This window comes from Psittacula echo (genome assembly GCF_963264785.1).
Source record: "Psittacula echo genome assembly, chromosome: Z".
Taxonomy (NCBI): Eukaryota; Metazoa; Chordata; class Aves; order Psittaciformes; family Psittacidae; genus Psittacula; species Psittacula echo.
The window spans coordinates 30,902,760-31,034,580 of NC_137742.1; the positions used below are offsets into that span (position 1 = coordinate 30,902,760).

The window sequence follows — 131,821 nt, forward strand, 5'->3', positions numbered from 1 at the left end:
CTTTCAAATCTAGTATGACTATCAGAAAATGAAAGTCAGCACACCTTGCTGGCAGTTCCTAAGGCTTAGATAACTACTTGCTGGTGTAGAACTTCATAGACGGAGGGAGCAGAACTAATTAAAATGACAGAATCAGATTAACCCAGAATTTTTCCAATCACCTTGCAATATCCTAATATTTCTTTTGTAAAAATTACATCTGGGCAGCTGGAAGATTATCAAAGCAATTGTCTTTAAAAACAGCTATTTTAAAAGACTGTCCCTGCTCAACACCTTGGGTAAAGTGATTTATAGGAATGAAAACTGATGGCAGAACTCTATTTCCACTTCAGTACTCCAACGTTCAGCTACTGTAACTGCAGCTTTCAATTTATTTCAATCAACAGTGTTACTTAACCTTGGAAGAATTAAAATGCTGTATGCACTCAGCTGGAGTTTCTCTCCCTTATTATATGAATATCTCTAGTGATATCCAGAACATCTATTAAAGACCAATTTCAACAAAGTTTCTTCAGTAAGGAGGAAGAATGTATAACACAATTATTAAGAGGGCAAAGACTCTTTATTCTTTTTATGAGCACGCAAACCTTTCAGATGTAGTAATTTAATTGGCCAATCTCATCCAGCATCAGATAGGCATACCTCCAGAGGTCCATTTATGGCCTCTTCAGGAATCTGCTTTGAAAAATCCTGTGGAATATGGTCAAGGGAAGAAGAGGCTTGTGTAAGAGTTGGTTGATATTCAAGGATAAGAAGGACATGGAGCTGTTGGAGCAAGTCCAGAGGAGGGCCACGAGGATGATCAGGGGACTGGAGCACCTCCCGTATGAAGACAGGCTGAGCAAGCTGGGGCTGTTCAGCCTGGAGAAGAGAAGGCTGCATGGAGACCTCATAGCAGCCTTCCAGTATCTGAAGGGGGCCTATAATGATGCTGGGGAGGGACTCTTCATTAGGGACTGTAGCGATAGGACAAGGGGTAATGGGTTCAACAGGAGAGTTTTGGGTTGGCTATAAGGAAGAAGTTCTTTGCTGTGAGGGTGGTGAGGCACTGGAATGGGTTGCCCAAGAAAGTTGTGAATGCTCCATCCCTGGTAGTGTTCAAGGCCAGGACAGAGCCTTGGGTGACATGGTGTAGTGTGAGGTGTCCTGCCTATGGCAGGGGGGTTGGAACTTGATGATCTTAAGGTCCTTTCCAACCCAAACCATTCTGTGATTCTATGATTCTATGATCACCTCCTCCAAGATCAAGAAAGCTCCATTCAAAGAAGTAGGAAATCAAAGAAAGGCAGTAGGAGACTGGTACGAGTGCATAAGGAGCTCCTAAGTGAACTCAGACATAAGAGTGAAAGCTGTGGCAGGTGACACAGGAGGAGTAGAGAGTTGTGGTCTGCTCTTGCAGAAAGCCAAGGCTGACCTGGAGTTGAATCTGGCAACATTTCTGGATGTGAGCACATGGAGAGAAGTTTTTGTTACTAACAGGTTTTCCCTATCAGTTTATAGAGAGAAACAAAGTCTTATGGGAAACTAATCCTTGCAGTTTTAAATTTAGTGTTTCCCTGACAATGCAGAAAGTGCCATTACCATGTAATTATTTCTCACTTAATAATAAATTACCAAGGTACAGTGGCCATGGAAACCCATGGAGCAGTCAATTGCTTTTATAATTTTAGCTCCTATTGCTGCAGCATGGTGACAGTTGTCCTTACCTGAATTGCGTTGACTTGTTTTCTTGATTTATCTTTGAATGTTGTGGTTGATTACATGGTTTCACAGGCTTTTGATCCTTAATGGTAATACCAAGGGATAAATAAAAGGTATTAATCATGTCTGCCTTTATCACAGAAGACAGCTTGTAACAATGTTCTTGCGACATTCTGTTATATTGAAGTCCCCATTACCCCCCTAAAACATACAGTCACTGCATTTTAAATTAAAGGATTCTTGGTAAATGAAGGTCAGTGCTCTTCTGGCTAATGTGCAGTGCTGTCCTTATCTTGAGCTTACTGAACAGGAGAAGAAGCTGTGGTTTTGCCTAACACTGTAACCTAACTGGAAGACACTGCCTGCAGTTCTGCTGATGAAATGAAAATTTACCCTGCTGGGTGCTCCATGCTTTGTTTCAATAAGCAGGAAAAGCATATTGGTCAAAAAGAGGTTGTTTGTGCATATACTTGTAAAACAAACAATCTGAGCAGGATGTCTGAGAAAAGGGAAAGAGAATATGTCATCCTACCAGGAACTTCATGCAGGAGAGTGTAAGCAGAGCTAATTCGTGTCTTTGGCAAGAATGAGTCACTTACTGGGTGATTAAGTTGGAAGGATATGAAAAAAGATTAATAACATATACCTTGGCACCTGAAAGAGAATACAGAAAAACCAGAGGTCAATTTGAGGGGCCAGGCTTCGTGCAGAACATCTTTCCTTTAACTGGTATAAGCTGGAAAAAGAGCTTAAGTACAGATGCTTCTGGGTCTGCAGGAGTCTCAGAAGACTTGTGTATATTGAGAGTAGTAAGTCCCAATAGTTGATTTTGAAATGGGAGTAAACGTGAGATACACATCTTTTCTTTTCCTGTGTGTCTTGCTAATGCATCATGCAGTTAGCAAAGCAAACTTGACTCAGGGTTGCTTGCGACCAAGCTCTGCAGGGCTGATGTTCTTGCAAACACCTGTGGGATGGGTAGCCTGCCAAAAATGGTCCATTGCAACTGTATTGCTGTGCATATTCTCTTTGATTGCACTTGCAGTCTGTGTTTGCTCCACTGTTGTCATTTCTTTACCAGTTCAGAACCTACGTGTTTTTCCCTCTATAGTCCTTCACTGCATCTTTACAATGCACTGTACTGTTTTCCTCTTTCTACCTAAACGACGTTCTCCCTTTATTGAGCTATTCTGTGAATACGGGCTTCTACTGATTTCAGAACTCCATTTGCCTTTAATTCAGAGTGGACTGCTCCTCAGCTGTCACAACTGTTTGCTCATCCTGGTTGCAGCTCAGCAAAGTCCGCACCAAGATGCACCATTATTTTTCTCTATGAAAGGTTTTGGGTTTGTGGGGGTTGTTTTGCTGTGACTGTTGTGCTGTGCAACTGACTGTTTACCTCTGTCCAAATTTGTTTGCAAATACCACAGGCCAGATATTATTACAGAGAGCCTGTGTAGCACTTGTCTTAGGCACACTGTCACCTTCCTCTTAAAAATTGGTATTGTTGCCATATTGTGCCTTTGATCAGTACAGCTTGATCAATGGGAGTTACTCAAAGTTGGTTTCAGCTAGATATGCTCTGGGGAAGATTAAATGACTGTGACTGAAACAGTGTTTAATGTAGTGTTCTCCAGCTACAAGCTTTTGTGGCATTGTTTCAACAGTGACAGTGATGGGAGATTTTTAAGGTAGTTTCCCAATACAGACTCTGCACTTGGATTCAATTGTTTGTAACCTCCAACTGGAGGCTCTTATATGCAAACTGCTTTTCTGAACCTAGTGGGCCAATAAGTACGTTTCCACCAGGGCAGAAGATGATCCCCTGGAAGGGATTTCCCAGTTACTGTAGCATCCTGGAAAGCAAGAGGCCGTTGAACACAAGGATGCTTTCCAGGGCTTCCACTGGCTGCACCCCCAGGCACTGAGGGGCCATTTGAATGCCCAGATTTACCCCACTCTCAAATGTACCAGGAGTGGTGGAAGAAGTTGCAGATCACTCCATGGCTTCTGTGGCACATGTTCAGCAGTGGGAATGGCTGGTCCTGAGGTTCAACACTAGACAATATGTAGAATACAGCTTAGTTAATTTAGATCAGGTGCCACAACATGAAGCTTATTTTGTTTGGGTTGTAGAGCAGATTTTGATCATTTATATCATCTGTTTGAACCTGGTGATAACTCTCTGCTCTGTCTGGAAACTGTCGGCATGTGTAGCTGTGTAATCTCACACTATTAACTTGTGCTATATGAAGGCTGTGAAATTTTTAGACTCAGTGCAAAGTAAAAGAGAACTGTTCTGATGAGCCTTTCTGCCCAGCTGCCATTATTGTGAAAGCCATTAGGACATATACTTCGATTCAAAACCATGGACAAAAAGTGGTGGTTTTTAGTTCATCTAAACAACAGTCACAATGATCTCCGTTTTTCTGGCAGCATTACAAGGAGCTTACAGCTGTGAGGGATGTAACAGGAGCAGAATTGCTAAGTAGAGTAGAAGACCTGCATGTCAAACTGGGGTGGGCTGTGTGCAGGAGGGTCACGTTGACTGACATCTTGTTTGAGAAGCTGCAACACGTAAACATACTCATCATCCTCAGGGGGGAAAGGTTTGTGGGACTTTTAAGCCAAATACTGGTCTTATCAATATCGCAAGATCAGCTTCCTCATTTTACAGGATTAACATTATTATCATGTTAAGGAAGGTATTTGGGGGTAAGAAACTTCCCTGAGATTTGTCATACATTGTATAACCATGGCTGTAGCTGTAAATATTATTGCTGGCTCTGCTTGCCTCCTGGCTGTGCAGTGAACCTGGGGACAGACCAGGTGCCGCAGCTGGAAGCTGCCGTGTCACTCTGGGACATGTTTGCAGAGGCAGAAGGCTCCATCTGTTAAAAGCAGACTCACAATTCGGCTAAGATTTCTGTGAAGAGTCCAAAACTCATGCAGAGAAACTTCACCAGTGTCAAGGCTGGAGGTGCGAGCTGTGCTGTGAACAGATCTGCAGTGTCAACCACCACTGGTGTTTGATGCCTGTGACTGAAAATGCAGAGGCAGGGCTATATTAACTATGACGTGCAATGTATGCAGGAAACTGCAACACATAACCTATTTTTGCCATGGAGTTGGCACCAGTTGCCCCTTGGTTGAAGAGGAAGGGACAGGGAGGAAAGCTGAGTAAGGATGGGAGAACGTGTTGTGGGCTTTGCTCAGCTGTTTCTGGACAGAGTTTTGGGGCTGTCTTTCCTAGCACATAATGCCAAAGGCTGGGACGCCTACTTGGTCGTTAGTCAGCTTCACAGGTTAAGACTATATGTGCAGTTTATCACCCATGGTGGTGAATTCGTATATGTTTCATTGACTTTAAATTTTCTACCCATGAAGTTAAGCAGCCTTCCCCAGGCTTTGTGTACTGAGGGCTGCAAAGGTTATTTATCCCATTATTTCAACACTGCTAAAACCAAAGGTTTTGTATTTGCCTCTCACATCACTGGAATATTATGAGGTGGACAGCATGATGCTTGGAGGGCATGGCACACAGCTAGTCAGGAGATTTTTTGCTTGCAAAACCAACTGAGTTACTATTGCCAGCAAGATGTAAAAACTTCTGAAATCATAATGAGTAAGATTATGGTGATGACCCATCACAAGTTGTATGAGAAATAAGGCAGTTAAAAGGTGAAGGTGAAGATCCCTTAACATATACTACATTCACTTCTACTTGCATGGCCACACACTGGTTTATGTTTGTTAAACCTAACATGTTAGCACTCTTCCTTTAGGTGGAGGGAAAAGAGAAGATATATATACGACTTCCTTCAATTGCATATGTATGTGGCTGAAAAGGAAAATATTAACATCTGTCAAGCATTATAAAGTGGTGAATATCAAATAGAAACTAATTCTTGAATATCTATGCAGTTACTGATGGGGTGCCAACACCATCATTATGATGGAAAATGGTTGCATATCCACCAACTCTGCTTCCCGTAGTGCCTCGACCTCTGCCACAACCACCTGTTTCTTTTACAGTGCTTTCTTGCTGCCTTCTCTAAGCTATAAGCATCCTGGTTTGTAAGCCAGGTTGTCATTTGGCTTCTGTTGAGACCAGCATTTCTCCTTTCAGAAGCTTCAAAAAGGTAATTTATAACCCCAAAGCTTCCCACCTCCCCAGGAAGATGGTAGATCCCTGCTAAAAGAAGCTGTGGCAGAGGTGCTGATGACACTAAGCTGGGAGGAGTGGCTGACACGCCAGAAGGCTGTGCTGCCATCCAGCGAGACCTGGACAGGCTGGAGAGTTGGGCAGGGAGAAACTTGATGAAATATAACAAGGGAAAGTGTAGAGTCCTGCATCTGGGCAGGAACAACCCCAGGTTCCAGTATAGGTTGGGGAACGACCTGTTAGAGAGCAGTGTAGGGGAGAGGGACCTAGGGGTCCTAGTGAACGGCAGGATGACCATGAGCCAACACTGTGCCCTTGTGGCCAAGAAGGCCAATGGCATCCTAGGGTGTATTAGAAGGGGGGTGGTCAGTAGGTCGAGAGAGGTCCTCCTTCCCCTCTACTCTGCCCTGGTGAGACCACATCTGGAATATTGTGTCCAGTTCTGGGCCCCTCAGTTCAAGAAGGACGGGGACCTGCTGGAGAGAGTCCAGCGCAGGGCAACTAAGATGATTAAGGGAGTGGAGCATCTCCCTTATGAGGAAAGGCTGAGGGAGCTGGGTCTCTATAGTTTGGAGGAGAGGAGACTGAGGGGTGACCTTATTAGTGTATATAAATATATAAAGGGGGAGTGTCACGAGGATGGAGCCAGGCTCTTCTCAATGGCAAACAATGATAGGACAAGGGATAATGGGTACAAACTGGAACACAAGAGGTTCCACTTAAACTTGAGAAGAAACTTCTTCTCAGTGAGGGTAACGAACACTGGAACAGGCTGCCCAGGGAGGTTGTGGAGTCTCCTTCTCTGGAGACATTCAAAACCCGCCTGGACACATTCCTGTGTAACCTTATCTAGGTGTTCCTGCTCTGGCAGGGGGATTGGACTAGATGATCTTTTGAGGTCCCTTCCAATCTCTAACATACTGTGATACTGTGATACTGTGATACATGCTATTACACATGCTTGTGAAAGGAAACACAGAGCAATCAATTTAGCTCAAGAAGAGAGAAAATTTTCTGACAGGGAATGGGGGAACTTAGTTGCCAGTCAGACTTCTCCAGGTTTTTCCTTTATTTCCTTGAACACTGCTGTCACTTTTACGGCCAGACTCTTTTCTTTGGCTTCTGCAGGCCCAGACAAGAAGTCAGACAAGTCATGGCCAGGTCCTGATTCCCCCTTCCTCAGTCAGACCAACCTTCCTGAAACCTGTCGTAAGGTCATTGCCCTAAGGACAAGGCAACATACGTAGCAGCAGCCCGTAGTGGTTTTACACGTAGCTGGAAGACCCCCACAACCACAGGCAAAGGAAGGTCTGCCCACCACCTGCCCTCACTGTGTGACACTTCAAAACCCAGTGTGTGGTTCACAAGCCCATCATCTGGTTTTTCTCATTCGCGTGGCTATTCGGGGGATTCCTTTAAGGTCCTTTCCTTCGTGGTCCAGCTCACAGAATCAGTCTCTACATGTGACAGGATCTGCACCTGGGGCCTCCCAGTGGTCTCCTGGGAGGGGTCTGTAGCATATCCCGTATCAGGCATATCCCAACATGTCTGTGCCCCACCAACCTTCTGGTGTCCCTTTGTCCTTTTCAAGTTCTCCTCACCCCAGACATGTAGTGCTTGTTCTGCAGCCTGGTAAAGTGCAGGACCCTCCCCTGGCCTATTCTTTCCATTAGCTCTTATTAAATAACGTTTCACCCATTTTATACCTTTGCTTTTAGGGATATTCATATTTCTGTATCATAATAAATGTGTTTATGTTATCTATTACATAGTATAATGTATAGTAGTAGTACCTACATCATGTAGTACACTACATAGTGTATTTATGTGTAAATAACTAAAATATATATTTATAGACATTTATTCACCCCTTCTATTTATAATTCTACATATGTATATATTGTATATATTATTGCAGTGGGTTAGCCTGGACCAGCCATCAGCTGCCTACCCGGCCACTCTCTCACACTTTCTCAACAGGATGGGAAATAAGATGGGAAAGCTCAAGGGCTGAGATAAGGACAAGGATATCACTGACCAGTTACTGTCACAGGTAAAACAGATTCAACTTCAGGAAAATTAATTGTCTGCAAAGTAAAAATACAGTTGGATAGTGAAAAACAAAATCTCACCCACAGGATCACAGAATTGTCAGGTTTGGGTGGGACCTCTGGAGGTCATCTAGTTAAGCCCCTGTGCCAAGCCAGGGCCACCTAGACCAGGTTACACAGGAATGTGTCCAGTCTGGTTTTGAATGTCTCCAGAGAGGAAGACTCCACAACCCAGGCTGCTCCAGGGCTCTGCTGCCACCTGCAACATAAACAAGTTCTTCCTCGTGTTGAGGTGGAACTTGCTGTGTTTTAGTTTATCGTCATTGCTCCTTGTCCTGTTGCTTGGCACCACTGAAAAGAGTCTGGCACCCGCCTTTGAGATATGCATTGAGATCCCCTCTCAGTCTTCTCCAGCCTAAACAGGCCCAGCTCCTGCAGTTTCTCCTTATAAGAGAGATGCTCTGGACCCTTCATCATCCTCATGGCCTCCGGTGGACCCTTTTCAGCAGCTCCTTGTCTTTTTTGCATTGAGGAGCCCAGGACCCAATCCAAACCCCCTTCTTCACAGGTTTGACTTCACTCTTTCATTGCTGACTCCTCTGCCTCCCCCCTGCCCGTGAACTGCCCAAGAGGATGAGGAATGGTGATAAGGGTCAGCCCATAACAGCTCTTCTCTGCTGCTCCTTCCTCCTCACACATTCTTCTGAATGCTGGTGATGATGTAGGCTTTTGGGGGCCAATTGAGACTGTCAAGCACAGTGCAGCTTTTGATAAACCCTATGAAGAGTAGGGGATCAGAAAAAACACACCCTGTCTACTCAGAAGTTTGCCTTTGCCAGCCACAAATGAAGATACTGGCTTCCAGAAAGAATACTTATAGGCAGTCCATGGCCTTTCCCCATTACACTTTCTGCTCTTTCAGCATGCAATACTGTTCTGGTGGTCAAGGTGCTATGGCTTGGTTGCTGCCCCTTGCCTGGTCTGCCTCCTGTGCCCTGACAGTCCTGACTTCTTTGTGCTCTGCAGTTATAAACCAGGAAAACTCTGCCTGGCTGTAGCTCCGCAGAGCTGTGCACACTCCATTGTTAGTCATCTCCCCTGCCAGGTCACACAAGATGCTCCAAGGTACATTGTACACAGTCAAACGGGGCCTGAAACAGTAATGCAGGGGAAGGACCTAACAGTGAGTTTGGGGGAGTGGTTGAACTGGGGCAAGTTGGCTGGGAGGGGCCAGTCGGCACCTGGGGACAACCTGGGCATTGTCAGTGCATGGTGAGCATCACTTGTGGGTTTTTTGGGGGGCAGGGCTCACCCCTCCCTTCCTCCTTCCCTCTTCCCATTGATACTATCATAATAATATTTTACTTTTATTTCAATTATTAAACTGTTCTTATCTCAACCCATGTTTTTACCTTTTGTCTATTTCTCCTCCCCATCCCATGGTGTGGGGGGGTGTGAGAGAGTGGCTGCGCAGTACTGAGCTGCCAGCTGGACTTAAGCCATGACAAGTTTAAAATCCTGTGGAACTGATATAGCTGGGCTGTGCATGTTGACAGGCTGTCTATGTCCAGGTGCTTGCTTTTCTCAGCATAAAGAGTAAACTACAAGTCCCTGAGTATTTCAGCAGGAATGCGAGAATGAGTAACCTTGTCTTCCATGACTTAAAGCCACATACACTATTCAAAATACAGGGTCCAATCCAATGATAGCTTCTGCAGCTTCAAATACCCCACAGGAATGTGACAACATGGGGTAACAGGTCAAAACCTGTAGGTGCTTTTCTGATGGGAGACTCTCCACCATCTCCAAAGCTTCCAGACCAGGAGAAGATGTGCCCATGCACGATGTTTCCATGTAGAAGGATCATACTCAGAATATTGTGTCAGGAAAAATCATCCTTGAACTTAACAGTATCTTCAGTATCTGCTTTGGTCTGTTGGTGGGAAATAGCTGGCAACGCAGCAGTTGAATCTGATCCAAATAAATAAATAATAAATAAATAATCCCCTGCTTAGAGTGCGTTTAATGGTATGCTCCCAACCCAGATAATTCATACCTAAAGCACTTTCTTGCAATCTCAGCATTATGCTCTGAAGCATTTATTGGGAGAAGAAGAGTAATTCTTGCCAAAGCCACAGCCGAGTCACTAGCTAAGATAACATAAATCCTAAATTTATGTTTTGTTTTCCTTGCTATAGCTAGAGGAATTCAGTATCCTACATTGAGAAGAAGATGGCAGGATAAAACAAGAGTAAAGAGAGTATTTATTTATTTATTTAGAACACGTTAGGAACACTGTTCACAGTACATCACAACACTGTGACTATATAATGAGGTGATCATAACAGGCTAACTTACAAAAGGAACGACAAAGCATAGATTATAGGCTAGTTGGAAACTGGTGGGTTTTTATCTCCCACAGGCAAAGCTGTACAAATTAAGACTGTCTCGTATCATTTCTGCACAGGTTAAAGATTGACTTACTCAATGTGTACACTTTCTTCATTTTGTATAAACATCCCATTACTTAGATTAACACTTCCAAACAGTTTACAAACTTCAATCTAAATACAGTATTACTTCTCATTGACTTGTTGATTTAAGGTGCGGTTTAGGAAAACCTGCAGTAACTATTTTCTTCTGTTCTTAATCAGTTCTCTTTGGCATGCTTCTGTTTTACTTAAGTACAAAAGTGTAGGACTGAATTGAGTACATAACACTGCAGGAACTTGAAGGGTTTTGTTAGCGTATGAGTACAACTTTAAGTTTACCGCAAGCTTATTTACAAACAAAGAACTGTATATGAATTTTAGTTTACATATAAAATGGCTCACAAGTCTAATATGCAAGGCAAAAAAATTTTTAACAACTCCTCCCTTGAGAGAGTGATTTCTGCACCATGGAAATCTTGTATAAAATGTTTCAGAAAATTGAGATTTTTATGAGGAAATTCTTGGTGCTTCTTATCCTATAGCAAGCCAACTGAAGACATGACTTTCTGGGTTCAGAAATGCTTCATAAAATACAGTTTAGCTGATATGTTGGCACTGTAGTAGTATTGCAGCTACAAACTTGGGTGTTCAACTGGCAAACAAAACCAAGGAGCAAAAAACCAACCAGTCTGTGTAAAAGCTTTGTGACAGTGGCTTCTTTCTAAAAAATGTATGCATCCTATATTCTTGATATTACATCTGCTTTTATCCCAATGAGGAAAGGGTTAGAATTTGCACTACGTGTTGCTATATAGTCTATTTTCATCTTCATGACCCCTGCCTACCTTTGGGCTGATAAATATTTGGTTAGGGTCAAAGGTGAACAGACTTATTTCTACTTCTCATGGAAAAGTGCTAGAAGGCCATCAAAGTGGACCTAAACCAGTGAAGCATCACATTAAAAAAGCTCTGCAAATGCTAAAGAGCAAACCCACAGCAATCTGTTTCACATTTCACTAGGAAGGGCATTCCTAGCAGCTGGCATTCACATGGAAGGCATGGGGAAAACAAGCTGCATAAACACTGCAAATTCTTCCATGCCCGATTTTTTCACAAGTAAAGAAAAATGAAGCCCTGTTCACAGTAAAATACTTATTACAAGGCCTTCCTGGTCTGTTCCTTCCTGAATCACCCAAGTGCTATCCCCTCAGCTGCAAAAATGAGTATTTTGGCACATGCAAGTTACAGTAGGTGTCAAGTACAGTGCAATCTGTTTAGAAGGCAAGAATGTTAAAAGGGACTTCATACGGGTGCTCTGTAATGTGGGTAACATGTGAAATGCTATACTACTCCTGAGTAAAACACATTTGTCCGTCCCCACTAAGATACCTGTTTAGGAGCATGCTAACTCCAAAGAGGCATCTCATAGCCTCAAGAATAGTGTATATTTTTAGGAAAAAAAAAAAAAAAAGTATTTTACAACTGTCTTTTTCTTCAACCTATCAGCAAGGACTAAAAGTGGTGAGTTCAAATTGTTGGGAAAGGTGATGAGAAGGGGGCAGAACTGGTAAGGAGAATCAGAATCTGCATGTGGTAAATCAAATGGATGTAAGAAGTAATTAGTTATCAATTAGGCTTTAATTTTTTGAGATACTGCATATGGCCATGTTCTTTAATGCTCCTGTTTTACGGGAAAGCTACTGGCTTTAGAACTGAGATGTCTGCGTGAAGGATATGGCATCAGACTTATCCACAGCAAAGCCTCCATTGACATATGATTTCTTGGTCTCTGTTTCATCATTATCAGGGGTCGTTGTTTCCAAGGCAAAAGGATTGACTATGTTGACTTCCGAGGTGACATCCATCTGCTCCAGCTCCTTTTTGGAGAGCTTCTCCACTACCCCTGTACCAAAGGCATCTCCCAAGACATTTACCATTGTTCTGAATCGATCCCTATGGAATAAAACTGTTGTCAGACAAACTATTCTGTGTGTTACTTAGAAGAAAATCATTTTAGTAAAAGTAAGCTACTCTAGCAAACGCGGAGTGTCTTTTGCCCAGTGCAGATTTGGGGTAATTCTGCAATTGAAAGGAAAAAATAATGTACAACAAGAAACAGAATTTTCCCCTCTGTATTTGAAGAAACCTGGAGTCACTTTCATGACAAATTACTTTGTACAGAATGTGCAAAACTGCAAGTCATGTCACTAGTCTGTTACAGCAGTAATCACACTGCTGTGCACAGCCTTACAGAATGTTGCTGGGAACACTTCTCAGGCCCTGAAGTATGCTACACAGCTTGTTCTTTGTGATGAGACTGTTTTTGTTGGGAGAAGAGTCTGTGTGGTACAGCAGAAGAGACTGCATTGTGCCTTTTGTCTTTCTAACAGTCACTCTCTTAGCCAGGGGAGCACTTAGACCAGTATCTTCAGTATTCTGGCCCAAAGCCTGGGAATGGGAAAGGCTATCTTCTGTTAGCTTCTCATTGTCATCAGTTTGAAGTACAAAGCTGTATTAAGTTTGTCACTTTAAAGAAATACAATACTTGTGTACTGTTGATTTTTCTCCCAACAAAAAGTGACTTGGCAAGCCTTAAAAATCTGCCACTATTTGGCAGAGGAGCAACAGAACCATGCAATATAGCAAAGTTTGGAAATGAGCATTTTCAAGTAGGGACTGTGGAAGGTCATGCTTCCCTGTTTTGATTTGCAACTACACAGCCTGCAAGGGCTCTGCGGCAGAATGAGTTGCTCTGATATATTCACAAATAGAAGTGACTAAAAAAGCAACAGTGAAGTGAATCAGCGTGTCTCACATATATATTCTTTTAGTACAACTGCCGAACTCCACTGCTAAAAAGGACCCATGTGTTCTCCATGTGGTAAGGAAACACATGTTAGGGAAAGGAAGAGAGAGGTGTAAACTGAAATTCTGGTGGGATTAGTGTGACAAGTGGGGAAACCAACCACACGGGAAACTCATCTTTCATACTACTTCTCAAATTTTTTCTATTCCTCATTAAAAACATGGAAGTTCTCCTCAAGCCTATATAATAAAACCTTGGCAAGGTCAGAATTAACTAGAGGATTGTTAATAAGCCACTACTAGTGGGTTGCAAAATAATACATTTTAGGCAATAAGTACAAAAGGTGAAAGTTAATAATCTACGTGGCATCACAATGTGCATTCCATCTGCTGAGGTGCAAAATGCACTGTCAGTGATCCCTTGTACATGAAATTAATCTTTAATTTGCTTTACACAGCAAGACACCTTAATCTGAAAAACATTTCAATTAGCAACAGCTTGCATTCTTTGTCTGTTTCATGGGGGAACACGTAGTTTCCATGTATTTTTGTTGTGTCTAAAAATCAGGTAAATTGAGGACTTCCAAAGCAGAGACAAGATCAGATCTGTAAAATTATGTGAGAAATAAGGAATTAACCATTCTTTTTTTCTCTCTCTCACTCCCATGAAAGAATTCGAGGGCATCAAATAAAATTATTAGGACGTAGATTAGATTAAAACAAAATATCTCTCTGTACAACACATTGTTCAGTTGTAGAATTCCTTTCTGCAGGATTTGTGGAAATCTGGAAGTTTATATGCATCCCAAAAGCAATGAGGCGTTTATGGAAGAAGAAACCTATTGAGAACTGTTAAAAACAAAAACCACCTCTTCCTCAGGAACTCTGTGAGCTGCAGTTGGCAGGAGGCTAAGATACTACTTTGGGAAAAGAACCAATATACATTTCTTCTGTCCTTCCATTTTTTTGATAGCTGCTCTGACCTGGGAGTTTGTATTGATCTTCACCATCCTTAACAAAACTCAACACCTACTAGGACAAGAGAGCTGGAGAAAACTGAAATGGTTGTGGAGCACAGCAAACAAATCTACTAGGCCGTGTGGCAGACAGTTGATGGGGAGAATGTACCTGTGCCTGGAGCTGTTTTGTTTGGAGCAGTTATGCTTATACAGACTGGCATTTCTCTCTACTGCTTGCAAAAGAAAGTTATGTAATCAAATAAATTATATGTATCTGTGAAATACACAGGTTGCTGCCAAAAATCCTTCAAGAAAATTATTAGGAAGGGTAGGGGAGGAACAGGACTCTACGTTGAGTGTAAATATAAACCTAAGAAAAAGCCATGCAGAGACTATGAAATGATTAAAATCTCTGCATTGATACTGATGAAATATTATCCATGTTTAGTTATGGCAAATGAACAAGACCTTGATCTGAGCACTAAAGCTTGCAGAGTTCAGGAGGCAAATCCTGTTACTCTTTCCCAGTGAATCATGGAATAAAACTGAATGCTGATGTCCTTCTGAAGTCCAGAATACACTCTGTGATTCTTTAGCCTTTTGCAAAGGTAGCAGAGAAACATCTCAGTATAAGCTGAACAGAAAAGATTTACAGATTTGTGTTGAAAATGCTTCTCTGAACTGCTTAATGGGACTGAGGGGTTTTGATGCGCTCTGAGGTGAGATGGCTGGGATCAGGATAAGGAATGCTTTCTGAGTTTGTATGTGTGTGCTTGCTGATCAAGGGGCTGGGTCTGTGAAAAACTCTCAGTGAAGAACAGCCATGGCAAAGTAACGCTGGCAGCACAGACTCATGTATAGCCTGCCATGTGTGTACCTGTGGAGTCCAAGACCAGCTTTGCTTAGTTCATGTTATGCTCCACTACCTCTTCACTGGTGTATGAATTCTATGTGCTTTGTGGAAAACAGCTGAGATGTTCTGCTTGTGATTTTGATGAATGGTGTATGAATTTAGCATAATACAGTGGCAGCTGACATGCCAGAGGCACTCCTTGGTACGCTTATAATTTATTAATGCTGTGGTCATTATTTTAAGGTTGATAGCACCTCTGGATGTGAGGTTATTCACTGCCATCCCATGCAGGGGGACTTCTCTCAGAATTAAAGCCGTTACTGCATTCAACTCTACATTGAACAAGCCTGGCCATAACTAGAATCTTTGGCCAATTCCTGCAACAGTCTTAAATGGTTTTGCTACTTTTTCAGACCCACATGTTCCCACACAACTTACATAAACATTAAAAAGGCAGGAAAAACAATTAAAATATCAGGTGCCTTAAACTTACAGAAGCCAGTCAACTGCAATGATCAGAGTAACATCTTCAGCAGGCAGGCCAACAGCAGTCAGTACAATTACCATGGTGACAAGTCCGGCTTGGGGCACGCCTGCAGCCCCAATACTGGCAGCTGTAGCTGCAACACTAAATGAAAAAAAAAGCCCAGAAAAGGCGTTCAGAATACATGTTGCTCAGAGAAACTCTATCTTCTGGCACAAATAGGCTTATTTCACTGCAAGAAAGAAGCCCGAATGTGTATGAATAGCACCTACTCAAAGTCTGGTGACAATTTTATGGGATAGGTGATGTATAGATACTGCTACAGTTACACTGCAGAATAACATGCACCGCAGGATGAACAAGCAAGATGGATGGATCAAAGGTAGAGGGTGAGTTGGGTTTGCAAGTGTTTGCAGTGGAAGCATAATGGTAATTTCCAGAACAATACTGTATACCTGCTGCATGTCCTGGCCCATTCCACCTTCTCATCTGGTTGTCCAGGCAAGGCCTTGGACCAAGAAGTGAGAATGTTTCTTTACTTCCTGTGCTATGAATGATAGTTTCAAGTTTTCACGGGATGTCCAAAGTCAATGCACCATTCACTAAAAAACCCACCTCCAACAAAACGCATGTGATGGCTTTAGTCTTACCTAATGGTAACTATTTGGCCAGTGTTCAGTTGTAAGTCATTGAGTTGTGCAATAAATATAGCTGCTACTGCTTCATAAAGAGCGGTGCCATCCATGTTGATGGTAGCTCCAACTGGAAGAACGAACCTGGTAATTCTTTTGTCAATGAAGTTTTTTTCTTCTGCACAACGGAAGGTGACAGGCAAAGTTGCTGAACTGGCACAGAGATAAACACATAAAGTAAGTGCAGGCAACAGCATACTATTTCCTTTATCTTTCTTTTTTCTCAGAGCATGATCTGCTCTGAAACTCAAATGGAGATCTAAGGCAGGCAGGAAGGCAGCACTATGAAAAAGCAAAGTAACTGTTGTTATCTCTTCTAATTAAGGGAAAAAACAACTTAGCTATCCTCAAAATTACACAGTAAATCGTCATGATTGACATCATCTATCTGGACCTGTGCAAAGTGTTCAACACTGTCCCACACAACATCCTTGTCTCTAAATTGGAGAGACGTCAATTTGATGGTGGACCACTCGGTGGGTAAAGAACTGGCTGGATGGCCGCACGCAAAGAGTTGTGGTCAAAATACCTGGTGTCCCTCAGGGACTGGTGTTGAAACTGGTCTTGTTCAACATCTTTGTTGGTGACATGGGCAGTAGGATTGAGGGTGCCCTCAGCAAGTCTGCTGATGACACCAAGCTCTGTGGTTCGGTTGATACACTGGAGGGAAGGAATGCCATCCAGAGGGCAGAGAAGAGATTCAGAGCAGCCCTGAGGAGGAGGACTTGGGGGTGCTGGTCAAAGAAAAACTTAAAATGAGCCGGCTTCAGCGTGCGCTCACAGCCCAGAAAGCCAACCGTATGGTGGGCTGCATCAAGAGAAGCGTGACCAGCAGGTCGAAGGAGATGATCCTGCCCCTCTACTCTGCTCTTGTGAGACCTCACTTGGAGTATTGTGTACAGTTCTGATGTCTTCAACATAAGGACATGGAACTGCTGGAACAAGTCCAGAGGAGGGCCACGACGATGATCAGGGGACTGGAGCACCTCTCATATGAAGACAGGCTGGGAAAGTTGGGGCTGTTCAGCCTGGAGAAGAGAAGGCTGCGTGGAGACCTCATAGCAGCCTTCCAGTATCTGAAGGAGGTGTATACGGATGCTGGGGAGGGACTCTTCATTAGGGACTGTAGCGATAGGACAAGGGGTAATGGGTTCAACAGGAGAGTTTTGGGTTGGCTATAAGGAAGAAGTTCTTTGCTGTTAGGGTGGTGAGGCACTGGAATGGGTTGCCCAAGAAAGTTGTGAATGCTCCATCCCTGGCAGTGTTCAAGGCCAGGTTGGACAGAGATTTGGGTGACATGGTGTAGTGTGAGGTGTCCTGCCTATGGCAGGTGGGTTGGAACTTGATGATCTTGAGGTCCTTTCCAACCCAAACCATTCTGTGATTCTATGATGTATGTAGTCACAGAAACAGTGCAAAGGCTTAAAATGTAGTGGCTAATGAATCGTCTCCCCCTGAGAGAAGCTGGTGTAAGGCCAGCGCAATCTATAGTGCCCCTTTGGGTACTACAGAAATAATGATGAAACTTCCAGGGGACTGAGAACTGTCCAGATGAAATCAGGGTGTGTTAACAAAGTAGCAGTAAAATCAGAGCACAAACAAAGCAATTTTTACTAAGAACATTACAGAAAATAAATGTTTGTTTACCTGGAAGAAATCATGAGGGCTGTCAGAAGTGCTTGAGCCATCCCCATGGCAAACCGAAAAGGATTTTTCCTCACTATTATGAAATAGATTAGTGGCAGAATTATAATGGAATGGATCGCAAGTCTGCAAAATAAAATGGACTAGTGAAATAAATGGATCTATTTCATTGCCTTGTTTTAATAAGACAGTGTAATAATAGATATCTTAGTTCTGCCCTCAAGTACACTTATGAAACTCTGTGTTCAAAATCTAGACAGTATACCATCTGAAAAAAAATGCAGACTAATACTGTCAAAACTTTATTTTGGAAGGGAGAGAGGTTATTAATTGTCTTTCTCTCCAAAAAGAAAACAAGAATTAACTAATATATTATTAAAAATAATTTTAAACTGATGAAGGTGAGAAAACTAAAGTAATAAATAATATTTGAACTCATATGCAGAGTGTGATTTGAAAGCTATAAAACTAGAGACAAATCAGAAAAATAAACTTAATTATCTTTCTAAAATTATCTGCCTTTATTATAGAATGTGCTTGGAATTAAAGGTTCCCAGTCACGTGCAGATGAAGTCCACATCTTTCTGCAGAAACTTCAAACATGATCCTATAACAAATATCCACATTTATTTTGTGGAAAACTGTGTAAACTTAAGTCTAAAATTAAAAAGCAGTGAGGTATTCAGACTGCACAATTGAGATATATCTAGTCTCACTATCTTTCATGTTCTAAGTTGCTGAAGTACTGTCTTCTGCAACTATTAATTTTTAAAATTAAGTATGTTGACATGCAAAAGATCAAACTGTCCTCTTGACTTTGGCTGCTCAGATGTATTTGCTTGGATATTTGGGCGGGCTTTAGGGACAAATTCATCCTTCAACTTGTGCACTGATTTTGAACATTGTGCATTAATCCTGAATGCTTATTAGTGCAGAATTTTGTGAGCATTATATTAGAGGTAAACAGTCTGCTGTGAGCATGAGATGTCATCACAAGATGTCCTTGTGAAGATGTCCTCACAAGATGTTCTTGTGACCATTACTATGTTGTAATAGTGTTTTATGATTTCAGAGCACCTGATAAGGACAGTGATAAATCATGGTACCACAGGTTCTATCAAAAATAGGTAATTAAGACAGCAGTAGCCACAATATAGAAACCCACAAGAGCACCAAAATCCACCCAAAAACCTAACTCTTTGTTTCCCTGGGAAAAAATATCTTTTTTAAAGCCACAGGCATTAGAATTTTTATTCTGTATGTGAACAAATGATTTATTTAGTGGAATGTAAATAACAGCCTGCAACACGTATTGATGAAAATTTGTAAAGAACTCTAGAAAGAAACCTAAGAATTTATACAATGGTGCCTGATAACAAATGAATTTTGCAGAACATACAGAAAAATATATAAAGTGGTATGGGTGTTGCTGGGTCTCTTAAGAGAATGCTGATGACAGTAAACATTTCAAGTATGTTTACATTGAGAAGCATACTGACTTCCTAATAGCTATTCTGAAAAATTTAGAGCTGCACTTTGTTAGTGGCAGCACAAACATGGCATTGTCCAAAATAAAATATTTGTGCATACCTGGTTTACTACTACTGATTTTCATGAAACAAATTTGAATTAGTATTTATTTTCATGCATGAAATGCAACTCACAGCAAGCAGCAAAAAATTTTATACCAAAAATTATAATCAACAACTGAAAAGAAAAATTCCATTATGGTTCAGTTGTAAGATAGGAAGAATCTTCTTCCTCAGAATCCCAAAATGGCAGAATCCCAAAATTATACATTCAGAGATGCAGCTGCCTTGATGCTTTCAGAAGAGACAAAGGCACAGGCAGGAGAGAGTCTGACTGTTGCAGATTCCTTTTTTTTTTTTAATTCCACCTCAGACTGTGAGTCCTGACACTTGTATTATGCCTCCTTGTTGTGGTTTAAGCCAGTAACTCAGAACCACACAGCCACTCACTCACTCCCCCACTTCTTCCCACCCCCTCTGAGGCATGAGGAGGAGAATCAAATGAATGAACTCCCACGGGCTGAGATAAGAACAGTCCAGTAACTAACCAGTAACTAACCAGTAACACAAACCACTACTGCTGCCACCAATAATAATAATGATAAGGGGAGTAACAAGGGAAGAGAGTACAAAACTAAAAGGGAAAAAGTGAAAGAAAGCAATAAACACCAGTAATGTTTATTGATACAATTGCTCAACACCTGCCAACCAGAACCCAGCCCAACCGGAGCAGCGATCTCGCCCTTCCAGGTAACTCCCCTCAATTTATATACTGGGCATGATGTGCTGTGGTATAGAATACCCCTTTGGCTAGTTTGGGTCAGATGTCCTGTCTCTGCTTCCTCCCAGCTTCTTGTGCCCCTCCTCACTGGCAGAACATGAGACTGAAAAGTCCTTGATCAGAGTAAGCATTACTTAGCAACAACTAAAAACATCAGTGTGTTTGCAGCATTGCTCTCAGACTAAAGTTAAAAATACAGCACTGCATCAGCTACCAAGGAGGAAAATAACTGTTAAGTTGAACACAGGACACTCCTACTTTACTTGTCCCCCTCTGTGACTGCTAACACATCCTCATCCTGACACTGCAACCATTAAAAGTGAGAAGTTGAAGATATTTAGTGGCCAGCTGGGGCAGAGGCACTGGAAGAAGTCTCATGATGACCTGAATAAGACATAAAGACTGACGTGTTGCAGACAGTGGTTGGTGAGAGCTGGTAGGGCTGAGAATGTGAAAGGTCATGAATAATAAAGGTGGGAAGAAGTAGGCTAGAAGATGAGCTGGAGAGAGAAGTTAAAGGAAGAGAAGAGAAGGGTAAGACACACACCAGCCCTCAAGCCCTCACACATTTTTCTTGACGGGGAATACACCAATTGTTTACAATAACCTGTAATTCTCAGGATGAAGCTTAAAGGGAGAGTGAAAGACAGCTACAGAAGACACGAACAGAACACACTGCAAACAGACAAGGTCAAGCAAACATGGATGAAAACCAAAAAGATGGTGCGGACAGCAGTGTTTAAGAAACAAAAACAAAGAAGGAGCACTCCTCCAGTTTGCCAAGAGGTGAGAAAAAGAGTATTCTTGCAGGCTGGAAAATGTAGAAGCACTTTTTCTCTGCAGCCTATAGCCTTGACTATACATTGTCATCTTTGTTCCTGTGATGTAATTACAACGTGCTCTGCCTGATGGTCAGTTTTGCAGATAATGTTCTGCTGTTTAGCCCTTTTGCACAACACCTTGAGCATCACTCACTGTAGGCCATCCCGTAAGAGGCAGAAATGCTGGGAAGATCTACCATAGTACCCATTAGGGAAAACTGTGGCATGTGCAAGACAGTTTGGGGAAACAGAGACTTTTTCCTCTCCAAGGATGTGAAAGTAGGCACCCTTACAATATACAATCTTTTTGATGGCACCTGGGAACCTACTGAAATTCTTGTGCCTGTCAAGCCCATAGTTACCAGGTAAATGGGAGACTATATGTGGTGGTAGTTTACTCTGCAAAGTACTCTGGAGAACTGCGTCTTCATGCACACTTCTTAAGGAAGATACACCCTGTCACAGTACAAATAGTTACCAGTAATAGGTAAACAGTCATAAAACTTGCTATCAGATCTAAAACTGTAAAACTTGCTATCTCATCTCTAATTGAAGTCAAAGGACGGTAATAATCCATCCAACACACTCCTCCTCTAAATTAACTGGAGTCAATAACACAGAAAACCTGCAGAGGTAATACACTGCCATTCTATAAATGAGTTGTACTTAACTGGTGGTCATGGTCTCATTTTAATTTATATAGAAAATATTAGTCTCTTGTTTTACAGTCTCTTGGTAAACATAAACTTTTACATTCTTTAAAAGATTTCTTTTCAAATATATAATGAAAACTCACAAAAACTGCTTTATGCATTAGACAAACATTACCTGCCTTCATTTCTCTAATATTTTGAAAAAGTCGTGATTCAGTGCTATTTTTGGAGCTGTAATTTTTACTTAGAAAGTCATTTTATCTCAAATCGTTTTTGAAAAGCTAGTCCAAACATACTAGCTTACGTATAAAACAAAACAACTTTGAAATGCATGTGATTAGCTAGCAAATACAAAAAAAAAAAAAAAAGAACCTTCTTGACGATAGAGAAGTTTGCTTTTAAGACTAATAAATTAGTCTTAGCACTTGGCTGTCAGAAGGCATTTGAATGATGTTTGAAGAATAGCATGCATGTGCATAGAGTGGGGGGAAGGAAGCTCTTGAGCAACTTTGGATCTACCCTCTAGATAAAACATGAATAAATCCTTAGTATACTGAAGGAATTATATAAGTGGATGCTAAGGCAATGAACCAAGGCTGCCTAGAAGTTATGCTTCACTGAATTGGAAATAGAAATTTAAATGCATTTAACTTATTGGGACTGTAATAGCTGTTTATCTATCAAACAGGTTCTTTGTACAATAGTCTTCAGAGATATATAATGATCACAGAATCACAACCTGTATCACTTGGAGCAGCTAAGTTGCCCCTTCTAAGGTTTCACATCTGAAAGGCTCCACATTGTGCACTGTCCTCTACGACTGTTCTACACAGCCAAGGTTCTAGAAAAATAATAGAAAAAATGTTCTGATGCTTGGCTAAGTTATTCAGAAAGTAACTGCTGCTTTTGCAGCTTCACCAGCTAGTTTTGCCTAATAAAACAGTGCAATGTCCAGGGTTTCTCTTCATGTTAGCTACCTGCTCTGCCCTGAGGTGGGATTAGTTTCCTCTTTGGCATCATTTGCTGTGCACTCTACTCACTATGCATTTGTATTGGGCAGTGGAGCTGGGTCTATGCTGATACACCTTCAGCCCACAGGCCCCATGGAGGTTCCCAACTTAATCCAGATATTTGTGTATTTTCAATAGACTGGTAACCCCCAATAGCAGTAATTCACAACCTCACCCTTTTTCAACTTCTGCTATCGAAAAGAAGCATTACTCCTCTACTACTCTCAAAAATACAGGACCAACTAAGAAGATGAAGCAATGAAACAATGAATACAAGAACAGCCTTTACTTCTTTTTTTTTTTCCCAAGAATGCAAGAATGCAGAACCTGCATTCAGCAAAACCTGCATTCAGAACATCCTCACATAATTTTCACTGATGAGAATTTTCTTCTAGAAAAGAAGACCTTTCTAGGTCTTCTGACCTAGAAGAGGCTGGGTGTTGTGGATAACTGAGTTGTAATCAGGCTCTAAAAACTGCACACATAAAATTTCATCTTTAAGAAATGACATACCCACTCAGTACTGTAGCCATATAAAGACCCAGTTTACGAAAGATTTCCCAGTCCTGAACTTCTATTATCTTCCCAGCAACTAAAAACATTATACCAATTGGCATATACCTAGAAAGCAAAAATAAAGTAATTAAAAATGCATTCTCAGAAATATTGTGTGCTCACCAAGGAATAATTTCTTGTGCAGTGTGACATTTTACAACAGATGGAAGATTCATTTTTTATTCTATTACACACCTGAAGATTTTTTTGTATTCTATTGTGCAACTGACTTTATTCACTTGCAGCAGGACTTCAATAGACATAATGAAAAAAGATTAGAAAATCAGAGTAAGTGTAACACTATGCATCATCTAACAAGTACTATATGAGCTGGTGTCACAGAATACACAGAAGTGTGGGATTTCCACTACCACAGCAAATGTTTACGCATAACCATAAGCTTACTTGGAAGTGGAAGCTTGTAGGGCTGAGACCAGTATTTGTGTATTCTGCAATCACACACAGATGGAAAGGTCTTCTGTGCTTACAGCAGCTGCCATGCAGCACTGGGGGATATGTATGTGTCACCTAACACATAACAAGAGTGATTTTAGTATGCTGGGATAGTACAGTCAGTGTGTTGCTTGACTGGAAGGGTCCCTATACCCTAGTCAATCTACACAAGGCCATGCCTTACAGACATCAACAGCTGCATGGCCTACTGAAAATTCAAGGCAAAAATCAGGGCTTAGGCTATTACTAGCTCCACTGCATTCCTTCTGGTACCACAGAGCAGCTGTCACAGAGACAAGTTGCCACTTCAGAGCTTTGAGTAGTACAAATTAATCTATAAATTTGTGAATATATAAAAGTTATCTATTTCAAAATAGAAATTTATAAAATGAGTATGTGCTATCTCACAAATAAAACAGGACCTTGACCCTGTGCAAAGCAGGGCCTAGTTCCTTCTGAGCCCTAAATTTAGTGAAAGCAGAATTAATTCTTCATATTGCCAGCATCAAACTTCACCTTATTCATGACAACATCTCCCACATCTGTAGAAACAGGAATTCTGTAATCACAGCTTCAGGCATGTGCATGACAATGCATAGGTCAGCTTACGGGTAGATTCCTGTATTTGTGGCATGTGCTAACTCTCAGGTCTTGTTAGTGGTAATTTGCTGCAGAATGAGGCAGCCTATTTCACAGGGCTGTAATTCAGCTGAGGACTGAAACAGCTGCCTAGCACAGGACTTTAAGTTGAAGAAATTAATTTACTTTTCTTTAGCAAAAGTAAAAAGTGGCAACTAAAAGTGTGCAACTAAAGGCAGCAAAAAGTCTGCAACTAAACCCTGTACAGTTTTACTGTGCTACAGGCACCTCAGTGTGCTGGGATGGAATTAAAATCCATGGAAGGGCCTGATATGGTAAGTTACTGTTTGTGTCAAATACGTGGGTATGAGCAGAGTATTGTAATAAATGGCACAAGGCACTCCACATGTAGGATCAAGCTCTGGAAAGGATTGTGTGTGCTTATAGTCCTGACCCTGTAATTGTGACCTGCATGGACAAAAGCTCTGTGAATAGCTGTGAAGTCCAACCAAACACTATCAGATGAGTTTCTACATTTCCTAATTCTTTTTCCTAAGAATATTATGAGAGAATATTGTGAGAATGTTGTCCCACAAAACCCACTAGCAGCAAATAAATGATAATAGGTTGCATTTTGCATACCATTTTGGATTTTGTTCTGTGCTGCGGCTTGTATATTAATCTGTATTTCTAAAGGAACTTAGCTCTAAGGACAGCTCTCCTGTGAACGTAATGGCTATCAGGGAACAGTGTTCAAGACAGAGAAAGGCATGTGAGTGGTAATGCTTCTGCAGTTCTCAAATCACTAATGCAGCTGTACTGGTTTGATGTAAACCTCTGGCAAGAATGTCTGAAAAACTCAGATTTCTGGTGTACCAATAAGAACTGTCTTTAGTATATAGTAAGTAGAAGCCTCGTCCCCTCAAAAGAATTAAATTCTGTAGAAAGGAAACTTTTTACCAGCCTTTCTTTTAAAGATATTTGCTGTAAAACACTATACAAAAGCAGACATGCAAGTATGAGTCTGCTCCTACCTCTTCAATGACAAAATCCATTCAAAGTAGTAGTTAGAAAATGCCAGTATGTCTTTGGACTTACCACATAATTATCTCAACTATTCTCATTGTAGCTTCATTCAGTGCATTGAAAAAATCCACCAGCACTTGTCCTTTCTCTCCCATTTTTCCAATAACCATTCCAAAAACAAGACAAAACACGATCAACCCCAGCACATTGATGCCGTTGGAATACATGCCCACGAGTTTGTATTCTTGGGTTTTGTTCTACAGATTAGATTAAAGGGAAAAAAGTTACTAGCTGAAAATACTGAATTTAAAGAGTTCTAAAATTAAAACACATTTAGATCTTCCCTTGAAAAGCCACAGAGCTCTTCCCCAGTGACTCTATTCCCTTTCTGGCAGGCATGCTCAAGAATGAAGGTAGAACTAAATTGGCTTTGAAAGCTTTGTATTTTAAAGTTATGCAAGGATTTGATCAAACCCTAGCAGGGGACAAAGCATCCCTTAATTTATGTGCCCTTCCTATAGACTGGCAACATCTAGGTATCCACAGTCATGGCTTCAATATACTCAAGACTTAGTCCCTACTGTGGAGAACAAAACATAGCTGATGTGGAATCCTTGTGGTTATTTCTGAAGAACTGGAGGGTTTGTGTCTGCATTTAAGATAAAGAATCCGTTGTGTAAGAACTAAGACAATGGTATCCGATTTTGCCTCATTTAAAATCTATTGTTCAGCTGAAATTAGTGAAATTATATAGTTTATAGCAGAATTGGATATACGTAACGTAAAAATCCTACTAAATAGGTATTCACACACTCCTCTGTGTTTGTGCAGTATGAACATATGAAGGAAATGGTGCAATTCTTCACAACATCCTGCCTCAGGATTTAAGTCATGTCTTTTCATATAGTCCATGTTTGCATGCTTTCATTACTATGAGATCAAGTTTTGAAGGAGCATAATAAAACGCATATTGATTTGGTTCATAGATCTGTGTTTATAATCCATTGAATTCCTTTCTCTCTCTTCTCTGGTATAAGTCTAGGTTTTATAAACAAACAAGACTCATAAGCTTTCCACATGTCTAATGAGAGGCTTGTTAAACCTCTTCTTCTCTTCTGTCAGTATTTTTTTTTTTTTTTGGCAGTGTAACAAACTATTATTTAACAAATGCCGTCCATTGTTTTGCTTTCCATTAAAAAAAAAGTATTATGATTTTTCATTCCTTTCTTTCTGCAGTGCTTACAGTTACGCTCCATGGATATACATCTAGCCTTTCCACACTGACTGTTGTGTTTAATTTCTCAGCAAATTGGCAATTCATTAGCATACACATTTAATGGAGTATATGAATGTATTATTTGCTCACATTATCTACTATCTTTGGACTGCTTAATTACCAGTGGAGTCCTTTGCTCTTAAACCCTACTTGAAGACCCTCATAATTACCTCTAGTATTTACTTCCTAAGTTTTGATCCCTTGATAAAATCTATGTACCATTTCCTTCCTTTTCTTAATCACTAGCCACATGAACTAAACCAAATTTTTCAAGGCCAGATTGGACGAAGCCTTGGGTGGCATGGTTTAGTGTGAGGTGTCCCTGTCCATGGCAGGCGGGTTGGAACTAGATGATCTTAAGGTCCTTTCCAACCCTAACTATTCTATGATTCTATGTTCTTTGTCCCTACTTCGTATATTATGAAGGAATATGACAACCAAGGTCTCACCTTTGAATCCTCTGCTGTCGTAGCAGTTGTAACAGGTTGTTGTGCCAATGCGGAGCTGTTTTTATCCACACCAGCTGTAGCTTCAACTTCTTCACGTTTAGTTTTATACTGGAAAAGTTTTCCAAAAAAAGGGAAGAATTTATTTAGAAACATGAGGAAACTGAAGAATGGACAAAGGCATAGCCTTTGCCCACTAAAAATAAGGGAAAAATGAACCAGTCTAACTTGAAGATAGCAAACATAGATAAAGACATTAATTCCCAATTCATGTGAACCATCATGGTTCTGTACTTCAGATGCTGTATATCAGACAAGTGATTCATAGATAATATGCTATGAATTCTGTTTCCCAGGCTGTCATGGTTTAAGCGACAAGGAGAAAAACTGACTGCTGCTGCTGAACCCAGGACACAGGCCCTCAGGTTCCCTATGGCCTGACGCAGTCTTGGGGGGGATGAGATACATACACCTCCTGACAATGACAAGTGGACTTTTTGCTGGGACAGGCTGGAGAGAACTGCTGTCAGCCACATCAGTAGAGGTCTGCAGAGTAAGTGCACCTGATACAGCCAGAGCCCTAGTAACATGGTTAGCGTAACCAATGCTATTACATAAGGTGAACAGCCATTCTCTGTAGGTGAGCTAATGATCTCTTAGTCCTCTTTTCCCTGAAGGTCCTGTGCCCCAAGTAGACCAGCGTCAAGATTACTGGACACCAGGCTAATTATTCCCCTCCTTACTGGCCTTGAAGGCCCAAGCATGTGGACAGGTGGTGACCCTGCTACAGAACAGGGAAGTGTGACAGCACATAGAGCAATGTCTGTAAAACCAAGGAGTTAAGGGGAAACTTGGACCAGAGTGGCTACTGGATGGTGAGACTGACACCTGCCAGTGGCCAGGGGCACAACCACCATCATTTGCTCCCTCTAAAGACTGAATGACTAACTCATACTCTTTTATGAGTCTAGATTATGATTGTTACATTGATACAGCAAACCATGTATTGAGATTTGACCTAATCTGCAGAATCTGAGTGATACAAAACTGTAAGCTAAGTGGTGCTATTATAGAACTGTACTACACTGATTATGCTTATAGAAATCCCATGCCACCTGATTATAAATTCTGTGTTGTACTGATCATAATATCCTGTTAAGAAAATAAAGCTTTAATTGTCACTACAATTTAGTGTCATCATCATTCTGCCATGCGCCCCTAAAAGAACCTGTCTGTCCCCTTAGTGTTGACTGACAGTAATTAATATGAGAAAAACTACACGAAAAAGTTTTATAAACTGGAAATACATTCAGTGTTCTGCACAGCTGGATAGTTAACATAATTTCCTGGGAAAGGTTAACTACCTCACTTATAAACCTCAGCTAAACTGGTAGACAGCTGAAGGGGCAAGCAAAAAAGGTAAGCAGAGAATCACAAAACACAGTTAATGTATTTACAGATAAAGATGACTGAATTGGAAGTCTGATAATTTATATATAGACAGCACCTTCCTCTTTTATCTTGCAAATCGCAGTTTTCCTGAAAGATGCCTCAAATAGACTACCAATTGGCTGCCTCTTCCTTAAGACAGATCACCAGGTCAGGCAATGGGTATTAGATGTCAGACACAATGGGGTGAGGACAAAGTGATTCGGACTTCATCAGACACTGAGGGTTTTTAAGAACAAAGAAATACACCCTCATAACATGGTTCTTCTAACTCTGCCTGTCCCAAAAGGACAAATCTTGTCTAATACACTGCTTGGTTTTTGCACCCAGCTCCTAAACACTGTCTTTTTGCAAGGGATGATCAAGGACATAACAGCTGGTAACAAAGAGTTTATCATACTGGAAATGAAACAAAGATGCCTTAAAAAAGGGTCTTTTTATGGGAGATTAAGATACTCCTGGACTTCTCAGAAATAATTGTTACCTGACATAGTTTTTGGGGGACATAAAAAAGGAATAACTTGTAGTTAACAATGAAAACTACAATAGCAAAAACGAATGTTCAAACTTACCTGTTGAAAACAGGCCTGGACAAGGTTTTCTGGGAACATATTCCTGTAAAAAAGTAGAGGCATTTCAGCACTATAGTATACTAAGAAAACATTGCTTATATAAACAAAATGATAAAATCCACTGTTCGAAAAACAGATCAGGTTGCATTCCTTTATCCAGAAAGCAGTGTGTTCAGCAACAAGAGATATTAAGTCCAGGAAGTTTAGGACTCCCAGTGATTTGTTGACTGTTTTCCTACTATTGAATTTTTGAGTTCATCTTTCAATGTTAGACATTTATGTTGGTGAACTACTAAACTTACTGGTTTTGTTATTTTTTTTTCCGTGCTGCATCATCTCCGTCATTTCCCTGAGGAATACAGGACACACCATTTTTATAGGATTTGTCAAATAGCGGCAGAAAATAAATAGTAACTCTTATAAATGCTGTGCTGGAAGAATCAGTATTTGGTGACCTCTATTGTAGTTCTGAATTCAGAAATTAATCTTGGCTGATGGAGGATTCCCATGTATTATTCCAGGGTTAAGAACACTGAAAAATTAGGAAATTAGATCAAAAGCAGTGCAACCCAGTTGTGTCTCCTTTCCAACTGACAATTTCAGATTCAAGTGACTGCAGAAAAAAGCATTAATTTGGTATTTACTGGATAATCAGTTCTGTGTGGAAAAACACGGTTTTACATATTGAAACAGAAGTCTTTATCCTTCTTCTAGATCTTTCACAAACTCCTGCTTTATTTTTCCAGTTTTTAAAGAAAATACTCCTCAAGGCAAGGTTACTTTGTACAGGCCTGCAATTTTCCTTTATATTACAAGACTGTGCAGATTTGGATCTGATCTGTAGGAAAAGTAACTACTTATTTCTTTGACAGAGAATTTCAGATTTCAAACTCCTAATTTACAGTCTTAAATTTGCTTACAAGAAGTTGAACTACAAACTTTAGCAAAACCTCAGATTACTCTGAATTCCAATTCACACTGCTTCTTAATACAGGAACACATTTTGTGGCATGGAACTACATGAGCCCTGTGAATATGTGTGGAAATGTTCATGTGGAAGTTACCGGTAATAGACCAATTAGGTTTATAATGCAGCTCTTTGTACAGTTCTACTCATTGATTCCTGGGCAAGTGACCATGAGGCAAAAAATTACCTAGCCAAGGAGGCGCCATTCCAGTAATACACAGGCAGGAGGGGACAGATAAATTCAGTAAAAATTCTACAAAAGGAAATGAGTGGGCAGAAATAGTGACACAGATCAGTGACCAATTGCAGCTGGAGAAAAAAAATAATCCACAAAACATTTTTGAGGGAACTACTCCGCCACTACTGGAAATGCAAGCCTTTTTTGCTATTTTTTTCTAATTTCTAAATTCAAAACCAGTAGTTCGGAAAACCCACCCAAGTCTTCTGCAGACTTTTATAGGGGTTTCCTTCTTCTGACCACTTCAAGTATCTACAATGTTCCAGGATGCAAATGGGAAAAGACTCATCATAAGACTGCCACAGATACCGGTGATGCAGCAAATTTGCTGAATGTACAACCCCAAGAAACCTTTGCATACTGCATCTGTTACTCTGCATCCTGCCTTGAGGAGCAGAAACAGAGCACTGCAGTTTCAGGTGGTTGTCTATGCTGGATGACACAGAAGCTGCCAGTCAGTAACCCACCAACCATTCAATCTTTTCTGGGTATTTTCTTCATAATAGGTAAATCTTGCGTATCGGTTTCTACAAAGGAGGGTATTTTTGTTGTCATTAGTTTGTTAACAAAGTCTATGGTGTAAAGACAATTTTTGTTAGCAAACTGATTTGAATATGCTCCAAAAATGGCTAGCCTGTTGAAATGCAAGATATTCTGTATTCATCCAAACAACATTAGAAAGCATTTTTATTACACATCACAACTTTATTTGTATTGTTGGGACTTCAGCAACAAGGGTATGGAAACTAAAAAAAGAATACCTCACCTGATCAGATCCAGCATGGCATCAACAGTACTGACTTCTGGGGTACTGCCTGTTCTGTCAATCTCATTTGCTTTCTGAGGCATTCCAGGTTTAATGGTCACAACTAAGACAATCCCTGCAGAAGGAGAACCATAAGAAAAGCTCACAATGCAAGCAGAAGCAGTGGTGAACCATGCCTCAGTGTATCCAGTGTAGCTAAATTCTTAATGAGTTAAATGCACTAAATGCTTTCCCTGGATGCAGGGATGTTCAGAAAAGGGAAATATACGGTGGGTTCCAACACAGGAGCTACTTGTAGCCTTGACACTGGACATGGGTACTCTAGCTTTGGTTTTGCATTTATGTTACTAAATCATTACTGCTTACCAAGAGAGTAAATTACTTCAGCTGAACTTCAGCTGAAGTGGTCTGCAACTTCTGCATGGTGAAATTTCAAATTGCCATTTACTTTCTCCCTTATGCAGTTCTTCTTGTTAGTAATTTTCAAATATGAATACAAGTGTGTTGTCCTGTGATCCCAATGTACAACAGATGTTTTGTTAAAGTTAATTAGCAATAAAGTTACATAAAAGAACTGGCTTCTGAAACAGACTGAAATAAAAAATTACAGGCAAGAAACACTAGGTTTAACCTTATGAATACTGAAATCAATGACAATTTTTCCATTTACTTCAGTGACTTCATTTTAGGCATTTTTACTATTAAATGAAATACCAGGCCTTTCCAAATTTTTTTCTCCCCCAAAACCAAACAAATCTAAAGCAAATGAAACTACTAAATCTCAGCATAGGAGAAAGAGGCATTTGAAGGACCCTTCAACCAGACAGGAACAAGGCCTTCTAATGACAGCTGTGAATAAAAGCAGAACTGAATTTGTGTAACTGTGCACAGTGAAACAAATAATATCAGAGTATCATAGAATAACTCAGAATAGCGGGGACCTCTGGAGATTATCTGGTTTAACCCCTTTCTTAGGAGTTTCTTCGTGTAGGGCTAATTTCAAAGTTAGTCTTTAACTAATTTTAGTCTAATTGCTTTTTGTCTAATTAATGTTAGGCTTTATTAATTTTCTTCACTATGTGTTCACAGAAAATTCCCAGACAGATGAGACAGCCTAAATGGTACAACCACAGTGATCTATTCTGCTCAATAATGCAACCTCTAAAAATTAATCTGGCCTCATGTGTCTGTATATGATTCTTTTTCTATTATAAATATTGCTTTGCCTTACAAGTAGGCCACATGCGATGTACATTTTGTCCTTCAAATAAATACGTATTTCTTTTTAGTGGGTGATATCTAGGCACAGTATCCACTCAGGCTCAACAAAATATGAAGATAAGGCACAAACTATGTGACAGGAGACAGAGAAGGGTCTAATTTTATTTCTTATTTAGGAAGGAAGGCTGAAATGTTTGCTTAATCAAATATGGAAGATTTTAATGTTGCTTATAGAGAATGAACTTCCTGCAAGAGGAGATATGGACTTCACAGAACTATGAGTGAAGCCTGACAGTGAAAGAGGTGACAAAAACATTTTAGGAAGGAAATGAGATGACAAGGGAAGCAGTATTTTCTGTTGTTCTTTCAGATAAGACATATTACACATTCTCGAATCTGAGAATCACTGACAATCTATTATTTTGATATTGGGGAAATCACTTTGTAATTAAGGCTGGCCTTTGATATTCATTCAGCTTTCCTACTGCCGTCACTGTTTACCTAAGCAGACAATTCCTAATTTTTCTTGAGCTGAAATGTATGGCAAAATTTCCTGTGGCTTCATTCTGCATAAGAATACAGCCGAAGTGTGAACAGAGGCACTAACTTCTCCCTATACCTGGCTACAAGCATGACAAGATGTTTGGTATGATTCCTGTCTCTTCTCCTCATCCTGTCTGGGGAAATCAGTAATGTCATAGTACTGCATAACTGCAGTTAGGCAATGCCGAAGATTTTAATGAGGATTTAAAAAGTTACAGTATCACAGAGTACCTAGTATTACAGCAATGACTGTAGTGCAGAAATAATAGATGAGCGCTCGCAAACCAATCTTCCCAGAAACACTGGAATCCAAAGCAGCAACACCTGCAAAAGGAACCACAAAAACAAAGCACTAAAATACAGTCTTACATGAAGCCTGCTTTTTCTGTAAAGACAATTATTTATTGTCTCTTATTTCTATGCAGGATTTTTTTCTTTATTCAAGATATTCCTAAATACCTAATTGCCACTTGCACTTCAGAAAAATGCCTGTAGTGGACCAACATATTTGCTTCTGCTTCTTCACAGAAATCAAGTTCCCCAGGAATTCTCTAGGAAAAATATATATGAGCTTTTCTGATTCCCTGATGTCGTGACAAATTAGACTTCTTTGGTTTATGAATATATGTCACAATTTATTTCCATATTCACTTAAACAATAGCTTCACTTTCTTCAGATCTATTGTATTTTGGCTTTAAAACTAAAAGCCATGGGAAGGGAGCTGCTCAGGACTGTTACCCCAGGTTTCCCAAGGGCACACACAGACAAGTAAGGCTTATTCCTGGTGGGCTCACCTTCATTAACAGGTTTAATTGGGGTTTTTTGCCTAAAGCTTTTCTGAAGTCTGGGATGTTTCCACTCCTCTGCCTGTATCTGTCATTGTCAAGAACTGAGGGAAGGTTTTGTTAATAAAGGTGGGGAAGTGCTAAGGCGGGTGTTATACTGAGGTCAGCTTAACTTCTGGCAACAGTATTATATCAAACTGCTCCTGAAGTATTTTTTTAATTGTTTAACAGATTTACCGTTATAGCTGCACACATACAATTCAGTAACCAGGGTAAAATTAGCATTGTGACTGTAAAAGTTTACTGCCTATAACCACACAAGTTAATAATTCACTGCTAATCTTTATCATACATTTGTGATGGGCTTATCTTTTTATGATTATTGAGTTGGGTTATCAAAGACTGGGCAGATTCTTCTGTACAGAAGAGCAAAATTACCATGAGGATATTTAACCTACAAGAAGCACAATCTTATAGAGGAAAAAAAAAAAGAAAAAAAGAGTTCCAAAAACTAAGGAAGAAAAATCAAAATATCTTGTAAAAGTAAGTTACACAAATGTAACTTACTCATCTCTGAGCTTCAACATGTGTTGATGTCTCTTTCAGAAGGTGTATTAACAGCAGTAACAACCTTGTCTATGGCATTTATATAATGCCTCTGTTAATTGTTATTCAAAATACAAACAGTACTGGGAGGGGAGAATGAAGGTTATTCTGTTTCATCATCTATTTGATAATTTTGGGATCTTCCATGGGACAGCATATCATCAGGCTGAGTACAGAAGAACTACATATACATGCAGAAATCATGATGTAAAGACTCTCATTTGTATACCAAATAAGGATAATAAAAGAACTACTACTACAGCAAGGGAATACAGACCAGTGCACAGAAAAAAACAATGCCACAGAAAAAAACCAGCTATTACAGGAGGCTGTCAGCACTAAGGATATTGTTTGAGGCACAAAGAACAGAACGGACACAGAATACAGGCCATCATGTTTATTTCTCACCTTGGGAACTGGGAAAAAAACAAGTAGAAAGGAGGACTTTCACATTGCCATGGGCTCAGCTATGGAAATTATGGCAGTAGAAACTCTTGAGAATGGATAGTAATAAATAATGTGTTCTTCAGACAGTACAAAAGCTGGTTTCAAAGCTGTCAATGTTGAAACTCTTGCACCTGATATTTTAACTTACAAGACTCTACATCTTTTAAAAGAGATGAAACTGGTATTGCCACAGTTCTATCTCTTAATGAAAAGTTCGTGAAACTAGAAATCATGGAATTTTATTCTAAAACTTGTTGTACTGACTGTCAAGAGGAGTTGGACAGACAGTGGAGATAAGATCTTTCCAAGGGTCGAAGTGCTTCACAAGACTTGCCTTAAGATTTTTTTTGCCTGACAGTCTTGTTGACTTAGCCAGGAACCTAATAATCATGCAAGGTTACTTCCCAAGATTATTCAGTTATAAAGATTCTACAATTAGTATGACACAAAGTTTATGTGACAGCCATACTTCTGGCTCCAAATCAACCCCCTTTCCAAACAGTTATGCTCGCTGGAGTTACAGAGGCATAACTAAGGGAAAACTTTGACTTTGCTTTTTTAAACTAGATAATAATCCTGTTAGTAACTAAGCTGTGGCAGAATCCATCTTATGCTTCCACTGCGATGTCAGTGCTGCTTTGCTAGTAGCTATAAAAACATGCAATTCAGTCAGGCAGACATCACTGAATAAGTGAAGTACAAGTATGCTCTGAGGACAAGAGGTGTGGATTGGTTTTGCTTTTTTTTTAAACTGCTGTGCTCTGAAATAAAATTTTATACAGGATTATGCTTCTACTTAGAGAATGAAGTAGCATTCACTACCAGTGCCACAGGCAGGTTTCCACTGAGTGCTTTATGCTGCTATGCTCCCTTTTTTTTTTGTGTTAGCTTGTTACACATAGGAAAACACAATATATAAAACCAGATTTCCCTCCAGATATATCCTACTGTCACTAGTGAGCCATTGATAATATATTGCAACTTAAAGCTACTGGACTTCTTGTCAAACCAACTGAAAATTGCATTTCTCTTGAAATAGTATCATGGCTTTGTAATTTCTTCGGTTATGACTGAAAAAGTTAATGGAAGATGTATTAAACAGAGCATAAAACTAACACTGATTTCAGTTCGTAAGAAAACTTATTTCTCAATCTAAGAGGACACACATGCTACTCAAAATGAAGAGCCTGCAGAGTTGTAAGTAAAAGTAAGATCACAAAAACCGTGTATCTACTGTGTGTATCTACTGCAGATTACCACTAAAGTTTTATAACCATTTTATTTGCTCTTTCACTCCCTCAGCCTATCCCCAAGTTCTAAGAGTTTAAACAGGTTTAAGCAGATAAACTGTAAATGTAGTCTACTGTACAGAATGACAACAAGCATGATGGATTCTCCTCTGTCCTTGGGCATTTCAAACCTGCTGTGTTTCAGATTAGTTCCTTAAATTTTTCTACAAGGGTGTTCTAATTCAGCTACAGACTCTGAAGCATGGAATGCTATTCTTTTGCTGTAATACACAAGATGTAAGGACACACAAAAGGCATCAATCAGTATTAAAATTTGTTAATCTATCTAACCTCTCTACCCACATTATTTTAGCAAAAGAGAGGTAAGATTTTAATATTTGAAGCTAGATTTGGGAATCAATTGCCTAGTCTTCTGCAATTCAGCACCTATGTTCTCTATGTTACAGTCTTCTACAAGTTATTTGTACTAGGGTTTTTTCCTCAATTTTCTCTAATTTGCAACACATACACTTGTAAGAGAATAAAAAAGAAAACAATCAGTGAAATCAAGCCTCTCACATCTTCTCTTTCTTCTCCGAAAACCTCAAAACCCTATCAAAATGAAATTCTGTACTGTATATGCTTTTATTATTATTATTATTTTAGGAAAGAATGGGAGGATAAATAATATGACTGATTCTAATAATTTTGTTTAACAGAGTATTCAAAGGCATCAAAGCACTACAGGGATGAGGATGGTACCGGACCCTCAACAAGCACAAGAGGCACATACTTCTGAGTAAGAAACATGGACATCCCATCTTAAATGCTGGAGAAAAAAGGAAAACTAATACAGCTCTTCTTCACATTGCAGTAACTTTTATATACTGTATATGGTTTGTTTTCACTTGCATCTTTTGCCAGGAAGGCTACCAATTTTCTTTTATTTTCATAGCTGTTATTTTTGTTCTTTTACTAGAGGATTCCCAGGAGTTTCCTCTTTAAAAACATAACCAGGAAGAAGGACAATATTGTGAAACTTGCAAGAAATCAGAAGTGGGAAAATGTAATGATTACAACCGACCAATTTAACCTTGATTTGTGTTCAACTACTGATTTTTGCATGTGGAATACGTGTGGCCAAAGTTAAAGACATAGCTTCTCTTACTCTTACTTTAGAATCCCTGTCTGTCCTGTTAAGTGATTCAAACCAATCAAACCAAGAGCCCTGTTAAGACTGGATAATAGCACCGCCAGTCATCTGCAACTTCAGTTGAAGTCCCTCTGAAATTTCTTTCATAATCTTGTTTTGTTGTACGCATTTACAGCAGCTTCCCTGAAATGCTACTGTATAAAGCTGTTTTATCGAAGGGGATGGTCTGATCTAAGCAAATTGAGTCTAAGTATGAAACATAGAATCACAGAATCATAGAATAGTTAGGGTTGGAAAGGACCTTAAGATCATCTAGTTCCAACACCCTTGCCATGGGCAGGGACACCCCACACTAAACCATGTCACCCAAGGCCTCATCCAACCTGGCCTTGAACACCGCCAAGGATGGAGCATTCACAACCTCCCTGGGCAACCCATTCCAGTGCCTCACCACCCTCACAGTAAAGAATTTCTTCCTTAGATCCAATCTAAACTTCCCCTGTTTAAGTTTTAACCCATTACCCATTGTCCTGTCACTACAGTCCCTGATGAATAGTTCCTCCCCAGCATCCTTGTAGGCCCCCTTCAGATACTGGAAGATTGGTGTTCCAGAAGATTTCACCTGTAGCCACTGGCAGAAGAATGTATCATTATTTCAGTCTCTCACAGATTTTAAAAAATTACACTTTAGTGTAACACAAGGTTGCAATTTTATGAAAGACCAATATTTGGTTGCCCTTTCTCTCCCTAACAAGAGGATTTTTTTTTTTCCATTTTGGTGTCACATGGGAAGAGAGAATGTCCCTAAATAAATCTGTAATTTTGGAAATGCTGGAAAAGTTGCAAAGAAGTCTTGAAAAGTCATTGCAATATACATTTCAGTGGTACTGGTGCTGTTGAAGCTTCATGAAAATCCAGGAAATTGATTTTCTATGCCTTTTGTGAAAAACACTTGTCTTTCTCTGCCTTGTTACTCAGAAAGGTTGTTTTGGAACATTCTGAACACAAACTGGTCCTCAGGTTTTCTTTCTTTGTCCACCCTTCTGATGCGAACAGCAACTCCACTCGCATGAAATACAGGAGTGTCTTTGCTCAACTGCTAATATTCAACCTCTTTTTGCTGCTTCCAGGTTGGTCTACAGCTTTCTTACTCTTTCCTAAGAAATGTAATGAGATTGTCAATGGTTTCTGTACTTCCCTTTTATTCAAAAGAGGTTACTTGGACTCTGGGGAATACAAGTAACAATTAATATTTCAGCTAAAAGAAACCAAGTAGCTAATAAAAAAACTTCTGCAAGTATTGCAGCCAGGTAAATTATCTAGACAAAGTCACAGTCACAAACCAGACCTGTCTGCCACGCCCAAACAGCCCCTGAAATTTGAAATAGCCGCACCTTTTTGTTGAATATAAATCCATCTTTCAAACACTGCACTAACTGAAAGAGGGGAGATTTAGGTTAGACATTAAAAGATATTCTTTACTGTGGATGATTTTCTGGCAAAGAATGGCCATATACCCAGATCAGCAAGTGCCTGCGTGGAGCTCGACATGGATTCAGGGTCATCCAAGAGTGAAAGAGGACACGAATAAGGGAGTGAGTAAGAAGGAGCTAGAATTTACTGAGTTGTTAAATTGTGGACTGTTGGCAAGCTTTGAAGGTCAGGTTCTCATACCTGTGCTTAACCAATTATATGCTAGTTGTTAAGGGCCTCAAAGATATGTATGCAACCACAAGGTACCACATTACTGTAAACAGTTTTGAGCGACAGTATATAAGGAGCTGACACTTTGTATTAGATGGCTTTTGTCTGATCACACTGATCTCCGACTGTCCATTCCACAACACTTTACTATGAGGGTGGCAAGACACTGGCACAGGTTGCCCAGAGAAGCTGGGGCTGCTGCATCCCTGGCAGTGTTCAAGGCCAGGTTGGATGGGACTTTGAGCAACAGGGTCTAGTGGAAGCTGTCCCTGCCCATGGCAGGAGGGTTGGAACCAGATGATCTTTAAGGTCACTTACAACCCAAACCATTCTATGATTCTGTGATTAGTGTGCCAGTGAAACTGCTGTGGAGCAGTATGATTATACATCTCTGCATTGGATGAAGTACTGTGGACTACATTAGATGGTTAATCCTAGGTTAGATGTAATGAAAAATTTCTGACTCTGGATATTAGTTTGCTAAGGGACTGTTGTGCTGCCTTGTAGGCAGTTTGCACAATCAGCATTGCAGCATTGTATTATAATCTTTCCCTAGAGAGCTTATTGGACTATACGCATAGAAAGAAGGTATTAGCACTGCCTTCCATTCCTCTTGTTTGCAAACAGTATCACTTGAAGGAAAATTGTAATTTTCCTCTAGAAAGCTCTTAGAGGTTATATAATCTCAAGTTAATGCATTTTCATGAGATATGAAGTTCCTTAGGTGGAATATAATAAAAATCTATGATGAGGAAAGATGACACATCAATCTGCCAAGATGGACAGGCTAGCAAGATTCATAACAGAAATCAGATTCAGTTCACAGATGTAGCAGGAATATAGCCTCCACACCATTGCAAGTGAAATATGTATGGAGTGAATACAGAAAACCTGAAGTACTGAAAGTATTACATTACCTCAAAATTACTGGTGTTAAAACCTATAGGCGGACAAACTTTAGCTTCTAGGTTCCTAAAAAGAAAACTTTAACATGACACTAAATTTTTTAATCGATCATGATATCCACACTCTGAGAAATGGAGTAAAAAAGCGAATGTGATCTGTTTTATGTAACAGACTTGTTTACATCCTGAGCTCCAGAACAGAAGAGCAGAAGACACTAACCCACTTCAGATCCATCCACAGCAGTGCCACCAGGAGCCCCCAGTGATATGGCTGGGACAGGAGGCAGTGACTGCTGATGCATGATAATGGCTGTAGTGTGGAGGCTCTTTGCTCTTGATAGCTGGTGGTAATCGTGCTCCATGAACCAGAAATGCACTTGAAAGTTTTTTTACTATAATTTAAAACCTTAAATAATGTAGGGACTGTCTCAGTTGCATAAGGTCAACTGATATTGATGGAAAAGGAGGAGATGACTGTGACAGAAGTAATCCGAAGAGGATGGGCACAAAGACTTGTCCATTAATAGCCCATGACTTAGCAGTCCTCCCTGCCTCAATGACTGCACTTGGACAGCAGGGACAGGACCTCCAGCCTCCCTCAGTACAACTGAAAGTAAAACTCATTAACAGTAGTGTAACATCCTCTGTCCTTTCCACAACGTACATGACACAGAGGGACAAGCTGAGTTTCCTGCCTGAGCTCAGGTAACCGGTTTACTAAATATTATTCAATGGACCTGCTTTCCTGGAGGCTCTTTTGGCTTCAGAAACAGAAAAAGGAACATGCAGGTGTCTCAGCATCTGAACATACAGTCTCTGAGTGTGTTGAGCTAGATTAAGGCTTTCTAAAGATTGGAAATCAGTTTTCCTGCTGGTGATGCACACGGCCTGTTAAGGATGCCTCAGTCACACAGCATCTCTCAATAGCTGTGCTTCTTGTACTTGCAGAAGTGGAAACTGCTGAGGCAGCTGCTACCTCAGGAGTGGTAATACCAAAGGAAAATTTATTTGGAAGACCTGCATTATAGGAAACAAAATAGGTTTTTTCTCCCACCATTTTCTTGTCTGTGCTCCTTCACAGTACTGTACATCTGTGGACGTTTTATATGTAGTGGAACTGGCAGGTCTATTCCTGAGCATAGGCACAGACTTAGCGTGGTTTAACCTCAATTACTAATATAGTGGACAATAAAAAGGTTGCTGAAGTCTGAACTGTTCTGACTTTCAAAGATAAACATCAGAAATAAGAACAATCTGATTAATACGCTGCCCTGATTTTTTTTTTTTCATTGCATTCCAGCTCTTTCGTTTCCCATTTTGAACATGAAGATGATGAAGGGATTGAAGCACCTCTCACATGACAAAAGGCTGAGAGAGCTGGGACTGCTCAGCTTGGAAAAAGAAGACTCACGGGAATCTTTTTCATGTGTATAAATGCCTTATGGGTAGGAATGAAGACAGAGACAGATTCTTCTCAGTGGTGCCCAGAGACAAGACAAAACACAATAGGCAAAAAAATAAAACCCATTACATTTCATCTGAACAGGAAAACACTGTTGTACTGTGAGGCTGGTCAAACACATTGCCCTTAGAGGTAGCAGAGTCTCCATGCTTGAAGATATTCAAAACCTGACTGGATATGGTTCAGGGCAATCTGTTTAGCTGACCAACCTTGAGCAGGGGCAGGTTGTATTGGGTGGTCTCACGAGTTCCCTTTCAATTTCAACCATTCTGTATGACTCTGTGCAAAACAGGAAAAATTACTAGTGTGCTTTATAATTAGACACAAGCCTAATAACTCAATTCAAATATGCATTTCTGATACTCGAAAGGTTGCCATATTCCTTTTACAAGATGCAGAATATCTCATAAACATTCTCAGTGCAGATTAATAGTGAAAACCACCACGCATGGAAATGCCTGGCCATTTGCTTGCCACACATTTCACTGTTACTTGTACTCAGGCAGCTACTGCTTTTGTCTTCAAGAGCAGCAAAGCTCTATATATTCTGCTGAAGTAGCTTCTGTTTTTTATCAATCTTGTTTCCTTTTTCTTGCTTAAAAAGCTAACATAGAAGTGTAGAAAAATAAGCCCTTCTTTTCTATGTATACTGGATATGCCAGTGTCAGAATTGGAGCATTTTGTTCTCATCTCTGCATATGAATTTAACTCCAGTAATCTTCAGGTTTTACAACCCAAGCTCATACTAGTAGTTACAACTGCAGTTTACTCACACTGGAATGTTAAATAGCAGTATAATATTTTTAACAGCATAATTCTTTCCCCTCACAAGAACCAGACATTTAATAAATAATTCATTTCATGGGTATCCTAATGATGTTATTTCTGAAGACAAAGGTTCAACTTCACTCTAGACATAAAAGCTTGTTAGAAAAAAAGAAATATACAGTCTTGCCTGGCAAGAAAGAATATGTATCTTGTTTTGGCAGCTTTTCCTGGATCTCCAGGCACAGACTCAAGTTCAATATGATAAAAGTAAGAGTTCAGTTTTCCTTTGCTTTCTGTCTCACTTCCTACTCTTTATGAAAATGCTGCTGTCCTGTCTATTAATTAAAACACCAAGCCCTTTTTTCAAACCTCTCTCTGTTCTTCTCTCTTTTATGTACTAACAACTGTTTCATCTCACTTCATTCCTTTGGAAACAGCTCTTGACTATTTTCTGTCACCATTTCTCACTCTGCCTCTTGCAGCTTTCCTGTTTGGATGTCTCCATCTTGCAGTCTTGGTGTTCTTTATTTTAATTGCAATACTGGGCTTCTGTCACCCTGCATTACAGATATTCTCCAGAGACTTTGGCAGCCTCCCTTAGGCTCTTCCTGCCCACTCTGGGGTGCACTGCTGAAATTACTGATATTTTTGGCCATGAACTTTGAGCTGGGAGTTTGTAGTCAATACCCTATTCTTGAAAGAACTGTCATGGCATGATCAAAATTTCCCTTTCATCTTCTGATCACAGCATGCTCTCCTTTTCTGCAGTCAAATGTCTAATGTATTTCCATGACCAACCAACCAAACAACAAACACCTGGACATGAATACAAAATAGAGGCTTTATGAAGATTAAAGGGGACAATATAGCGACAAATGTGTCCTGATTCATTGTAGGAAGCCAAAAGAAAATAATCACAACCCATATTCGCTCAGTAAGTGGCTTGAAGAATAAAGACAAGTTTGCTTGGCTTTGTCTGTCTTCATCTACTGAGATGTTAGTAAATTCTTGCATGCTATGGTGGGGTTTCAGCTAACGGCTTGCTTGCTTCTTCAGAAGAGGGAGGCTTTGCTTTTCTTTCCATAACATCTTCCTGGCCACACAGTCTTCCTCCGCATTCTCTTGCACCTCCCCAAAACCCCTTTGAACTAAGTGTACCAGGCTTTTCATTTTTTCCTAATTTATAGTTTTCTGTCAGGTCAGTGCATTGAATGAAGGATTCAGCAAAAGCCAAAGCTCAAGCAAGACACCTCATGGGAATTTGCTGAGACCACAGAAGTGCAGCTGAAGAATCTCCTCTTTTTTATGACAGTACGATACAAGATCAGCTCTCTCCTTCTTGTGAAACGGCAGCATGAGACTACTTGCAACAGCTAACACTGTATCTAAGAATACGCAGTTGCAGCTTTGGGCTTGCAACCTGCAACTGTTTAACCCACTCCTGAACACATGGAGAAAGAGCCACAAGAATCTATAAAGTTTATTATCTCAAGCTCCTTATAACTTAATTACCAGATATTGTGCTAATCCTTTCAAATCCATTTTCATTACATATAGAAAAGCTTCATCTAAATGTATGCAATCTATACTTTTCATTATAGAGTTCCATCAAACCATACATTTTTTAAGATTATTTCATTTAGAAAGAAAGATAAAGCACAGTGATAATCCCATCGGCTAACAATGCATTCCAGACATACCTGTGATCATACTTGATATGATTAACGGCAGAATGATAAGTTTGAGCAGTCTCATCAGCACTTCCCCGGGAAAGGAAAAGTAGGATTTACCCAGGTTAGACATGTTGCCATATTCCCGTACCAGCATGCCAACTCCAATACCTAAAAGGCACAAAAAGATGTGGAACAAATCAGCAGTAATTTATAGTAGACACATGGGGGAAAAGGAGGAAAAATAAGAGAGAACATTTAAAAAAAAAAAAAGAGCAACAGGCACATTTTTAAAGCAATAGTGAAACTTCTACAGCAAATTAGAGAAGAGATGTTGCCTTTTCTGTTCTATATATTAGTGATAGACATAGCAATAACAGATGTAATTCTGAACTTGGAGGATGTCTGTAAGTATATTTTTGGAAAAACCTTGATTATGCCCTCTGATTATCGGTCAAGTCCAGCAGTGACTTTTTACCTGGTTTCATTAGCTCTAGAAGACCCACAACTGTTTTTTTTTTTTTAAAAAAAAAAAAAATCAATACAATATGTAAACACTATCAAACATTTTAAAAAGTGATACAATATAAATATTTTAGATAATTTGTACCGGTGAAAATACATCTACACAGCAGCAATGCTTTCACTATTTGCTGCTCTACATAATTAGAAAAGTGTGTGACTACAATCACTAAATTAATTTAATAATTTCCAGGAAATTGATCAACAAAAATGCACTCAGCATACTCACACTCATTACATTACATGATCAATCTACAAAATACCAAACTGTAAGTTTAACCGCTGATTGAGCCACAGCACAAGGCACTTTCATACTTCCTCTTACCTTTGGATTAAATGAATTATCAGACAGTTCTAGCTTCTAAGACAAATCACAAATGAGATTTCTACTAAAAGAAAATAAATCATAGGCCAAAAGACAAATTTCTTCAGTTTGGCAGGCAATACCTTTATTTTCCATTTCAATATGATTTTCAAATGAAAATCACTGGTATAGGAAATGTGTTCATCAGTCTTTAAAAACCATTATGACTGTTGTTTCACATACAAACTTTGCAATGCTTCAGTCCTGGCTGAACTGAACATCAAGAGATAAAATTTCAAACTGGATTGAGTGAGACATGGCAAAGCAGAACCGTTTGTTACTCACTGCATGCTTAAAGGTCTTACTCGTAAGAACAGCCTTACTGAAGCTAATAGAATTATTTACACCCTTTGTTATTTTAGTGGCATCAGTGGTGTGTGTTTTACAGCAGAACTGTTACAACAGCACAAAAAGATACCAGTCTACCTTTATCAGGCTCAGTGGTTCATATAAACTTGTGGGGTCCCATGAAAGCTGCTAGTGCTCAAGCCAAATGCCCATCTTCTCCCAGTTTCATTTTTTATGCTATACAAGACATTTGAGTTAGGTGTTACTCAAGAAGCTGGTGTAAAGTTAGACTGAACAGGCTTACAGGATACATTCCTCATTCTACGTGATTAAAGTTGTGGAGGCAGACATTACCAGCAGGTTCAAAGATTTAGGCAAATCCACAGACATCTGAATTGTACCATTGGTACTGAAGGGATCCATATCCAATTATCTACTGAACAAGAAACTCATTCTCTTCTAGAAAGCAAGGATTTTTGAAAAAATCATGGAATGGTTTGGGTTGGAAGGGCCCTAACGATCACCCAGTTCCAACCCCCTGCTATGGGCAGGGACACCTTCTACTAGACCAGGTTGCTCCAAGCCCTGTCTAACCTGGCCTTCAACACTGCCAGGGACGAAGCATCCACAACTCCTCTGTGCAACCTGCTCCAGTGTTTCACCACCCTCATAGTAATTCTTCCTAAAGATTCATCATGCCTGTGGTTCACAGGCTATCTGGATGTTAGTTTGATGCAGAAGTGTAAACTACTAGTTACCTTCACAGAACTTGCCTCTGAGAGCACAAAAAACCAGCCATTTTTTCTGTGTTCTATCTCCATTTGTAAAAACAGGCTGAAAGAAAATAGAGGCAGATTATAAACTTTTACTATGTGTCTCCTGTTAATAAAGAGATTGAAAATGAGTAAGTTAACCTTTCAGGCAAATAGGCTGCTCTAAGAATCTATAACGATTTCTGATTTAAGTGTCATCTGTGCTGGTGAACTTGGACAGTTTAAATTTCTTGCGGCAATCTTGAATCTTAATAGCCTTGATGATATTTGCAATATTATGTAAACACTTTGATCAGTGACTGATAAGACACAATGACATCTGTTTCTAATCTAGTGACTGAATTAAATGTGTTCAAAACAATTAGTCTGGACTTCAAGGTAAGTCCAAGTAAGATAAAACTCTGTTTATAAAATGGGTACATGTATTGAAGTAAGTTGCTAAGGTTTGGATCCTGAAAACACCATTGTAAATAGCTGAATCTAAGCATACAGATAATCTCCATACCTTCAGATTATTCACGTTATAGCATAGGCATATACTTATGTTGCATCAAGACTAGACTGTATTAAAAGATGTGTAATGCCACTGCACTTTGAGCAGGTGTGACTAGTAACCATGTGCCTTTCATTCCAGGTGGTGACTTTCATGTTTGACCAGTTTGATCACAGAACAGGATTACTAGCAGGCAGAAGAATTCACCCTCATTTTCATTCTTCAGAGTTTTTCCACTTCTTTAGATTTCACTACAAAAACTCCCAAGATTTCAGCAGTTTCCTTACACTAATTACATACTTGTATTTGGGTTTTGGGAGATTTTTTTGTTTGGGCTTTTTTTTTTTTTGTTGGGTTGGTTTGTTTTGTCTTTGTAAGGATATTATTTATCTAGTGGCAGCAACTGACGAAAGAGCTCCTTGTTCCAACAATCTTTTGAAATTACATTATTGCTCTCACTACCTTGTTCATGCAATTCCTTTACCAGACAGAGCACTTATATCCATATTCTGTGTGTAGTATGCCAAAGAACCCATACTAATAATTGTGTAGTATGCCAAAATACAGTAAAATGCAGCCACTTTTTAATTTGAGCTAGCATCTAGCATATCTGCTTGAACCTAGCATTGAAATGTAAGAAATTGTATTTTGTAACAGTAATAAGAGAAGGTTAGCAAGTCAGCAGAACAAATTTGCAAAGGGACATATACAGAATTTTCTGATCCTCATGTCAATAACCAAATTCAACTGGAGTTTTCTTTCTGGGAATTATAATGCCCAGAAAGAACTGTGGCCGAGCACACATTTCACTGGTCACCAGTGCTTTTAATATCACATGGATTACACCAGCCCTAAGTATATAGATGGAAGTCTTATAAAACATTAATTTCTCTACATGAATGCTACTCATGCTTCACAATTTCTGAAACTAATTTTTACATATACTTCTAATTACAAAAACCCTGCAGTAGGCAAAGCCTCTACTATATATTGAGACTTTTCCTTTCTTTTCATTTCTATTTTTCATTTATGGAAAAATTAACTTCTACCTTTTTTTTTTTTTTTAACAGAGCAAAACATGACTTTTTCTGCTTGCTCTTTTCCTCTTTTTCTCAGTTTCAACCCCTCTACCTTTCTTCTTGTTCATGCCAAGTTGTTTTTCTTTCTTTTCCATCCCTTCTCCTTGTTTTTCCTTCTTGCCCACATGGCTAAATTATGTTATGAATTTCACCACAAGAGCAATCCACTACTTACAGCTCAATAGCATGTACTAATTAAAGTCTGCAATACTAGGCAGAAGAGATGAATGAAAGTGGAAAAAATAGTACAACCCCATGACTTTAATTTTCTGAGGTAAATATGTCATTGCAACTGTGGAAACTATAATACATGCTGTATAGCATGGTGTCTACATTTCCTCTCCTAGCAGCCACTGACACAGAAAGCGGAATGTGCAGTCTGGGTCCCTGGGACTGCAGTATGTGAAGAGGCCACAATTCTCTTGTCTAAACCTGTATGAAGCACTCAATGCCTTGATTTGTTGGCATTGGTCTCCCAGGTAGCACATAGCCTTTCTATAAGCTTGGTAACAGACAGAAATCCTTCAAAGAAAGGCTGTAAATGTAGACTAAGATAATTGACGGGTAACGGTGAGAATAAAAACAAAGAAGAAGAAAACTACTGGGAATGAGAACACCAAGACAGATCTGTTGGCTATCTTTTATCTGGGACTATCTTTAAGGTGGTCCCAGGAGTCACAGCATAAAAAGCCACAAGGAATATATTTTTTATTGCACTACCCAGGGAGAGGGGAGCAGGAAGCAGAATCATAGAATCAGCTAGTTTGGAAAAGACCTTTTAAGATCATCAAGTTCAACCTTTACCCCAGCACTGCCAAGACCACCACTAAACAATATCACTGCGGGCCTCATCTACATGGTTTTTATTTCCAGGGATGGTGACTCTACCACTTCCCTGGGCAGCCTGTTTCAGTGTTTGACAACCCTCTTTGTGAAGAAATCTTTCCTAATATCCAATCTAAACCTCCCCTGGTGCAGCTCTTGTCCTACCACTTGTTACTTGGGAGAAGAGACCAACATCCACCTCACTACAACTTCCTTTCAGGTAGTTATAGAGAGCATATATATATAATATATATAACTACCTTTCAGGTAGTTATAGAGAGCAATAAGGTCCCCCCTGAGCCTTCTCTTCTCCAGACTAAACAATCCCAGTTCCCTCAGCCGGTCCTCATCAGACTTGTGCTCCAGACCCTTCACCAGCTTTGCCCTTCTCTGGACCCTCGCCAGCACCTCAATGTCTTTCTTGTAGTGAGGGGCCCAGAACTGAACACAGGTTTCGAGGTGCAGCCTCACCCGTGCTGAGTACAGGGGGATGATCACTGCCCTGGCCCTGCTGGACACAAAATTGCTGATACAGGCCATGATGCTGTTGCCCTTCTTGGCTGCCTGGGCACAAGCTGGCTCATGTTCAGCTCCGTCAATCAGCTCTCCCAGGTCTTTTTCCACTGACTAGCTTTCCAGCCTTTCCCTCATCAACCAAGTGGGGCACCTTATCACAGGAGATCAGGTTGGTAAAGCAGGACCTGCCCTTCATGACCCCATGCTGACTGGGCCTGATCCCTCCATTTTCCCGCATCTGCTTTATGATCTCACTCAGGATCATCTGCTCCATGACCTGCCTTGGCACTGAGCTCAGGATGACAGGCCTGTAGTTCCCAGGGTCTTCCTTCCTGCCCTTTTTGTAGAGAGATGTCGTGTTGCTCAGCCTCCAACTCTCTGGGACCTCCCCACTAGATCAGAACTGCTGATGGATGATGGAGAGTGGCTTAGCAAGCTCCTCTGCCAGCTTCTTCAGCACTCTTTGTGGAACCCATCTGGCCCTGTAGACTTGTATATGTCTAAGTGGAGCAGGAGGTCGCTAACCATTTCTTCCTGAATTATGGGGACCTCAATCAGTTCCCCATCTGCCATCGAACTCAGAGAACTGAGTACCTTGAGGGTGGCTGAGAGACAGAGGCAAAGGCAACATTAAGTACCTCAGCCTTTTCCTCATCCTCAGTCACTAGGTTTCCCCTAGCATCCAGTAGAAGATGGAGGTTCTCCTTGGCCCTCCTTTTGTTGCTAATATATTTGTAAAAGTACTTACTATCTTTTATGGCAGTGGCCAGATTTAGTTCCATCTGTGCCTTCATCTTTCTAACTTTCTCTCTACATAACCTAACAACATCCTTGTACTTTTCATAGGGTGACAGTCCCCTCTTCCCCAGGTGATAAATTCTCTCTTTTCTCCTGAGTTCCAGCAATATCTCCCTGTTCAGCCACATTGGTTTCTTCCCCAATTTGACTGTCAGTTTGACTGTCGGCCCATGTGGACCGCCTGCTCCTGTGTCTTAAGGATTTCATTCTTGAAGAGTGTCCAGCCTTCCTGGACCCCGTGTCCTTTAGTGATGTTTCCCAATGAATTCTGCTAACCAGCATCCTAAACAGGCCAAAGTCAGCCCTCCGGAAGTCTAAGGTGGAGGTTTTGCTGACCTTCTTCCAGACTTCTCCAAGGACTGAAAATTCAGTCATTTTGTGATGGGTTTGCCCAAGATGGCCTCCAACCATCAAGGTGGCCTCCAATCATCCATCACATCACCCACCAGTCCTTCTCTGTGATCAGCAAATCTAGCCAGGCATCTCCCCTAGCTGGCTCACTAACCAGCTGTGATAGAAAGTTAGCTTCCACACCTGAAGGAAGCTCCTGGCTTGTTTCTTCTCTGCTGTGTTGTACTTCCAGCAGGCATCTGGTAGGTTGAAGTCCCCCTTGAGAACAAGGGCAAGGGATCCTGAAACTTGTCCCAGTTGTTTGAAGAACACTTCATCTGTAGCTTCATCCTGACTAGGTTGTCTATAACAGACTCCTACCAGGATATCAGCTTGGTTTGCCTCCCCCTTATCTTCACCTGTAAACGTTCAGCCTTCTCACTCACAACACTGAGTTCCAGGCAGTTGATGCACTCCCTGACATACAACAAAACCCCACCACCTATTTCTCCTTGCTCATCCTTCCTGAAGAGCCTGTCTCCATCCACTGCAGCACTCCAATCATGTGAATCATTCCAGCATGTTTCTGTGATGGTGACTGTGTCAACATTTTCCTATTGCACAACGGCTTCCAGCTTCTCCTGTTTGCTGCCCATGCTGCAGGCATTGGCATAAATACATCTAAGTTGCCCTGTGGATCTGGACTCCAACAGTGGCATGCTACCCCTCGGTTCATATCTAGTGAACTTGGTGTTATCCCCTCTGAACCTAGTTATCCCTCTGAACCAGGAGTCCTGCTAGCTCCTGGGCTAGAATCCTTTCCCTGCTTTGGGACAGGCGTACCCCATCTGCCACAGCAGGCCTGGTGCTGTACAGACTGATCAATGGTCAAAACCCCCAAATTCTGATGCTGACACCAGTCCTAGAGCCAGGAATTAATTAGTGAGATTTTGCTTATATTACCATTGTCATTGATTGTGACTGGCAGGAGGGATGAGAACACTACTTGGGCTAAAGTACTACAAGGGGATAGTACCAAGAACTCTCTGCACTGCATATAGCACTGTATCCATCACATCTGTCAAGCCTTGGGCTTTCCAGGGTCTAAGAGATGACGGCTGTGTTTACACAGAACCAGTCTGGTCTGTTGTATGGGGGTGCAGTGATTGGTGGGTCTTAACTGGATTATCTTTACAGCAGATGACTCACAGGACTGAAAAGGCTAGCAAACATAGGTCACTGACTTGATATGAAATACAACACAAAACATTAAATATAAACATGTCAAATTACAGCATGGGCAGGCAAGATTTTTTCAATCTGTGATACAGTCCGAGTCCTCTAGTAATATTTTATAAAATCCATTTTGTTTCTGCTCTTTCTAAAGGTTCTGTAATATCACTGGCAATATACAGTGCCAACTACAAAACACTAGAATAGAGGGTGTAGAAAAAATTACTGCTTGTAATAACACTCAAACTTATTATTTCAGCTTATTAATTCAGCTCTTTTTGCATTATTTTTGATATTTCTAATGTTATGCATTTTATTCTTTCACAGCCTACTTGACAATATTCCTTTCAATAAAAATACTGATGTTAACTGAAAAAACCCAGGATTCTTGGAAAACTGCAGACAACTACTGAGGTAGAATTTAAAGCCTCTGGGGTATAAACTGCATGGTAACTGATCTTGACTCTATGGATGCTGGTTTTGCACAGACTACCATCTTGCTTACAAATAGATGTGAAGAAAAGTTCTCTCAGAAACCTTCCAGAAGAACGTTCCCCAGACAGATCTTGGCCTACTGAAAAATATTTAGTAAGAATGTATTAGAGGAAGGTGTGTTAATTCCTCTGTGGTTGTGAGACGCCCTGTGTCCTCTCTCTGATCGACCTGTTGAGGGTGCAGCGGTTGTAAATTCCTAAACATAACGACACATCGTCATCTGACTGCAGTGTGAGGGAAGTTCGGGCGTACAGTGACTTCAGGAATGAAGGTGGAGCACTGGCCGGAGGGTGAAAAACTAGCTTCTCCAGTGTGGGATACCCCTTAGCCACAGGAGGTGTAAAGACTGCTGCAACCAACAAAGCCACATAACTCCAGCTGCTTTCTGTGCTGCAGGAGCCTGCAGCAGGGTTGATAACACAAAGCAGACTGCAGCAGTCACTGATACCACAGAGCAGCCTTTCTGCAATGCAGCCCTTCACAGGATCCACCCTTAGTCAAACCAAGGGCAGTTAATTTATTCAGCCAGGAAAAGGGAAATTGTGGCCGCTCTCCTGTGATTGCAAGTGACCACAGTTCTGCTGACTGACGAACCAGTGCTCCCCCAGAACAGCAGCATCTCCTACTGGACTCCTAGTTTCCTCTAATTTATCTAAATATGCTGTAGATGAATTTGAAATGTACACATCTTCCAAATATTTTCAGATGTAATGTCTATCTGAGAAAGCCAAGATAAAAGTATACATTTGAAGGAAAGAAAAAAACTTTATGATCGTGCTTCATTTGTTCACATATCTTAGTACATTAGTGAGAACTGCCGTACAGAATCTACCTATAGGAACAGTACATTAACATACAGAAAAAATACAAAGAGGTGTTGTGAAGAATTAATTCCTTGGTTAGTCCTTAACTCTGTTAAGATAAATTAAGTTGTATCAGAGATGCAATCTGCGTCTTTCACAGCTTTTCCACAAACTCAGTGACTCAGAATTTGTGAAGTTAAGCACAGCACTAACAACCTTAACATAATAAACACCATCTATTAGCATGAGTAACTCATAAATTAAGTAATATGAGAAAAACTCCAGTTCTTTCTCAGCAGTTACACAACCTACAGTTCCTCATGAATTTGGTACCTGCCCGTTCTGTGTGGGAATACTGTGTGAAACTCATTAAGACTCCATAAAAAGTGCACTCAAACAGGAATACACACAAACGACTGTAGAGCGATTAACAGAATGAGAAGCCTACCTTCTGAAAAGAGATTGGCTTATCCAACAGGGATGAGTGAGCCAGAAATACAGAAAATGGCTGAGCTGCCCGGAACTGTACAGCCCGGCACAAGCAATCCAGAAGGTTCCTCAACTGTGCGGAAGACAACTTCCTTCTGCAGGTAATAGAGGAGCCGACAAGGAGAGGTGCCATGCTTGACCTCCTGCTCACCAACAGGGAAGGGCTCGTTGGAAATGTGACTCTCCAGGGCAGCCTTGGATGCAGCAACCACGAGATGGTTGAGTTCAAGATCCTCAGGACAGTGAGAAGAGCGTGCAGCAAGCTCACTGCCCTGGACTTCAAGAGAGCAGACTTTGGCCTCTTCAGGAACCTGCTTAGTAAGGTTCCATGGGATACAGCCCTAGAGGGCAGGGGGGCCCAAGACTGTTGGTTGTTATTCAAGGATCACCTGCTACAAGCTCAGGAGTGTTGTGTCGTGACTAGAAGGAAGTGCGGCAGTAGGGCCAGGAGACCTCGTTGGATGGATAAGGAGCTGATCAGGAAAATTCAAAGGAAAAAAGAGGCTTATAGAAGGTGGAAGCAGGGACAGGCAGCCTGGGAAGAATACAGGAATGTTGTCCAGGAAGCTAGGGACCAAGTTAGGAAAGCTAAGGCCCAGTTAGAATTGAACTTGGCTAGGGACATTAAGGATAGCAGGAAGGGATTCTATAGGTAAGTAGAGAATAAAAGACAGACTAGGGACAATGTAGGCCCCCTCTGGAAGCTATTGGGAGAACTGGCTACCCTGGATTTGGAGAAGGCTGAGGTTCTTAATGACTTCTTTGCCTTGGTCTTCATTGGCAAAGGCTCTGACTGTATCACCCAAGTCTTGGAAGGCGGATGCAGGGACTGTAAGAATGAAGACCCTAGGCCCACTGTAGGAGAGGATCTGGTTTGAGACCATCTTAAAAACCTAAACGTACACAAGTCCATGGGACCTGACGAAATCCATCTGCGGGTCCTGAAGGAGCTGGCAAATGAAGTTGCTAAGCCACTGGCCATCATATTTGAAAAATCATGGCAGTCAGGTGAAGTTCCCGATGACTGGAAACAGGGAAATATAACCCCCATTTTCTAGAAGAGGAAAATGGATGACCCAGGAAATTACAGACCAGTCAGTCTCACCTCTGTGCCTGGCAAAATCTTGGAGCAGATTCTCCTGGAAGGCATGCTAAGGCACATGAAAAACAAGGAGGTGGTTGGTGACAGCCAGCATGGCTTTACTAAGGGGAAACCCTGCCTGACCAATTTGGTGGCCTTCTATGATGAGGCTACAAAACTGATGGACAGGGGCAGAGCAGTTGACGTCATCTACCCAGACTTGTGCAAAGTGTTCAACACTGTCCCACATGACATCCTTGTCTCTAAATTGGAGAGACATCAATTTGATGGGTGGACCACTCGGTGGATAAAGAACTGGCTGGATGGCCGCACGCAAAGAGTTGTGGTCAATGGCTCGATGTCTGGCTGGAGACCGGTAACGAGTGGTGTCCCTCAGGGATCGGTGTTGAGACCGGTCTTGTTCAACATCTTTGTCGCTGACACGGACAGTGGGATTGAGTGCGCCCTCAGCAAGTTTGCCGATGACACCAAGCTGCATGGTTCGGTTGATACGCTGGAGGGAAGGGATGCCATCCAGAGGGACCTTGACATGCTTGTGAGGTGGGCTGATGCCAACCTTATGAAGTTTAACCATGCCCAAGTGCAAGGTCCTACACCAGGGTTGGAGCAATCCCACGCACGGCTACAGGCTGGGCAGAGAAGAGATTCAGAGCAGCCCTGCAGAGAAGGACTTGGGGGTGTTGGTCGATGAGAAAATGAACATGAGCTGGCTTCAGTGTGTGCTCGCTGCCCAGAAAGCCAACCGTATCCTGGGATGCATCAAGAGGAACGTGACCAGCAGGTCGAAAGAGGTGATCCTGCCCCTCTACTCTGCTCTCATGAGACCTCACTTGGAGTATTGTGTGCAGTTCTGGTGTCCTCAACATAAAAAGGACATGGAACTGTTGGAACAAGTCCAGAGAAGGGCCACGAGGATGATCGGGGGACTGAAGCACCTCCCGTATGAAGATAGGCTGAGAAAGTTGGGGCTGTTCAGCCTGCAGAAGAGAAGGCTGCGTGGAGACCTCATAGCAGCCTTCCAGTACCTGAAGGGGGGCCTCCGAGGATGCTGGGGATGGACTACTCATCAGGGACTGTAGTGACAGGACAAGGGGTAACGGGTTAAAACTTAAACAGGGGAAGTTTAGATTGGATCTAAGGAAGAAATTCTTTACTGTTAGGGTGGTGAGGCACTGGAATGGGTTGCCCAGGGAGGTTGTGAATACTCCATCCCTGCTGGTGTTCAAGGCCAGGTTGGATGAGGCCTTGGGTGGCATGGTTTAGTGTGAGGTGTCCCTGCCCATGGCAGGGGGGTTGGAACTAGATGATCTTAAGGTTCTTTCCAACCCTAATTATTCTATGATTCTATGATTCTATGAACTGCAGAGAAAGCAATATTTTAACAAATGGGTGCATACTGAACCTGAACACATTTAGACTGGAAATTGTAAGGCTTTCAACAGTCAGACTGATGAATACAGCTTCCTATAAGGAAGCACAAAGAAGCATACCCATCTTTAATGTAAAACATGGTATGTTACAAAAATTTGTCTAAAATGGTGTAACCTGAAGCAGCAGTAGACTAGATGTGACAACCCAGGAGATATCTTTCTATCTCATAATCCTGTATTTTACAGGAAAATTGAAATTTAATATGACAACAGTAATTCACACTTCTTTTGCACTTCTAAAACCACTACCATTATCCTTCACCCTATCCATCTGTAACTTGGACGCCTTAACTATGACCTCTCTCCTCTACAGTCAAACAGACACATACAGGCCTTGCTGCTTACATGCCTCCAAATCCACTCAATTTCACAAAATAGTGCTTTCATTTGAACCCTTTTTGTAATTCATTTCACATACTGTCTTGTCCCCAGTTCTAGTGTCTAACATCTTGCTTACATGGCTGCACATATTACATCACCAATGGCACCATTTCAATACTACCCATAAAATCAGAGCTTCTCTCCCTTTTAAAAGCCCACTGATGATCTGTTCTCTTTCCACAACATTTGCTTGCTATTCCAAACCTATATAAGCACCTTTGTATATCCTGTATAGCCCACCCAAAGATATTAGCTGAATAGAGCACATCAGGAAAAACACACCTTCCTTTAAGACCTCCGAAGCACATGAGAAACTAAATGGAGGACAATGGTGTAAGAAAAGTGAAAGGCCAGTAATTAGGAATATCTGCTAGATTCTGATCCTTGTTACAGCTTCTGTTTTAAACTGTGAAGAGAATAAAGGACAGTAAATAGGTCATTCTGTTCCAGCTATTCCCTTGCTGGAAGGGCAGTGGAACGATTCTGACTGTAATAAATTGAGATAAGCAGACAGAAAGGCAATTTAGTGGAATCTAGAGAGAGACAGATAGTGACATGCAGAAATATTATTACGAAACTAATAAAGACATCAAAGCCTTGAGAAATCAGAGATATTACATAGAAAATTAGTTCAGATTAAGCAAAGCCAGGTCATCTTGCGGTTCCAAAACCATGAAAAGACCAAGAAATGGATGTTTTGCAATATACTTTGAAATATTTATATTACATATAATCTATATAAATGGTTATCACATGTCAAATTTAATCATTTGGCATGCTTTTGGATTCTCATGGAATATACAATACATGGAACAATGGCAGACAGAAAAATAAATCTGGAACACTAAGTCCAATGTAGCCCTAATTTTCAAAATGATGTATGATACAGACATGATCTCACAGCATGACTTACTGCTGTGGGGCTATGAGTAAAAATGCCTTCCACAAATCCTACGATGCTATGAGGCTTTTGTTTAAAATAAAATAAAAAAGGTATATGTGCAAACAGTGCAGCTGTTGTTTATGAGTAGTCTCAACCTGAACATTTTATATTTCTTGAGGTATATAATAAGAAAAGGTATTTATGCTTTGTTAAGATGTAGACAGAAAACAATAAATATTTTTCTAATTACACTGTAGTATTTTCCTTTGAATAATATTGGAAAACTGGAAACATTAAATGTTTTTCTGCTATTGGTACTGGTATTATTGCTTCAAATGGAAAGAAATATCTATTGACTTTGGTACGTCTGGGGCTTTGTAGAGCCCACTCAATTGATTCGGAGAAAACTCCAGGAACAAACTTGCCAACAAAGTTTTCAAGTTGACAAGCAGTTATTCTTTATTGCGGCGCTGGGAGACACGGGGAATAGCCACTCCTAACGTGTGTCTCTGTATTGCTGCACAAGCTGTCCTTATATAGTCTCTGGGCATACATACATACTCATGAGGCTACATATGGATTACATATCCAGACAGTTCCCCGCAAAACTCTTTTAATTTAAAAGTTAACTCTAGTAACAATTCCACTTCATTCACATGAAGTGAAAGCCAGGCTTTTTCTTAAAACAAGACACAAAATACATGGACAATAGGAAAACACTTTACACACCACAAGAACAAATAAAAGTTGGGTTTTCTTTGCTCCAAAACATCGCAAGAGCAAAAGAGGCACCATGCTTAACTTCAGTCTGGTTTCTTTTGTTTTGCTCAGAGCATTTTTGAACCTTAGTAGTCTGCAAATCTCTCAGATTAAGGTGTTAGCCATTCTGCATTTTACTTCTGTCTTTAAAACTAAATTCAGTCATTTTTTCAGAATTGCTGGGTTTCACACATTTCTGAACAGATCTTGTCCTGTATCAAACTGTATGCAGTGTGACATAGAAGAACAACCAGATTAGCATCACAACTGCCTAATGAGGCATAAAAATTCACAAGTATCATCTATGGTGCTCTAAATCACACCAGGGGAAAAACAAGTCTTCTGTTTAATTTCCATGGTACCATAGTTGATTCATGATGTCTGGTCTTCACTTGTTATGAATTCCAAATTAATTAAATGTTATGCTTGAGATTTCAGGAAAGTAATCAGATATTTACTTTGCAACTACACTCGTCAGAAACTGACAAGGGTAGTAATTCCTTTGCTTGAGTATATTCACTTTAATTTTTGCTTGCTGTGAAGAAAAGGGCTCTGTTTTCCCTATTGTATTTCAAGAGGCAATTAATCTGCTTCACTGTTTGCAACCTTCACACTGTACTGTGCAAGCAAAGAGAAATGGTACTGAAGACAGCTTAAATTAAGCTAACAGGCCACTTTTTGGTAAAAGTATGAGGAGGTGGGAATGAAAAAAGTGAAGCTCTACTCAGTATCCAGGATAGGCTTTTTATTTTCAAATTACACTTGTCAGAGACAAAACAACTTACTGGAAGAATCTGAAACACTTTATGGGTTTATGTGGTTTAGAGGCTGCAGGCTACATTTGAAAAGAAACTTCTCACCCTCAGGAGTATGGTGACCTCCCTGGATACAGGCTGGCCTTCTGTGTGCCGAGGTCATCAACAGAGTGCATGATAGACTACTATTGTGCTGTTGCCTTCACCCTGTGAGAAGTTCATTCTTGTAAGAATGCACTGGTGGGCTTACAGTAATGCTAGCATGTGCCAGCACTGCTCTTACATGGATGAATTTTAAAGAAATGAGTGCTTTTAAAAGCAGCTGTCAAATCCCCCTATATCTGATTGCAGAGGGAGCCTATCATTTCATTCAGCAGGTGCGAATACACCTGATAAATTTATTATTTTCTTTTTTTAACACAGACCCATGAACAAAAAATATTCTTGTAGGGAGGTATTACTATTTAATTCTGTAACACCAAATAATAATTTAGTTAAAATTAAACAATAACCTTTGGTATATAGGCTCCTGGGATGATATCATAAAGCAAAAAACAGAAGCTCCAGTGACTGCTACTGTCATCAAATCCTGGCAAACGGCTAGAGCCACACCACTCAAAGTTTCAGCGATGCTGGTGTTACAGATAGGAACTACACATATATAAATCTCGCTCTGAAATGCAGGAGGAAAAGGACGTTTTATGCCACACTCAACCTTCCAGCAAAGCAACTGCACAAGCAAGGTGTCTGATCCTGCAGAGCCTACATGCACTTCATTTCAGAGGTGCAAATCCCAGACACTCGGGCATGCTGGAGGCGTTCACCACCCCTCCCGCGATCGGTCACCTCGTCGCTTTCTCCCGCCGCCGCTTCCCGACCCCACAGCGCCAGCCCGCCCGCCGGCAGCCCTGAAGGCACCTCGGACAGCTCCTCCTGCCCGCCCCTCCCCTCCTCTTCGCACGCCGTGCGTCACGAACGCCAGGACACACGTGCGCGAGCGGCACAGCAACTGCCGTAAGACAGAGCTGATAAACGCTAGCGGCGGCGGGATGAGGAAACGGCGCCCGGTGACAGGTGGTACGCCAGCCTCAGTGCTGCACTCCTCACGTCTGCCACGTGAACACCTGAACAATTCCAGTGCCCGCACGTGTGCTGTTGGAAAAACAACACTTTAGAGCATAGGCAGGCTCACAGTTAGGTGAAGCTCTCAATTAATGTAGGAAGCGATGGAGAGACACCCTATTAAGCGACAAAAAGGAAAAAAAAAAATTAAAGTACTTGTAAACACACAACCAGGAAATTTCCACAAGCCGAATCCCTCTGAAACAGATTCCCGAACAACAGAGCTATGACAAAATGATGCTGGTCTAACAGGTTCCAAAAATGTAAGTAGTCAAAAAAACTTGTAACCTACTTGTGTATACTCCGGAAGTCTGTAAAAAGATCTCTGCTTTAGTATAGAGCACTGCTGCAGCTCAGTGCCCGAGACCACATGCACTCTAATCACTTATTCTTTAATTTTCACTGTAAGAAAAAAGCTGTTCTGCTGCAGAACTGTTCAGGACTACAAGCTAGTAGGCTATGCCTCACAGACCAACAAATGAGCAAGTATATACACATCATCAGCCTTCTACCTCCACGACTGGTTTGGATGCATTGCAGCAGTGACCTCTTGGAGATGAAGTGATGATAAAAAATTGACGGTCTTTGAAAATCCTATGAAGTGTGACTTAAACTCTCCCTTCACAACTGTCCTCTGGAAACCTGTTTCAGGGTGAGTAAACTTCAGGGATATTTCTGGTTTATTTTGACTTGACTGTGCAAATTAGAAGCAATATAACTTCCTTTATAAAGGCTGAAGAAGCACGTGAAGCAAGTTGACTTTTAAATTGATTTTATTAGATCAGCTGCTTTGGGCTCAGTAAGGCCAATGGAGCAAAAAGATACAAGCTACCCCTCCTTTCACAGGCATCTCTGTGAGGCTGCTACTCTTCTGCCTCTTTGCCTCCCAGAAAAGGGCAGTGGGACAGGGGAGGCATAGAAGAGCCTGAATCTCACCTCTGAGGAACTGGTCAACACAGATGACTCACCGCATGCCCTATGTATGTACTAAGAACTAATGAACAATGAACTCACCTCCCAGGGCCAATATTCAGGCACAGCCATCACGGAAATTATATAAACCGCAAGCCTCAGAATTAGCCCTGAATCTGAAATTCAGTCTGTTTTAGACTCCAAATCTGAGTTCACAGATCTTTCAGCATCAATTTGGTGGTCTGAAACAGAATCTCTACAAAGGTAAGAAAAACAGCCTCCTGAGTTACAGGTTTTGGTTTTGCTTTCTTTTCATGGCTATCAGAGGTGTGTTCACCAAAATGATGTGACATTCTTATGATATTTTGTGCACAGGTTTTAAATAATCTCCCCTCAACTGCTATAAATTCCAATGTTTTTTGAAAATGTATTTGAATATAAATTTGAAATATCAATTTGAATATCAATTGAATATCAATTTGAAATAAATATCAATTGAATATCAATTTGAAATAAATTGAATGCTTCAAATGTAACAGAAAATAATTACTCTTCAAGGAAAAAGTGTTTGGAATTTTGAGGGGTTTCTATATGTTTCTGTCTCCTCTTGTCAGAGAGGCACATAACAAGTAATTAGGAATACTTTTCAGCTCAGTAACGATTCTAGCAAAGATAAGCATATCGAACTAGAATGCTGAACACACCTCTGATAGCAATGAGCAAAAATCATTATTCCATATGATGACGATGGAATATCAGGCACTCTGCAGCACAGCAGGACAACTTTCACGGTACTTTTCCACCACCTGCTCCATTTGGTACTTCCACTCCTATGTCTAAACATATTTTCTGCTTTCAAAATTGGTAAGTGATGATGAATGCTAAATTGTTCCTCCACATTAAGTAGATTAATAAAGCTCAGAGCAATTTCCCAGTGTATTTTAAAAAATAATAACTATGTAAGTTTAATTATGAAAGGTTTGTGGACTCCAGGTATATTACAAACTTTCCTCAAGCTGTAATACAAAGATAGTACACAATTCCACCAAGCCATCCATACAAGGGTTTCACTGTTCTCCTTGTATAACTTACTTCAGCTCCATGCAATACTGACAATGCAGCAGATACACAGCTTCTTGCAAAATGTAATTTGGTCCAAAGCTCAAGGAAATTTTATGAAGACTCTCTCTGCCAAATTACAGAGCTCCCCTGAGTTCTGGACTGTTAATTACAGCATAGCAGGTAGAGAACTCCACTAACACAGGAGGTAATTTGCGTGCCTGTCACTCTCACTGTGAAGTTCCATTAGGGGACTTCCCATATTAGGGGATTAGGGTCAAATTGTCTCCCCAGTTTCCACATTGCCAGGCTCTGTAGCTCTCTGGAAAACTCATTTCAGAATGATCAGCTTCTAGGATCACATCACACACTTCATTTCTACCTAAGTTCACTTAAGATAATGAGAGGGGAGTATTTCTTAACCACTTCTGTAATCAGCACACAAGTATGTCAACTCACAGAATTCTACCTGACAGGACAACATGAAAAACCAATTGTACCCACACAGAAACAGACACACACTCCTCCAGTTGTATAGCCAGATTTCCAAAGCAAGCCCTTAGCACTTGGTATATGAACTCACAAAAACCTTTCCATTGACTACAGAGGTGAAAAGAACTGAGATCTTTCAAATACTGAATGGGTGGAGGAAAACACACGTGTGTAATAAGCACAGCTCTAATCACAGCTTATAAATAGCTGGTTGGAATTCCAAAGGAATAATCCTCTCGTGAACAAACATGCACAAAAATAGATTTGTTCCAGTCAAAGTTCCTATCAGCAAGAAAACTAATCTGAAAGAGACCCATCAAACAGCAACTGCTCTCACTGAAATAGTTAAAGCAGCACTTCTCTAGAGGAGCAATAATGCAAAGGAAGCAATCCTTGCTTAGCATCAAAATAATCAACAAGATAAAATGGAAAGGACCTGTGACAAGGATCAAAATTACATCCTATGGAAAAGTCTCCTCAGCAAAGTCATTTGACAGCTTCTCTTGGCTCTTTTGCGCACCTATTCCTAAAAAGATGGCGTTCAACTCATTGCTCCTCCAGAAAATTGTCAAGCACATGAGATATCCTCCTACGTTTACATCACCCCTGAAAACCGCACTGAAAGCTGGGTGGCATTGCCTAACTCTTCCAGCTGTATTGCTTGCTTAGGCCATCAGAAGCACCCAAAGCCATCACAATACCCTCCTGCCCAGCAGCCTCCACGTCGGCACTACTCCAACCCGCAGACCAGCCGAAGGCGCCGTGAGCCCGCCTCTCTGCCAGGGGCCCGCCCCGACTCGGCAAGCTGCGCCCCCAAGACACAGCCTGCCATGGGGCAGCACCTATACACCAAAGGCTCCTAGTCAACCGGTGCACTTGCAGCTTTTTCGCAACACGGTTTTGCCCTGCTAGTCACCAGACCTTGTCACACAGGCCAGAGGGGCGCATGCGGGGGGCAGGCGCGGCCCAGAGGAGACCCGGGATCTCGGCACCCCGCTGCCGACCCTATTGCTGGGAGCCGGGGACGGCTGCGTTTACACACGCGAAACTTCGCTCAGAGCGGCCGCCACAGCACCGCGCCACCGCGGACCTGTTCCCCAAGGCCACGGCTGCGCGACGCCCCGGTCCCCGGCGCACCTCAGCCGGCCTGCGCGCCAATGTGGTAGGGCAGCCGGTCCCCCTCGCCCGCCGTTAAGAGCTGAAAGGTTTCCACGGTACTAGCAGCGGGAGGGATCGGGCGGGGGGTGGCCGCGCACTGCCCGGCCCGGTCCGCCGCCGCGGAGCGCCCCTCTCTGGTGTTGCGGGCCCCGGTCTGGCGCCGCGCCGGCCTTGCGACGGGAACGGCCATAACGTGCCAAGCAAGGCCGGGCGGGGGGCGGCGGCGCAGCACTGCCTCCCTGCCGCCCGGCTCGCCGCCCTCACTCACCCATTATCACGGCGGCCACCGTGCTGAGCAGCAGCCAGTTCTTCTTCAGGAACGCCAGGCAGCTGCATCCCTTCCTGTCCGTCTTCGCCATAGCAGGGGACAGCTGCTCTGGAGCGCTCCACGCCTTGCGCAACCGAGTCAAGTTGAATCGAGCCGAGCCGAGTTGAGGCGAGGGGTGACGAGGCGATGCGAGCCGAGCTGCCTGCTCGGATGCGTGCTCTCCGCGATGCTGCCCGCTTTCTAACGGGAGGCGGAGACGTTGCATCTCACCTGGCAACGGGAGAGCCCGGCCCGAGCCCGCCTTCCAGCCGCACAACCCCCGCCTCCCTGTGCGACCAGCCCTGCTGGTCGGTGGCGCGAGGCGCGGCTGCAGCCACCTGCCGTTGGTGGGTTTCCTCTCGTGCGCTCCCGCTGCCGGGTTGCAGGGCAGGGAGGGGAGGTCGAGGCGCCGCTGTCCGGAGCGCTTCACCTCTCCCAACCCAGCAGCCCCGGGCCGAGGGCAGGGAAAGGCAAGGAGGAAGGGGAGGAAGGAACAAAGGTGGCTGATGTTCCCTGCCAGAGGCTGACAGCCCGCGGTCGTGGCTGGTGGGTGCCATGCCCAAACCTTCTTGCGCCAGCTTGCTTCTCTGCTTTTGTTCCCAAGATGGCCAGGCTGTTGGGTTTTGTGCCAGAGAGACATAGGATCCTGATGCCTTATGACCCCCCCGTGCGAGAGGGGAGGTTGTCCCGTGACAAGGCCTGTTTTGCCATGCTGCCTTCCAGGCAACATCCATGCTCTGCAAGGTGGTGTAAGAGGCCCATGCTTCCAGGCAGAAAAGTTGGTCCAGGGTGTTGGTGGCAGCTGGAAAGCCACCAGCAGTTGCTTTGGACATAAGCGCTGATTAAATATTAAGGGGAAATATTCTGTCCTGTACTGCTGGTGAGAAAATTGGGGGTAGAGAGTACAGAAGTGCTTTGTAGGATTTCCCACTGCGTTTAAATAACACAAATTGTGAAGAAGCATTTATTTGTCAGTGCAAGTCATCGACAATGGTCTCCTTCCCCCTCCCCCCACACAAGCATGATTAAGGGTGTATATAACATTTGGACCCAATTCCTTAAGGGATTTCTGCTTATAAGCTTGCTGATTATGATTTTCAAACTTGGAGATGAATTGGTAAATGTAAGGGGAAAAAAAAAAAGACTGCTCTTGTCTTGCTGAATGACACGATGACATGAAGGAGAGTGCAGAATTAAAGTTTAATTTACCTCATTTAATTGCACTTTACATTTTCCATCCCAAAATGTACACTAGTGAAGTTTGCATGGTTTCCATCTGTGATGACCAGGTAGCTAAGGCATGGGGTAGATCAGCAAAAAACTGCAATTGAAACCATGTCACGTTTGCTCTTCACGTGGATCTGGTGTTCTAGGTGACAGCTTCAGGAAACAGACAAATGCATACCTTGCTGAGGCAGGGAAAAGCATTGAAATCCACCTGGATGAAAAGCAAGAGCTAGCATCTATCCCAAGGGTTAAAATCCAGAGCCAGCTGCACAAAGGCTCCTAAATCTATATAGAGGTGCCTAAAAACATGTCTTTATTTTTCAAATGTGTTGAGCAACTGCAGTAATTTGTCTGCATCTTTCACCATCAGGAAAATTTAGTTAAAAAAAGGAAGCCTCATGGTAGTGGATGTCTAAGTATCTATTACTTTATTAAATCATAAAAAGTTCCAGACCACTTAAAAGGACAGCTGTCTTACTACCGTGTTACAAAAACAGACAGAAAGAGAACCAAAAATAAGTAATGCAAAGAAACAGGAAGAAACACCATGTCCAGGCTCCTGTACCCACACATAGCAAAGTGTGAGTGGCACTAAAGAGGTACAGGAGGAAAAAAGCATGCAAGGTTTCAGGGTGGGAACGATCACGCTTACCCTGTGCAGAAGAGGTCTGGCCTTGGCTCTTGCTAACACAGAGTGTAAGTTTTTATTTTCTCACACATATACTGGGAATCTCAGATGTTACTTTCAGTAAGTAAAAGGTCTGATTTGTCCCAGGAAGTGGTGCCTCTGGACAGTAGCAACAAAATCAGCTGGAAGACAGCTTCAGAGTTTAGGCCTTCCTTTAATTTTCTGTCTACTCACTGTCTCATGTATTCCTTCTTACAACTTACTCTGCATTTCTTTTGAGCTCTTCTGGTGAGCTAGAGGAAATAACTGCAATATAATGTTTCCTGAAAACTAGCTAAAATTTAGAGTTTACTTCTTCCTCTGTGGAGTTTCCATGGTTTGTATGTTTCTCTTAATGCTTTAAGTATCTTTCTTCCCCCTCCTCCCCCTCCCCCCCCCCCCCCCCCCGAGTATTTCTTAGTACCTTCTGGGGAGAACTAGAATTGTCTGCAGCACTCTTATCACAAAAATATGCCCTCCTACTGGTATAAAGCAATGTGATTGTAGCTGATATATGCCTTCCTAGAGTTTGCAGTATTTTAAAGGAGTTGTGCAACCTTAGAAAAAGCATAAAACAGTTACACTATATAATTTGTGAAGGCTAGATACATATTTTTATTTTCTTCAGCAGTAGAACAATGTGTATTGAATTGTACCAAAGACCGCTGCATACTTTTTATTTCCTGTCTGTGCAAGGCTTCTGTTCTTTTCTGCTAGTGCTTTGTCCCTAAAAATATTTTTTTAAAATAGCATGCCAAAAATTCTTGTCTTTTTTCTTAATAATTTGCCTTTCTTTTTTTCACTTCATCAAATATAATTCTATGGATATGACCTTGAAAAAATGAAGTTGGTAACTTACAGCATCCATAGAAACTTAAACAAGCATTTTTAAAAATACTTAGGCAGGTGAAAGAGAGATGTTTTAAACATCCTGATGAGCAAGCTGTTTTTAATTTGATCTTCCTATTATAGTGTGACAGACATTGGCTTTGATCCTGGATGCAGAATCAAGCTGGCAGTTTCTGTATGGAGGTATCTATATATAGATATATAGATATATATATGTATAAAACCCCAGTAACAACAACAAAAAAAGTAATAAAAGTGTCCCAATAAAATTAGAAAAATTAAAGGTAGCCCAAGACCATGGATCATTCTTGAAATGTTGAAGTTATTTTAAAAAGTAACTCAGCTATGGAAAAAGACCAAAAGAACTATTACTTTGGGAGGCTAGCTGCTTTTACAGCTGCCAAGCACAGCAAACAAAAATTATAGAATCATAGAATCTAAATTCTATTGAAACCATTTTTAGTTTTGTGTGATTTCAAGGCACCTGGAATAATTATGAAATGAATAGGATGTATGTGTGAAAAAATGTCAATGAATTTCATGTGTACAGAGGGTAGGAATACATTCTTTAGCTATACTGCTCACTGTTACAAAGTTCTTACAGTAGATCATTGATAAGATTGTATGCATGACAATATAGGGTGGAGAGTTGTGTTTATTTATTTATCTAGTTTTTTTGATGTTAGTGAAACATACAGACAAATTAGTCTTGAAAATCTGAACATTTCCCTGGGAAGAAGTGACATGTATTTTCATGGATATTTTTTTTCTTGAAGGCTAAGCTAATCCCAATTACTTTGTTGTTGACCTGGGATCATACATAAATACATAAATAAGTATTATATTGATGAGTTATTACTACATGGTGGTCTGATATGTATGTAGACCTGTGTCTCAGCATTCATTTCCAATATGCAGAGCTGTCTTAACAGCATTTTAACTAAATTACTTAGGAACATAGCAAGTAATGTCACAAGCTAGGAATGTTTTCAGTTTTTTGAGGCATTTGAGTGTTTCAGTGCTGGGAGAGGCAGTACACAGTACAGTGTGGTCTACAATGTAGCAAGAGAAAACTTCTGGCTCCATACTCCTTAAAAAAATTATCGTCAGAGATTGTAGTTAAGAGAGGGAAAAGCAATTGAGTTTTTCCTTATTTAATCTTCAAATTTTTCTACCTAGGTCAGCCTATTATTATGATTTATATAAGCTCTGATGACAGTTGATTTGATCCACGGAAAACTAGTGAAGTGCCTTTTCTTCATAGCCTTTGGTGACGGCAGGAAATTGCTGAAACTGTAGGTATTGCATTCTTTTAAATGCTTTGATAAAATAACGATATTTTGTGAAGATTTCAAGGTGCCAATATGCTGAATGAGGGTAAAGTAACTGAGTTTGCTTTTTTTTCATTTGAGGCCTGTCCACCAGGTGGGAAGTTTGCAACTGTTTTTGAGTACATTAAGTCAGGGAGCATATACAAAATTTCAAAACAGAGTAATCAATTCCTGTCTAAAATGGCTCATCTTAATGAGAAAATATTCCAGTAGGAAGGATAGTATTTCCGAGCACTGTGAACATTTCCAGTTGTCGACATTTGACATTGGATTATGTTATTGCATTGGATTCTTTTACCATTAAAGTAACTGAATCGTAGAATCACAGACTGGTTTGGATTGGAAAGGGCCTTAAAACTCATCTAGTTGCAGCCCTCTGCCATAGGCAAAGACAACTTCCACTAGGCCAGGTTGCTCCAAGCCCCATCCAACCTGGCCTTAAACACTGCTGGGGATGGGTCAGCCACAGCTTCTCTGGGCAACCTGTGCCAGTGCCTCATCGCCCTCATAGTGAAGAATTTTTTTCCTAATATCTAATCTAAATCTCCCCTCTGTCAGCTCAAAGCCATTCCCACTTGTCCTGTCACTACAGGCCCTTGTAAAAAGTCCCTCTCCAGATTTCTTGTAGGCCCCTTTAGGCACTGGAAGATGCTCCAAGGTCTCCCCTGGGCCTTCTCTTTTCCAGGCTGAACAAACTCAGCTCTGTCAGCCTGTCTTCATAGGATGGGTGCACCAGCCCTTGGAGCATCTTCATGGCAGTTCTCTGGACTTGCTCGAGCAGGTTCACATTCCTGAAATTCTTTTGTCTTTGGAATACAGTAAGTTGGGAAGTAAAATCTTCTTGGTGTTCACTAAGCATGAGCCATTGAGCGCAATGCTTATATCTCTGAATTCCAGAATTAGGCTGTTAGCAAAGTCAACTTGCTTTGGTTCTACTCTTTATAGCTAAATAGGAAGGCTGAAATAAGAGACAGAAGTGAAAAGTTTGATTCTGGGTAGAGTTCAGTGAAAAGCCAAATGAGGCTCAAGGTAATGCACAAAGCTATGTCTTATGTATGTAATAATACTTCAGTGTAGTAAGCACCAAAAATTGCAGGATTTTTCCCTACAGCTTAGGGCCTGTGCCTCCTGACATCTGACCTCGAAGTTTGACTACCATATATACTAAGTAATATAGCTGGGTAAGGAAAAAGAGAAAATCTGGTCCTGAGCCAACCTGTTAAATAAATCAACAGGACCTTCAGGATCTTTTTTACAGGTGCCCTGACTGCCCCAAGGGGCAGAGCTGATGGGGTGCTCGTTTCTATTTTTTGGAGGGCTATTGGTTTCATAGCAGTAATAGAGATCCTCTTCCTCTTTAATCCAATGTAGGTTAGATTTCAGCTACCTGATCCCCTACTGGTGTATGTAACAAATCCAACCCACTCTTTCAGTTTTAAAGGTATTTGTATTCCAGTAGCTGGTTCTGAATATATGGAGGGATCCTTATTATCTGTTTCCAGTAGGATTGCCAGTAACTGCTTTATCTTCTGTTTGCATAGGTTTTTCTACTGTCTTGCCAAAGACACTTTAAACCTTATCAAATCAGTCATTCTTCCTTGTATTTTCCTCAACCAAGTTTTTGAGAATTATGGAGTTATTGGTCAAAATACATTATAGGTAAAATAGTCTGCATTTGTCCTAAAAGCAACAGGGAGAGGAGGGTTTCCTTTTCTTTTTTTCCCCCTTGCCCTTCCCTTTCCTTTTGCCTTCACTTCCCTTTTGTTTGAAATCCTGTGGCAGATCAGTGGGATTTTTTTAATTATGTTGGAGCCAATGGGATCACAGCTAGGAGGAAGATGGTAGATGGGATTTTTATTTGCTAGTTTATAGGTCTCTAATGCTGAGTATCTTTTTTCTACCAAAACCCAGTTTTGTTCCATCTCAACTAAACATTAGTGTTTTATCAGTAATTTTTCACTGAGAGATCAGAAGAACCCACCTGTGTCCAACTAACATAAAAGAGTAATGATGAAAACGCATTAGAATTCCTTGATAATGGTGCATGGTATACTTTTAAAACCTCACATCTGGAACACTATGTTCTAGATCCTTTCTATTTTTCTGCAAGTGTTCCTGGTCCCAGTAAGAATACTGTGAATATTGTCACAGATTTTGATGAAAGCTGGAAAAGACCATGCCCATGTGATAATTAAAGAATTTCCTATCAGTAAAAAATGCTTTGAACTTTTTCTTAAATAGCATAAATGTTTCATATAACATTTGTACGTTTGCCTGGCTGAAGACATTTTATGTTGTAAGATGTTATAAGAAGTCCCAAGCAGAGTGAGAAGGTGGCATGAAAATATGTTCCACAAATTGAGATTTAAATGGTCGTGATGTACTGTTTACAGAGGGTTGAAGGAAAGCCATGCTCTGAAAGGCATCAAGGGCAGATGTGTTTTACAAAGTCCAGCAGTTCTCATTTGCCTAGTAAATATGATGACAGACCTGTGAAGTGATTTACATAGCCAGCAGCTGTATAAATCGATGTGCATGTTGTGGTAATGGTTTTAAAAATGGTTCTTTCATTTTTCTTAATTATTCTGCCATTTAGGTGTCCATGGAAAGAGCTAGACCAACATAACTACAAACAGTTTTCCTTCATCATTACACAGATATCAAGGGTGAGTATGAACAACACATATTTCAGTATATACTGTCAGCTCACATAGTTCAGTAGCAGGGAGGTCCAGATGTGAGTAAGATAGGATATTTAGAGAAGATAAATACATCAGCTGTGTGGAGTGGAGGCTGACCTTTTGATTTTTGCAATAGCTTGTCACCTGCTGACTCATAAATGTACATGATTTAAGGCAAATTACCAACAGGAATTTGAACTGGACCTGATACATATTTCCAAGGTTCTTGGACCATGGATTGGGCACTATCGTTTGCAGATGTGATTTGCTATTTGCTGTTGCAAAAGAAGAAAGGTATTTAATACTGCTTTTTGGCACACCACTATCTACAAGGCATCTCCACCCCATAGCGAGAGTTACTTCACAATCGCATGGACAGCTGACCTCCAGGACCATATAGGAAGGCTGGATCCTCACTGTACTGCAATCAGCTCTTACGATCTTGAGAAACTGAGAGGTAAAAGTATGTTAAACAAATACCATTTTATTAGTAGAATGATAAATTGTTCCTGAAATGAAAGTGATGGTATTGCCTTGCCATGTTGGTGTAACATTGTTTTATCTCCACAGTGTGCAAAGTGCATATGCATTAATATATGGTTACAATAAACAAAGCGCAATAGTACAAAAAATACAAAATAGGACAATATTCTACTGCTGCTCCAGCATTTCTGCAGAATGACTCACTATGTGGTACATCATACATGTAGCTACTCTAACACATATGTAATTATGCAATTATTGATTCTTGCAGACAGTTACTCTTTACCACTCTTCAAAAATGGCGTAAGTGGAATTGAAAGGCTTTGTTCACCTACATGCCATTTGAAGACTTATTTTAATGAAGACATAAGGAAGCAGAACACTATCTTGATAGGAGATAATAATAGCAAATGACAAAATTATTTTAAAGCTCAAGTCTCTTGGCAACACATTGAAATGTATGCGTGGGTGAACACTAATTTGGAGAATGTTGAACGAGTTCGAGGAAATAGGTTAAGTTACATTCCCAAAGATCTGGAGGGTGAAGTGGAAAAAGACATTCCGAACTATTGGCTATACAACTCTCAAAAATTAGTTACAAGCACATGATCTGACATTTTGACTTATTTCAAGAGCTTGAAAATATTCAGTGCCCTTGACATCCTTTCTAGCTAGATCTAAACAATCATCGCATTGCCAATTTGTCACCAGGAGCTTTATCACAAAACTCAGAATATTAGCAGGTTGTGACTAAGCCTCAGCTTTTTTATTTGCCTGCCTAGGATTCTAGACCAACAGAGTGTGAAGAAGTTGAAAAATTCGAAAAATATAATGGTAATGCAGTGTAAGTGCTTTGGAGGCAAGCAGAACTCATCTTTTGCACTTGATTTTTTTTTTTTTTAAATCTCATTATATTTAAATCAGCCTCCATATTTTTTAGGGAATGACGCATGATTTTTGAACACTATTGGTTGGCAGTCCTGTTCTTTACATGTGGGGAATTGTAGTTCTTGACAGTCTAGTTCTTGACAGTCTAATTTTGTAGACTGCAAAGTCTTTGTGATAGAGACATCACTTCAGACTGTATATAACTGTTGTTTTTTCTAGTAGAGTCCTGCTCCACATCTGGGTCTTGGGACACTTGCAGAACCTATACAGTAGTAATAATAATAGTAATAATAATAATAACCTACCTAATAATCAGGGGAAGGCCATTTGCAGTGGCGTTTATGCCCCAAATATGTTACCTATTCAGTATTATTAGCATAAGACATTGGAGGGGAGGATAGGAAACCCTAATTCTTGAAATGATTTTGCAGATATTGTTTGTCTTTAAAAGGGATGATAAAACTATTTTCTGTCAGGCAGTATGGTGGAAAATGTGCAACTTGAATTGCTGTTTGTGTTTTCAGACGAGCACTGACTAATGGCAGAAGTCAGGAAACCAGAACACAAAAACATATGGGAGAAAAAAATTGAGGTTGGCAGAAGAAAAATGATGCTGATTTCACCCAGAAGTACTGAGGTTCTAGCTTGTACTAGGAAAATCATGTTGCAATTCAATACACATATTTACTTTTGTCATCTGGGAGTGTATATACCTGTAATGGCCCAATTGCAACTGACAGAAGATTAGGAGATTTGGGAAAAGTTGTGTAATTAGGTTCTGACTATGAACTTCTGCAGCATACTCAGTACTATGCTTGATGCTGGGGTTACTACGGATCTTCAAAACATAAGCATAGGCGGGATGTAAGGTGTTGCATTGTCATTGAGCCATACTTGTTACATTTTTCAGAAAGACTGTGAAACAAAGAATGTCTAGAAGGATTAGTAAAACAGTGCAAAAGTTTGAAGTGTTACCTGGCAGTTAAGGCCACATAGGAATTAGAAGCAGCCTTCATATCTGATAGAGCTATGTGAGTTAAAAAAACAGGTGCTGTTTTTCTTTTCTTTTCTTATAAGGGCAAATATATGGGGGGATCCAAAGCAGATTTTTTCCTTTGACATTTCCTCATTAAAAATATTTTTATGACCCTATGTTATCTGATGACTGATACTCACAAGTATTACACTTTCACTCTATACCATGGGGCTCCAGGGTATGACTGTGACTGTGGAAGTGCCAGGGAACCATGTGTGCCAGAAAGAAGGGAGGTGGACAAGAAGCAGCAGCAGATCAGCTTTACTGTCTTAAGGAAAGACCTCTGCCCTCCTCTAAAGAATTCTGAAACATAAGAGGGGTCCTTTCCATCCACCTTTCCATAATTAGGAAGGATGCTAATGGAAGATAAACCTGACCCTTACAGCTTTCATTCTGTGTAACCATTCTCCATGCTTTGAAACTTCTTCCAAGAAAGACAGAATTTCTGCAAGAGCTGGGGGGCCAAGCTGGCAAAGGATGGAACAAGGTGACCACTATGCGTTAGTGTGTCTTCACAAACTTAGTTGGCTTACAAATTACAGCCCACCTTGAAATGCAATGAGATGAACACCAGCAGCTGTAGCTATAAGGAAATAGCTGATACTTTAAAATTTCCCATGGTTTAGAGGCAATATTATTTTGAGACTTGAAGTTTAGCCATTGGGCTTTGGTTCAGCCACACTGGAAGTCATAGGCCAAATTTTTATGGTTGTAGGAATGCCTTAAATGACAAAGTATCTGTCTCAGTGCACTTAGCTATTGAAAGAGCCTGCCGGGAACAAGGAGGGGAAATGAATAAAGCAATGCAGAGGAGCTAGGTGAATGTTTGGGCTGTGTGGTAAGTAGATCACATAATAACACAGCTGTTAGTTTACAAAAGACTATATTTTAGTGCCAGTTATTCAAGCAGTTTGTACAGTGGTACGGTCAGTGTTTCAGTATATCATGTGAGAGATACCATTGATAGAAGTTGATGGCACATGTGGGACTTATGTCATTCTTAGTGTCTTCTTTCCTACCTTGTAACTATTTCAATCCTGTTTATGCCTTTAAGTGCTTCAGTTCTTAGGCCTGTGAATTGAAGATGATGATGCTTACTTCTTACCAGAGGTTCATCTAACACTGGTAAGGGAACAGTATGGTACAGGAGGTAGATTTCTAGTTTATTATTTGAAGCAGCCAATGAAGAACTCTTGAGGCTTTGCCATAGGGTTTATTCTGCTTGGTAATTAGCTTCTAAGAAGTCCTTTAGCTAGAGACCCATAAACTACAAAGTAGGAAATAGAAAGAAAAACATAGTAATTTGCCTTTTTTTTTTTTTTTTTAACTAGATGATCTTTAAGATCCCATCCAATCCTAACCATTCTATGAATCTATGAAATTACGAGGTTTTTAACATCTTGTTGTCATGAAGATGCTGCTGGGCCCAAAGCAGCTGACTTTTCCAGCCAGAGACTTGTACTCACCAGCAGTAAGCAGGACTTCAACCTGTGCTTTTAGCAAGCTTTGCAAATAAGTTTATCCATGCCAGTTTAAGCATATTTTTACAGGTCTAACAGAACTTTCCTGTGAGAACAAACAAATCTTTTCAAAAACAGTCTTTAGAGAGGCAAAGTTCTTCTGAGAAGTAGCAGTGGAAACTTTTTGTCATCCAAGAGGATATCAAGTCCCTCCATACATCAGGATTTAACTGCAGCACAGCAAATTTGCATGGTAAGGTTTTCAACTAACTGAAATACAGAAGTATTTTAACAAGTGAGCATCTTATTTTGTCCTGTGCTAGCAAAAGGACTGCATGAAAGTGACCCCACACTGCTGCTCAGTGTCTGCGCAGCTAGTTCAGAAGCCTGGAGAAGGCAGCCTCTTCCCAGGGCAGCAAGTATTCAAGAAGTTCTTTGCAGATTTTCCTTCTGTGTATATAAATTTCTGTATGTGTATGTGTGTGTGCAGTGTACATACATACACACGCACACGCACACATACAAATACATATACAGAAATTTATATAACAGAGCTCTCTTCCCCTTTCCTCAGCCAAATTTATGAGGAGACCTTTGTGCCAACATGCCCCTCTACTTTTGTCCTCTTTTGACCTACTGAAGAACAAAGGAGGACCTAGGACCAAGTGTGTAGCAAAACATTATCTTTTGAGCTAATAGAGTCAATTACAGTTTTGCTTCAGAATCACAGAGGTGTCTCCAGCTCTTCAGGTTCTCTGGATCTGGTGACAACATGAAGATACGACCATGGTAGTAGTCTCATATTCTCATGCAATCAACCAGCAGGAAGGAGTAAAACATGTTTGTTGTTAAAATTGGATTCATATTGGAGGAATCATGTTGTACAGTCCTCACAACATAAGCTGTTATTGGGGAACTTTTCATCTAACATGTCTGTGGGGTTGCATCAGTCTAAATAAATCCTGATTAACCTTAAATGCTGTTCTTTTCATATTGAGACCATCTGTCTTCATGAAAACAAAAGTGCATTCTGCAGTGCAAATGAAAATTTAATGTCAGGGTGTCCTGGTTTCAGCTGTAGCAGTTATGTTTCTTCTTCATAGCTGGTGCAGTGCTGTGTTTTGGATTTAGTCAGAGAACAATGCTAATAACACACCAATGTTTTAGTTGTTGCTAAGCAATGCTTACCCCAGGCAATAATTTTTCAGTTGCTCTTGCTCTGCAGTGAAGAGGGGCACAGGAAGCCGGGAGGAAGCAGAGACAGGGCACCTGACCCAAACTAGCCAAAGGAGTATTACGTACCACAGCACGTCACGCCCAGTCTATAAACTGGGGGCAGTTACCCGGAAGGGCTAGATCACTGCTTGCGTCAGGCTGGGTATTAGTCAGTGGGTGGTGAGAAATTGTATTGAGCATCAATTGTGTTTTCTAAAGTTTTAATTTTTCTTTTTTTTATTGTTGTTGTTTCCTATTATTATTATCAGTGTTGTTATTGTTGGTATTCATTCTATTATCAATATATTTTATTTTAGTTATTAAACTGTTCTTATCTCAACCATGGGTTTTACATTCTTTGATTCTCCTCCCTATCCTGCCCGGGGAGGTGGGGGTAAGTAAGTAACTGTGTGGTACTAAGTTACCAGCTCGGTTTAAGCTACAACACAGGGATAGAACCTGTTGTAGCACTGCATTGCCTAGTTTCAAATTTTGTTCAGGTCAACAGTAGGATCTTGAAATAAAGTTTATTGTCAGTTCTGCTGTGACACCATCCCAAGACCAAGCCAATGAATAATGTGCGTAAGTTTGTTTGGAAGAGGCTGTACATTGAAAATAACCATTTAACAATTTCTTACTTTGTAGTGAAATGAGTATGTGGATAATTTGAGGCTGATAAACCTTTCTCTGGTTTCTTATGTCACCTTTACAGGTATGTAATTAGGAAATTCTGGTACATATGGGGAGATGTTTTTTCAGTAAAATAACTTTCACTGATGAGTTGGTCACTTAGTTTTCAGATCCAGTAGCACTACAAATTATCACAATTTGCAAGAAACAGCAAAGAATTCAACTTGAAAATCTTAGAACATGGGATTTCTGAGTGTACATTCTGAGAGAAAAAATTAATACAGTGGATTAAAAGAACCAGTTAAAGTTCTGAAGATCTAAATGCCAGTATTTCTAGTGAAATTATCCTAAACAGTCTTTTTTTTTGTTGCCTAGGTTTTTCTCAGTTTGAAAAATAAAATATGAAAAATTCAGTAGAGGACATTTTCCTTTTGCAAGAAGGTTTGCAATTTATTGTTTGAAGTGTTTTTCCAGTTACTACTATATATCACTTTAGGAGTGAATGTAATGCTTGAAGTTTACTTTCAGTTTTTCTGAATTCTGAAGGACCTGAACATTAAACAAACGGAATTGAGGCAAACCAATGCATTCCTATGAATCAAACGAGAGGGGCACCTGGACTTGGGAGTGTACAGTCTGCATGTGCTAGCCAAGACACAAGAAGATTTATCTATGGCAGCTTGTCCAGTTATATTGAACTCTTTTCTTCCCTATCTCTGCTACAGGACAGACTGTGTTATTCTTTCAACACATGTAGCAAATGAGATAAACATTTTGTGTGGGAGTAAGTCAACAAAGAAAGATAGGCAATGGGATGTTCTCTGGTGGAACACGATAAACTCTGTCTTGAGCCAGGTGAAACTTGCAAGTTCCTACAAATGTTTGCCACAATTTATAGCTGTAAATAGGGAAGATAATCTATGGATGATACCATTACAAGTGAAGACAGTTTGGAACACGTGGTCCTAATTTTCTTGGGGAAATCACATCTGGATCACAAAGGATCATCATGGCATAAACTTAACAGTGTTGGAAGACTTGTTGTAAAGAGATCTTTTCTAGACTTGCTTATTGTAACACTGCAGAAATTCTCCTATAAACTAATTAGAAAAACTACAGCCTTCTTCAACTTACATACAAAAAGGCCTTGACAAATGACATGGCATTTATGCATGAAGCATGACATTTCTTTTCCTTGTAGTTTAATATTTTCTTCTAGTGGAATGACTTTGGTTGGCCCACTGTAGCAAATGTCAAATCTAAAAATATGCCAGGATCACTATTTTTATCACTATTTTTCTTGTTGTTCATAATTAAACACAGAATTTTTGCCTGAAGATGCCTTCTGGGTAATAGCAATAGTGCTGACATTATGAAAAGTCTTTAGCTGGGTTGTCTGCTTACTACATTATCAGTAAATGTTTTATGCGTTTTGCAGGTCTGCTGCAGACTGACAAGTCAATTTCAGAGTTGTGGCTGTGTACAGCTATCAGTATGGTGCTTGTAAGTTGGCAGCCCTTCTGTTTCTCTAGTTTGTGGATTCAGCTGGCACATTTGCCCCTTTCATGCATCTAATAGGCTGCAGCAGAGCAACGTGATCCCTAATGAGATGGCAGTTAAAGCTGATAGGGAATTTGCCAAGAAAGGGAAAACTAAAGAAATGCAAAGCTTAAACAAGATTAGAAGACAGAAAAGTATTTTCCTATGGTCCACCCACTGCAGGAAAACTGGTATTACTTTTTCCTTTGTTATTTCTTAGTGAGAATATATATGCACACTTAATAAAGGCAATTATGTGGAATTTTTATAATTTATTATTACAAGATGTATATCTATAAATATCCATTTTGTTCTAGTTTATATTTTAAATTTTGTGTGTGGTTAGCAGCCAATCCTATTAATCTAATTTCCCATTTTATCATAGTCATTATTTCATTGCAGTCAGTGGGATTACTGAAATTGTACTAGAGAAACTTCTATGTATATGTATTAGGCCCAGTATTTTTTTATAGTTGAAATTTAAACCTACCCAACAAAAGACTACAATAGCAGCAAGGAAATATCTTTATTTTTTCCTGTCCTAATGAATTACTTACATAGCATTATTTTGCTTGAATAATTTGTTTTGCTGAAATTGTAGTATAATAAACCATCATAAAAATAACTAGTAAAATTATTCCAATCCTTTTGTGCAAGAATAAGATTGGTATTATAATTTTTCTTAGGAGCTGTCTTGTTAAAATAAGGTGACTGCTTCCGATTGCTTATGTTACTCCGTATCATTTAATAGATTCCTTATTGTTGAATGGGACTTTAAAAATTTAATTCCTTGGTACTGCATATAGTTGGAACACAGGGACTCAACTGGAAATAGTTCGAAATTGCTCAGGTTCTGTGTTTTCAGCAGTAGACTGGCTCATTATGTTGTCATACTATGCCTGCCTTTGACTTGATCATCATCAGCACTTTGAAAACTAGCTTTCAGTGTCTCCACCTGGATGCTGCACATCACTTCTTGCTTCAAAAATTCTAGCCTGATCATTGTGTCTTTACTCCTTCATGAGAGCAGTAAGGATGATCTTTAATGCTGTATTTTCCTCATTTTATCCCATTATTCATATCCATCATGCTTTCATTTGTTGCTATTATTTGCATTTGTGGTAAGTTTTCAGCATGCTTTGCTTTGCGTACTTGGATCTGCAGGCTAAGCATGATGGATTTGCCTGTCTTACTTTCTCTTCGTGCTCAGTGAAAGCGTCCTTGTGTCGTCAAGTATTTGTTTCACCTCACTGCCTTGCAACAAAGCTTAACACAAGCAATCACAATACTAATGCTGTTCTAAGAAATAATTGCAGAGGCATTATACTTCTAAAAAGTAAGAAAGAGGTATTTTCTTCTAATGTCTTTGAGATAAGGCAGTCCTACTCTTAATTTTGCCATAGACTTTTTGAAGTCTCTGACTTCAGCAAGCTGGATTGTACTCTACTGTTCCTATTATTTTGATCTCTTTATGTACCTTATTGAGGTTTATGTCTTGAAGGCCTCGAAGGCTTTAGTGCCTATAATGTAAAATTCATTATTCAGAGAAGAAGGATCTCTGCTGCTCCTCTGTATTATAAATTATGTCTATGTTTATTTAAGATGATATTAGGCAGCTTGCATTTGGCAAAGTAGGAGCCTTTCAGAGAAAATTCTTACAAGACTTTGGCAATCATGCTGTCATTAACTGCAAAGTCATTATTGTATCTGTAATTTCTATGTATTTCAATTGTGCTCATTGAAAACTCTTCTATATACCATCCATAAGAAACATATGTGTATTTTTCACATACGGGAATGTGTGATTTTTTGAGATTTCAAAAATAGGTCTTTCTGTAGAAGTACACAGTGAACACTTAAGAAGAAACAATGCTTTTTGTCTTGCCCATGTTTTCCTGCCTACATTCCTCCATGCAGTGAGAAAACATCAGTTCAGTCCAAGCTGGTTATTTTCCAAGTGCGAGTAATCTTGTGCTGCCTTAAACTACACTTCTCTTTCTGCTGTTTGGGAGAGAGTGATCATGAAGGTATGCTCACGGAGCATGATCCATGTGCTCAGAGTAAGATGGAGGTTGTGAACAGGTAGGCAGTCGTTGCTCTACAAATTTCTCTGGAATTCTAAGTAATTTCCCCGAAAAGAAGGCTTATGCTATGTCTGTATGCAAACAGGGTGAGCACAGCCTTGCAAAAGCAGTGGAAAGCATTTTTTGTTGTCGTTGTTGTCAGTGTACTCACTAACTCCACCCTGTGGCTTACCCAGTAACACTCCACATCTGTATTTTTGCATTGGTATGTCTGTCGAGATCCAAGTAGACAAGAAAAATGGTATTTTGAATAACTAGTTATATTTCTTTGCAAAAATATCTATGACGTGCTATTTTTTTGCTTAAAGAAATTATCAGATGCTCTCAAAAAAGGGGTGAAAAAACTATAATGAAAGGTAGGTTATGATTAACGGAGTTGTCTTTATTCAATGTGTATTGTTTTCTCTTGGGCACTGAATACAAAGCCACACTGTATTATATAAAGCCACACTATAACACAAATATTAAAGCATCTGGACTATATTATTTGGTAGAGATGGTGGGAAGGAAAAGAGAAGGGAACAATCATTAAAGAAGCTTTTGACATGCTTTCTAATAATATAAATAAACTGGAATCTATGTTGTTTTCTGACTACATCAAATACTTGTGGACAAAAGAAACTGTTTATTTGATAATTATATTAGCAGTGCTCTAGAAATTGCTTTGCTTATGCTTATATTATGAAACAAGTACTAGTTATTCTTTTTTTACCAATCATAGAATCGTTTAGGTTGGAAAAGACCTTTAAGATCATTCAGCCCAACCTTTAACTTAGGACTACCAAGTCTACCACTAAACAATCTCACTAGCGCTACATCTACACGTCTTACATACCTACAGGGATGATGACTGAACCCTTCCCTCGGCAGCCTGTTCCAATGCTTGACAGCCCTTTTGGCAAAGACTTTTTTCTAATATTCAATTTAAACCTCCCCTGGTGCAACTTGAGGTAATTTCTTCTTGTCCTGTCATTTGTGACTTGGGAGAAGAGATTGACACCCCCCTCACTAGAACCTCCTTTCAGGTTGCTGTAAAGAGTGATAAGGTCAACACGAACCTTGTTTTCTTCAGGCTAAACCCCAGTTCCCTCAGCCATAAGACTTGTATTCTCCAGACCCTTCATTAGTTTCATCGCCCTTCTCTGGACCTGCTCCAGCACCTCAACGTCTCTCTTGTATTGAGGGGTCCAGAACTGAGCACAGGTTTCAAGGTGCGCCGCCACAAGTGCCGAGTGCAGGGCGATGATCACTGCTGTGGCCCTGCTGGCCACACTAGTGCTGATACAGGCCAGATTAGTCTTGTTGCCTGTCCATGCCCAGGCACCTGCGCTGCTGTACACACCCCTGCCCATTCTACTGGTGTACTGTGTATCCCTATCCCAGTGCTGGCTGTGATAGGACTGCTGAGGGAGCCTCTGGGAAAAGATGGGGAGCAGACCTTGACAAATGCCAGATTTCATCGCGGATCATGGGCAACAAGAGGCTGTGAAAGCGCATGTGCTTCCAAAATGGAGATGTCTTCTTTGGTTAGGAAACATGATGTGGTGGAGAGAAAAAAGAAAGGCTGAGGAAGGCCTCAGCCTGCAAAAGGCAGAAAGAAGCTGGCTGCTTTGAGAGGGACACTGAAGTGAAATTGCTCTGCACCAGACAACCAATTTGCTCTAATTGTGGAGGAACAGATTCCTCTGGTCTATTCCTCCATTTTCCCCTTTAATTCTTATTGAAGGCAGTCTCCACATTCGTCTTGTTAATGGCATTTATCTCCACCATCTTCCCATGCACCTGCACTTGATAAATGCAGGTGTATCCTGGTTTACCCCAGTTGCTCTGTAAGCCGAGTTTCAAAAGTCGAAAGTCTCTGGGGATGCCATTCTGCAAAGAAACCACAGCAAAAAAGCAGCGTCACTCCTGGGATGCAAAGAGGGAGAGCAGGCTCCACGTGTCTTCCTGCGCCAGCCAGACCCCTGCTCTGGGACCAGCTCCTGCTCTGGCTGAGGAAGCAGCTTCTCCCTCCTGCCCTTCTCCCAGCCAGGAGGCAAAGGATCCCTGTGCCCTTGCAGAGCAAACACCCAGCCTCAAGAGAGAATGTGGTGGGCAGCTGTGGGGACCTGAGGGTCTCCTGTGCCAGGAAGCAGGACCAGGGGAAAGCCCTGCTGCCGGAGCACAGTGCTGAGCATCCTCCTGGCCACAGCCTGCCCTGCAGGTGCCGACAGGCAGCTCTGGTCGTCACAAGGTCCAGGCCCCTGTCCTGCCAGGGACTGTCCACTCTCCCCCTGCAAGCGACTTGCTGGCAAACTGGTGTTTCTGCCCTGGCCTCCTGCCCACACGCACCCACTGTACCTGCAGAGGGAAGGTCTGAGTTGGCTCTTTCTGCATGCTGTAGATAAACGACCCCAGCAGAGTTTCGCCCTGGCCTTCCTCATCCAGTCCCTTTGGAGATAAATGCACAGGAGAGCAGGTCAGGCTCAAGCTGACCATGAGCAAATGCTCATGCCAGATCTGGGCCCGTGATCTGCACCACACTCCTGCGCCTCTGGCGCAGTCTGGCACAGAGGGAGACCCATGCGGCTGTGTCTCCTCCTCGGGCCCCTGGAGGTGCTGGGCCAAAACGTGCTGAGCAAGTCTGTGAAATGTCCCTTCTAGGAAGGGCAGTGCTTGGGAGCACACACATCTCTGCAGATGCACAGGGAGCAGCAAGTCCTGGTTACAGCTTTACCCGTGGTCAGGTCCCAGCCCCGAGCCCGGCACAGACTTACAGAGACCGTGAAATCCTTGGGCACACTACTGAAAGTCCCCAGTGGAGTGGCTATATTTGAGCCGTACTGTAAGGTGATGGCCGCTGGTTGTACTTCGGTGGGCAGTCGGATTAGCACCTCGCTCCGAGACTCTTGCATAGGCCAGCAGTACGCTGGGGAAGCATCAGGCTAAAAGCAGAGGGCGAGAGAAGTGAGGGCTTTGCTCCCCTGCTTGCCAGAACCACAGGCAGCACTGTGCCCGGGGCTGTATTTCTGCTGGACATGCATGGTGTGTTGGGAAGCAGGCAGAAGCACCCAACTGTCTTCCCAGCCCAGGAAAGAGGAAAAGTTCCAGCAAGCATGAAACATCTGATACCCTGCACCAGAGTCAGGGCTTTCCAGAAACCTCCTTCCACCCTCCACTGCCTCATCATGAGTGGGACAATCAGAGCTGTGGCTGTGAAGTGGGGATCTAAGTGAGGAGCCCCTTCAGCTAGCAGTGACCACCCTTGGTGCTCAGGAAGCTCAGCTCAGCCCCTCTCTGAGGTTAACAGCTTTTTCTAGGGAACCAAGCCCTGTGTGAGACCTCAGCTGTCAGGCACCAGATCCTTGCCCTGGACCTGAGCAAGACCCCTGGCCTGACAGGAGATGTCCCAGGGCTTGGCTTCAACTTGATCCAGAGAGGCAAGAGAAGCAGCACTGACGGTTTCTGCTACTGTACCTGCACAAAGGTATCCTCAAAGGGTTGATGAAACAGGGCCCAAAACCCCCTTCTGAGCCATGCAGAGGTGCTGGATGATCTCTGCAGGTCGATGGCAGTCCCTGAGGGCAGAAGAGAACAGCTGACTGCAAGTGGCCCCAGGTGCAAAGGACCTGGTGGCTGCAGGCGACTGCTATGTCATGCAGCACTGGATGCTCGGAGGTGCCCCGGGAAACGCAGGGGATCCCTGCGCCCAGTGATGGCATCTGTCTCCCAGCCGCACAAAGAGAAGATCCGTGGGTGCTGGGGGACAGGGAGCCCCCACGGCAAGGGCAGCGGGCCCAAGGCAAGGTCGTGCTGCGTGGACAGCAGAGAGTGATGCAGCCGTATGCTTTCATTCTCCAGGAAAGCTCCACGGAGTGGGAGAGGGCAGAAATGCTGTCAGGGGCATGGCCGAGGCAGCAGTGAGGCCTCTGGCAGCAGGGCTGGGGTGAGCCTAAGGGAGCCACACTGCTACAGGCATGCTCGTGGGCCCCGTGGTTTTGTCCCACCTCCCTCTACCTCGCAGAGCCGTGTCTGCAGCGCTGCCTGCTTTCAGGAACGGCGAGCACGTACGCAGCACAGCAAGAACTGCCTGGACCCAAGGGCTGCCCATACCTGTGCTTTTGAGAGCCCAGGGAGGCACCTCCGTGGGGTCAGACATTGCCTCTCTCATTTGCTGAGCGTCCTGGGGAAGACACCAAGGAACAGGGAAACAACCATGTCAGAGCTGGCCAGGAGAAGGGGCTCTGCAAGCGGAGAAGCTCAACCCGCAGCCCCTGGCAAGGGAGGGGTGTGTAGGCCGGGACGAGCAGGGTCCCCTGCACCAGGCCCTTCCTGGGCCAGCTGGTGGCCTTTTCCTGCCCAGCCCTCTTTCCAGAGTGCAGGATCACCTTCTTTAGAGAGCTGATTTCTGCAGCCAGACGTGTCACCTCGTCCCTCAGCTGCTGCATCTCTCCAGCTTGTCCTTTCCACACACCAGGTGTGTTCCTGCAATCCCCAGGAAATCGGACCTTGTCAGATCACAGCCCAGCAATGCGCAGAGCCTCCAAGCCCAGGAGCAGTGCAGACAGTGATGCTCAAGCCCCTTTTCTTCCCCTGCTTTGCAAGCGCTTCCTTCCCCGTCCAGGTTCAGCACAAGGCCCGGACAGGAGCAGAAGACACGAGCTCTGGGCGCTGTGCAAGTGAGAGCAAATTGCACGGGCTCGTCTGCCCATGCTGTCCCCACCAAACATGCTGCAGGGCTGGCGAGAGGAGAGGGCTCTTACCAGAGTGAACTCAGGTCAGCTGCAGGCTGCCCCTGGAAGGGAAAGGCTCTTGTTGGAGTCCCACAGCAGCCAGGGCTTCCCCGAGCTGGCAGCTCTAGGCAGGCACAGCAGAAGCTGCTGCCGCTGCTCTGGGTCACTGCCTGGCATTGGAGAACTGGGCGATTCACCCACCCACCCATCGCCTGCAGTGCTCCCTGGCAGGACTTTCCTGTCCCACTGACCTGTGGCGCATTCTTTCCACGCGGCCCCATGAGCAGTGAGGTCCCGCACCAGGCACCAGCTGTAACTTCACCGAGAGAGAGTCATTTTACTGCGGTTTCTATGGATCCCTGTAGTCACACGGTCTCCTCCCACAGCGGGGTGGCAAGAGGTTGGCTGAGGACACCACAAAGGGGTGCAGGGAGAAGAGGTAGCTCCAAGCAGGGGCTCTTGCCCTGGGCCTTGGGGCGCTGCACAGCTCTGGTTCCAGGCTTTGCACCCCACTACTATGCCCCATTTCATCTGCATGCAGCGAGCATCTTGTGACCTCCCAGATCCACAAAGGTGAGATGTTGCACGGGCCACGCAGGCTCTCAGCGCCTCTCCCTCACGCTGAAGCTCGCACCTCACTCCTCTGAGCCTCCGCTGGCAGCGGGTAAATACTAACTGAGAGCAGCGAAGCTGATCAAGCAGATCATGAAGAGCCCCTCTTTCCTTAGCGTCGCAATCTGTTTCCTGAAAAAGAGTGGGTCCTGGGGTTAGCGGTGCTCAGGGCAGAGCCCTGCCCAGAGGAATTTCTCTTACAAGTGGAACACCACCCCTTATCTCCATGTCCATACAAGACACTTGTACTCACAGTGTCAAGATTCCTGTGCTGAGGCGTCTCTGAAGGAAGATCACGGCCATTGCCACTCTGTAAGCAATGCTGGATACCAGCCCTGGGCAAAGAAATGGCAGAAAAGCCTGAGGAGCCTTCTTGAGGAGCCCCATCTGGAGTATGGCAGACCTCTGCGAGGAGATGGGTGCTAGTCCTGCACACTTCCTTCCTGTGGGACAGGGACAGGGCAGGCTTATGCCCTGGAGGGGGTTGCTTGTTTCTCGCTGGAGGCCCGGCAGGATCCCCTTGCCGGCAGGGCACTGACAGCAAGGCTGGGGAAGGACTGTGGATGAGGCTTTGGCCCCTGCATCTCTACCGCACGGGCTTGCCCCGGTGGTTATGACAGTCGCCCCATGGTTATTACAGACATGGACACGGTGGCCAGCTCCATCACGATCATGTAGGCAAAATGGCCCCAGGCCGCTCGTGTGGCAGGATGATACTGACTATTCAGGGCTGTCGGTCCCAGATGAGCCAGGCAGGCGCAGTGCAACCATGAGGTGAAAGGCAGCACTGAACTTACGCTCTGTGTCTGCAGCACTGCAGCCGCAGCGTGCTGGCTCTTTGCAGCTGGTCCCCTGGTCCTCCTGAGAAGAGGGGCACCTATGAGAGGGAAAGGGAAGGACACTGTTTGGCACTGCCTTCTTGCCACATGAGCCAAGGCCCTGGCCAGCAGACAGGCCTATGGGCAGAGGGGAGCAGCTGCCCTCCTCCAAACCCCCCTTCTTCCTCCCAGGGCCTCTGCAGCTCCACAGCTGCAGCCCTCCAGCAGGACCGTGGGGTTTGGCCCCAGGGGGCAGAGGGCCTTTCAGCTGAGCCTCTTCCCCACTCCCAGTGGGTTTCCCAAGCCCTGGGACTGTTGTGCTGCCCACAGCGCTCGCCAGCTCCTCCATTGCGTCCCCCCGGCACCCTCTTTAGGCTCTGGGGGCCTGACCCTCCAGCTGACGGTGCCAGGAGGAACCTTGTACCTGCTCCCGAGGACCTGAGTGGGCTCAACTCCACATCCGTATCTGCTGCTGCTGCCTGTCCTCACGACGGAAGTGCCCCGCGCGCTTGGAGGAGCCTTTCTCCTCCTCATCTCTGGGACAAAGAAAGCTCCCCTGCAAGCCTGTCCGTCCTCCTTCCGAAGCAGGAGTGTTGCCCGGCTGGGGGAGGGCACTTGGGCAAGAGCCCCAACCATCTGCCAGGAGGAGAACAGACTCAGCCACACAGCCAGCAGGACACAGCGAATTCCTACCAGGTAGGAGGTGGTGTCTCACAGTTCAGGGATACACCCCACTGCCCACTTAGTGCTCTGGGTTACATTTGTGACTAGCCAGTGCTGAAAATACACCAGCGATTCTCTGGTGCTGACCTGTGCCTTGCAAGGCCCAAGGCTTGCTCGGTTTCTCTCTGGGTGTCCCTCCTTGAGTAGGCTGTGCGGGTGGGCAAGAGCTGGGACAGCCAAGCCAAACTGACTCAGCTCCATTCCATGTGAGGTCATGCTTTGGAATAAAGCCTCGGTCTTTGGTCAACCCTGTCAGCTGAAGGTTCCCATGGGGAAGCAAAGGGGTGCTGCCTCTGGGTGACACCAGGCTGGGGCTGGGGCTGCATGGGGCTTTGGCTTGCTCTGTCCCTCTGTCTCCACACTGTCATGGGGAGCTCCGGTCACCAAAGGGGCCCCAGGAATGTGCCGAGGGGCTGCTGCGTGCTTCCATCCTCAGTGAGAGGCATGAGCACCCAGGACACCGCAACGACTCCATATGGGCTGGCCCATGCACCCCAGTGACTCCTCTGGCACGAGCCAGCCGATTCCTGTGAATCCATGTGTCTCCAATTTAGAGAGAGGCACGGATTTCATGGATGGACTGCTCAGTGGATAAGGAATTGGCTGGATGGTAGCACAAAGAGAGTTGTGGTCAATGGCTCAATGTCCAACTGGAGACAGGGGATGAGTGGTGTCTCTCAGGGGTTGGTGTTGGGACCAATCCTGTTCAACATCTTTGTTGATGACATGGAGAGTGGGACTGATGCACCCTCAGGAAGTTTGCCAATGACACCAAGCTGTGTGGTATGGCTGACATACTGGAGGGAACAGATGTCATCCAGAAGGACCTGGACAGGCTGGAGAGGTGGGCCTGTGCAAACCTCACGAAGTTCAACAAAGCCAAGTGCAAGGTCCTGCACCAGGGTCAGGGCAATCGCAGGTACAACTGGGCAGAGACTGGATTGAGAGCAGCCCTGAGGAGGCCTTCGGGGTGTTGGTTGATGAGAAGTTCAACATGACCCCGCACTGTGCACTCGCAGCCCAGGGACCAATCATGTGCTGGGTTGCATCAAAAGGAGTGTGACCACCAGGTCAAAGGAGGTGATCCTGCCCCTCTACTCTGCTCTTATGAGACCCCGCCTGCAGTGCTGCCTCCAGCTCTGGGGCCCTCAGCACAAGAGGTACGTGGATCTGCTCAAGGGAGTCTAGAGGAGGCCATGAAGATGATCAGAGGGCTGGAGCACCTCTGCTATGGAGACAGGCTGAGAGAGCTGGGCTTGTTCAGCCTGGAGAAGAGAAGGCTCAGGAGAGACCTTGGAGCAGCTTCCAGTGCCTAAAGAGAGCCTACAGGAAACCTGGAGAGGGACTTTTTACAGAGGCCTCTAGTAACAAGACGAGGAGTAATGGCTTTAAACTGAAAGAGAGGAGATTTAGATTAGACATTAGGAAGAAATTCTTCACTATGAGGGTGGTGAGGCACTGGCACAGGTCATTCGGAGAAGCTGTGGCTGCCCCATCCCTGGCAGTGTTCAAGGCCAGGCTGGATGGGGCTTGGAGCAACCTGGTCTAGTGGAAGGTGTCTTTGCCTGGGGCAGGGGGGTTGGAACAAGATGATCTTTAATGCCCTTTCCAACCGAAACTCTTCCACAACTGTATGAACTGTCATTAACCCTCTCCTAAAACCCACTTCTTTCAGAAAATACAGACTGGAAGCTTCACTCAGTCTCTCTCAAAGGACACAAGGCTGTGCCACTGACATGAAGGCTGTGAAACCGGCTGGCGTCAAGGCTGGAGATCCCGCCCACTCCCGAAAGGGTGTTTGAAGGAACTCCCTCCCAGAAACTAACCCCCTGTGGTGCGGCAGGCCCCCGACGCATCCGCTCCGTCACGCTCCGCGTGCAGCGATCACGCCGCCGCCAGTGTCGGTTTCGAGCCTCAGCGAGGAGCGGGGGCGTGCCCCGCGGGACCGGCTCCGGTTACTCAGACATCGACGCTTTAAAACATTTTAATCTTCGGTTAAAACTATGAAGGTATGGGGAGCAGAAACAAGAACAGAGGCAATGGCTACCGTCCTGCTATCAACCGACTCACCTTTCCGATGTTGGCCCGCTCGCTGTCGGGATGAGCGCCACCAGTGGCACCGTCCCTGCCGAGGCGAATAACGGCGACGACGGCCCCGACCCCGACCCCGGCCCCGCCCCGCGCCTCGCCTCGCGCCTCGCCCCGCCTCATCCAGCACCGCCCCATAACGGCCGTAACGGCGCCCTTTGACCGCAGTGCTTCTTGCGCACTTCCTGCGCGCCACCGCGTGTCTCTGCGGCATGGCGGACGGGACGCAGTGTCTCAGTTACGCGGGCTGCAACTTCCTGCGGCAGCGCCTGGTGCTGGCCACGCTCAGTGGGCGGCCCATTAAGATTCGCAAGATCCGCGCCAAGGAAGAGGACCCTGGGCTCCGCGGTGAGCGGGGGCCCCGGCGGACGCCAGGGGAGAGGTCGGGGGGCGGCTGCGGGCGGCCCTGGCACCTTACTGGCGGGAAACATCGAGGTGGCGGAGGTGCCGGTGTCTCTCCTGGGCTGCCTGCTCACCCGGTGCGGGCCGCGAGTCGCCGGCGCCCTGTCACCCTGAGCTGTCACATGGGTATCGGGTCTGCGGTTGGGGGAGAAGCGCGGGGGGTGGAAGAGGCCGAGGCGAGGAGTGAGGCTGCCCTCGCCGTGTGTCGAGGGAAGCCAGTGTGCGGCGGAGATACAAACCTGCGGCGGCAGCCCCGCGGCCGTGCCTTCACCCGGGGCCATGCGTCTTCTCCAGCATGGTGCGAGTCCCGCTCGCAGCCCCGGCGCTGGCCCGCTCGCTGTACAGCTGGGCTCTTCACTCGAAAGGTGCAGGTTCTGCTGGCTCTTCGGCCATTACTTTCAGCTGCATGCCCAGCGTCAAGCTCCACGTCCCTCCGTGGGAGCCCAAGTTCTCACAGTTTCAGTGGATCTGATTTTATGCTTCGATTTTTATCTGGGGTTTGCTCAAATAGCAGTAAAGGTGAAACGCGTGAAGTTCATTTAGGTCTCATTTTTGAAAGTTGCTGACACTGTGGACCCTTTGAGGGAAACCTTGTGCAGGGAGTACCCTCTTCTTTTCCACACGGGACCTTTGGCACCCCAGAGCAAATGTGCTCGTTAAACTGAAGTAAAGAGACAGTAGAATAGAGGTTGAGGAAGAAATATAATTGTGATGCACAGTTATTTTTTGAGCAAGGTACAAAATTAAGAACAGGGTAGGACCAGCATAGATACTACTCTGCCTCCTGAGGAGGCTTCTGTTTATAAATAGGAATTCTTCCACAAAACTGTCAAAACGTTCCTGTGTGCTTTCTGTAACATTTGCCATGACCCAAAGTAGTTATTATTACCATGGGATGTTTGGTGATGTTAAAAGTTACAGGTTTTGCCATGTGTGTTTTAAAAAAAGGTGTTTGAATTGCCTTTTTCATATATGGGTTAAAGTGTAAACTCTAACTATAACAGAAGAATAATAACAGGCCCTGACCTGTGTTGGTGGTCCAGCATGCCATTCTCTCTGCTTTTCGTGACTGGAATGACTGCAATGAAAACTCTTCTACAGGTTTGTTTGCCAAGAGGGAGAGATGTATTCACAAGGATGCACTCTTGTGCTGGAAGAGGTCCCAGCACTGTCATGTAAACTTTGGGTTTAGAAATTATCCTAACAGAGAGAAGAACCAGCATTGTGTAACCAGGCCATCAATAGTAGTATGCAAATGCTAAAAACCTGTAGTTTCTGCAGGTAGCTCTGTGGTCAGAATTGTCAGCTTGTATCACTCACTGCATTCTGGGTAGAAGAGTTTCACATGTAGGGGCATCCCAGTTGATTTGAGATGCCTATAAGCATGGAGGCTTAAATTAACATATTTGATATTATAGCTAATCACCTTTTCTCATGTGGTAGAATTATACCATAGCAAGTTGAAGAGTGAGGGTAGCCTTACTGTAACAAAAGGCAGGGAAGGGAAAATGTGCAAGTGTTGTATTGAAGTTTCTTACTGTTTTTCCAGGAATAAATTTAAGGCACTTTAAAATTCTGTCTTTGTTCTACTCCTTAGATTTCGAAGCCAGTTTTATTCGCCTGATTGACAAAGTGACCAATGGTTCTCGGATTGAAATAAACCAAACAGGTGAGATCTGTAGTCTTGCTGTTCTGGTCTTCTGGCCTTTTATCAGTTGCTGCAGTGAAATCAAAGTTTCAGCTTGACAGAGGTACATGTTCAGATATCACTGACTGAGAAGATCAGAAATAACCAAGCTGAGAAGTTGTTTAGTGATTGGTTGCATCCAGGAACACCAGCGCTCCACCAAAATGCAGAGTTAAGAAAACTGTATTGACTAGGAACAAAAATTAATATTTTATTTGGTATGCAGGATTTTGTAGTGAGGGAAGGTCTCTCTGAACCAGAACAGATTTTTGTAGAAGGCAGCCTTTGACTTCTACAAAGGTAAACTTTGAAGCAAGGCTGTTTGCCTAGTCATGCTCAGAAAAGGGGATGGTTTGAGTGAGAAGCATCCCACATAAAAATCTCATCTGGTTCTTGTCCTTTTCTGGGTTGGTGGGTTGGTTGGTTAATTGATTGGGTTTTGGACTGTGGGGGTTTTGTTTTGTTTCTTTGTGGTTTTGGGTTTTGGTTTTTTTCATAAGGATTTTAATGATTGTGGTTGGTCAGTAAAGCAGATGAACTACCACCAGATATGCTGAGACCGTGACGACTTGATGGTCTGGTAAATACTTAGCTGCTGTGGGGAATAATACCTGTTTGTATCAGCATTTTGGGAATTGCTAAGAGACCCTTGAGTTTTGGGGAGAAGGGGAAAAAAGACGTGATACGTGAGACAGACAGACACACACTGGTCTGTTTATTAACTACAGACAGAAGTAGCCTGCTGGAAGTGCTACCATCTGTCATAAATTCTTCTGTTTGCAATTTGTTTGTATACATCATTGCAAATTGTCTTTATGCTGTAGTGATGGGAAGCATGCTGATAGTGCTCTCATTTGTTTTGCTCTCCTGTCATCTTCCCCAGGTACTACGCTGTATTATCAGCCTGGTCTTCTGTACGGCGGCTCGTTGGAACATGACTGCAGCCCCACTCGTGGTATTGGCTACTATTTGGAAAGTCTGCTCTGCTTGGCACCTTTCATGAAGCATCCGTTGAAGATTGTCCTGAGGGGAGTAACAAATGACCAAGTAGATCCTTCGGTATGTAATAAAATTTAAGTAACAGAGGAGGATTTCTTCCTTAAAAAATATATTGGGAAGAAATGTCTAAAATATGATGCATTTTTATCATCCCTCACACACAGAACTCTCCAGTGCATCTGTCTACTGCATCTGCTAGCAAACTCTTTGAATCAAACAAGCATCTGCTAAATTGTTCCCTTTCTGCATCACCTCCACACTGCAGTTTGTAAACCATCTTTTGACTTCTAGTTCTGTACTCTTCTGTCTTCTCCCCTGGAAGCTCCCTTTAAATGCAGTGTGAGCCCATGCCACTTGTTTGCTTTTCCTGTTCTGTTAGAAATTAGATGGGTTGTTTTTCCTAACCCCACATGTTTATTTACTGTAAAAAGAGAAAATAGCCTTTAAGATTTGAGTGTGACAAGGCAGGAATCTTTCCCTTCTGTTGGATGCTGGACATGGTTATACCATGCTGCTGTGAAGCCTTCTTTCTGTTAGAAACAGATATCACATGACAGTTATGAAATTACAGTAGCAAAAATATATAATCACTTTGATTATTTAGAAAGACGCTAGAAGGTGTGGTAGATCAAACTACTTTGAAATTGCCTTGAGTTCTATTACTGCTGATTTACAATTCTTTATTTTAATAGTATTGTTAAAAAATGAGCTATGGATAAGATGGGATTAAAACACTGAACTAATGGTTAGTGGTTATACTTCCCCCAAAAAAAGACCTTTTGGAGAACAGCATTGCTGTTTACTTTTTGAATGGTTGTTGCGTTTTCTCTGGACACATTGCCAATTTGAAAATATAACCAGTCTAAATGAATACAATTACTGTGAGGTGTAATTGCAGATATTTAATGAGCCTCTGAGTCCTGCTGGTATTTACAGCTTTTCAGCTGTTTACTCTTGTCATTTAAAAATCTTGTTCTCTCATCTGTGGTTCTGTGAGACCCATGTGGGCCAAAGGATGATTGAAGTGGGTTATACAGAGCATTGTCAGAAAGGGAAAAGGGGGATAAAAAACAAAATGGAAAGCATGCTTTCTTAACTTTTCAGCCACCATGATGAAAAATACTTAAGTAGTAAGAATCAAATATGTCTGTTTTGGTTGACTGCATCTTTTTAATCACAATGGAGGACTTCTTGAAGAATTTGCAGACCAAGAGCAGTCCAGTTTTGATGCTGCTTTCAAGTAAGTTTGGACACCCATCAAAGCAACTCATCTTCATTATGCCAGTTACCCACATGGGCCCATAGAGTTTAAACAATTTTATCTGAAGTGAGTGCAAGAATTTGAGTCAGTTAGTTTTTACTTGAAGGGGGCTTGACCGGCAAAAGTTCAGACGTAGATGGGCTGACACTAAATGTAAACAAAATGCCGATGTGCATGCATGACCAGCAGGTCAAAGGAGGTGATCCTGCCCCTCTACTCTGGTCTCCTAAGATCCCACTTGAGTTCTGGTGTCCTTAACATAAGAAGGACATGGAGCTGTTGGAGCAAGTCCAGAGGAGGCCATGAGGATGATCAGGGAGCTGGAGCACCTCTCCTATGAAGACAGGCTGAGAAAGTTGGGGCTGTTCAGCCTGGAGAAGAGAAGGCTGCGTGGAGACCTCATAGCAGCCTTCCAGTATCTGAAGGAGGCCTACAAGGCTACTGGAGAGGGACTCTTCATCAGGGACTGTAATGATTGGACAAGGGGTAATGGGTTTAAACTGGAACAGGGGAGATTTATGTTAGATACAAGGAAGAAGTTCTTTACTGTGAAGGTGGTGAGGCACTGCAATGGGTTGGCCAGAGAAGTGGTAAATGCTTTGTCCCTAGCGATGTTCAAGGCCAGGTTGGACAGAGCCTTGGGTGGCACAGTTTAGTGTGAGGCATCCTTGCCCATGGCAGGGGCGTTGGAACTAGATGAGCTTAAGGTCCTTTCCAACCCTAAACATTCTATGATTCTGTGCTAAGGAGTTGTATCTTCACTTCATTGTGCTGCAGAAGCACAGCTGTCATTAGTGTGACTCTCATGTGTGGTAACATTTTAAGTGTCAGTAACTAAATACAATTCCTAAAATGGGTTTAAACCTTGTTTGTGTCTGTTTATTGCCTGAGTAAACACTAAACTTGGTGCACTTAAACTACTTTAAGGAATTTTACCAAGTGTTTTGTATAGCATATGGCTCTGCAGGTTGCTGAAATCAAAACCACAAGTTTAGGTGCTACCCTAACTGGTTTTTATGCTTAAGTAAATGGTAACTTGGTCTTAAATTGATTTGAGCTTTTGTTTTTAAGTAGGGAGAAGGTGTTTGTACTTGAAAGGAGAAGGCAGTCCTGCCCATCCTCCCTCCATATCTGACCTCAGCCAACTGCTGAAATGCACAATATGCATACTCCAGTACCCACACACTTTTCAGAGCCTTCCCTAAGCCAGCTCAACTAACTGGCAAAAAGGTAAAGAGCTGTCAGCCTGCATCTTCTCAAGGAGGCATTCACAAAGTAAATTGCAGGAATATGTGTGCAGCCAGCGAAGTAGGACCTTTCCCTTGTGGTAGCAGTGAGCAGATAGGCTGACCTCTGCTGGGCTTTCTGAAATCCACTCAGCTTTTACACAGCCTCAAAAATACCTGTTGGATGGGATTGCTGTGTTGTGGGTTTGAGGTTGCTCTTTGACAGAGACCCCTTACCAGGGTAAAGGGAACATGGCAGATTTCCTGGTGTGGGGAGAGTGAAGCGGTCAAGGTGAGGGGAAGGGTGTTTCAGAATACTGGCTTGCGGAAGGGAAGACTTCAGCTCAGTTCAGTGAGGTACAGGTCAGGCTGAGTTTCTACAGTATAAATAGAGTATATGTTTCTGTTAGCATTTGTTTACGTGTTTTATAGCCCTCCGGTGGGATGCAATGTAAAGCTCTGGCAGCTGGCATCATTCTGAAAGAGTACTGTGGCCACTGAAATAGAAGGTAATGTGCACTTTCTCAGGTTGGACCTTGGTGATAGCAGTGTGTGAGTGATACATCCTAAATGAGTGAGAGGGATGCTGCTTTGACTCACAATTGTCAGTAGGCAACGTGACTTTTGAGTACCTGCCTGAACTGTTCACTGGCAGCCTATGTCTGCATTATGTTTTTCTGTGTGACTGCTGATGATACGTCACCATGGAGAGCTTGTGGGACCAGCCATGTGGGACTGGAGTATAGAGTTGCATCAGTTTCCAGTTTCTCCATGTAGAATGTATGTGCAGGTGTCTTTGTGAAGTGCCTTTTTGAAGGCAATGGAGGTGGTGTGCAAATGATAGTTCTTAGTTAACTTTCCTTCTCTACATACTGTTATTCTGACAGATACATAGTGCTGCAGTAACCTGGCTTTACAGTAATTGTTCTTAATGTTTGAGTTTGCGGATGTTGAAGTTTTTATGCAGCTATTCCATGGGTCTTTCAACTGAAATTGTTTTCATGCTGGCTTTGGTTTTTTTTTTTGTTTTTTTTTTTTTTGTTTGTTTTTTTGTTTTTATTCAATGTAGATATGTTTGGAAGGAGAAAAGTTTGTATTTATAGTAGTTTGTGAACAAGCAATGTCTGTGGGACTTAGCAAGTGGTTGATATTTGTAGTGAGGCCTTTGGTGATTTGGTGCATTTGCTTTGGTACAAGTTGGTGTTGTGTAGTCCACTCTGGAAATGGAGTAACTGCCCTTCAAGGGGAGATGAAAGATGGTTTTATGGCTGAATGTAGCAAATACAGTTTTAGGTGTCAGTTCTGCTATTGCCTTGTGTCTTCCAGTGAAGTACTTCTCCTGCCTGACTTCCCACTTGTCTACTACGCAGAACAGCCATCTACACTTCTTAAATACTTCTCTATTTAGGAAGCAGATTTGGAATAGAGACAGTCTCTTACTATGTGTCTGTCTGTTACCTCATAAGTATCATACCTGGAGTTCGTCTCAGGCCTGAAAACTATGACAAGTCTTGAAATTTTTTGAGACAGATAAAGCAGACTCCAGGTTGATCCAGCATCCTAATGCTAATGTAACATGACTTCTCCAGAGATACAGACTTCAGTCCAAAGAACTGGAAAAGCAGAAATGGAGGAGGGAAAGGCAGTTCCTATCTGACACACTGAAGCTTTTCTTTTTTTACTGGTATATTTTGTTTCATAAGAAAGAGGGAAAAATATTGTGTAAGTTTAATGTGAACCAGATCAGCTTGTTGGAACTTCTGCCAGTGGTATTCATGTGTGTCTGTCTGTGTGCACATGCATTCTAGTAAAGGCTTTTGCTCTAAAAGTCTAATTCGTGTGATTAATGAATACTGCTGCGAGGCCAAATTAAGGTAGCCTGGTTGTAAAAAGAATAAAATAAATAAATATAAAAAGAATTAAAAATTGATAGAGGCTTTTTTATGAAGATACTTGAATATTGACACTATCATTAAAAATACCGCCAAATGCATCTCTGTAAGAAAGGAAGTGTGTTGGCCAGCAGGGTTTCACGAATGAGAAAAGCAGCATATGCTTGTAGCTACTCAGGTATTTCTAACAGGTTTTTCACAGCTTTGTAGGTGAGGTATGGGCTACTATGTCAGTGGCTTGCAAAGAGAGAGTGAAACTCAAATTGTGGTCCTGGCTGAAGGCATGGGAAGAAGTCTAAGGTTTTTTTCCTGCCTCCACAACTGCTGTCTTCCTTCACCCAAACTTAGTTTCTCTCAGGTCATGCTGTCCTGGTCCTGTCTCTCCCAAGCTGCTTGTCTTCAGTAACTCCCTATGCTGTTGCACTGCTAAATCATTTTTGTCACTTTTGGCAATACTACTGAAGTTTCAGCAGAGAGAAGATGATGACTGTAAGTGTTGTCTTAACCCAGCAATTAGGAGGAGCAATTGCAACGAAAATACTGGTTAGACCTGGATCTGGTGAGCATTTGGATCAAAGGGTGTACATGGATGTGTTACCCACTTCAGATTCTTCTTAGTGTTTCAAGAGAAGCTTCTGTTTCTCATAAATGGACAAAAAGAAGTTCTTGACAGAAGGATGACATTTTTCCTGCTAAATCAAGGGCCTGCTCTAAAATGCAAAGGTTTTTGCAATCATTTATTTAGCTGTAAGAATATTTTAGCAATGACAGAGGAATATAATACATTTCAATAAGTATGTTCAGAGAAACAAATTAGCTGTTTTATCTAAACTGTAATAGAAGTAAAAATCAGGCTGTAGAACAAATCCAGAATAGGAAATTCCATCTACCAGTATCTTGTTCTAGCAGCTTTTTGGGTAATGGGATAATGTGGTAGTCTCAGAGTAGCCAAAGTGCTCTGTGCTTCATTCTCATGTCTTCCCATAAAATACCAGTATGGAGAAGTCTTGTCTTTGTTAGGCAACTTGTAATGCAGGGATTTTTAAATTACTGACTTACATAACTTTCAATAAAGAGTCTGCTTTCTTATTTCTGTGTTATATAGGTTGATGTTCTTAAGGCAACAGCTCTACCCCTGCTGAAGAAGTTTGGAATTGATGGTAAAAGTCTGGAAATCAAGGTAAGACCATTTGTTCCTTTCTTTTCTAGCACATGTTAAAAGGATAGTTTTGCACTGCTTCACAGGGCCATATGCTTGCTGCTGGTATCTGTCCTTAGTTGTAGTTACATGCATTTCTAAAGTTGCTTCTAGTTCTTGTCATATTTTACAAGGCATACCAGCCACACAGTGATTGAAGATATGGCAGAAGAAACACAAAGACTATGGATAGAAAGGGTAAGGAGAAACCACTGACTTTTTCTGAGTCTCAGATCTCTGCAGGCTGAGAAACATTCTTGATTCTTCATAAGCCAAATAAATCAATGTAGAATATATTTGTTTTGTTTTGGTTTAGGTTGGAGAAAGAAACTATAAACTTTCAAAGTTAAGAACACTCATGCGTGTTCTTAACTCTGTGTGAAGTGGGAAGGCGCTAGCTGCACTACTAGTCTTTGCTTTACTGGTCTCTGCTGCGACCCCACCCCAGGTGCCTCCCTCAACCCTGCCCATGGCCCAGGACTCTGTGTTACCACTCTGGGACTATCAGCCCTTGCTCCAGTGACCCTGCAGCAGGGCCAGTCTCCAGCTCCTCACAGCCCTGCCTGGCCATAAGCCCCCTGACCCAGCCCTCCCCTCCCACAGACCCATGTCCCATCCCCATCCCTGGGGACACTGGCTGGGGCAATGGAACAGAGTTGGTCTGGCCAGGCCTGTCTGTGGGAATGAATTCATTCTTGTCCCCCATATATATATTAAGCATCAAACACTTGTAAACTGTCTTCAGTGGTGAGGTACAGATTTTCTATTAAGAGACCAGTCTTAAGCCAAGGTTGTCTTCCTGGTAAAGATGCTGGGTTTTTATTTGATTGGTTTTGTTTTCCATTGAGAAGCCATGCCCTACTGTACTTGAGAGAGGAGGAAAAAAGAAACTAATTTTTGCTTACAGGTTTGGTGCAAAATCCATTTCTGCCTTTAGAGTGTCTTTTACTTGCCTGTGTTCACCTAGTACTCCTACTGGTAACATTTTATTATATGTGAAATAAAAGCTGTAATTTTTTAGTATGTAAGTACATTCTTTATGCTCTTTACTAACCTTTTTTTTTTTACTTACTTTTCTTTTACTAACTTTTTTTTTTCCTCTGTTATTCTTTCTAGATCAACCGGAGAGGAATGCCTCCCAAAGGGGGTGGAGAAATAGTGTTTGCTTGCCCAGTGAGAAGGGTTTTGCAGCCTATTCAGTTTACAGACCCAGGCAAAATCAAGCGCATCAGAGGAACTGCGTATCCTTTTTTGTTTACTTGCTTTTCTTCTTTTAAATGATTTTTCCTCAAAAACGTAAGTCTCGCAGCTTGAAGTCACAGAAATACACCCGTGTTGCTGACTGTGTATCCAGATGACAGGGTGACACTGCACAGAATCATTGATCACACAACTAGATTTCAGGTGTCTCAAAACTGCTGTGTTCAGAACGCTGCTGTTCAAAAAGCATCAATAGACAAATAAATATATTTTAAACTGAACAGCACTATTTCAAATCTTTTCAATAGCAAGAAAAAGTTAAAATACTTTCCATTACATAGCAGCAAAATGGGATTCTTTTGTGTAAATGCAGTAGTTTTCTTATGCATTGAACACCTTGGCTGTTAATGAGTCTTGCAGAATGTTAGATGGGAGCTTAAATCTTAGTTCAGTTTATACCTCACTGCGCACATGTGAACTGAGCTTTTTGTGTTGTTATGAAAAGCTTGTTAGCACTTCACTTTCAGTAGTACCATTAGATCTGGAAATGAAGAGGTTCTACTTCACAAAGTATTGTTGTGGATCATTCACTTTTGCAAACAGAACTGCACATCTAGTTAATATTTTGTGTTTGGTGGTTTTCTTCCTCTTGTGGTTTTTGTATGGTATCCGTCGTGAGTCTGCTGTGATGACTCAAAATGAAAGCAGGAATGGGGGTAGGTTTCCTGCCAGAGGTGCAGACTTGCAGCCTATTCTTCTTTTTACTTTATGGCATACGTAACTGTGTGAGAACAGGACACTTTGACGTTTGTGTCCAACTGCAGCATTTGAATGCCTTTGGCAATTTTACTGGGTATATGTGCTGTAGAATAAAAAGGAGGCAGCTCCTCATGATTTTGGTGGTGGTTGTCATGGTCTTTCCATGAAGAAAGTAATTTCCTTATGCCTTTATCTACCTCTGTAGCAAGTATTATCCTCAGCTTCTGTGTGAAGGGAGAAGCAATGATCATGGCTTTAGTGCCATCGGGGCATTAAAATTTAGGGGAAGTTTAGGTTAGATATAAGGAAGAAGTTCTTCACTGTGAGGGTGGTGGGGCAGTGGAACAGCTTGCCCAAGGAAGTGGTAAATGCTCCATCCCTGGCAGTGTTCAAGGCGAGGTTGAATGGAGTCTTGGGTGACATGGTCTAGTGTGAGGTGTCCCTGCCCATGGCAGGGGCATTGGAACTAGGTGATCTTAAGGTCCTTTCCCACCCTAACCATTCTATGATTCTATGTTAATACAAAGCAACACAGCATCATTCTGGGCCACTATCACTGGATTTGGTTGATGTGTGTGAACTACAGTTTTTTGAATTTATGCTTTCTTTTAGATTTTCCTGAGCTTTTTCTCAGGGTTAATGATTTGCTTTCAAGCCTGGTGAGAAGCAATCTCGTTTTAGTTTGGCTGCTATGTTGTCTTTAAGCCAGTAGAAAACAAAACATCTGGTAAGATAAGTGCTTAGGTCTTTCCTATGCACATTTTTGTTTGTTCATGATTCAGCTGAGCAGATCCTCTTCACAGCTGCGGAGCTTGTGTTGCAGCAACCTTTTATAGTCATCTGAAACAATGTACCAGCTGTGCAGAATGTTCAGTTTTCTGATTGTTTATGCTTATTTTGCCCTTAAGACTTTATTATTTTGCCCTTAAGACCTTAAATCTTTTTGTTTACCTGTTCCACAAGAAAATGTAATAGAAATCTGTAGAATAGAAAATTCCCTTCTGCTCACTGGGAGGTTTGAGAGTGTGTCACTCTGCATTGCTGTGTGCTTATACGTGCAGGTGGGTGGTTAAATGTGCAGAGCATGGGTCTGCATTTTAGTTGAGATGGAACATGGAGCACGATGTGCTTTGTTTGAAGATCTGTTGGGAATATCACTGAAGCAGCACCCAGGTGAAAGGGCACAAAGGCAGTTCATCTCCACATACTGAGCAGATGTGGGTTGAGGTGAGCAGGAAGGCGGTAATTTCTTCTTTCCTGGAACCATTACCTTCAGATGCTGAGTGACTAGAGCACTAGTGAACTTGACAGCTTCACAGTACTGCAACATAGTTAGAAGAAAGATGTTTTTAGCTTTTTTTAAATTACTTTTTTCTGTTCTCAAAATACTGAATTTCATCTACCCCATTTGTACCTGATAGCAGCAAGAAGTCTTGTCTTTCTACTTCTAATTCAGAGAAACTTCTCCCATCACCATCTTTTAAATAGTATATGTGGAGGAGAGGACACAGGATCTTTTCCATCATAAGAAAGCATGGGTTGACAAAACAGCAGTTCTAAATTATTGAAGGACATTTTAAGAATAGATGTTTACTAGTCGTAATAAACTGTTTTGCACATGTTCTGTGTACCTTATTTCAAAATATATCAGTGAAAGACTATAGAAAGTACTTATCCATGTGTGCTTCGTCTAAGCACAGAAGGTGGACAAGGACTTAGGAATGGATGCATAGAACAAACCACAGTTTCTGATAGAATGCATTAGGACCTCTTGGCCACTTTTATCAGTCTCTGGTTTAAATTTCTTGTGTGACCACAATGAATTCCTTAGCTTGAAAATGTAGATACTCTGTCAGAGTGTCACCACAGATGGCAAACAGAATAGTGGAATCTGCAAGGAGCATCCTGAATAAATTCCTTCCCGACATTTATATCTACACGGATCATATGAAAGGGGTCAGCTCTGGAAAGTAAGTAGCCAGTATTCACAGGGAACAGAAATGTAATTCTGTGTTGGTTCATCTGCTAGGGTATTCTGATCTGTACTTTTATTGGTTTTTAGATCATGGTCTTCTATTTTGCTGACCTGAAATAGATTTGAATTCATTTCAAAATTCCTCACAGGGAAGAAATTGAGTGATTCAGTAGATACTTCTGTTTTACTCATGGTACAGGAATAGAAGTTGTGTGTTTTCTTAAACAATGCAATATGACATTATTACTGCCACTAAAGGTAACTTGACCTCTCTTCAGTTCTAAACCTGTTGCTTTGAAATGAGATTAAGATCAGAGGTGTGTTGTGAAAACCAGCATTCAATCTTGATTATACATATCCTAATGGCAGTGGGACCAAACTGTTCTAAAAGTGTTTGAGCTGTTTTATTTGTCTTCTGCTTTACCCTTACATAAATAGCTGAAGGAGTGTCCTTCCACCAGTGAGGACTGGAAATTTGAGACATTAATTTACTGTACTTGAACATACTTTGTTTGCCATCAGAACACAGAAGTGATGAATGTGATTCAGACAACTCTGCTGATGTCTGTCAACTTGATGTCCTCTTGTCACTTTTCGTTGAGGTTGAAGGAGTTCTACTTAACTAGTTTGTTTGTCTTCTGTCTGTATGCTCAAATCCAAGTATGCACATTTTCTTTCACTGTTTCTGCTTTTTGAAATATTACCTTAAAGAAAACTTGTTAGGTTTACAAGTTTACAAATCTAAAACTTGTTTACTCACTTTTAAGTATTTTTCCTCTTTTCCAACCCTTCATCATATTTAATATCCCAGGTTAGTAAGTCTTGTGGTTTTAGACTGTTAATGGTTATAAGAATAACAAAACTCTTCTGGGAGCTGTGTGGTTTTGAGGTCTGTAAAGTGAAAAAGTCAAGTGAATTATGGCAGCAGAATTACATTTACTACGTGCACAAGTAGCCCATGCAGAGGAATAAATAATAGCATGGGAAGAGGAACTGAATCCCTCTCTGCCTTGCTGGTGCATGTGGCTTTCTGATGCTGCTGTGCTGTGACATTCAGTTTAAGTATGGCACGAGTGCGATTGCAGTATATCTGATGCTAACACCATGCCACTTTGGCTAAAGCCTTTTTTATTACCTGATTCCCAGTGCTTGTGTGTGAGCAAGACAAGGAAGGAAAGCAATATGCCTCGTTGTTTCCAATGCTGCCTCTGGTGATGAGTAAGACCAGGAAAGACTTGTTCAGCCCATCTGTGCACAGACCAAACCAAGCCCTGATTTCAGAATATGAAGCATTCAACTACATCCCTTTCATGGTGCGAAAAGCTTCAGGAAATACATTATTTGAGCATCTTCTGCCGCTTATAATGTATCTCTAAAAAAACCCCAAAACTTCCCAGTCTGTTTCAGCCATTTGCAGCAAAAGGTTTGTCTGTGCAGGTGCTTCCTAATACTGTCTGAGCATACATGACACACTGGAAGTTTTTAATTCTTATTTAGGAAAAGTACCACATACTACCAGGCACTAACAAAATCTGCCAGGGGTATAGTTAGTTATTAAAGGATACTTGTCCAAAAAAAGCCCTCCACCTTTGATGTTGTTCTTATCTTGCTCTCCAGATCTCTTTCAGAGGAAGGAAAGGAGAAGAGAAACATCTTTAACATAGCTTCTGTGTTGCTCAGCAAGTGCAGGCAGTTGTGTCAGTGCTTCCCACTCATTATTTCTTTTGTTCCCACCCTACCAATATACTCTGGAGGAACTGTTGTTTTTCTGGCACTGGGGGAATTTGTGTGTAGTGGTGGTTTGGTTACGTGTGTTGTTGATGTTGATGACATTCCTCACAGTTTTGGATCAGTGGGACTATTTTAATTAAAAAGTTTGGGTGGTGGAGACAGCAGGAACCCAAAACTGGGAAATCCTGTATGTTGAGTGAAGTTAAGTTAGCCATATTTTGAATGGCTAGCTATTGGTGCTCTTCCAGAGCCTATAAATAAGAGGATCATGTCACTTCTTTTCCTTCCTTACAGCCTTCTGACTTCTCAGCAAGCTGTACTCAGCCCTTTGTGATTTTTCCTGTAGCAGAAGTTTGTCTTAACTCTCACAGTAGCATTTGGAGGATTCTAAGCTTAAGGAAGATAGGAGGTTTTGTTTCTTTCATTAAATCGTATGTTCAGAATTCTTACATGGTTGTAATGATTTGGGTAGTATTGAACTGAAATTGAAAATAAGTTATTTGAAATACAAGGAATGTGGATCAAACTATTTTATTTTTTTTTAATTATTCTCCTGCTTGCTGCCATACAAATGCCTGCTAAATATTGAAGCTTCCAGGGAAAGAGCTTGGTCCCTTAAGAAACTTTTGCTTTTTGAATGTTGCGGAGAAGGAACTCCAGATAACTTTGAAATGTACATCAAGCATGAATTAAATAAATGTGGAAGACCAGTATCTTATTTAATTTTTTTTTCAGTAGAGGAGGGTATTTCTGAGGTTGGGATGGTTTATTCTTTTGTTGTTGTTTGTGCCAGGAATAACCAGCACAGTGGATTTGAGGCAAATGGCACAGGGTTAGACTTTTAAATACTGTCATTAATGTTTGTTGTGTTCTTCCCAGGGTGACTTGAATGTATAGAACTGGAAATTTGTCAGAAAGTCCAGTTTCACAGTATTCTCCTCTGAGAGGAGCTGTTTGTGACTTGGCAAGGTTGACCGGGAATAGTTGGCTTCTTACTTGATTTTTTTTTTTTCCTCTTTCCTTTTTTCTTTTTTTTTTTTTTTTTTGGGGGGTGGAGCTTTAAATGTACTTTTTCCTTTTTTTTTTTTCCAGATCACCAGGTTTTGGCCTGTGCCTTGTAGCAGAAACCATCAATGGCAGTGTTCTCAGTGCTGAGTTAGCCTCAAACCCTCAGGGACAGGGAGCAGCTGTGCTTCCTGAGGAACTTGGCCAGAATTGTGCTAAACTGCTGCTTGAGGAGGTCTATAGGGTAAGTGGCCAATATGTTTTGTGTGTATAGCTGTAGGAGAAGATGGCAATGACATACTGGTAAAGGAGGAGGTGGTTTAGGAGCATCCTCAGATGCGTTCAAGTCCAAACAGAGAAATCTGTTCATGCCAGTGTCATCTTCATCCAAATAAGGAGTGGTTTTGAAAGGTTCATTAATGCTGCAATGCTTTGCTGGGCCAAATTATTTCCTATGGCCAGGAGATGTTGCTATGGATCGTAGCAGTGGCAAATTTTTCTTTCATTGCTTTCTATCAGCAATAAAATTCAGTTGGCCAGACATGGGCTGGGTTATTTTTGATTAAAAAGTAGCAGGTGTAATAAAGTCAGTGTTCTTAAACTAGTAATGGAATAAACTGGAATGGAATAGTGGGGGGATATCTGAGGAAGAAGGGGAGGGGGAAGCAGCTAGCCTCAGTGCTGGCTGCTTTATGGTGATGATGGCAAAGCCAAATGTGCAGAGATGTGTTGGTTGTATGACGAATCAGCTGAATGGTTTATTGGGAGGGAGCTAGTTCAGTATTTGCATAGGAATCTTAAGTTCATCACAGTACACATTCTGGGGTATAATTTGTTTGGTTGGTTTATTATTCTATTTTTCTTTTGTGGTGAGAGTTGTAGTGGGGGAGCAACTTTCAGTTTACAAATGATTTGCCATCATGGTGCGTTCCTGACTTAATAGCCTGCTTTTGTTATATATCTCCACAATGGTTAAAATAAGTAGCTGTTAGTATTGACAAGATGTGTTTGGCCTTTAGGAGGCAGTCATCTAGAAATTGTACTCACTGTTTAAATAAAAAGTAATTGCTCTGAACTGGAATAACCTGATAAGGCTTTGCCAAGTATTAAAAAAGCCATTAATGAGATTCTATATTTGGTGATGTAGTAAATTATAAAAATACCCCTTAACTTCATATATCGGGTTCACGCCAATAGTAGGTTGTTCATCTCTGCCCATGTTATCTTTTTCTTTCTCTGCTACAAACCCTTCATCAATCTGAATTACCAACTTGCCCATTTGTTCCAGTCTTTGTGGAACATTTGGTCTTTATTCAGTGCACCACCTTACTTGAGAACTTACCTATTGTAGCCCAGGGTTCTTCTCTCATAGAAGCACCACAAATGTACTTCCTGGGTACAGTGAACAGATTTCCTTGGAAATCTCTTGTTCAGGCAGTCAGGTGTTTGGAGGCATCAAAAATCCAATTTCCACATCATTTCATCAGGAGCAATAGGTATTTTTTTTCCTTTGAAAATCATCTGGCACTTGACAGATTGAAATTAGTGAAGGAATTTGTCTAGATACTGTACTTCCTTCAGAGTCAGGGAACTTCCAAAATTAAGAGGGCTGGAAAGGCCTGAACTAGGTAAATTTTCTGCTTTAGTGCACTGGATCCATTTGAATGTGATTAGTCAAATTCTGCAAAGCACCAGGATACTGAGGATCTTGGGACAACAGGAAGAGCATTTGAGAAGGAAGCAGGGTCAGGCAAGTCTTTGGATGATATAGTGATGGACCATGAGGTTTCAGTATCTTTGAAGACCAGATTCTGACAGAGTGGGGTTGTTAGCTGTGGCCTGCTGTGGTACTGCTGGTGCTTCTGGAAGGTTTTTTTATGCGTGGAATACATCAGTTCAAGAGTGATTGACAAGTGCTGGGCAGCATACAGACTGCTTGTGATCTGTCCTCCACGGCAGCAGCTCATGGTGAAAAAGTCCATTTGTTTGCATTTTTGGCTGTTGTGCTGCTTATCCACTGGAGCGCTTAATGCTTATTCACTGTTCATGAATTTCCCACTCCGTCTCTCATAGGCAATATGGTGGGGTTTATTCTGTATTTTCTAGAATGCTCACTTGATTTTATGTATGACGCATATGCTCACAAAGCACTAACTAGCGAGGAATTTGGAAAGATGAGCTCTCTCATCATCTCTCTCTCCCTTTGTTTGTTTTTCTGAGCTTAGGTCAGTTTGATCTAGTGTTGACCCAAGAGAGGATGTAAAACATGTTGCAAAGCATTCAGTGTTTATTTAATTTGAAAATACTTTTTTTTTTTTTTTTTATGTTTCTTTGCTTAGATAAAATGTTTACTGAAACAAAAAAAAAAATTGGGAAAGCTGTGCATAGAGGAAGAATAAGTTGCTCTGAACAGGCAGTCTTTAAGTCACACTCTACGCCAGCTGCTCACTGGACATGACTCAAGGGAGAATTTTTTGCCCTGTGTTTAGATTGTCTCTTTTGAGATTATTTCTCCATCTGTGTCTTTTCTTGTGTCTCTGCCTGGCTCCTTTGGCAGAGGGCTAAGGAGCCAGACAGTGTTGACCAGGAAAGGACATCCTGGGAGCATTGGAGATAATTATGTGTAGAAGAGCTTTAGCTGTCTGGGCCACCCACAAAGCTGTTAGAGTTTATTTCTGTTTAAAGGGGCACAGGGACATCTCTTAAAGCGCTTGCTTAATGCTTGCTATTATGTGAACTTTACCACCTAGGAAATCGTAAGGATATGAGTCTTGAAATGTTAAATGCTAAGTGGTCCCTTTTTGCTAAGCTTTCAAAAAGAAGTGAAAGAGGTGATCTGATTCTTGGAATCAGTTGAGGTTTTTTATGTACCTTTATTAATGGAAAGATGTCAGAGTCAATTCACTAATACTAAGCAGTACAGTGCTAATTACAATGCCCCTGAAAAAGGGGACATTGAGTGGCTGACTCAAAAGCATTGCCTTTACAAACCCACGTGCGTTCTTATTTTAGCTTAATTGTAGAAGGCCAGTAAGTATTTTCCTCTTGTCTTTGAAAGGCACTGGTTATGGAAGCTTTATATAGAAGATGATTTGCAGAATGGAAAGGCCTGGAAGAACTGGAAAAGGATTGAATGTTTATGTTGCTTATGATCATGAAAAATAGAAGAGGGTGCAATATGTATTTAAGGCTGAGTCACTTAATGAAGAAAGATCATGTTGTTATGGGGGCTTGGAGGGGCACAAGTTTTATTGAACTAGAGCTAAAATGCGTGAAGCATTTCACCAAAGGCTTAATTTTCAAGATGGCATTACTTCAGTGTGACAAGGTTCTGCTCCATTCTTCTGGAATTAAAAAAAAAAAAAAAAAAAAAAAGGCATGCAAGTATGTACTGCACAGGAAAGGGAGGAAAACGTGTATATGCCGTAATATAAGCAAGACTAAATCAAAGCTAGGGTCAAGCTCAGAAGAATCCTTATTGAAACACTGTTGTCCAATACCTAGAGTTATGGTATTTGTCAGCTGTGGTATTTCTACAATAGTGTTCCAAAGTAGACAGGATTTTAAGTGATCTGTATCTCTCATTGTCACATCCAGCCGGATGTGGCTTTGTCCACAAGCACAATAGTGGAGAAACTGCTGTAAAGTGAATTAATGTGGATTAGAAGGTGCATCTTATGTTGGTAACAAATGCCAGCTATTTTGGAACAAATGTCAGTAGTTTAGCTCTGACTTTGTCCATCCCATTTTTCTTGGAAGGGTTGTTTTTGATTTTTGCACTCTTGTGTAAGTGGCAGGTGGATTGAAACAAAAAAGTTTGCCTTCTTGGGAGCAGCATGTTCCTCATTTGTCATGAGTTACTGTTCCATGATCATTAGATTACAAGCAGATCACTAATTTCCCTGTCTGGCAACTGCCTATGTGGCAATGGGCATAACAGCACATTCCTGATGCACAACAATAGTGGGGATGACTGATTCACTGCAGCAAGAGAGCTTATGTAAGTAGCTCAGATGTATCATGTTTTGCTATGTTGCTTAGGACGTGGTTGTCTCCATGCTGTCTGAACCTTTTCTAGAAATCTGGTCATAAAAATAGATGGTCTATGTTTTCAACTTTAGAAAAACAAAAACAAGCTCAGAAAATGTCAAGTTTTCATCTGAGTTATAAAAAGCATTTTGAATTATTAACCAAACTGCAAATACAGAAAATTTTTTTGCCAGGAATACTTACCGAACTCTCATATGCTTCTTGTGCATGTTTTGGATTGGCAAATACAGCTGATGAGAGCTGTGGCTCTAGATTGCAGTAACAAATTCTGCAGGTACTTTGTCCATGTAAGACAAAGCACCAGTCTTGAATCAGTGCCATAGAGGACATTACGTTGAGTGCAGGAATTTCACTTTGTTATGGCAGGCTCACACAGCTAAAAGGGCAAGGGCTGCTGTAAGAGCATGTTGCTAGGTGGGGGGTCATGACAGTGCATGTAATGAAGATGTTTCCTTTATTGTGATATATCATTTGTTGCAGCAAGTACAGAGAGTTGTAGGTTTGGTTTGGTATGGGGTGGTTTTTCGGGGTTTCTTTTTCAGAAGACCAGAGCTGAGACTTGTCACCCTGAAGCAAGGCCATCTTAAAAATTAAATTTTCAGTAACTCTCCTTGGAAAGGTCCTCCTGTCTGCCCTCTCACTGAGTAAATGTGCTGTGGTTGTCACATCATTGTGTTTTCTTAAGCTACATAGCCCAAAATTTGTTTTGCCCCTTTCAACTCTTTAGATGGTGGTGTTTTGTAAAATTACGGCAGGTTACTGCTTGTCCACAAAGGAAAAGGCCATGTTACCTCAGTAGCGAATTTAGTTTTAAAAGGATGAATTTCTAGTTTTGCTCTCTCCAGAGAGCCTATTCAGAGGGCTTAGCATTAGGTCTGATCCAGTGGGAAACTATTCGCAGATTTCATGTGGCTGTGGCTCAGTCTGAGGACATCCAAAATAATGTTATGTTGGATATTTTCTTTATTTTCCATGTGTTTGCATAGTACTAATTGTTAAATTCTCTCTAATGCAGTTTTGACTGGAAGTGTCCTGTTTAATTTACATTCAAGTCTTATAAACAAAGAAAACCTTCCAATTCTAATTTACATATGCATCATACTTAACACCTTCCAAATACAAAACAATTTACCATGCATGTATGACTTACTACAGTCAAATATGTACAAGAAAGTTTAGTTCTCCATAATTTTATGCATGGCTCTCACATAGCAATAAAAAAAAAAAAAACCAAAAAAAACCAAAAAACCACCTAATTTTAAATATGGAGCGGAAAATGTTTTACAAATGTAAAAGCACAGAAGATAGCAGCAAGGGCTTAGGTGGATATGTGTGAAACAACTTTTCATTTGCTGGTTTGCACCTGCAAGCACTGATCTCTTTGTCCAAATGTAACTTCATAGTTATAAAAGCATTTCATGGTATCTTCACATGCACGTGAGCTATAACTAAACTAATACCTATTTTCAATTTACCGCAAAGAAATTCTTCAGTGCTTACATTCTATGATGTTAGAAGAGAGCAGGCTGGGAGAGATGGGAGAGATCTTTAATGTGACCTTTTTATTTGGTTCTGGTTTAGTTCTGTTTCTTTTCCAGTCTGACATGTGAAATTAATTTGTCATTGTTGCAAAATCTAGATTTTTATCTTTTTGGCCCTTGAAAATTTTGGGCGGTAATATAGCCTTTTAAGTATATCTTTCTCCTTCATTACTCTCCTCCCATCCCAATTTCGGGTTTGTACAGAGATTAATTATTAAAACATTCTGGTTTGCAGGGAGGCTGTGTAGATTCAACAAATCAGAGCCTTGCTCTGCTCCTCATGACCCTTGGACAACGAGATGTTTCCAAAGTCCTGTTAGGACCTCTGTCTCCATACACGTAAGTTGTTTTATTCTGTTTAGTTACCCAGTCTTGTTTAATTCACTAATTTTATTGCACAGCTATATTTTTTTTACATGTACAACTTAGCCTGTGGCTACAAGTAGAACAGCTTGTACCCATCTTCAAATGAGACAGGTGGTGTAAGTTACCTAGTATTTATTTCTACACATCAGAAGATTATTCCCTTACTATTCTGTATTATTCCTGGTTCTGAGAATTGCAGAAATGGGTTTTATTGTTGGGTCTTCATCTTAGATTGTACATGTATATCAGTTGGCTTTTTGTTGCCTAGCATACACTATCACATTTTCTTATTGATCTCTGTGCAGCTGTGGCATTACATGGTGTGTTTCAAATGGCTAGCCAGACACTGAAGCTGTGGTTGTCCATAGGAAATGGCTGAAGAGTTCAATTCGTGGAGCTTTGTGCAACCCCAAAATTTTAGCCCTGTCAGGCAGTGGACTTCTATCTGGTGCTCCAGTCTCAATTTTTATTAGAAGCTTTGTCTGCAGGCAGTAGTGGTTCAGAGGATAGAAAAAGACTAAATTTCTTACACGGCTAGCCGCAACACACAGATTAGGGGAAGGGTATCTAGTATTAAGAAGATCATTTCTTCTATCAGACTGCCAAGTGACTAGATCACAGTTACTCATAGAGACTGAGCAGTTTTCCTTTAATTAGATGGAGGGAGGATTGTTTATCTGACAATGGCATCAAATAATAAGACTGTGAACTGTCCTTTTTCGGTTATCATGGTACCGGTGCTGTATACGTGAAAGGTACAGTACTGTGATAACTGAAGAATGGTGGTGCCATCACATGACAGCTAGAAATGGCCTAACTGCTATTCTCAACCCCTGACACCTTGGAAACAACATTCACCACATTTTGAGGGTAAGACAGGGAAGCCTCCCATTGCACAGGGGTAAAGTGATCTCCTGTAAAGTGAGTATCCATGTGAAAGGCTTACGAAGAGTAGATTTCAGTGTTTGAAGTATAAGTGCACAGTTAAGCATGCGTCCAGGCGTGGGTTTTTTGTGGGCTTTTTTTTTCTGCCTTTTTTGTTTGTTTGATGCTATGAAAATCATGCAACGGCACTAGTTTATTTTGTAAGCGGGCTGATTTCAAATTGATTGGTTGTCACTTCTTCCAAGGTAGGAGTGTGCAGCAGGGATGAATGTCAGGAGCAGACATTGTGAAGCATTGTGTGTCAGATGAGATCATAAAATCTGTGATTCTGTGAGAATCTGTGACTCACCAGTTTTGTGAAGATCTGCTCAGAGATCACACAGCTCAATCTGCAGCACCCCTGTGAAAAGCTGCTCATAAAGGGTTAGGAAATGTGACTTCTGAGCAACTCGCTGCACGCGCAGGCTTTTCAAGTAAATTGCAGTACTGTCATGTTCCATTTCATTGTCCTTTCTTTTCTCTCTTGGGGCTGTGACATCTCTCCATCTAACACTTTTACCCAGCAGAATCTGAAGCTCTTTATAAGCCATGTAAGCCCCTAGATGAATGGCTTCATCTAGATCAGATTGCCCAGAACCATCCAGCCTGCCCTTGCATGTCTCCACCTCTCTGGGCAATCTGTTCAGTATTTTACCACCCTCACTGTGAAGGGTTATTGTGTGTTAGACCTCTTGCCTCATGCTCCGTATTTCACAGAAGTGTGTGCCTGTCTGTCAAGCTGAGCTTAAAAATCAAATGCAGGGTCATGGCAGCATTGCCACCTCACAGTCTGGCAGGACTGGGTGCAGGTGAGCTGACACGAGCCATGAAAGCAACCGGAAAGCCTGAGCGCCATGGCCCCTGGTTTCCTGAGGGTTTAGGGGCTTCAAGGGGAGGGAACGGGCACACCACCTGAGGCGGGGACTGCCGTGGGCAGGACGCCTCTGCCCCGCCCGGCTGCTGCTTCTGGCTCCATCTCGGGGGCCATCCGTGCCGGGGGTGCCGGTCCCACCACCACCCAGCCCCGGCCTCCCTTCTCCCCGTCCCTGTCTTTCCCCCCTCCCTCCCTCCACCTCGTCCCCTCCTTCTTTCCCTTCTCTTCTTCCCTCCTCCTCCGCCCCCCCTTCTTTTCCTTCTCCTCCTTTCCCTCCCCTTTACTCTTCCCCCCCCTTTCCTCTCTTCCTCATCCCTCTCCTCCTTCTCCCCCGCCTCCTTTGCTCTTCCCTCTTCCCCCCTCCCTCTCTCCTTCTTCCTCTTCCCCTCTCCTCCTCTGCCCTGCCCTCCTCTTCCCGGGTTCCACTCGCCGGACCGGAACCAGGACCGGGGCCGTGGTTTACCCGCAGCGCCCCTTGGCGGCCCGCGCGTCCCTCAGCCGGCCGCACCTGGCAGCTGCGCGTCAGGCGGAGCTCCCCCCACTCCTCCTCCGGGCGCGGTCGTCCTCGGCGGGGCGCTGTGGAGCCGTGCCGGAGACGCCGGCGGTGCCAGCTGAGCCCTGCACTGCTCTTGGGGTAGTCGAACCAAGGAGTCATCGTTGGTGCACGGATCTGCAAGTCGGTCGCTCTGCCCTGACAGCTGAGATGTGTGTGAGGTGGTTGTGTACCAGCAGGCTTCTGGGAAACACTGCACTTGGGTAAACAGTTTACCCTTTTCAGGTTATTGGTAGTACAGTGGGGGTTTATTTGAAAGCACTGGCCCTGAGGAAGACCTGCAGTGTGGCTCATGTAGCTCTCCATGTGTCTAAGGGAAAGTGTCCCATTCTGCCTCGTTCATGCCTGAACATACAATTTTAAATTTCCAGCAAAATAAAACTTCTGTATACCTCTCACCCCCTCCCTCAGTTCTCCAGTCTATACATGCATGTTTGGTGCAGGTTCCACTCCTGTTTGAGGTGCAAGCCTTCCCACACACGACCCATATCAGCCTCTAGCTAATACAGACCTGCATTCTGCTGTGCTGACTTCGTCTGGTTTTCTCCTGTTTCCAGGGCTCTTACCTCTGTGCTTCTACTTCTGCAAGACAGCTAGCCTCTTGCTGCTCCCAGATTTCCCTCTGGCATTCCCAGGCAGCCTCCTCTTTGCTTCCACCCCTGTGAGCCTTTCCTGTCTACCAGGGAGCTGTGGTGAAGCCCTATTGCTTTTTCTCACTCTGCTTTTACTCAAAATGGAGACGAGGTAAAGAAGCACAGTAGTCCATGTATGTGCAAAGAGAGGTATGGACTGAACTGAGCCCACCAACATGGTGCAGAGCTTGCTGATCAGCGTCTCTCAGCCTCCAGCTCCACACTACCTCTGGCATTTACACAGTTTATTCTGTGCCCGCCTTGCAGCTCAGCACACCACTCCTGCTCTTTTGGGCTTGGCTGCTTTCTTGTCACACTTCCAGAGCTCCGGGAGGGGACCCAGCTAAGGAGGAGGCTAGTACAGAGCTGCTGCCTGTCAGCTTCACTGAAGTGTTTGTGCCAGCATATGCCCATTTGCCTGTTATAGCAGCAACCATAAGCCTTGCATTTGGGGAGGCATGGAAGAAAAGGTGTTTTTTGATTCTTTCTTTCAACTGTTAATGCATTTGAGGAATGAGAGAGTTGGTGCCTGTGCTGAAGCCAGTTACCAGCCTGGGATGGTAGAGATAGAAAGGTGTATGTAGCATGGGTAGCCATGTGCCTGCATTCACCCTGCAGAGGTATTCAGCTGGCTGCCCCCAGAGATAGCTCTCAGGTCTTGCTAAGAACAGGCCCCTGAAGGTAACAGGAGCCTCTTTGCTGAGTGAGTCCTGCTGTTTCCCTCCTTACCCCATGCACGTACTCAAGAGCAGGAGCAGCAGCCTGCCCTAATGAAGTGCAAAAGGCAGTTCTTGTTCCTGCAGCTTTTGTTGTTTGCAGCTTTTGTTGTTCACAGAAGCTGTGAACAGGAGCTGCCAAGAAGCTTTCAGAGGCCTCATGATGTTGCAGTGGGGACAGTCCTATACCTTGGCTTCCAGCTTCCCATTTTGTGGGCACTTTCCCTTGCTTTGGTATGATGATGTGTGATTATGCTTGTGATTATGCTCTCAGCCTGCAGAGCAGAGTCTTTTTACAGACTGCCAGCCAAACAAATGTGTGGGTTGGACTCCCTTTCTTTAAAGGTTAAACTTAACCTAAGAAGGACACATACCAATTGCTGGAGGAGATTAAACCTTAGTTCAAGACTGCAGGCATGCTTGTGGCCATGATTGGAAGAGACCAGACTTCTGTCACGAGCAATTACCAATTCTATATTGGTAGGCTTTTGGTGTAATTGCTTGTTCCCTGTTTTGGGGAAGACAGTAGGAATGTTTTCTTGGCTGTTTTTGTTCCTTTTTTTAATACTTTTCAGTAGCTTTTCCTGTCACTCGCCCTCCAGTCAGTGTGTGTTTAGGACAAGCACTGTGTCTGTTTAGTCTCTTTGTGCCTCTTATTCTAAAGTGATGAAAGGAAAATTACTTTTTTTTTTTTCTTTTTCCTCCTGAAAACGAGGGGAGAAAACAGGAAGAATTCTGAGTCAGAATGTGATTGTAATGTAACGTTTAACTAAGAAGTGAGTATGTTAGTAATAAAAATCAAAGACATGCTTTAGGAATTGACATCTCAAAGTATGTATGCAAGGCCAGCCTTTTAGCTATCCCTCTTTGATTTCTGTTCTTTGAGAGGGGCGGAGGGGGGATTTGCACAGGTTGCTATTAGGTTCGTATGGCCCTGATGGGAAGTCAGCATCATTAGTAAGTGACCTTGCCTGGCTATATGTTTTCCTTTCTTCCTCACCACGTTGTCTTGCTATGCTACCAGGCATTTCTTCTCTCTGCTCATACAGAGTGCAGTGGTTTCAGCAGGGGTCACTAGCCACTTCTGCAACACAAGCGAGAACAGTGTTTGGAGCCTGTAGGCTTGTTCTCTGTACTAAGCAACATTTTCTGTTCTGTTCATTGTACTTAGTGCTGTCATCAGTGTTGGTATGTATTGCTAATGGGTGTTCTACTTTGTTTTTTAAACTCTGTTTTCTCTCCCTCAGAATTGAATTTCTGCGACACTTGAGAAGCTTCTTCCAGATCATGTTTAAAATTGAAACAAAGGCCCCTGAGGAAGAGTACATGGGTGGGGAGAAAGTCTTAATGACATGTGTTGGCATTGGATTTTCCAACCTTAGCAAAACTATAAGATAAGAAGCATCTGCAGACTTGGTGAAATGGGGTGACAGAAAATGCTGTGAAGATCTGATAAAGCCTGCCTTTCCCTGTGGTTATTCTGGCACAGGGAAACCAGTGGTGATTCCAGTGCAGAGGTACCCAAGCTTGCTCCATGTAAACAGTGAATCTGACTTTAGACTATTTAGACTTGTGCTGTTTATATATGCAATGCCAGTATTCTGTGCTACATGGAATGGCTGGCTGGAGTCTCAGCTGGCTTGGGACTCTTTGCACTGTATTCCAGTGAATGGGAAATAAGTGCCTGTAACGTCCCTGTACCCTCAAGCCTTAATGCAGGGGTGTTCTAGCTCTGTGTATCTACAGACTTCACTCTTAGCTTTTTCTGAAAGGTTTATGTAAAGAGGGAAAATAAGATTGACCAAAACAAGCTTTGCAGTGCAAACCAAATGATCACAACAGAAACAATAGATTCTTGAAGTAATTGCAGAGACAGTATTGTCATGGAAATAAAAGTAAAGGTGTGACAGCAACATTTGTTTATACATTGTGTGTGTATAGAATTTGTCAAATACTTCACCCCTCCTTTCATTCACTAAATTATGTCTCCACCTGTGGCAGGGTGGTAGGGTTGGAACTAGATGATCTTTAAGGTCCTTTACAACCCAAACCATTCTGTGATAAATTACAGTTTCACAGGAAGAAAAAAAAACCAACCCTGTCTTTTAGTTTTCCTTCATGTTAGAATTCTGCAGAAGAGATCACAGCCTATACTGACTTGTTAATTTGGTACAGGTTGTGCCTATACTGCATCCTCTGCAAAGATAGGCATGGGAGGAGAAACCTTGAAGCTGTTTGTCTTGCTACATATATTCTTTTTAGGTTTGTTTGGCATGCCACACACTGCAGTTCATAACTAGTTGTGAAAGGCAGTAAAACAAGCTGGAGGCTCTGAGGAAGAAAAACACATTCAGTTGTGCCATCAACATTTTGTGCAGCTGCTCCATTATGAAACAGGGTATTGGATTGACAGGTGCAAAAAGTTTCTACCAGAATATAAAAAAAAGATTCTAGGCAAACCTGCTGAATTTAATGCTGAACTCCTGACACAAGGAGAGAAATTTATACTTGATTTTGAACTACACTCAATGTGTCTGGGGTAAAATAAAGCCATGTCAAAACCTGGTATGTGTATGTAATAGAGCAAATACTGGTGGCTGCCTTATAATGGTCTTGCAAACTTTATCTGATGCCACTGTAAAGTGGGCATTACGTCTGTAATATGAAAAATGTATATTGGACCCAAAAGGACCTTGACAAGAAGTTAGGTATTTGATTCGTGTTTTATTAACTATTGCAGGCTGTGTGAGTCATTTTTGTACTGTACTTTGTTCTTGATGCAATCTGTCTAAGAATGTTTTGGAAAATAAAGTATTTTTTTCCTAAATAAGGTTTTATTTCCCTTTAAAACACAACAAACAGCAGCAAAACAAAACCAAAACCACCAAACCTCAAGACCTTTTCTCCAGCACTATACGATGGAACTTCAAAAGGTAAATGACTATTCTGAATTGATACATCAAAAGAATAGCTTTGGGAGTTGCTAGGGTGGGATGAAGGGAGAGGGTGAGGCCCTTGCAGTTTTCTATCTTTCCAAAATTTAATTTGCAGCTAAGGAAACTGTAAATAAAATAGTAGATTGAAATAAGAGTAAACAGTAGAGTGAAACAGAAGTATTTGGGGGTCTTTTGTTTGTTTGTTTTGAATTTTAAGCTACAGTAGGAAATAGTATTGTGGAAAAAGAACAGTTTACCTTGATCCCCTCTGTCACCTTTGCAATGAAAAAACCTAGACACTCTCCAAATAAAAATTACCCTAATTACAAGGAGCCACTGATCCAAAAGGTGAAATGTACAATCTGACATTAACAGCCACTAGAATAAAGATGTTAAACTTACACTAATTAAAGATACAAGATTGTGACATAGGTCAGATTTCAAAAATTGGCAAGTAAACTAAATAAAAATTTGAAAGTATTGGCAAAACTTCAAAAATCAAAAGCTTTATTATTTTTAATCTTTTAAAGCTTTTAGCTTCGAAGCTGTGACAGCTTTTGCAAATATCCCAGTTTCAGCAAAGATAGAAACAGCAATGCATTGCCCAGGTAGCAGATTCTTTAGCAATAGAGTAAGTAGGTCATAAAATTACCTGTGTTTACCTGTGTTTAACTAAACCTCAGTGTTAAAAGCTACACTGCTAACCCATAGCCCTGCTGCAAACTATAGCTCTATAGCACAATGCTTGCTGCAACTCAGAATTAGTTGTTGCTTTACAGAGAAAAAGATACATATATGAAAGAAATACATTTTCTCAGAACAGCCAGTCTGCAGAAACAGGAACAATTCCAGAGGAGATTTTAGGTAAGAGCTTTCTTAAAATTGTTAGCTCTTCACATTCTGGGAACAGTACTTACTAGGAGGAAATCCTACAGATCATAGAATAGTTAGGGTTGGAAAGGACCTTAAGATCATCTAGTCCCAACCCCCCTGCCATGAGCAGGGACACCCCACACTAAACCATGCCACCCAAGGCTTTATCCAACCTGGCCTTGAACACTGCCAAGGATGGAGCATTCACAACCTCCCTGGGCAACCCATTCCAGTGCCTCACCACCCTTACAGTAAAGAATTTCTTCCTTAGATCCAATCTAAACTTCCCCTGTTTAAGTTTTAACCCGTTACCCCTTGTCCTGTCACTACAGTCCCTGATGAATAGTCCATCCCCAGCATCCTTGTAGGCCCCCTGCAGATACTGAAAGGCTGCTATGAGGTCTCCACGCAGCCTTCTCTTCTCCAGGCTGAACAGCCCCAACTTTCTCAGCCTGTCTTCATATGGGAGGTGCTCCAGTCCCCTGATCATCCTCGTGGCCCTCCTCTGGACTTGTTCCAACAGTTCCATGTCCTTTTTATGTTGAGGACACCAGAACTGCACACAATACTCCAAGTGAGGTCTCACGAGAGCAGAGCAGAGGGGCAGGATCACCTCCTTCGACCTGCTGGTCACATTCCTCTTGATGCATCCCAGGATATAGTTGGCTTTCTAGGCTGCGAGCGCACACTGAAGCCGGCTCATCTTCATTTTCTCATCGACCAACACCCCCAAGTCCTTCTCTGCAGGGCTGCTCTGAATCTCTTCTCTGCCCAGCGTGTAGCCGTGCCTGGGATTGCTCTGACCCAAGTGTAGGACCTTGCACTTGGCATGGTTAAACTTCATCAGGCTGGCATCAGCCCACCTCACAAGCGTGTCAAGGTCCCTCTGGATGGCATCCCTTCCCTCCGGCGTATCAACCGAACCACACAGCTTGGTGTCATCGGCAAACTTGCTGAGGGTGCACTCAATCCCACTGTCCATGTCACCGACAAAGATGTTGAACAAGACTGATCCCAACACTGAGCCCTGAGGGACACCACTCATTACTGGTCTCCAGCTGGACATCGAGCCATTGACCACAACTCTTTGCGTGCGGCCATCCAGCCAGTTCTTTATCCACCAAGTGGTCCACCCATCAAATTGATGTCTCTCCAATTCAGAAGCAAGGATGTCATGTGGGACAGTGTCGAAGGCTTTGCACAAATCGAGGTAGATGACGTTATAAAAAAAGATAAAAAAGATAAAAGCTGTTTGTTTATTGGCAGAACAGCAGTTAACATCTGTTCCAGTGGACTGGTCCCACAGACAGTAAAATAATTCAGTTTTAGAGCTGGACAGAGGAAATTAATTCCTGGTGAGGACAATTCATACTCTTTCTAGCCACAGACTTTGTGGTAAGGATGCTAGTTAGTAGGAGATGCATCTTTCATCTCAATCCATCATGGCAGATGTAATACTCACATGACTTGAATTTGAACTGATTAGCTGTACTGTAATAATCCTGTATTCTTTGAGCTATCCATCAGCAACTTAGTTAATCCTTTGGGTGAACAACTGATCATACCCTTCGGCTGTCATTGAAAACTTTTCTGCTTGCAGAAGACTTTAAAGCTGGACCATAAGGTGGTACAAAGTGAGGGAGGGGACTAAGTAACAAAAGAATTTTGTAATGTGAATTTTAATTGCAATAATTTTAACATAACTGGGAGAGGTTGAAGAACACACAGAAAAATGGTTGGGGCAGGGGGAGAACTAATCAGAACACCTCACTAAATAGAGAATCTCTTCCTTTAAACTTGCCTAACTGGAAAGGCTGCTGCAGTGGTGATTTGAAAAGTATTTGCAAAGTGTGCCTTTAGCATGCACCCTCTTCCACTTCTGAAATACCTATTGTCAAACTCTTTTCTATTTCTAAGCTGTGATGGTAACTTGACTTCACCTTCTGTGGTTATGTCAGAAAATTCATGTTAACTTGCTGTAGGACATGTTCTGGAGTAGTAGAGATTATTGCTTCAGTCCAAGCCAGTGCACTTTACTGAAGGGGTATGAATAGAAGCCAGTGCCATAACTGTCTGGAGAAGCACACAAGAGGTAAGTTACCAAGGCCAAAACAGTAAGTGAGTGTCTTGGGTAATGTTTTCAAAATGGTGATTATGTTACTGCCAGAGCATAGATACTCTCTCTTCTCCTTACCCACAGGTAATACTATGAGTCAAATGGATTTTGCTATTTTGCAGGCTCTGACATTCACTTCCCCATTTTTCAATTATACTCTTGAGACAGCAACAGGATGAAAAGTACCAGCTTTCAGGAGGCATAATTTTGCCTATGAATTTCTTTCTCTTTTTTTTTGACACTGTATGGCCATCTCCACGCTTCTATTTTGTATGTCTGATGAAAGTATTTCTATTTTGTCTGCATCCTAGGGGATACCAAGTGAGACAAGCAACTGTGTGATGGCAACTCTAAAAGCAAAAAGGTGAAAGGGGCATCTTTTACAGTTACTGCTTAGCTCTTGGTAAGCTCTGTCTTAGAATATCATTCTTGGTGGGATATGTACAGTTTTCCTTGTGTATGATCTAGAAGCAGCACTAACAAGCTCTGAAAAACACCTGCTGCCTGTTGTCAGTGGGAGGGGTAAAAAGAGAAAAGTCCTGCAGGGAAGAGAGTGTGGGGGTTGAACTCTGAGGTGACAGTATTGTATGTGTAATGATAGCAAGTCACATGCTACATCACAGCATCACAATGTCCAAATAGCACTTGTGCTAGATAAAGTTGTGACACTCTTATAGGGCAGATTTATTAGTATGATTTGTAGTGTATCTGCAGCGGTAGATGTTAGGTTCAAGTGCTAATCTCTCCTCTGGACCAGTAAGATTATTATATATACACACAAAAAAGAGCATACAGACCTATATTCCCTGTGTACTGCAGGATATAGAAACAACTGTTTGTGAAGGTAGCAATGAGGAGATTCATGGAGAAAATAGTATTGATTTTTATCATTGTTTATTATTAATGGACCTGCTCAAGTGAGTCCAGAGGAGGCCATGAAGATGACTAAAGGGCTGGAGCACCTCTCCTCTGAAGACAGGCTTGAGAGAGTTGGGCTTGTTCAGCCTGGAGAAGAGAAGGCTCCAGGGAGACCTTAAAGCAGCCTTCCAGTACCTAAAGGGGCCTACAAGAAATCTGGAGAGGGACTTTTTACAAGGGACTGTTGTAGGGATTGGTGCATGGACGGGAAGCTGCTAGGAGGGACTGGAACCAGCTGACTCTGGGGAGGTGCTTGGGCGGCAGATATAAGGAATTGTAACTGCGCAATAAATCGTTGTTGACCCGCATTCCGTGAATGCTCTATGTCTCAGCCCTAGTTCGGAGGGAACTAGTGCTTCCGTCCCTCACCACACGAGTAGCGAGAAACTACAAGTGGTGACCCCGACGTGATAGCGATGGATGTGAGCCACGTGGTACAGGTACTGGAGGCCCTCGTGCAGCAAGCTGGGTTGCCAAAGGCGATATGCTCGGGGCCAGCGGGCCACAGCACCCAATGGTTGCGAGGCTGGGGGGCGGTGGAGGCCCCCGTGGACGTATTAGATACCTCCCGATGGGGACGGATCCACCAAGAGCTTTTGGAAGCGGTCTTGGCTGGGGAAAAGAAAGCAGGAGATCTAGGGGAGACGTGGGGTGCCATTGAGAAAGTTGTCTCCAGGACAGGAGCTGCTGGAGCGGCTGCGGGACACGGAGGTGCTGCGAGTGGAGGAGCCACAGGGGCTGTGGAGGAAGGTGCCCCGGGAGGCGCAGCCGAGCGGGCAGCGCTGGAGCTGCAGCGCGACTGCCAGAAACCGCAGCCGCGGCAACAGCAACAACGGCAGCAGCAAAAAACCAGGAAGTGGAGCGTTGTGAGCCCTGGCAACGCTCCCCTTTGTGCGACAGGGCAGGGGACAGGGGGGTTCCCCACAACGAGCGACAGCAACTCTCAAAGTCTACCCTGGGGGAATCCTCCCTACTGACGACATTGTCTTTATTCTTGGCTACCAGGCTGGAGTGTTCAGTTTGGTTTTGATTTTCTAGGAAAAAAAAAAAAACAACACAAAAAACCAAAACAAAACAAAACAAAAAAAAAAAAAAGAAAGAAAAAACAAAACAAACAAAAAAAAAACCCCAGCAATTTAATGTACCCTTATAGCCTTTTGAACACGTTGTGTGAGTGCTGTGGTGGGCTGTGGACTTGGGACCCCATATACAACTCATTTGATAGTCTCTCTGTGATCCACATGTACTAGAAGTTGGCAAATATATATCCATGTATATCCATGTTTCTATTAGCCCTTGGAGACTTTTTATGGATATTGCTGACCACTTCTTCCGATGTAGGCTGGCCACCTGCATCGGAATGAGTGTGCATTTTGGTCAGTGTAAAAGCCCAAGGCTCATGCGATGTGGGGGAGGCAGAGCCTCTGCGGGGACGCCCGCTAAAGTTGAGCCTGCCAGCTTGCACAGCAATGATGCTGCTTGGAGCTGACTTTTGATTGTCTTCATAGGGTCCTTACGCTACGTTCTGTATGAGGGACCGTATAGTGGGAATAATGATTGTCTAGGTTTTGTGTTTCAAATATTGTAATTGTATGGAGTATGCTTGTAGGATCCCATGTGTGTGTGTGTGTGTGCTGAGGGCGGACAGTGTTCTGTATATTTCTTGTTGTTGGGTTTGTGTAAAAGTTTTAATGGGTAGCAGATTAACATTTTGGACAAGAAAGGGTTAATGCAAAGTACTGTTGCTGGCAGGTATTTATGGCTGCTGATAAGCAGGCAGGCAGCTGTAGCTTCACATTCCTTTCCCATCAGAATGCCTTTGAATCACTCTAACCCAGCTCCTTCTCAGGAGCTGATAGCGAGGGAGAAGGGGGTATGTTTGTGTCCTCCTACCTACAGGTCCATGGCAGCTGCCTGCAAAGTTTGCAAAGCCTTGCCATGAGCTGGACAGACAAGTGGAGGAACCCGATGCCTCAGCTACAGGAGCTGACAGTGAATACCCAGAGCAGAGTGAGACAGAGGAAGAGAAATATAAATAATTACAGGACATCACTTGGGGGCAACTGAAAAGTAACGACTTGAATATGTGTGCTTGTAACGTAGCTATTATTAGAGGCTGTGATTTTGTGTATAAAACCACTTGTATTTAGTAGCCAGTTGCTAATGAGAAACTATACCTTGTATTGTGTGGATTTGTTACTTGTAAAAGATGTTAGAGCACGCAAATTTGCAGCAGCTGCTAGAAAATGCTAAGACAAAAGCTATAAAGATTCTAATATGATGGTAGTGTTATAAAGCAGGTAATGGAACAAATTAAGAGGGTGGGAGAACTCCACTGGTAAGAAAGTTCTTTGGCTGGTTTCTCACTGCCATCAGCATTTTCAACATGCTGTTGTAACCTATAATAGTTACTCTGGTAATGTAAATCTGTGTATAAATCTGTGTATGCTTTGCCACAGTAGCAACTTGTTACTGGATGAAGCAAGTGAAACTCTGCATTGACAACGAGGTACAAGAACTGAGGTTGACCCAATGCCTGCTACCACAGTCAAGGGCAAGACTGGGTTGGCCTCTGTGTTTACCACCAAGAAGAACCTTTAGCTCCACTGTTGGCTGCAATCCAGCAGGCGAGGAGTGGTGGGGACACATGCCATGCCAGACCTTGATGTGAGGGGATGGCCTCCCCTGTTATCAAAGAGCCATCCAGGAGAAAAAGGGCAGACCCAGCAGCCTGTGGTTGGCATATGTTGAAGAAATATGGAAACATGCTAAGATCTTACACATGGTGTATGAGGATGGGCAAGCCTTTTGGCTGGACAATTTGTTAGGTGAATGGGGACTGACAGGTTGGCTGGTTGCTCTAGTAAAAGGTGGACTAATGGTGTTTATTGTCATTTTAATGATTTTGATTTTGTTGCTGTGTATTTTTAATGTATGCAATGAATGATAATGAGTGCTACAAAGCATGTTTGGCTTGTATAAAAAGAAAAAGGCGGAGATGTGGATGACTTTCTGGCAAAGAACGGCCATGTACCCAGATCAGCAAGTGCCTATGTGGAGTCGGACATGAACCAAGGGACAACAAAAGCTGAAGGAATCCCAGCAAGATAAGAAGGAACTGACAAATGCTACTATGCTTGCACTGAGTGGGCTCTTGACTGATGTTGATAGTGTTCGTCATGCCACCTTACAAATAGGGCAGCAATCGACTTTTTATTGTTGGCACAGGGGCATGGTTGTGCTGAATTTGAGGGGATGTGCTGCATGAATTTGTCAGATCAGTTGGAATCAATTTATAAGAGTATACAACAATTGAAAGAGGGGGTTAAACGGCTAACGAAAGATGATGGATGGAGTAACTATATTATGTGTGTTAGTTTTATTTGTATTAGTAGCAAGTTATATGTTGCGGTGCGTGATATCTATGGTTAAGAAAAATGTAACATCCATCTGGTTTGCTCAAAAACAAAAAGAGGGAATTGTGGAGTGGCTAAGGCACGGCGGACATTTCGTGACCAACCCAGACATCTTAGCCTTAGGAGATGGGGGTTATGAAGAATACAGCTGAACAATGGATATGTGAGCAATCCCACCTGTTCGGTCTTAGCCAAACTCTGAGTTAAGTTGCAAGGCCTGAATTCAAGTTACCCAGGCTGCAAGGCCTAGCCTTAGGTTACTAAAGGACAGTTACGTGCAGTAGAATAAGGAACTTGGCATTTGCTCAAGGTTAACAAGATGTGGGAGCGGGGTGGTGAAACTGCAAGTTATGTGAGAAAGGTAGTGAATGGATAATTTTAGCGAGCTTGTTGTCTGCTTCAAAATGTGTGGACTGCACTTCGGAGCCAATCACAATCTATATTGGTTACGTCTAGCCAATAGCAGTTCAATTTCTGGAAGCATATACTGTAGCTACTGTGCTACGACAGTGGTCTGCGGACCCCATTAGCCATTGAGGCTACCTTTTCAGGCTTTTTCAGGCTTTGTCTGAGCGAGCTGCTGAAATTTGCCCAAAACACTGTAATAGTCCTTCGCACATCCCTGGACTCCTGACTGAAGGTAACAATAGTGCAGACCGTGTTGCACAAGGTCTGCCAGTCCCTGACTGTTGTGCTCCAGTTTTTATGCGCTATTTACATGTCACAGTTGATACCTGTAGCAGTGTCATCTTGGCTATGGCGCAACGCAAGCAAGACGCTAAGGCGGCCATTTTGCATTGGCGCGAGGTCATGGCGATTTTGGGAGGCCCTAGCCAGATCAAGACCGACAACGGCCCAGCATATTCAAGTCAACTGGTGGCTTTGGTTTTACAACAGTGGGGCATTGAACATAAGACCGGTTGTCCTCATAACAGCACTGGCCAAGCTATCGTCGAACGCACGCACCGGACTCTGAAAGCTCGCCTCGTGTGTCTTGAGGCGGGGGAGACCGTACCCGGAGAAACTCCCGCAGTCCGTGTGCACCGACTTTTACTTTCTGCTCTGACTAGTTTAAATCAATTCTCGCGTGGATCAAGTGAACAATCCCCGATGAGCTCGCACTTAGCTCCACCTCTAGACAAACCCCCGTATCCACAGGTACGGGTGAAAGATCTGGAAAAGGGCAAGATAGGTCCATTTGCCCTACGTGCTCACGGGCGGGGCTATGCCTGTGTGGAGGGGGAGACTGGGCTACGCTGGGTACCGGCAAAATGGCTATTACCGTATTTGTAGTTGTGTCTGTAAGTTTGTATTTGAGCTATATTTCACAGGTGGTGATTGACGCTCGGCTGTATCTGGGAGAGAGTGATGGAAAGAGGTGTGAAATGACATCCCTGGCCCTTACGTGTCCAGATGACTTCACTCACGGATCCAGTCACGACGTGCCTTACGAACTTTGTAGCCGGCCATTGAATACGACATCACTCAGGCTGGAAACACCTGCGTCTAGGTCCCTTTAGGCTGATGCTCTGTGTTTACTAGTATTAGGGTGTTTGTTTCCTTCTTGTTTGATTATGTAATACGCACCGTGTGTGAATACTTAGTGGGACAAACCTTTCTTACTTAGTTAATTAGAGTTATAAGTTGTTATCTGGAATAGCTGTTAAAGCCCTGAGTTTTCTAGTCTTGAGGCAGGGGAGATGTAGGGATTGGTGCATGGACGGGAAGCTGCTAGGAGGGACTGGAACCAGCTGACTCTGGGGAGGTGCTTGGGCGGCAGATATAAGGATTGTAACTGCGCAATAAATCTGTTGTTCCAGATTCATTCCATGAATGCTCTATGTCTCAGCCCTAGTTCGGAGGGAACTAGTGCTTCCATCCCTCACCACACGAATAGCGAGAAACTACAGACTGTAGTGACAGGACAAGGGGGAATGGCTTTGAGCTGACAGAGGGGAGATTTAGATTAGGTATTAGGAAAAAAAGTCTTCACTGTGAGGATGGTGAGGCACTGGCACAGGTTGCCCAGAGAAGCTGTGGCTGCCCCATCCTCGGCAGTGTTCAAAGGCCAAGTTGGACAGGGCTTTGAGCAACCTGGTCTGTAGAAGGTGTCCATGGCACTGGGTTGGAACTAGATGACCTCTGAGGTCCCTTCCAACCCAAACATGATTCCATTACATGATTGATTTATAAGCTGGTGTTGATCAGGATATAGCCACAAGAAAACAATGGCCAAAAGCAGCTCCTTACTTTGGGGTGAATGGTGACTGGGAGGCTCCAAAAGTGAAGCGGCCAGGAGCCTGCCACTAGTGGCAATCCCTCTGCACATCTGGGGGGGGGATTGTGCACCCCAGGAGCAGATGGATGTCTGTACATTTGTCCTCATGCTGTATGTCTACTAGACTGTCCGTCACCACCCCATTCTCCTCTGTATCAGTTTGGCCACAATTCCCTGGCAGCCTCCACTGTGCTGTTCACATAATGAACACCAGTAGTCCTTTAACAGTGAGCCCATGGTGAAGATCCCTTGGAGACCGATCTGTGTGAAGTACCCGGTGCTCAACTGTGGGTGAGCTAGTGAGATTAAGGGCTTGATTCGAGTGATCATCACTACATGTTAGTGACGTGTCCCATTATACAAAATCTGATAGGCACATAGGGCACTCGTGTTTGCAGGCTGCATCAAAAGTCACCCTGTTTAAGAACAAATGTTTTTCTTATCTTGCTTCTAATCTGCAACCATTCTGCTCCTTAACAGTTACTTATGCCTTTTCCAATCAAACTGTCTCCATGGGTAAGAAAAAAGTGTCTTTAGCCAGTGATGAATGTAGATACATTCTGCAAGATAAGACTCTGGTTCTAAATGGTCATCCCTCAGCACTGTCAGGACATTTCCATGTGTCTGGAAATGTAGTTTTGATTAGGTATAAAATACTATGCATCTCTAAGCTGGGTCTAGGTCACAACATGCATGAGTTTGGGTTTTTCATTTGTTTTAACATCACCAAAGGAGTGTGGGGGAGTGGAAACCAAAACAAACTTACGTCTTGTTTGTGTGTCAGCGTTCAGAAGGTGCCTGATTCAGTAAGGCTTCCTGAGAGATTTGTGTAACTATGTGTATTTATAAACACCTCTACAGATTTTTACATTCTGAGCACTGAATGTAAAAATCTACTTCATAATTCATGTCTCAAGAGTATTATCCACTATTTTCACCTTGCCTTTGTGGCTCAAATAATGTATGTAATATACTTCCAAAGAAAATATCCACAACAAATCAAAGTTAAATAAGTCAACCTAGTAAATGTTATTCCTGTTGCTTTTTGAAATGTGTCAGTTTGTTAATAAAAAAATACCGTTTCTCATCCTTCACTATAAATGTGAGTAGCAAATGTCCCCTTGAAACAGCATCAAGATCTTGTTCTAGTCTTTTCTAAGTAATAACATATGGATTCAAAATGAAGAAGAGCTGATCTGAAAAGATCTGTCTTTTTCCATGGTATGTAGAACATAATTAGCTATCTTAGAAAAACAGGCTATTACGGGAGGCACAGGCTCCTTAACAGCTTCTTAACCCAACAAGAGGGTGAGGGAGCAAGGCGGGCTAATTTAAAGCCACACCATCTGGGGCATGCCTTGTCACAGGAAGAATATAGTAGCTGTCTAAATAGTTCTTAGTTTTCAATTTTGAAGTACAAATAAAGAATGAACATCTGTTTCAGCTTGCAGAGTTAAATAGGCATTGTAAGCAGATGAATTTTACGGGTTGGAATTTACAGTAAGAAGTGTTCATGAGAAGAGGGTGTAACTAATAGCCAAGGAGAAGGATATTACAAAACCTTATGACCCTTCTTTTCTCTCCCCAACCCCACAGATTTACACAGAAAAGAGCAATTTGGTCAGAAATTGTGGAGTAGCTGTGGGGACTCTGTAAGGAAAATACAGGAAATTATCAAAATCCTCACTTGCCTCACTGAAACATGGAGTAAAAATGTAACCATGCTTACTTATGTTCATGGCATGTTCTTCACTCACCCAGTTTTCTAAGAAAGAGCTGCTATGAGAGAACTTGACTGAAACTTCTGGTTTCACACCTTTTCAGGTTTCAGTAAGTTCTCCCATTGATTTCCTCTACCTTACCTCTTCTCCAGGCAACAATAGTGCTACTGGTGAAATATTCGAATGTTTTTGCTAAGTAATAGATGTATAAATATGAAAAGGTACATTGTTTGCATTCACATAATGAAATTCTTGGCTTTATGGATTTTTATCCTCTGTTCCAAAGTCTGTATTTTGGAGAACTACCTCTGTGCCAGTGATTCAGAAGAATGAAGTGACTCATTTGTATCTCACAGGGAGCTGGACTAGAAAATACGAAGATCCACAGATTCTCAGGTCTGTGCAAATATTTCTCTCACCTTATGAGGGCTATAAGCATGTTGTGGCTCTGCATTTATGTTCTTTTTTCTGTTGTTGTCGTTTTGTTTGTTTTACTATAGGAGTTGTCTGGGTTATTTTGTCTACATTAGATTCTTGTAAAGACTAAACCCTGCCATTTTTACTTCAGAAAGATTTTCTTTGTCGCACATTGCTTTCTCTGCTGTTCTCCCCTTTTCCTGTTGGTTCCATGGCCTTTCCTCCCTTGTACAAGCTGGGAAGAGCAGCCCCCACCATGCTGCTGTGGGGTTCTGGTTGCGGGATCACTTCCCTTCTCTGTTCCCTGGCATGTACATGGACTTTTCTGCAGGCTGTCTCCTTGGCCACTGACCCAGACAACTTCCCTCTCTTTTATCCAGCGGCCGTTGATCTGCCTCACTGCAGGGACTTTCATCCAGGGCTTATAAAATGGAAAAGCAAATAGAGCTCTTTTAACTAAATGTGCCCTAGCAGTCCCTGCTGTGGAAACAAAGCACTGTCCTCCTCTCTTCCATCTCAGACGTCTCCTTGAAGGCTTGTCATCTTGAAGTCAGAGAGTTTAGCACCAAGAGGCATTGCTCATTGCAGAGAGTGTGATCTCCTGGGTATTAGTACATTCCTCCTTCTTCAAGGGAAATAACAATTTTCAGAAAGACCTCCAGTCTTCATCAGGAAAACTGAGACATGGTATTTCCATTACACAGTCTTCTTAATTTGTTCTAGCATTTAATTGTTTGAAAGCAAGTGCTTTTTTACTTGGTCAGCTTTCAGCTCCTGGTTCTTACAGTGCTAGACAGCCCTGTGGGATCCAATATGTTTCCTCCCCATGAATAACACATGAAAGACCTCAAAAGAAAAAGATTTCTGCTTTGGGATCAGAAAGCCTTACCTGACACACAGGTGAAAAGTAATGATCTAGCTGAATCCTCTGAATTCTAAAGTGCAGCATGAAAGCATACTAACAATCAAAATCAAAGTTTCTTGCTGACAGGCATTGAAATACATAGGCTCCCTTAAAACAAGTAGCATATCATCCTACTAAATGTGCAATTCTTATAAAGTCCTGGGGCTATGGGTTGCACAAGAGCAAATCTTGACTTACGGCTCCACTGTTACGAAGCTGAAAGACTCTTTTCTTTTAGGAGCCCCAGCCAAGGAAGCAGACCTAGTGCTGTGTTTACTTAGCAATATTGTGGGGTTTTCTCTCATTAACCTTCCACCAGTGAAAGCCCTGACTATGTTTCATTATATAAAGTGTCTACCACTGCTACTATAATGACTATTTCCAACACAAAGACAGTGTTGGCTTAAGGCAAGGAGTTCTGGGGACTAGATACTACTTTTTAGCTCTTTGCTTTCCAAAGAAGCAGGGTGGAGAATAGAAGTTAAAAAAGTGGGGAAAAAAAGTCAGAGAGATACAAAAGCACACAATGGAAGAAACAAATGTAACTGTGCCAATTTTTCAATTATCTCTTCATATTTAATAGTATTTTAAAATATTTTAAAATATTGTTCTTTAGCCCACTAACATTTTATAGGGAGTAAAACTAAAATAATCACAAGCCTTGCCAGAATATTTTTGCAGCACTAGCTCACAAAACAAACCAAGAAATGCAGTTCGAAGGATTTCAGTAGCTGCATCTTGCCCACCATTCTCATGGCAAGCCACTCCTGCTGGTGTTACTGCAGCTGCTAGCCAAATATTGAACTTGGCAAGCTGTGTGTGTGGCAGATCATGTTAGTTTCCCTTCTGGAAGAAAGCAGAAAAGTGGCGGTTCCAAGTAAAAACCACCTCTGTTGAAATCTTTTCAGCTTGCTTCCTCTGCCATTTACTGAACAGTAGCCCATCCACAGATTAGACGACTATTTCTCGATGTTGCCTGCCGCAGCATCTCTTCTACACAAACTGCCCCATTTTCACAGTTTCTGCTGGCTACCTCAAGCGGATTTGCTGGTAGCTCTAGGCTTTCCACCTACAGCTGACTCAACTGTGCAGTGCCAGAGGAAGCAGAAGAGAAGACATTCAAAACCAGGAAAGGTGGACTCACATGGCTCACCTTAGAGAACTGGGTTTGCCTCCCTGCTCCAGCTGTGTCAAAGGTGGCTCCAGAGCTGCAGGGCATTCTTGTGGCTTCTCTGGCCCTGGGAATGCCAGGTTCAACAGTGCTCATGTCACCGAAAGTTGGGAGAATAAAAATCCTCACCACCAGTATAGCATTAAGAAGCAGACACTTCTTTACTGCAGCTCTGGGTGTTAGGTGGAATTTCCACAAATCAAGCACACCCAATGCCGATTTCATCGTCACATTTACACACAAAAATTACAAGATGGTACACTCCCAGTTAGTGATTTACATACAATTATAATATCTGCACTGTCATTCTCTTCTACTACTACACTTGTGCAGGGGAAGGGTCTTCACTTGGGCAAAGGTCTTCTTGATCTGTGGTGTGATTTTTAATATCATAATGAAGGCAGTTTACTTTAGATCACCTTAAAAGTAAGTTTTGTTGCAAAGTTGGCCAGCTAGATTTCTACTTTGCCAGGTTGACAAATAACTCATCCTTTATGCAATAGACCCTAGTGCTTTGGTTATGCTGTAGAACGTAAGGACTAAGGCTAGCATGTCACACAGAACAGCGACTTCAAGCAACACAGCATCTAATTTCTAAGCTAACACAGCATCCTGTGTTAACATAGAGGCTAACTTCTTAAATCAAGATGTTTTTATAAGTAACTGCTTCAGAATCAAACACAAAATATAAAAAGAGTCAGTAAAACTTAAGATAATCTGCAACATTTAGCACTGGATAGGTGTTTAGCAAAAAGTAAACAAATCACTTTCCTTCATTTCTGTGGATGACAACTAGTTGTACTCTTCAAGAAATTAGGTAAGCCCTTCCAATTTGTTTGGTCCTTCACATGAAATTTACATCAGAAGTGATGTTTTTTGAAGTTACGCCCTGTGAGGATCAAACTGAGTTAACCACTGTTTCTGCCTCATGTACAATTACAGCAGTGATATGATTATAATCCAATAGAAGGCAGGTAAGGAAGCTTGACAGCTGGTGATACATACCCCTTTGCCTACGGGAGAACATTAGTTCTTTGTATGTTTGCCTTAGTGTGAGGCAGCACTTGCTGGAACTCCTTATCTAAAAATCTTTCTCCTCCAAGAAGAAGAGTTTGTGGAAGCTATTTCTAGACCCTGAAATGCTCACCCTGAGAAGTCCAATATGTGGTGTATTTCCATCACGCTACAAAAAGTGGAATGAAGAACCAGTGTTTTGAAACATAACAGTTGCTGGGTGCTTGCCTTTTTTTCTTTTCTTGGGTTTTTTTTTTTTTTTTTTAGGAGGAAATGGGAACAGCCGAATTTGATTTATTGTTTTAATTATTAAAAAACCCCAAAACCTTACCGATGTGATTTGAGTTGAAAAATAAAGGAAGAGAAAGAAAAAGAGTGACTGCCACAGGTTTGATGTTGTTTGTACCAAAGTAAATCCAGAGCAGCAGCGAAAGTTACTGATTAATTAAAATTACATAGAGTCTGACCCCACAATTAATTAATTAAAGCAGTGTTACTCAAGTGGTGGCCTGTGGGATAGTCCTCTCTCTTTATAAGAAATGCTTCTTAGCTGGTTTGCACAGGTACCTAGCAGTATAGCTTTCCCAACCCAGACAGCAGGGAAATTTACTTCTTTGGGAAACCCCTGTCTTCCTGCTAGTCCTAACTGAAATTGGCCAGAAGGTTCAAAAGCAAAACAGCTATGCTAAAGATACTTAATAATTTATTCTTAACTAAAATGTTTTGATGTTAAAGTTTTGCCAGTATGCACACTGGACACCAACACTGATGCTTTCTGAAGTAACTGACTTTTCCAGAAATATTCATAGAGCAAAGCATCTCATACTGACTCTCATTTGAGCAATAATTACATAGCACTTTTTAAAAATCAGCACAATGTATATTTTTATAATTTTATTCAAACTGAATTAGGATTCTGATTTTAAATTAAACTCTTCTCATCCTTTTCCAGGACTGAATCAAAACACCACTTGCTATTACTTTCCACTATCAACCAGAAGTAAAACTGAGTAGAAACAAAAGTGAAACTCAGAGACTTTGCTTCACTGTCTTAAGTTGGGAATACCAAGTGGGAAAAAAAAAAACCCTACAAACATATTAAATGTTTCACTTTGGATTTATCGTAATCAACTTAAAGAGCTTTAGAAAGAGTTCATAAAAGGTTCTTGTTCATGTAATTGTGCATGTACTAAAAGTTCTTGCCCTTCCAGGTCTCTGGTGATGATGTGAATACAGCAGGCAGTTTGGAAAATG

At 42.2% G+C, this 131,821-nt stretch overlaps 3 protein-coding genes across 5 annotated transcripts; 1 reads left to right on the forward strand and 2 right to left on the reverse strand.

The window, feature by feature from the left end:
• Window positions 1–11,438: 11,438 nt before the first annotated feature.
• SLC1A1 (solute carrier family 1 member 1) lies at window positions 11,439–62,822 on the reverse strand. Its single transcript, XM_080638233.1, has 12 exons — window positions 62,731–62,822; window positions 43,432–43,572; window positions 32,903–32,995; window positions 30,908–31,022; window positions 28,937–28,979; window positions 26,919–27,026; window positions 25,266–25,450; window positions 23,094–23,201; window positions 17,790–17,912; window positions 16,101–16,295; window positions 15,460–15,594; window positions 11,439–12,302 (listed from the first exon to the last, which is right to left on the reverse strand). Exons 1-12 carry the CDS (start codon window positions 62,819–62,821, stop codon window positions 12,056–12,058), a joined length of 1,584 nt encoding a protein of 527 aa, XP_080494359.1. The 5' UTR covers window position 62,822; the 3' UTR covers window positions 11,439–12,055.
• A 16,412-nt stretch (window positions 62,823–79,234) lies between these two features.
• On the reverse strand, window positions 79,235–87,891 carry LOC308232450 (sperm-associated antigen 4 protein-like). Its single transcript, XM_080638666.1, has 13 exons — window positions 87,795–87,891; window positions 87,551–87,696; window positions 85,426–85,637; window positions 84,981–85,060; window positions 84,437–84,518; window positions 83,823–84,315; window positions 83,602–83,633; window positions 83,227–83,323; window positions 82,952–83,021; window positions 82,316–82,416; window positions 81,616–81,783; window positions 81,200–81,289; window positions 79,235–80,731 (listed from the first exon to the last, which is right to left on the reverse strand). The coding sequence occupies exons 6-13, from the start codon at window positions 83,850–83,852 to the stop codon at window positions 80,570–80,572; spliced, it is 750 nt and encodes a 249-aa protein (XP_080494792.1). The 5' UTR covers window positions 83,853–84,315; window positions 84,437–84,518; window positions 84,981–85,060; window positions 85,426–85,637; window positions 87,551–87,696; window positions 87,795–87,891; the 3' UTR covers window positions 79,235–80,569.
• Window positions 87,892–88,024: 133 nt separating this feature from the next.
• On the forward strand, window positions 88,025–116,531 carry RCL1 (RNA terminal phosphate cyclase like 1; the record flags this gene model as incomplete). 3 transcript variants are annotated; one of them, XR_013958804.1, is made up of 11 exons in its annotated part: window positions 88,025–88,160; window positions 89,812–89,883; window positions 90,785–90,960; window positions 96,385–96,459; window positions 97,594–97,718; window positions 100,281–100,406; window positions 103,235–103,391; window positions 108,974–109,077; window positions 114,051–114,320; window positions 115,666–115,736; window positions 116,519–116,531. XR_013958804.1 is itself a non-coding variant. In XM_080638157.1 (9 exons), 9 exons carry the CDS (start codon window positions 88,025–88,027, stop codon window positions 114,199–114,201), a joined length of 1,122 nt encoding a protein of 373 aa, XP_080494283.1. In that variant the 3' UTR covers window positions 114,202–115,538. The 3 variants fall into 3 exon arrangements, 2 of the variants coding, with proteins under 2 accessions (XP_080494283.1, XP_080494284.1); XM_080638157.1 differs by lacking the exons at window positions 115,666–115,736; window positions 116,519–116,531 and having other exon boundaries at window positions 114,051–115,538; XM_080638158.1 differs by lacking the exons at window positions 88,025–88,160; window positions 115,666–115,736; window positions 116,519–116,531 and adding an exon at window positions 88,193–88,291 and having other exon boundaries at window positions 114,051–115,538.
• Between the last annotated feature and the right edge of the window lie 15,290 nt (window positions 116,532–131,821).

Bases quoted from the DNA above. Each gene is read 5' to 3' on its own strand.
- LOC308232450 (XM_080638666.1), bottom strand. From the start codon at position 83,852: ATGGGGCCGCGTGGAAAGAATGCGCCACAG. The intron at 82,417-82,951 runs GTATGGGCAGCC...TTCTGCCCTCAG, and splicing joins CTGGGCTCTCAAAAGCACAG to GGACTGCCATCGACCTGCAG. The intron at 80,732-81,199 runs GTACAGTGGGTG...GTTTCTTTGCAG, and splicing joins CTCAGACCTTCCCTCTGCAG to AATGGCATCCCCAGAGACTT.
- SLC1A1 (XM_080638233.1), bottom strand. From the start codon at position 62,821: ATGGCGAAGACGGACAGGAAGGGATGCAGCTGCCTGGCGTTCCTGAAG. The intron at 25,451-26,918 runs GTGAGACCTTGG...TCTAATCTGTAG, and splicing joins CGACAGCAGAGGATTCAAAG to AACAAAACCCAAGAATACAA. The intron at 12,303-15,459 runs GTAAGTTTAAGG...TTTATTCCATAG, and splicing joins ATTGCAGTTGACTGGCTTCT to GGATCGATTCAGAACAATGG.